At 44.3% G+C, this 102,987-nt stretch overlaps 2 protein-coding genes across 4 annotated transcripts; both read left to right on the top strand.

Moving 5' to 3' along the window:
- Positions 1 to 6,476: 6,476 nt before the first annotated feature.
- Positions 6,477 to 87,036, top strand: LOC114666880 (uncharacterized). 3 transcript variants are annotated; one of them, XM_051919827.1, is made up of 9 exons: positions 6,477 to 6,554; positions 9,783 to 9,809; positions 13,827 to 14,132; positions 14,667 to 14,999; positions 74,678 to 74,758; positions 74,854 to 74,875; positions 80,457 to 80,482; positions 83,107 to 83,147; positions 86,323 to 87,036. In XM_051919827.1, the coding sequence occupies exons 1-9, from the start codon at positions 6,518 to 6,520 to the stop codon at positions 86,404 to 86,406; spliced, it is 957 nt and encodes a 318-aa protein (XP_051775787.1). In that variant the 5' UTR covers positions 6,477 to 6,517; the 3' UTR covers positions 86,407 to 87,036. The 3 variants fall into 3 exon arrangements, with proteins under 3 accessions (XP_051775787.1, XP_028677341.2, XP_028677749.2); XM_028821916.2 differs by lacking the exons at positions 6,477 to 6,554; positions 9,783 to 9,809; positions 13,827 to 14,132; positions 14,667 to 14,999 and adding exons at positions 52,899 to 53,018; positions 54,352 to 54,378; positions 58,702 to 59,007; positions 59,540 to 59,872; XM_028821508.2 differs by lacking the exons at positions 74,678 to 74,758; positions 74,854 to 74,875; positions 80,457 to 80,482; positions 83,107 to 83,147; positions 86,323 to 87,036 and adding exons at positions 20,425 to 20,508; positions 22,958 to 23,067.
- Positions 38,636 to 50,232, top strand: LOC114666939 (uncharacterized). The gene is made up of 5 exons (XM_028821986.2): positions 38,636 to 38,694; positions 42,340 to 42,366; positions 48,715 to 49,020; positions 49,530 to 49,874; positions 50,023 to 50,232. Exons 1-5 carry the CDS (start codon positions 38,658 to 38,660, stop codon positions 50,061 to 50,063), a joined length of 756 nt encoding a protein of 251 aa, XP_028677819.1. The 5' UTR covers positions 38,636 to 38,657; the 3' UTR covers positions 50,064 to 50,232.
- Positions 87,037 to 102,987: the final 15,951 nt, after the last annotated feature.

The raw sequence follows: 102,987 nt of genomic DNA, 5'->3' as shown, positions 1-102,987 counted from the left end.
AGTTGTACTTGGCCATAAATTGACCTCCTCTGAAGTTGTACCATCTGCAAGTAAAGCAGAAGAAATTTTTCTTGTAACATTTTTATATTTAAAAAAAAAAAAAAAAAAAAAAGTTCAATTTTCTTCAGGAAGTAAGGATTGCGGCTCATCAGTCAGGGAAGGTTTATAATGTAATTTCCAAACGATGTGAGGATTATTTACAGATAACATTCAAGAGAGCAATCGATCATCTCAGGAGTGGGTGATGTAGACAAAGTACCTGAGAAGCTTCATGATCTGTTCCTGTTCACAACTGCCAGCAGAAAAAGCCCATGTTATAGTATAGTTTTAATGGAGCAGTAGCCAGGTGACACGTCTCTCCAAATAGAACATCCACCCTTTTTCCAACCTACATTTGCTTCTTTTCGCCATGTAAGTGTGGCTTTCCTCCCACGGTCCAAAGACATGGAGGTTGGGTGGATTGGTGATGTGAATTTGGTCTGTGCTTGACCTTGATGGACTGGCACCCTGTCCAGGTAGTACTCCTGCCTTGTGCCCTATACTTGCTAGAATTGGCTTCAGCTCACCTGCAGCAGTCAAAAAGGAAACATGCATTCCTGTAGGTTTAGAGAGGCTGACCTTACAGGCTTTCAAGGCACACTAGGCCTTCTGCGACAGCAGATTTAACGGATTCAGAAATTGAGCTGCACCCCTCACCTGCATTCTTAAGAAAATGTCCCAACTCCAGCTGTAATGTCCATTTAAGCCCCGTGTTTCATCTTTTAACAAAGAGAAGGTGCAATTCAGAGTTGCACTGACGTCTCTGCAGACTCCTTTAGGCATGCAGGTGCCAGCAGTTTGGGGGTTGAGCTGGAATTCAAGGGAGTGAAATAAGGTGCCTGTGAGCAGGTGCAGGTTCTGTAAATGGAAGTGACTTACACAGTGTCTCTCAGATCAGCTGCACCTGTCTCTCTAAAACCTAACCGCTGATGAGCTTCGCTCGCTTTGGGAACCTGAAAGCTGAGAAGCAGCCATTACTTCAAGAGAATTTCTGAGCCGAAGCTCGTGCCACAAACAGTTTTTCCCTGTGAACTTGGTGGTAGACAAGCTAAGAGCCGAACTGAGAAAAGCACGGAACTCTATATAATAAAGGACCACATCTCAAAGAGAGAGTCCACTCCAACGCAAGAAGAATCCTCCCCTTGAACCTGGAGCTGCAACAGCAACAACTCTGCACAACATCAGACATCATCCTTAAAGACCTGGTATCATAAAATTTCATCTGTGCCAAAATCCATTAGAAGTATACACTCACTGGCCCCTTACGTGTATTAAGGCTAAAGAGTCTTTTATTGTGGGGAACTCTTCCCTATAAGTGTTTCCCACCACCACAGCCACAATTTCCATAAAGCATCATGTCACTGGTCTCTGCCTCCTTTTATTTAGCACCCGGGAGTGCTACTGGTGATGTGAAATGGTCCCCACAGAGGAGGGAATTGCAAATTCTGTGGCCCCCATGTGATCCTACAGGGCTGCCCACTGGGACTGCAATACCCGGCATGCCATGTGGGAATCCCAGCCAAGGTTCCTTGCCATCTAGCATTCCAGTGCCCTAAAGAACCTGCCCTTCCATTGCAAGGGTATCTCTCTCAACCTGGTCAACTGCTGGTTAACACCAATCTCTAATCAGCCAATCACATGGCATCAACTTAACACATGTCGGCTTGTAGACTTTGTCAAGACAACTTGCTGAAGTTCAAAATGAGCATCAGAAAGGGGAATGAAGTGGCTTTGAGGGTGGCATGGCTGTTGAAGCTAGATGTGCTGCTCTGACTATTTCAGAAACTGCTGATCTACTGGGATTTTCACACACAACCATATCTAGGGTTGAGAGAGAATGGTCTGAAAAAGGGGAAAATATCCAATGAGCGGCAGTCCTGTGGGTGGAAATGCCTTGTTGATGGCAGAGGACAGAGGAGAATGGCAAGACTGGATTGACTTGATAGAAAAGCTCAAATAAGCACTCGTTACAACCGAGATGTGCAGAAGAGCATCTCTGAACGCACAACACGTCAAACCTTGAAGAAGGTGGGTTATAGCAGTAGGAAACCACACCGGGTGTCACTCCTGTCAGCTAAGAACAGACAACTGAGGCTACAATTCACACAGGCCCACCAACGTTGGACAACAGAAGATTTTGAGAAGTCTGACAAGTCTCGATTTCTGCTGCAGCATTCAGATGGTAGGTCAGACTTTGGCGTCAACAACATGATAGCAGGGATCCATCCTGCCATGCATCAACGGTTCAGGCTGCTGCTGGTATTGGTGTGGTTGATATTTTCTCGGCCCACTTTGGGCCCCTTCAGTACCAACTGAGCGTTGTTTAAATGCCACAGCCTACCTGAGCATTGTTGCTGCCCATGTCCATCCCTTTGTTACCACAGTGTGCGCATCTTCTGATGGCTCCTTCCAGCAGGGTAACGTGCCGTGTCACAAAGCTCAGATCATCTCACACTGGTGTCTTGAACATGACAAGGAGCTCACTGGACTCAAGTGGCCTCCACAGTCAGCAGATCTCAATCCAGCAGAGCACCTTTGGGATGTGGAGGAACGGGAGACTTGCATCACGGACGTAGAGATGACAACTCTGCAGCAACTGTGTGATGCTGTCATGTCCATATGGAGCAAAATAACAGGTATGTTTGTAGCACTGTGTTGAATTATTATTATCTACGCCATGAAGAATTACAGAAAAAAGGGGGTCCAACCGGGTACTAGCGAGGTGTACCTAATAAAGTGACCAGTGAGGGTGAACAGCCAATAAATAGGTGTGTTTGTCTGTCTTGTGTCCGGCCTTCAATGTCAATATATATATATATATGTTGTGGACCACCAGGGGCGCACCACCCCCCAAACCCGACACAGAGGCGTGGGACACAAGTTCAAGGCACACACACTTTTACAGTTTTGCTTTTCCCTCGTGGGAAATGCCTTCCCCGTAAACGCCCCCCCCCCTCCCCCCCGACCCCCCCAGATACAGCACAGCACAAAACTCTTCTTCTTTCTCTTCCTCTTTCCTTCTAGCAAGCCTCTTCTTCTGCCACCCGACTCTGGCTCTCAGAGTAGTGGCTGCCGGCTCCTTTTATAAAAGTCTTCCCGGAGGTGCTCCATGTGCTTGCTGACCCACTTCCAGGTGTGGAGGTAGAGATGCCCATAAGGGCTCAGTAGCAGCTGCAGCACCCCCCTGGCGGTGCCCACGGGACCCAACAGGGAGGTATCACACAGAGCGCTGCGGGAGTCTGAGGCTGCCACCTAGTGGTCTGGGTGTGGTAATGCTCTGGATACACTCTGTCACCCGGTGGTACGCTAGGCTTCGGCTAGTATAATTTATTCTTCTTCGTCTTCTTCCTTAGCATTTCCCATTTTTCTATGGGGTCACCCTACTGATTACCAGTGCAGATCCTTAGCCTCCGTTGAGTGCAGCATATAACTAACGTATTGTTCAGTAACAATAAGTTCAGTCTCATGAATGAGAGCGACATGGCAAACGCAGATATAAAACGTATAGTATAAAATACAAAATGTTAAGATTTTTTGTTCAGTTTGTTTCTGATATATGACACCAAAACAACTGCTTGGGATGCAGAACGGAGATACCTCGATAGTTTAGAAGTTTAATAAAGTGGAGTGCAGGAACTGAAGGGAATTGAAATCGTCACGAGGGGCGTGTAATATGGGCGTTAGTTTACTAGCGAAACAGGGGCGGGGCTCCAGAAGGGGGCATCAATTTATGGACCTCATAGTGTCTGAAGTGCCCGGATCTGTCCGAGGCCTAAAACTGTCCCGACTGCTGCGGGACACTTCTGCCAGTTAAATACAATAAGACCAGAGAGCTGTGCCAGGTTAACTTGGGCGAGTGTATGCGAGTGTGCCCACTGATCGACGGGCACTCCATCAAGGCTCCCTGCACTCCTAGGCTGCATAGGCAGGTTAGAGAACGTTAGGACGCAGGTTTTATCATTTTACTTAAAATTTGCACATACGTGACTAACTGGACGTCCACTCAGGCAGCTGGTCGACCACTCGCCTAACACTAGCGGTGGGCCCTCCGTGTTTGTAGTGAGTGAAAAATCAAAGCCTTAAAGACAAAGCAGACAGCGACGGCGAGAGGCGAGCACAGTGAAGCAGCCGCCTCGTCACGGCAAAGACGAAGGAGAGAAATAAGGGAAGGTAAAGCAGATTGGGGGGCAGCTGTTGAGACGAGGGTCCAGGTGTGCAGAAGTCGTTGCCAAAGTGGCCTTGAAGCCCCTACTGCGTCAAGATCGGTGTCTCCTTTGGCCAAATAAGGACACGTGTAACTTTGATTGGTGCCATTTTCATTCAGTGCACATTCGGAAAGACAGTCAGATGGAGAGAGAGAAAGATAGAGAGAGATACAGTGGTGTGAAAAACTATTTGCCCCCTTCCTGATTTCTTATTCTTTTGCATGTTTGTCACACAAAATGTTTCTGATCATCAAACACATTTAACCATTAGTCAAATATAACACAAGTAAACACAAAATGCAGTTTTTAAATGATGGTTTTTATTATTTAGGGAGAAAAAAAATCCAAACCTACATGGCCCTGTGTGAAAAAGTAATTGCCCCCTTGTTAAAAAATAACCTAACTGTGGTGTATCACACCTGAGGTCAATTTCCGTAGCCACCCCCAGGCCTGATTACTGCCACACCTGTTTCAATCAAGAAATCACTTAAATAGGAGCTGCCTGACACAGAGAAGTAGACCAAAAGCACCTCAAAAGCTAGACATCATGCCAAGATCCAAAGAAATTCAGGAACAAATGAGAACAGAAGTAATTGAGATCTATCAGTCTGGTAAAGGTTATAAAGCCATTTCTAAAGCTTTGGGACTCCAGCAAACCACAGTGAGAGCCATTATCCACAAATGGCAAAAACATGGAACAGTGGTGAACCTTCCCAGGAGTGGCCGGCCGACCAAAATTAGCCCAAGAGCGCAGAGACGACTCATCCGAGAGGTCACAAAAGACCCCAGGACAACGTCTAAAGAACTGCAGGCCTCACTTGCCTCAATTAAGGTCAGTGTTCACGACTCCACCATAAGAAAGAGACTGGGCAAAAACGGCCTGCATGGCAGATTTCCAAGACGCAAACCACTGTTAAGCAAAAAGAACATTAGGGCTCGTCTCAATTTTGCTAAGAAACATCTCAATGATTGCCAAGACTTTTGGGAAAATACCTTGTGGACTGATGAGACAAAAGTTGAACTTTTTGGAAGGCAAATGTCCCGTTACATCTGGCGTAAAAGGAACACAGCATTTCAGAAAAAACATCATACCAACAGTAAAATATGGTGGTGGTAGTGTGATGGTCTGGGGTTGTTTTGCTGCTTCAGGACCTGGAAGGCTTGCTGTGATAGATGGAACCATGAATTCTACTGTCTACCAAAAAATCCTGAAGGAGAATGTCCGGCCATCTGTTCGTCAACTCAAGCTGAAGCGATCTTGGGTGCTGCAACAGGACAATGACCCAAAACACACCAGCAAATCCACCTCTGAATGGCTGAAGAAAAACAAAATGAAGACTTTGGAGTGGCCTAGTCAAAGTCCTGACCTGAATCCAATTGAGATGCTATGGCATGACCTTAAAAAGGCGGTTCATGCTAGAAAACCCTCAAATAAAGCTGAATTACAACAATTTTGCAAAGATGAGTGGGCCAAAATTCCTCCAGAGCGCTGTAAAAGACTCATTGCAAGTTATCGCAAACACTTGATTGCAGTTATTGCTGCTAAGGGTGGCCCAAGCAGTTATTAGGTTCAGGGGGCAATTACTTTTTCACACAGGGCCATGTAGGTTTGGATTTTTTTTTCTCCCTAAATAATAAAAACCACCATTTACAAACTGCATTTTGTGTTTACTTGTGTTATATTTGACTAATGGTTAAATGTGTTTGATGATCAGAAACATTTTGTGTGACAAACATGCAAAAGAATAAGAAATCAGGAAGGGGGCAAATAGTTTTTCACACCACTGTAGATAGATAGATAGATAGATAGATAGATAGAGAGAGAGAGAGAGACCCTGCAAAACGGCGCTATGGTTTAACACAGTTAAGATTTGGGACCCTCACCATCACTTCAATGCGTCACTTAGAGTTTATGGGCTCACCATGATATTTCCTGTTAATTTTTAGCCCTTACACTTAAAAAGGTGACACTTTGCCTTCCATTTCTACTTTCAAAAGCAGGACGGTACATCTTATTAATAATTCTGGTGAAACAAGCAACTGCTGATTGCAATTTTATTTTAATTTACTGTACATCACATTCCAGCTCTTCCTCTCCTGAACTTGAACTCCTGCTCTCTTTGCTATACGCCAGTGGCCACTAGGTGGTGCTGCTTCTCCACACTCATGGAGGAGTTTCCTGCCTTTTTTGAAGTATCCCCCCCCCCCCCCCATTTCCCGTTTATCTTTACATTTGACGTTGTACTTAATCCTCAGTCCCCACACTCTTCATCATGAAGCTGCATTGCCTCTTTCTCCTCATCCTAAACGGTGAGTCTGTCACTCTCTGTCACTATTCCTGTCACACTTTATGACTCTTTGTGTCCAATAGTTTCATTTTGGCCATTAATTAATGCCGTGTTTCCTTTTTTGAAGTGACTGGTCTCATTGCTGTGGTGACAATGTCGACGCCCTCACCGTGGACAGTGTGACATAATGGCTGAGTGTGTAATTAGGGACGAGTGGCCAAAGTTGATCTGTTAGCCGTTGGGGGTGTCGACTTGTTGATTTTAGGTGGATCTGAGGCTTCATGGACACCGGTGGGAGTCCAACTTCATGAACATCGACGTTCATTGATCTGCTTGTTCCTTTTATGTAAAAATACTCACAAATCACGAGGCCAGCGGGTGTTTGTGTCCAGGGGCACTGGGTGGTGAGGCGACTCACTCGGGTCCCGCAGACTGAGCTTCAAGCCCCCATCTTCAAACTCTGACACCTGCACCCTCAAGGCACACGGTGAGATGTGGAGGGTCAGCGGACGGGGGGCTTCAGGCTGAATTTGTGCTATACAGTCCATTGTCTTACCTACAAGGAGGCCACGCTGCTGTAGAACGGGTCTTCCTCCTTCTATATATAAAACGGCGGGCCAGTGCAGGAGTACGGATGTGGTGAGCACCGCTGCCTTCTGCACTGAGGGTCCTTGGTTTCTTATCCCACGCCCAGTTGTTGTCTCAGTTGAGTTTTCATGTTCTTCTCTTGTTTGTCAGTTTTTCATCCCCTAAGACATTGAGATTCAGTCACACAGTAGCAGACCTCTGAGATTGTGGGTGTGCGAGGGTGAGCCCTGGGATGGACTGGCATCATGTCTGGGGGTCCCGCCCTGACAGACTCCCCTCAACTCAGAAATGGAGTAAGCAGGACTGAGGATGTGATGTCAGTCAGTCATTCCTAACCCTCTCAGTCCTGGAGGGGGTCTGCTGGGGCCTGTCTGAGCTAGCATAGGGTGCAAGGCAGGAACGAACCCTGGGGGGGGGGGGGGGGGGCCACAAAACACACACACACACACCACATACCCAGACGCACACCCACACCAAATACACACACCTTAAACTGACACACACACACACACACACACATTCACATACAAACACACATCCCAAACACACACACGCACACACACTCACAAAACACACACGCCCCAAATATACCCCCAACACACACACACACACAGAATCACCGTAAACTGACACACGCACCCCAAACACACACTCACACACACAGCCCCAAATACACACACTAACACACCCGCACCCGAAACACACACACACACACACAACCCCAAATACACACACACACACACACACACCTCAAACACACACACACTCACACACACAGCCCCAAATACACACACACCCCAAAACACACACACTAACACACCCGCACCCGAAACACACTCACACACACATGCCCCAAACACACACACACACAAAACACCCACAGACAGGCCAATTCAGAATGGCCAGTCCACCTAACCTGCATGTCTTAAGACGCGGGGAGAACATGCCAGCCCAATTCTTTTATATAGCGCCTTTCTGCCCCCACCCCCATTTACCGTGCCCACGCAGTTCAGCTCTTTCTTGTGTTCTGTGGCAGGTTAAGCCAGTTACTCGGCTTTGAGTATTTTGTCACTTACCTTACTAACGTCTGCTTTTATATGGTGGCCTGCTTCTGTATTTCAGCTCTTGCTAGTCCTGTGAGGTTAAATGCCCGTTTTGGGGTCATACAGTTAAAAGGTCCAGGGGGCTTCATTCATAAAGCTGGCGTACACACAAAAAGAGGCTCGACATGTCCGTATGCAACACCCCACACAAGTGGTGGGATTTCAAAAAGAAAACTTGAAGCGGAAGCTCGCGTATATTTATGGCAACTCTGTCCCACGTGTACACAACATTTAGAACAAACTGGGAAACATCGACGACCCCCTCGATCAAGTGGGCTCGAATGCAGGCAAAGCAGCTAACTGATGACTCGCACGCTTATTAATTCACATCATCGTGACGTGCGTTGACTCAGAAACGACGAGTACAACGTGCAGATTGTATTACAGCTTCATTTCACGAGGGCCCATGCTGCGTATTTCCACTGAAGAACTTTTGCGTTTTGTCGTCCCTTCATATCGACTACCTGTTGTGATTTCTCAGTTTAAATGGCTGACGGGTGTGGTAGTTACTTTGTCCTGTTGTGGTATTTTGATAGTTGGAATTTCATATCTTAAAGTAATGAAGCACATGTATCAGAGTTCACTATACTGTATAATGTGAAAGTGTTTTTCCAGTAACGCAGGGCAGCTGAGACAGGATGCAAGCGGACCACTTTAGGCTGTCAGCTGGGGGTTTAGGCCGAAAACGGCAAAGCAAACGCGCAATGCAGGAAGCTAATGATCTGTCTGTACGACAATTCTATGTGTTCTCGCTGACCGGGTCACTTATCACTTAGGATGGCTCATTTTGCCCAGTGTCCGGCTAGCAACTGGAGGCAGCCAATAATGATAAGAAACTTTATATGATGTCCATCCATCCATCCATTTTCCAACCCGCTGAATCCGAACACAGGGTCACGGGGGTCTGCCGGAGCCAATCCCAGCCAACACAGGGCACAAGGCAGGAAACAATCCTGGGCAGGGTGCCAACCCACCGCAGCTTTATATGATGTAAGAGATCTAATTTTGTACTTTCTGCTGAAGAACTATCAGTCGTGTATCGCAAACAGGGCGACTTAGCTGCCACGCAATTGGTGGCTTTGAAAGGAAACGCGTGCTCCTAAATTGTCTTTTACTGGAGCGCATACATTTGTTAGTTGTATGTTTCCCACAACTTCAGTAATAAAAAAAATTACATTTATCATATTTTTGTGTAAAGAGATACGACAATATATCTATCAGTCTCTATCGATCTATAAAATAAGGGGTGTGCAAAAGTAGGTTTAAGTTGTGAGTATGCGAGGCCGGCAATTTGAGCACTTAACGAGATTGTACCCGAGTGCACGGTGCCATTGTGACGTTCTTTTGAGTTAATAAAGCTATTTTAATAATCATAACCCGCATGTCTTTTTTTCCATTTGAAAAACTGTAAACCTGCTTTTGCCCATCCCGGGCTCAAAAGAGTTGACCATTTTGTGGCCTCGCGTGATGACGTCTCATTTGTCACCGCGTCACTCGGAGCTGCTGCCGTCACAAAGATGAAGACTGTTAATGAGAGCCTCTTTACTGTTTCTCTGCAGGTCTGGTGAGGACTGTCGAGCCGCAAGGTGAGTGGACTGGAGCTGGACCTCTAAACTGGGAAGGAGGTGGGGGGGTTGTTTGGTTTGAGTGGCAATGTCCTTTCTATTTGAATGATTAGAGATCTAAGGAGGGCATTGAATCAGAGTGGGAATTAATGGAGAGCTGATAATATGAGATTATGATGAGGCCAGTGTCAAGATTTGGTAGTAGTGCGTGTTTCCATGTTTTTAAATATTAAGGATTGAAATTTAGTTTTTCAGTTTCTCAATTTGAGTAAAGTTAAACATGAAATGACATCTCTGCAAGCTGAGCTTCTTCAATCTGTTATCTGATAACCGCCCCTTGACAAAGTCAGTCACTTCTTCTTCTTTTTTTTTTTCATAAATTGTAAATAATTTTTAAGTGTTCACTCTAAACACATCAGCACTTGTCCTAGTTTAGCTCTGGTGTGTCCTTGTCAGATGAGCCTTTGTGTTTCTACTGGGCTTTTTGACCAACAATGGCCATTAGAGTGTTTCAGATCTACAGTGCATCCAGAAAGTATTCACAGCGCATCACTTTTTCTTCATTTTGTTATGTTACAGCCTTATTCCAAAATGGATTAAATTCATTTTTTTCCTCAGAATTCTACACACAACACCCCATAATGACAACATGAAAAAAGCTTACTTGAGGTTTTTGCAAATTTATTAAAAATAAAAAAACTGAGAAATCCCATGTCCATAAGTATTCACAGCCTTTGCTCAATACTTTGTCGATGCCCCCTTTGGCAGCAATTCCAGCCTCAAGTCTTGTTGAATATGATGCCACAAGCTTGGCACACCTATCCTTGGCCAGTTTCGCCCATTCCTCTTTGCAGCACCTCTCAAGCTCCATCAGGTTGGATGGGAAGCGTCGGTGCACAGCCATTTTAAGATCTCTCCAGAGATGTTCAATCGGATTCAAGTCTGGGCTCTGGCTGGGCCACTCAAGGACATTCACAGAGTTGTCCTGAAGCCACTCCTTTGACATCTTGGCTGTGTCCTTAGGGTCGTTGTCCTGCTGAAAGATGAACCGTCGCCCCAGCCTGAGGTCAAGAGCGCTCTGGAGCAGGTTTTCATCCAGGATGTCTCTGTACATTGCTGCAGTCATCTTTCCCTTTATCCTGACTAGTCTCCCAGTCCCTGCCGCTGAAAAAACATCCCCACAGCATGATGCTGCCACCACCATGCTTCACTGTAGGGATGGTATTGGCCTGGTGATGAGCGGTGCCAGGTTTCCTCCAAACGTGACACCTGGCATTCACACCAAAGAGTTCAATCTTTGATTCATCAGACCAGAGAATTTTCTTTCTCATGGTCTGAGAGTCCTTCAGGTGCCTTTTGGCAAACTCCAGGCGGGCTGCCATGTGCCTTTTACTAAGGAGTGGCTTCCATCTGGCCACTCTACCATACAGGCCTGATTGGTGGATTGCTGCAGAGATGGTTGTCCTTCTGGAAGGTTCTCCTCTCTCCACAGAGGACCTCTGGAGCTCTGACAGAGTGACCATCGGGTTCTTGGTCATCTCCCTGACTAAGGCCCTTCTGCCCCGATCGCTCAGTTTAGATGGCCAGCCAGCTATAGGAAGAGTCCTGGTGATTTTGAACTTCTTCCACTAACGGATGATGGAGGCCACTGTGCTCATTGGGACCTTCAAACCAGCAGAAATGTTTCTGTAACCTTCCCCAGATTTGTGCCTTGAGACAATCCTGTCTCGGAGGTCTACAGACAATTCCTTTGACTTCATGCTTGGTTTGTGTTCTGACATGAACTGTCAACTGTGGGACCTTATATAGACAGGTGTGTGCCTTTCCAAATCATGTCCAGTCAACTGAATTTACCACAGGTGGACTCCAATGAAGCTGCAGAAACATCTCAAGGATGATCAGGGGAAGCAGGATACACCTGAGCTCAATTTGAGCTTCATGAATATAAAGAGTAGAAGCCTGCATCTGCTCTTCTGCACACACCTTCACTGTGCTGAAACAATTCTGCTGTTTTCACAATTTATTTGTCAGACTTTTCAAATTCAGAGTTCAGCTCTTCTTGGCTCTCACGTGTTCTTGAAGTTTCCACGTTATTTCCAGCGCCTTTGGTGCGTATGCAGACCCCCTTCCCTTTTCCACGTTTCATTTTGTCTCAGCCTTGTGCTTAAATTGTTTCACTTCATATTTTTCCCTTCATCAAGCAACGGTCAACACCCCAGAATGACAAAACCGAAAACAAAGTTTACAAACGTATTAAAAATCCACAACTGAAATATCCCATCAGCACAAGCATTCCAACCTTTTTCCTCAGCACTTAGTTGAAGCCCCTCTGGAGTAATTTTGGTTTGACACGACAAGCGTCGCCCACCTGGATTTGAGGATTTCCTGCCGTTCTTCTCGGCAGATCCTCAAGTTCTGTCGGCTTGGATGGAGGCCATCTGTGGACGTTCAGGTCACTCTAGAGGTGTTTCAATGGGCTTTGGCTGGGCCGCTCTCAGAGTTGTCTTTACCTTGTGTGCTGTTGGATGATGAACCTTTGGGCCAGTCTGTGGTCCTGAGCGCAGGTTCTCATTAAGGTGATCTCTGGACTTTGCTCTGTTCAGCTTTCCCTCGGCTCCAACTCGTCTCCCAATCCCTGATGCTGCCACCACCATTAGATGGTATTGCACAGGTGGTAAACAGTCCCTGGTTTCCTCCAACCATGATGCTAATCTTGGTTTCATCAGACCAGAGAATTTTGTTTCTCACAGTCTGAGTCCTTCAGGTGTCTTTCTTCAAACTGCATGCAGGCTTCAATCCGTCTTTTGCTAGGAAGAGGATTCCATCTAGTCACTCTGTCCTAAAGCCCAGGTCAGTGGTGTGTTGACATGGTGGTTGTCTTTGTGAAGTCTCTCCTATCTCCTCACAGGTTTTCTGATGCTCAGCCAGCCAAAGGGACCATTAGGTTCTTGGTTGCCTCTTCTTCCTGAGGCCCATCTCCACCACTTGCTCAAGTTTGCTGGGTGGTTGGCTCTAAGAAGAGTTGTGGTTGCTCCAAACTTCTTCCAGTTAAGAATTCAGAAGGCCACTTGAGCTCTTGGGAGCCTTGACTACTACAGGAGTTGTTTGTAGCCCCTTAAGATCTGCACCTCGACTCTGAGCTCTGTGGGCACCGCCTGTGACCTAATGGCTTGGTGTTTGCTCAGCTGTACGACCTTCTGTGTGTCTGTCCTAATCGGTGCAGTCACTTGAATTGAAACGACGAGCAGAGGAAGGTGACACACTTGAGCCAAGCTTCAAGCATCGTGGTCACATTGGGTGGATTGACAGCTCTTTGACAGTTCTTTGTGGGTGTGCGTGTGAGTGGCCGTTGTGACAGACTGGTGTCCCCAGCCAGTGTTGGCTCCTGCCTACTGTCTGGTGCTTCTTTGCAAATCTGCAATAAGAAACTTTTACAAAATGGATGGATTTAAAATCAAAGCATGTTGGGTAGAGAAAAACTGCGGAAGAAGAGGCCGGAGGTAAGACCCTCATACCACTGCAGAGGTACAAGGAGCAGCCCCTCGTTGGCCATCATTGCAGTCTAGTGAGATGCTGGTGGTCAGTTCTGACTGGTGATTGGTTGTTCTCTTGCTGTGAGCTGTCATGTGATGGGGTGACTTGTTGTGACACTCAGCAGTGATGTCACGAGGGTTGGTGTCACCCAGTGTGGTAACCAAGGCTGGATTAAGACCCCCATAGGCCCCAGGGTGACTTGATTAATAGAGGTCCTTAACAAAGAGCTGATCACAGGGTGTGGACACCTGGCCATTTAAATGCAGCGCAGTAATTCCTACTGTGAATGGTGTGTGGACACTCGATCGTATCATCGAGTTCAGGGCCCTTGGAGATCTGCACAAAACTTTTATAGACGGTCATTTAGGTGTCACCCCCTCTGATGGTGTTCTGTACCCCCACTGGGGCTCAGAGCTTGTGTCTGTCAGTAATGTCTCTGACTGAGGTGGTCAGCCAATCAGAGGCAGAGCTTTGAGATAATGCGGCCTACTGTCTGTCCTACAGGCTCACTGAAGAAGCCGGACCTCAGTTTGACGAAGAAGTCACTGCTAACAGGTGGAAGACTCACTGCTCACTGTGGAACAAACATCTCTAATGGTGGAGTAAACTGCAGCCTGTATGTAGGAAACACCTCTGTGATCTCAGAGACGATGACTGGAGACACGTGTGAATTTATGGTGTCCTGGGGTCAACTGGACGGAGACCCGGTCACCTTCAAGATCGTGCAGCTGAGCTGTGATTATCAGATCAACAGAAGCACAGGGGTTCAACACTCGCCCCGCAGTGACCCCAAAGAGCTGCTGCTAGCAGGTAAGAAATGTCACAGTAGTTACATAAAACTGCAAAGCGGTGAGGTGGTCATTCAGACACGGTGAGCCCATCAGTGCCTTCTTTAGTTTTTACAATGCCAGTGGAAAAGTGGGAACCAGATGATGAATTTCGTATTGTGTCCCTTGAGTCCTGGCACCAGTGCTGCCCCCTCTTCTCTGCTGTGAACTTCACCATTGAAATGAGGTGAGGGCAGATAGATAAGATCAACGTCCTCAAAGGTGTGGACGGGTCAGAAAGTTCAACTACGGACCTTGAGGGCACCAGGGTTCAATATGAGGCCCAGGTTCCCAGAGGCCAATCTGAATTCATCAAAGCAGTGGAGTGCTGTGTCACAAAGTGACCTGAGGAGCCCACCAAGTGTCACCAGTGGCCACTGCTTTCTGCTGATGTGTGAGGGTAAGTGACCTGATCAGCTGAGAAGCTGTCCCTGTGCCCCTCCTAGTCACCCTGTGCTTGGTGGCTCAGACTGGACTCCATTAACACAGCACTCTTGTCTTTTCTCGAATTCTTTAGTTCCGTTACAGAAGGCCACCCTACAGGTGACACCGAAATCCATCTCTCTGGCGGAGATGATTCACATCTCCTGTGAAGTGAATGAAAACCACGCTGGAGTGAAGTGCCAGCTGTACGGCAATGAGACCAAACTGGAGGACGGGCAGTGCAGGTGGACGATGACCGGGAGACAGCTGATGGATGGGACTGGACCTGGAATGGTGCTGCTGACCTGCGACTACACGCTGGACGTGTTGCAGAAACATCCAGACGTTAAAGATCAATCTGACAGACGCAGCAACAGAGTGACAGTGACTGTGACAAACCTTAGGACGAGTCCGACCCCACAGATAGGTAAGGACTCATCCCAGTCTCCTCACTCCCTTAATGGCACATCTCCGTCCAAACCAGCTGTAAGTATGGAGGGCACACAGAGCTGTGGTGGGCTACAATTGGAAAACACAGCCCAACGGACTGGCAGAATATCAGTCAGTCTGAGTAACTTGGGGACACTGGCGTCACACGGGGTGAAGCGGGTGGTCACTTTACATCACGCATCTCATCTCAGCCACATTCAGATCTGTGGTTTGGCTGCGGTGCTCCCCTCCATGTTCTGCTCCTGCACATTTCACTTGGCCATCACTTGAAAGCCTCTTGTGTTTATTGTTAACATATTTCTGTTGTAGTTTTGCTTCTACTTGTCTTCATTTATTTCTTCATATGATTTTTCATAGTCTGGTTTTCTTCATGTTCTTGTTCCTGTCACATAAAAAAGTTTAATGTGTTCTAAAATTCACCACACTTGATCAGTTTGTGAAGTAGTGAATGACTGAGTGTCACACAATCCGACGCTGAGAAGACCTTTAATGTGAGTAAATGAAAAATATTAACACACGGGAAGTAGTGATGTGAGATATGAATACACAACGGGAGGTCTGAAAATCGAAAAGTAGAAGGACCTGGGAGTCGTAGTGGACTCGACATTATCAACTGCCGGACAGTGTTGAGAAGCCATTAAGAAGGCTAACAGAATGTCAGGTTATATAGCGCCTTGATGTGAGGAGTACAAGTCACAGGAGGTTCTGCTCAAGTCTTTATAACACACTGGTGAGGCCTCATCTGGAGTACGGTGGGCAGTTTGGGTCTCCAGGATACAAAAAGGACATAGCAGCACAAGAGAAGGTTCAGAGAAGAGCAACCAGGCTGATTCAGGGCTACCGGGGATGAGTTATGAGGAAAGATTAAAAGAGCTGAGCCTTTACAGTTCAAGAAAATGAAGACTAAGAGGAGACCTGACTGAAGGGTTTCAAATGATGAAGGGAATTAGTACAGTGGATCGAGACAGTGACGTTAAAATGAGTTCATCAAGAACACGGGGACACAGTTGGAAACTTGTGAAGGGGAAATTTCACACAAACATCAACCAGTTTTTCTTCACACAGAGAACCACAGACATTTGGAATAAGTGACCAAGTAGTGTGGCAGACAGGAGGACTTTAGGGACTTTCAAAACTCGACTTGATGTGTTTTTGTAGGAATTAATTAGACAGGACTGGTAGCTTTGTTGGGCTGAAGGGCCTGTTCTCGTCTGAATCCTTCAAATGTTTTAATGCAGTGCTCCCCAAACTCGGTCCTGGTGGGGGACCCCCTGTGGCTGCAGGTTTTTGTTCCAATCAGCTTCCCAATCAGTGACAACACCTGATAACGTTGAGCTCATTTAATTCACTGGGATTTATTTTTTCTCCTATTCTACGTTCAGAAAAGCACAGCAGTATGATTTTTACATTTATAAGACATTTAGAAATATTTCTGCTTTTGCTATAGATTTATATGCTTAACTCTCTTTTGTTGATTTCATTATTTTTTGCCCTTTCTCTGTGTAGTTTTTCCCCTTCATTGTATCTTATTAATGAAATTTAAAAACAAGCAGAGCAGACACGCTGGCAAACAACACTGAAGAATCAAAGGCTGCAGCTACTTTAGCGTTAGACCCACTAATTAGAAAATTATGAATTAATTAAACAATTAGAACATCTGGAAAAGTAGAATGAAAATATTGTTAGAAAAAAAAATACATCATTCCCATATAACTGCTTGGTACATTTTTTTTATAACTAAACTTAGTTTTCTAATTGGCACGGTGGCGCAGTGGGTAGCGCTGCTGCCTCACAGTAAGGAGGCCTGAGTTCACTTCCAGGGTCCTCCCTGCGTGGAGTCTGCATGTTCTCCCTGTGTCTGCGTGGGATTCCTCCCACAGTCCAAAGACATGCAGGTTAGGTGCATTGGCGATCCTAAATTGTCCGCTTGGTGTGTGCCCTGCGGTGAGCTGGCGCCCTGCTTGGGGTTTGTTTCCTACCTTGCGCCCTGTGTTGGCTGGCATTGGCTCTAGCAGACCCCGTGACCCTGTAGTTAGGATATAGCAGGTTGGATAATAGATGGATACTTTTCTGATTTCTATATTGTTCCTAAAACACAGAATCTGGGAAATAACAGTCCACTTAATGGGCCCAGGAGTCCAATTAAAAACAGAAGCTGATTGGAACAAAAACCTGCAGCCAGAGGGGGTCCCCCAGATTGAGTTTGGGAAGCCCTCCTCTAATGTGCTCCGAGTTTGATTATCAATCTTCGAGGCTGTTCGACATCTGCTGCTGACTTCTAAAGAGTCTTACTAGGCTTGGCTTCTGATAATGGAGCATCCCAGCCTAAGTACGTAACTCCAAAATGGTGGCACCAATTCTGAAAACAGAGCCCCCAGCCCCCCCGTGGTCACGCCTCTGTTTTCTATGGCTGTGTCATTAGCTAGAAGTCGTTTGCTGACAGTGGCAGATTTGCGTGCTGAAGTGACCATGGCGGCGGATCCGGGGTTGGAAATCTACATTACTAAACGAAGGTTGTATATGCGGTGGTGTGTGCGTTCGCGTTCGGGCGGCGGTTGTATTGTGCACGGCTTCTTTCTGGCCTCTGGCATCCGTACACATATACAACCTGGCGTGCACGCTTCACCTCAAGTTTAGTTTACAGGTTGTGTTGTTTGGGTGCCGCCTACTGACTCTGGGAAGGCGCTGGGTTTGACTCTGTGGCGCTGTGTGCTTGCGCTTTCAGCACGGCTTGCTGGGGCGCTGAGGCGCTGTGCATATATACAACCTTCGTTTAGTAATATAGATATATTTATATTTAGATTCTTAAAAATAAAATTTATTTAATTATGATTATCTCATTGTTCCCTTGATAACTTGTTCAGAACACAGAGGAAGTAGACAGGAAAGGACAGAGCTGGCTCTTTATTCTTAGTAGGCTGCGTTCCTTTAATGTAGGAAGTGACATCCTTCACAACTTCTACTCTGCACTGTGGTGTCCTGGGCTGGTGACATCACTTCAAGAAAGGCCCACCGAACCAACAAGTTCATTAAAAAGGCAGGCTGAATTATAGGAGGCCCTCTGGACACCCTGGAGGTCGTAGCAAAGGAGAGAATGAAACAAAACTGAGTGCTGTTATGAACAACGCTGCACATCCTCTCTGTAAAACACCAGCACTGATGACTTACAGACAACAAATCATTCACGGGGAGTGTGTCAAGAAACATTATCTATCTATCTATCTATCTATCTATCTATCTATCTATCTCTCTATCTATCTATCTATCTATCTATCTATCTATCTATCTATCTATCTATCTATCTATCTATCTATCTATCTATCTATCTATCTATCATATAGTGCCTTTCATATCTATCTTATCTATTATATATTGTTTTTCACATCTATCTATCTATCTATCTATCTATCTATCTATCTATCTATCTATCTATCTATCTATTATATAGTGCCTTTCCTATATCTATCTATCTATCTATCTATCTATCTATCTATCTATCTATCTATCTATCTATCTATCTATCTATCTATCTATCTATCTATCTATTATATATTGTTTTTCACATCTATCTATCTATCTATCTATCTATCTATCTATCTATCTATCTATCTATCTATCTATCTATCTATCTATCTATCTATCTATCTATCTATCTATCTATTATATATTGTTTTTCACATCTATCTATCTATCTATCTATCTATCTATCTATCTATCTATCTATCTATCTATCTATCTATCTATCTATCTATCTATCTATCTATGTAAATCTGTTAAGTATAGGGTAGTCCAGATCTAACTTTTAATGCAATGCAGGAAAACAATGCAAGACAAAAGAATTGTTCGAAATATCTTGTAATAAATGAAAATGGAGTTACATTGAATTAATTCACTGATTTTCCATATAATGTCCCACGTGTCCTCCATTCAGTTGTGAATACTCTATGTAATAAACTTAATAAGTTATAGCGTAATGAAAATTGCATAATTAGATCTGGACCACCACTCAGTTCTCTTGTTAAAACGGACAGACAGACAGACGTTGGATTTTATATAGATATAGGTAGTAATAGCCAGTCATTTTCTAACCTGCTTAGCCCTGAAGGGGTTGTGGGGGGGTGCTGGAGTCTATCCCAGGTAACGGAGAGCACAAGGCAGGGACAAACCGTAGACAGGGTGCCAGTCCACCGCGGGGCACACACACACACACGGGCCAATTTAGTGTCACCAATTCACATAACCTGCATGTCTTTGGACTGTGAGAGGAAACCCACACAGACATGGGGGGACATACATACTCCACACTGGCAGGACGCGGGACACAAACCCCCAGTCTCCTTACTGTGAGGCAGCAGCACCACCACTGCCCCACCATGTTGCCCCTAGGCAGTAATATATTTTTTAAAATGTTATGTATATTTTTGTAAGGGCCTTACCCATTTATTTATTTATTTATTTTTGCTTGCACTTCTTAACAGGCACTCTGAGTCTTACTTCTGCCCCCATAATCCTCCACATTTAACTTATGAATGTGAAGTTTTTTTTCTCTTAGGAGCTCTCCGGGTAATCAAATTCTTCAAAAGTTCACCAAACACAAAGCTGCACGGTCTCTAAGAGGAAGTGGAAATCATTCTTACATTCAGTGCATGTTAAATAACTGACAAGCTCATGATATTCCTTTGTCATAGCAACTTTTTAAAGATAGCATTTCATTTGTATATTTTATAATGTTGTAGTTCCGTATGGAGCATTCATGCAGTTGTAGCAGTGCTACTTTAAATGAACTACAAATCCCAGCAGCCCTGGTTAGTACTTCACCAGCTCAGTTGTTGTCGCCAGGGTTGCTAAGTGAAGTATGGTGTGGCGCTGACGTCAGAGGTGCACCAGAAGGGGCCGACAAGAAACCTCGATTGTCCATCTTTTGTGTCTCACCGCTGCACCCCGATATCGGATTACTGAGGTTTCCTGAGGGTTGCAGTGTTTGTGCCCCGAGCCTGATGTTTGTGTGGTCTGATCAGAGTTGAATGTCTTTGTCTGTGGAGCACTCTCAATGCCTGCTGTTCTTCAGCGTCACAGCAGCAGAGAACTTGACATGTTATCCTGATAGACGTCCATTTGGCACTTCTGATCATTTCTCACCTCCAATCCGCCTCTGCACCTGCACCAGGACCTTCTCTTTTTATATCCATGGTTTTCTTTTCTCATATCCTGCCTACTACGCCACCTAAAATGGTGACCATTAGGCTACTGTTTAGCTTCTAACCTCACTTGTGTAGTTCACACTTCAGCAAAGACTTCAGGGTTCACATTTCCCTTCTTCTTGGCTTCCATTGGTCACTCCTGTCTCCTCCGCTGTCCTTTTTTGCTCGTCCGTATCAATGAGGTCTCCTGTTGTTTTTCAGGTGGATTGTGGATTGCTGCCAGGGTTTCCCTCTCCTTGCTCTTCGTCACCTGGCTGACGACCCTCTACATCTTCGTGTCTCGTGGTGAGTCAGTGATCTGCCTTCCTCCGTTCATAAGTGAATGTCGTTCAAAACCACACTGTCCTTCAAATGTGAAATGTCCTACTAGGCCATCTGTTAGGGAGAAGGTGGGATTCTACGGATTGAGGGCTGACCTCCCCAGCTCCACTCTGTCCTGCTGAATTGTGGGTAATGGTTAAATTTTAACGGTGGTATAGTAGTTAGCGGCCCAGACTCATAACTCCAATATAAATCAAAGTTTTAAATGTTTTTATATTAAGAGAAAAATGGAGGACCACCAAGCCTCAATATTACAAACATGAAACAATCATTCCGTTGAGCACACAGGCTGCCATGTTCTGCACTCAGTTCACATTTTAACAGACTGTTGGCTCAGACACTGGGAGGAGACATTCAGACACCATCTTTGAGCAGAACCCTGTTGACATTTCGGCTTTACACTGCCTGATGCTTGGAGATGGAGCTTATCTTCTGGATTATCGACAATCTCCTGAGCCGTCTACTCGTAGCCCGCATGCTCGACTCGGTAGTTATTTCATATTTGTGATATGGAGGCTGAGTACTTGTTCTTTCTATTTTAATCCAAAGATATTTAAATGGGTGGCATGGTGGCGCAGTCGTAGTGCTGCTGCCTCGCCTGTGTGGTGTTTGCATGTTCTCCCCGTGTCTGTGTGGGTTTCCTCCCACAGTCCAAAAACATGCAGGTCAGGTGGATTGGCGATTCTGAATTGGCCCTAGTGTGTGTGTGCTTGGTGTGTGTGTGTGCCCTGCGGTGGGCTGGCGCCCTGCCTGGGATTAGTTCTGGGATTGGCTCCAGCAGACCTCTGTGACCCTGTGTTCGGATTCAGTGGGTTGGAAAATGGATGGATGGATGAATATTTAAATGATATACAATGGTATTGTTGCTTTGTATTTTGATTTCTGTATAATCTCAGCAGGTCTTGATTTAAGAATGGTGGTTTGACTGAAGTGTCAATAATCAGGCTCCATATTCTCTGCCCCATTGCCGGCTGTGTGGAGTTTGCATGTTCTCCCAGTCTCTTCCAGATTTTGTCGGTGGATGTTCTCTTTTTTTTTTTCCTAACATCTTCCTTTAGTGTTAGCTTGATTTAAAAACTCGAGACTGGCCCCATGCTGGACTGGCATCCAGTGCTGCAAGCGTCTGCCGTGCCCCTGTACTCGCCAAGATGGAGTCAGTAACTGCATAGAGGGATTTCAACTTTTAGTTTGGCTTCCTCTGTTCCAACAGCTCATGATGGACTTCAGAATTACGGCCTTAGATGTCCCAAAGTGTGTCTGTGGAGGACCCAGCTGGCATGTGTCAGGGACACGTCTGAGGGTGGGCAACCACTGAATATCCTGAAGTGGATGAGGATGGAAGGGCATTAAGCCCATCTGTGGCGCAGTTGTGTGGAAGTCTGGTCAAGCGTTGGGCTGCCTTGATAAGTGGCAGTACAGGTCAGATCCTGAATCCCATTGAAACAAAATGTTCTGATTAACGAATACTTTTTGTTGGCCCGGGCTAACGTTCATACAACATCACGTCTAAGAGATTTTGTTTTTACGAAATGTAAATTTCTGTATTAATGAATGTTTTTTCAAGCAAAAATGGCCTCCAAAGACAATGCAAAAGAAGGTGAGGCCGCACCTAGACTTTCACAGAGTCTTGGGAACCTTGCAACAGGCCGTCACTTTCTTCTTAGACCACAAGAAATTGACAATCCATCCATCCATTTTCCAACCTGCTGAATCTGAACACAGGGTCACGGGTGTTTGCTGGAGCCAATCCCAGCCAACACAGGGCACAAGGCAGGAACCAATCGCGGGCAGGGTGCCAACCCACCACAGGACACACACAAACACACCAAGCGCACACAAGGGCCAATTTAGAATCGCCAGTCCACCTAACCTGCATGTCTTTGGGCTGTGGGAGGAAACCCACGCAGACACGGGGAGAACATGCAAACTCCACGCAGGGAGGACCCGAGAAGTGAACCCGGGTCTCCTAACTGCGAGGCAGCAGCACTACCACGGTGCCACCGTGCCAATTAGGTCCAATTGACAATTAGGTCCAAAATTTCGGATCTTGACGAGGCTCGGCACGAGTGTACAGTCAGCGTGACTTCACAGAGGTATAGCTGAATTCTGAGTCCGTGGTCCACCGACTGGCGGAGTGGATAGCTGTGTCATGTGCGGAGACTGTACTGTTTTGAGTTTCATAGTGCTTCTCAAAGTTGTCTTTGCAATGAACAAAAAAAGTGAGAAATGGTGTCAGTTTAGGCCAGGAAAAAAGAAAATGAACAATTGTGGAAAAAGTTGATTCTGGAATTAAGAAAAATGACGTCGTGAAAACATTTGGAATCACATCTTCATCTAATATTCCATTTTCTTTCTAATGTTTAATTTTCAAATTTTCTGTAGTTTAAGAAACATTGTTTTTTTTTTTATACAGGTATTGTCAAGCTTGGGTCACAGAATTGCACGAGAGACAGGAAGGTGAGTCCAAGTTTCCAAAGATAGCACAGGTACTTTATTACTGTATAGAGAAGGCAGGTACAGTCTCGAGGCTTCATTCAAAATAGCAGCAGTTACTTCATTACTCAAGCACGCAAGACAAGAGTCATGTCATGGGGCAATTGTCCTGCTGTAGCTCCCATCTTCAGATTAGAAGAATACCAGCAGCTTTGAATCTCCGCTGTGGCCGACCAGGAGAGTGTGAGGAAGAGCAGGTCTAAGCCCAGTGTTAACTGCTATGAACATTGTGTGACAAGCACGTAAGCATGATCCTGGTTTACTGTTTACCAGACACAGCAGAGCAGCTATGGAGCTGTCCCTTATTCCGCTGCCATTAGAGATGGCAAGTCTCCTGTGACCCCAGTCACAATAATATACATATTTTCCCCATATTCGTTCTAACAAAATTTTTATGGTCCCATAAATTCCATTTTAATGGGTTCTACCTGTATACATCGGCATGTCCCCTCTCTCATTGGTAGACAGACTGTGCTCTACATGATCTGAGACAAGGTGACAGTAGGAGGAGAATCCAAAAGTGACATCAAGTTAAAGAATGGTGACAGCACGTCCCTTTTGGGGTGGGTACTACTTTATACCCAGTGTGACTGGGATAGGCACCAGCTACACGCTAAACTGAACTGAACAGGCAGGTTAGGAAAGGAATTGTTATGACTAGGAATCCCAAAGCACACTTCCAAAAATGAGAAACCAGAGGGGAAATCCCATCCAAAACCCCAGCTAGATGTAAAAAGGGGTCACGTAGATTATTTATAAAACAAAAGACTTATTATGCCCCCTGCAGTGGGCTGGCACCCTGCCCAGGGATTGTTTCCTACCTTGTGCCCTGTGTTTGCTGGGATTGTCTCCAGCAGACCCCCGTGACCCTGTGTTAGGATATAGCGGGTTGGATAACGGATGGACTTATTATGAGAAAAGTACTTCATGTGTAGGGTGGTGCAGTGGTAGCACTCCTGCCTTGTAGTAAGGTGACCAGGGTTCACATCTCAGGTGCAGTTTGCATGTTCTCCCTGCGTCTGTATGGGTTTTTTCCTTTTCCTCCGGGTGCTCTGATTTCCTCTCACAGTCCAATGCCATGCAGGTTAGGTGGATTGGCGATCCTAAATTGACCGAGGTGTGTGGTTGGGGTGAGTGTGTGTGTTTTTTGCCCTGCAATGGACTGGCACCATGTCCAGGATTTTTTCCGGCCTTGCACCCTATGCTAACTGGGATAGGCCCTAGCAGACCCTCACACTCCTGTTCAGGACTAAGGGGGCTACAAAATGACTGATGGGCATCACATTCTCAATCCTGCTTAATCCATTTTTGAGTTGAGTTGAGTCTATCAGGGCAGGACCCCCAGACACGACCTCTTACAAAATAACATGGGACATCATAAACGCAGCTTATACACAAAGAAACCAAACAATTCCTCAAACTAATAAAATATCCACTGTACACTAAACACAAAGACAACGTCAAAGGTTTGGGGGAATCCCCTCGTATACTGTAGATGTCAGCCGAATGAATAACAGAAAATAATTTACAGACTGGGGTTCAAAACAGAACTGATTATAACAGAGAGGAGGTGCTATATATGGTCGGTGGAAGGAAATGACGTCATGAGTATGTGGCATTCTGGAACCGGAAGTGACATCAGGAGGAGGCGGATCTGGTGGACCGAAAGTGATGGTTAGGCTGAAGATTTTTCTGTTGCTCTGTAGAGAGAGGGGGGGAAGAAAGAGTTAGAGCACAGCGCCATCCCCTGGTCAGGAGGGCAAATGCACTTATTAGAGCCTGTAAACTGTCTCCTAATCGCACGTGTATGATAATACATGATATCAAATATCTTGTTCAGCTATCCTCTTCAGCCTATATACATCGGACTTCCAATACAACTCGGAGTTCTGCCACATGCAAAAGTTTGCTGACGACACTGCTATAGTGGGCTGCATCAGGAGTGGGCAGGAGGAGGAGTATAGGGACCTAATCAAGGACTTTGTTAAATAGTGCGAGTCAAACCACCTACACCTGAACACCAGCAAAACCAAGGAGCTGGTGGTGGATTTTAGGAGGCCCAGACCCCTCATAGACCCCGTGATCATCAGAGGTGACTGTGTGCAGATGGTACAGACCTATAAACACCTGGGAGTGCAGCTGGATGATAAATTAGACTGGACTGCCAATACTGCTGCTCTGTGCAAGAGAGGACAGAGCCGACTATACTTCCTTAGAAGGCTGGCGTCCTTCAACATCTGCAATAAGATGCTGCAGATGTTCTATCAGACGGTTGTGGTGAGCGCCCTCTTCTACACAGTGGTGTGCTGGGGAGGCAGCATTAAGAAGAAGGACACCTCACGCCTGGACAAACTGGTGAGGAAGGCAGGCTCTATTGTAGGCACGGAGCTGGACAGTTTAACATCTGTGGCAGAGCGACGGGCGCTGAGCAGACTCCTGTCAATCATGGAGAATCCACTGCATCCACTGAACAGGATCATCTCCAGACAGAGGAGCAGCTTCAGCGACAGACTGCTGTCACCGTCCTGCTCCACTAACAGACTGAGGAGATCGTTCCTCCACCACACTATGTGACTCTTCAATTCCACCCAGGGGGGGTAAACGTTAATATTATACAAAGTTACTGTCTGTTTGTATACCTGCAGTGTCTATCTATCTATCTATCTATCTATCTATCTATCTATCTATCTATCTATCTATCTATCTATCTATCTATCTATCTATCTATCTATCTATCTATCTATCTATCTATCTATCTATCTATCTATCTATCTATCTATCTATCTATCTATCTATCTATCTAACATAATTTATATTAACATAAAAGAATCAAACATCAACACAGAAGACCGAAAACAAAGATCTGATCCCCGAACAGCTGAACTTTCATCACTTTGAGTAACACCGGGGGCACTGCCAGCTTATGTTAGAGACTGCGCTGGGGGGGTCAGGTTAGGCATATCACAATTTAAAACTTCTTACTGTTAACCCCTGCTGTGATTCGGGGGCTTGGAATTCTATGTAAATGCGGTTAAACCCGACTCGAAGTTGCTGCTTTGTAGCGTTAAGCGTAAGAAATGCCCAGGATGGTTTTCTGCTGCCATCTAGCAGATAAAATAACATCACATTGCAGAAAATCCTGAATATTTCAATGTGTTCTGCCACTTTATGGTAATTCGAAGGTAACTCATCAATATTCATGAGTGGGTGGAGCCTTCAACTAAAAACACAACAGCAAATGAGAATCCGTAAGGCCTGCTTTGAAACAAACTGAATGTGACCCATTGCTCAAAGCGAGTGACAAAGATGACGATGTGAGTCGGTCACCAGACGTCGACACGGGCCGTGAAGCTGACGCCTGTTTGGAAGTTTTAGTGATATTCATGTTTGGTGTTGGCTTCGTACCCCTGCAGATAACGCTGAACCTCCTCATTGCCCATTTACAGGTAACCCCAGTCTGACGATGTCCACTGATTAGGATCATCTGGACACTTTAGGGTTTGTCGATGATATGCCGGTGGAGAAAACAGCTGTTGAGATGAACTGCTGTGCCAAGCCGGGTCAGAAAAGTCACAGTAAACACAGTTTGACGTCATGGTCACTGGCAGCCTGTCACTGCAGATGACATGTGGGTTTTTTTCAGTCTCCTGACACTGCAGGAGCTTAGTGGGTGGACCAGTACAGAGATGGTAGTGGTTCCACAAGTTGGGTGTTGCAAACCCCCATTTTCAGTGAAGTAGTGAGTGAGCATCATTATAAAATATTTACGTTTCACTAATGATGAAGACTGTGGTGAAGCCAATGACCCAGCACTGAAACTGTACAAACTATGGGAAGCATATGAGGCAACCATTGAAAATAACATCTGGAATATTGCAACACAGCCTTTCAATGTCTGCTCCAGCTGCTGACAGTTTGAAAACACAGCGCACAAGGCGCATGCGGACGTCAGGCAGAACTCCCCTACTGGGACTATGGCAACGTTTTGGGGTTCACATGTTTCTGTTGCACATGATAACATTTTTTGTTGCTGAATTAAATTCAATGCTTTTGGTTTGTTTTTCTGGGTGTAAACCTACAGTGGTCCTGAAGGGCAAGTGACAAAAAATGTAAAGGCGTGACGTGGACACTTAAGGTAGGGGTGACGACAAGTAAAAGTGTATAGAAAGGTTCGGTACCGTGGCAACTAATGGAAAGCACTGATTGGTGGCAACGGGTTGTATGTCAGTCCACAGGTGAAGTTTGCAGTTAAGTGGTGTGCTGAGCAGTGGCGTAGCTGGGGGGGGTTAGGGGTGGACATCTGTCCCCGGGCGCAGCATCCAGGGGGCGCCAAATTTCCCTTCCCCATTGCATTTTGGCAAACGGGAGGGGGCGCGAAATCTTCAGTTGTCCCCGGGCGCTGAAAACCCTAGCTACGCCTCTGATGCTGAGTGAGAGAAAGTTAATATCACATTCTTTTTTCAATTAAATTCTTGCCCATCACAGTTCCGGATGTACGTACATGATGGTGTACATTAACAGGCTGACATCCATTTAGTTTTTTCCTCATTGAATGTGTGCGTCACCTTTTTTTAATTGTGCGGCACCACATTTAATTCTGCGCGTTTTGAATGTGTGCGTCACACCATTACATTTTTTTTGTCACTTGCCTTTCAGGGCCACCGTATATAAACCTACTGCTAAGGAGGGTACTGTGAGAGGGAACAATGGAGAAGGAGATGTTATGAAAAAAAATATTAAGAAATGAAAAAGTCAAAATGCTTTTCATTATGCAGGCAGTGGTACAGAGAAATAAAAAACGGCACACCTTTGACTATGAAGATTAGTAACAAGACGTCCTGTGGATTTTCTTCTATTAGAAGTGCCTCGGGGGTGAGCAGCCTGCATTCTGCCATCTAGTGGACAACAGACCAAGGTGCAGCTCCTCTCTTAAAAACCAAAGCAACCCAAGAGAGAAAAAATGTCAAATAAAAACTACAGGCGGGTGCCACTGTGCCAACCGCTGATGGCTACAGTTATAACGCCTACTTACTGCCCCCTAGTGGACTCACATAAGATTTAAAGTTTCTGCTCACCGACCCGAGAGATGAGAATTTCTGATTTATCTTTTTGTATTTTTTTTTGTTCCTAGATCTTAAAGCACCATGCCTAGACTTGAGAGCCAGCAGAGAGTAAATGATGGCCCTGAGAAGGATTTGGCTGCTAAGTGCCTGCTTGCTGAATGCTTTCTGTCATGTCAGTCATGGATCATGCCACCCAGCGCTCTGTACCATGATTGCTGCCCACCCTGATGAGTTCCCCATAATGTGCCGTGTGTGCCAGACCAAGGCAGTGGCTGCCAATCTGAAGGCAGGACCCAGCATGAAGTCCACTGAGGGTCCACTTCATTGGCCCACACATCCCAGCAGGCCACATTTGGGAGGAGGAGAATGGAGGAACAATCAAAGAGATTTGATCCACGGATTCATGTCATTTATGTGACTTTTATTGGCATAAAAACATGCAGCAGATGAAGGACTCTCAGCCGTGGCGCTCGTTTTGTGATTTCTGTCCCAGGGCTCTTCCCCTGGCTTGGCTTCGTATTCAACTTTTATGTCTCTTTTGTTCATTTTTGATTTGTTTTTGCGTATTATTCAATACCTGTGTTATGTCTCATGCGTCTGTGGGCGGGGCCACCTGCCAATCACTGCCCTATAAAACCAGAGGGTCTCCCACAGTTCCTGGTGGTTCATTTGGAGATTTGGTGAGTTGCTCTGATTTTTTTTTTTCTGTGCTTAGTGATTTTTGGATATTTTGAACCGGCGCTCTGTTTCAGATCTTTGTATTGGGATTTTGTTTGCATGGATTGCCTTTCTGCTCTTTGGGGCTTCATAGTGTAACAGAACATTTTGTGAATAAAAATTTATACTTTATGAAGACCTTGGGCCTCATGTATAGCGCCGTGCATTGAATTCAAACTAAAACACGGCATATGGACAACAACAGAAATGTGCGTATGCACAAAAAAATCAAGGTGCATTAAACTATGCGTATGCCAAGTTCCATGCACTTCCTCTTTGTAAATCCCAATGAACGTGAAATTTAACGCACCCTGACTCCTCCCATAATTTTACATATTTTTAATAGATAGATAGATAGATAGATAGATACTTTATTAATCTGCAAATCAATATAAATATCACCTTCTGTTCAGTGTTTGGTTAAAAAACAATGGAAAAGAGAGGAAAGAGAGGTAAGGAGCACACGCTGATACAGAGCATTGCTGCACCCACCACATGACACCTCTAGATCCCAGATTAGGACCCGAGTGCAGCCATGCAACAGGTGACACCTCCGCACCACACCAGTTCAGATGGAATTGAAGCAGTGGGAGGTTTTTTTATGGTGGCTGGAGTGCCAATTCTGCCACCAACCCCCAGGATTGTCTCCTGCAGGTTGGACGGCCTACATGCAGGACTGGATGCAGATTAACATCATACCCAGGACCGAACAATTGCAGGTTAAAGGCACTTGCTCTGGGGCCCAATGGAGTAGAGTCTCTTTTGGCATTTTACAAGATTCAACCCGGCAACCTTCCGATTGCCAGCGTAGATCCCTAACCTCAAAGCCACCACTCCACCCTACACAATGGAATAGGCACGTGAAAAAAAGAAGAATTTCAGCAAAAGCGAAGTGAAGGCAAGGAAAAACACACTATTTGTTGGTTTAAGCAGTGGTATAAGCAACAAAAGAATGGCGGAGACACTCGAAAGTTCAAGTTTGGAAAGTCACACGGTGCCCGAAAGAAAAAAAAGTGGTGGTCAGATATCACAGTCAACGTGAAAAGACGAATCGCAGCCCACCGTCTGTTTATTCTGTTTCAAACAATACAATTTTATGTAATTTATTTACCCAAATAAATGCTCCAGAGAGTTCAAGCAGCAGATGCATGACACTCTCTGCTCAGAGGTGGAGGTTGTGTGAGTCACATCTTCATGGTAGAATTGCTACAATGAAACCACCGCTGAAGGAAACAAGAGGAAGAGCCTTGGTGGGCCTGGAAACATAAGGCAGTGGGCACCAGACCAGTGGAAATCTGTCCTTTGGTTTGATGAGTCCAAGTTTGAGATTTTTGGTTCCAAAGGTTCTGTCTTCACAAGATGCAGAGAAAGTGACTGACTGATGTCTGGATGTGCGATTCTCACTGTGAAGCATGGGGTAAGAGGTGGGATAGTGTGGGGGGACTTTAGCTGTATTGGCAATTTCTTTCGAAGAAAAGGCACATTTTAAACAGCATGGCTACCATGGTGATATGCCATCCCATCTGGTTTGTGCTTAGTTGGATTGTCATTTGTTTATCAACAAGGCAACGACTCAAAACACCTCCCAGCTTGTGTAAGAGTTCCACGTTAGAGGAACTGAATGATGGGGCGCTGCAGCAGATGATCTGGCCACCACAGTCACCTGCTACTTCAATACTGTTAGGAAAGTGGCACAGGTGGCTTTGAACCTCATCAGGCTGGTTGGGAGAAGTCCAAGAGTGCGTGAAGTTGTCATGATGGCTACTTTGAAGGATCTAAAATAGAAGAGAGTTTGGATTTGTTAACAATTGTTTGGTCACTACACAGAAAGTAGGAAGAACTCTTTGATGATTATCTATCTATCTATCTATCTATCTATCTATCTATCTATCTATCTATCTATCTATCTATCTATCTATCTATCTATCTATCTATCTATCTATCTATCTATCTATCTATCTATCTATCTATCTATCTATTATATAGTGCCTTTCACATCTATCTATCTATCGTATAGTGCCTTTCACATCTATCTATCTATCTATCTATCTATCTATCTATCTATCTATCTATCTATCTATCTATCTATCTATCTATCTATCTATCTATCATATAGTGCCTTTCCTATCTAACTATCTATCTATCTATTATACTGTATAGTGCCTTTCATGTCTATCTATCTATCTATCTATCTATCTATCTATCTATCTATCTATCTATCTATCTATCTATCTATCTATCTATCTATCTATCTATCTATCTATTATATAGTGCCTTTCACATCTATCTATCTATCATATAGTGCCTTTCACATCTATCTATCTATCTATCTATCTATCTATCTATCTATCTATCTATCTATCTATCTATCTATCTATCTATCTATCTATTATATAGTGCCTTTCACATCTATCTATCTATCATATAGTGCCTTTCACATCTATCTATCTATCTATCTATCTATCTATCTATCTATCTATCTATCTATCTATCTATCTATCTATCTATCTATCTATCTATCTATCTATCTATCTATCTATCATATAGTGCCTTTCCTATCTAACTATCTATCTATCTATTATACTGTATAGTGCCTTTCATGTCTATCTATCTATCTATCTATCTATCTATCTATCTATCTATCTATCTATCTATCTATCTATCTATCTATCTATCTATCTATCTATCTATCCTGTCTTACTGTTACTCTGTGTGTCGATTGCTTTGGTCTGGAGTGGGAGTGGCCTTTGTGCTAGCAGGAGAGTGAGTGTAGCTTTTTCTTTTTTTCCTTTTTTTTCTTTTATTCTTTTTTTTTTTCTAGTCATTTCTCTTAATTTTTAGCTCTGTTATTTGTATATAGTTATTATTTCAAGTTTATATAGTATTTTGTTTTTAAAAAGAAGTGGCTAGGATGGCTGTGTCCCGAGGGATACAGCCAGGCCTTTTGCCACATGGCTTTGAAAATCTTAGCAGAAGAAATGGCATCAAGTTGATTGTTGATCCAGTAGTTTCAGTAGAGAAGTGTGTTACTGAAATTGGAAAAATAATTGGATGTAAAAACATTATTTCTGCTTCACGAATGAATAAGGCAGTTGTGGTATTTCTAAATGAGGAGGCCTTAGTTCACCAACTGGTCCAGGAAGGCCTAGTTATTAATGGAACCCTCATTTCTGTTTTGCCGCTTTCAACTCTTGCAAAGAGGATTATAATCTCTAATGTTCCTCCTTTCTTGAAGAATGAACTGCTACGTAATGAATTGCGCAGGTATGGCGAGATTATTTCTGATATTACTTTGATTCCTTTGGGGTGTAAACAGCCAGAATTAAAGCATGTGGTTTCATTTAGGAGACAGGTTTTTATGCTCCTCAACAGAGGTTACAATGAGTTAGATGTTGCTCTGAAATTCAAAGTTGATGGATGTGATTATATTGTGTTTATATCTTCTGAATCAATGAAATGTTTTAAATGTGGCTGTGCAGGGCACAAAGCAGTTGATTGTAAGAGAACTGATGGAAGTTATTCTATGGGAGGTAACATACATGTAGTGAGGGAGTCAGATGTAGAGGATGAGTCTGAGGACTCCGACTCCGATGCTGAAGATCAGCAGATTGTTATCTGTGAGGTAGCCACAGGTACTCTTAGCTTGACTTCAGGAAGTTCTGAAAATCAGATACCCAGTTGTAGCTCCACAGTTGAAAGGAGTGAAATAAAGAAAGCTGAGACAAAAATGCCTGAAGTGGACGGATTGGCTAAGGCCTAGTTGAAGTCCTCTAATCTAAATATACATCAGGCTGAAGAAAAGGGCCCAGCTGAGGCTGAGGTTGAGGTTATGCAGCTTATCAGAGAAACGTCACCAACTGAGGTGGATGACATTGAAAGTATGAATGCTGCTGCTGCTACTGCCTGTGAGCCATCTAAGGTGGATGAGCGGGCCGAGGCCAGTCCTGAGTCCACAGTCCACAGTGAAGCTGCTCGCCCTCTCTTGAATCTCAAAGCTGTGGCAGAAACTGAACCAGGCACCACTTCAGGTAGTGCAGTTAGGGAAGAAAAAGCTGGAATTGTTGAGGAAATGAATGTTGAAGAAGAATGGACGACACTCCCCAGAAAGAGGAAAGAAACCTCAGACGGTGGAGTTGGTGCAAAGAGAAGTAACAAAATGAACCTGACAGAGGGGGCTGACGTGTCTTTAAAAAATCGCTTTTTAAATACCAGAGAGGTGACAATTAGCCCAGAGTGTGAGGAGAGTCAGCAGGGTGGTGAGGATAGTGACTCTTGCATGTCAAGTGACAATTTAACTGGTACTCTTGGAAAAACGGAGTACAGCACTGAAAGCATTCTGAGCTTTCTGGATTTTCTTGAAGGCAAAAGGAGGGTCAATGTTGTAGAACATTTTCCTGACCTGGAACTTTTTTTGGTTTCAGCCAAGCGTGTTATGCGTAATGCTGTTCCTTTGGGAATGGAAAGAAAAGAATTTAATCGTTTAAAGAATGTTATCAGCAAAGTTAGAAAGTCTCTCACCTCCAGCACATAATGGCTCCACACCAGTTCCTCTTTTTGTCATTAGTTAAAGTTCTTGTTGTCATTGCTGCTCCATTTCTATTCTTTCTAATGCCTGCTCTCTCTTTGGGCTCTTTGAACGTTAACGGCTGCAGAGACTCCTCAAAGAGAGCCGTACTTTTTCAATATTTAGAACAGAAAAAACTTGATGTGATTTTTCTTCAAGAAACTCATACTGACCCAATGAATGAGTCGGAGTGGCAGAGGGACTGGGGTGGCATGACGTTTCTGAGCCACGGCTCCAGTGCCAGCGCAGGGGTGGCAGTGCTCTTCAGTAAAGCAATTCTCCCAGAGTCCATCGACTGTATTGAGCAAGTTAAAGGCCGTCTCATGAAGGTTGTTGTTCATATTCAGGGGAAAAATATTATTTTTATAAATGTCTACGCTCCAAATGAGGGCAAAGAGAGAATTTCTTTTTTTCTTTTGTTAAAAGACGTACTCGCTGAGTGCAGTTCAGAGGATGTCGTGTTCTTAGCTGGTGATTTTAATTGCACTGACAATGCAGTGATGGACAGGAATGGCGCTGAGCCTCACCCGGGGTCAGTCAAGGTGTTGCAGTCGGTCCTTCATCAGCAAGAACTTGTGGATGTGTGGAGGGAGTTAAACCCGACAGCGAGACAGTACACATGGCTCAAGGCCTCCAGTCGCATGTTATCTATGGCACGGCTGGACAGAATTTATACTTTACAGCACAATTTGAACCTCATTTTGGGCTCTTGCCTTCTGCCCACAGGGTTTTCAGACCATAGTTTAGCTCTCACTCGTTTTTCTTTGGGGTCTGAAAGTAATTTTAAATCTTTCTGGCACTTTAACTCTAAACTTCTTAAAGACTCTCTATTTCTTCAACACTTTCATCTCTTTTGGGACAAATGGAGACTCAGCAAAAGTGAATTCTCATCTCTGAAACAATGGTGGGATGTCTCCAAGGTCCAAATTAAACTATTTTGCCAGTTTTATTCTGAACATTCTTCTAGAAAGGTCACCATGGCCATTAAAGAACTGGAAGAGGACATTGGGCTAATTCAAGCCAAACTGGATAGCGGTTTTGATGCCACTTTGCTTGAGTCCCTACAAGACAAAAAAATTCTCTAAGATCCCTGCTGGATGAACAGGTGAAGGGCGCCATTGTCCGGGGGAGATTCCAGAATATTTCTCACATAGACGCCCCTACGCAGTTTTTCTTTTCTTTGGAGAAAAAGGTTGCTCAGGCAAAAATCATTCACTGTCTGAAAACTGCAGATGGGACTGAAATGACGGAGACTGAGGAGATCAAGGAATTTGCCTTAAAATTTTACAAAGACTTATTCTCTGCAGAAACCGTGGACTTGTCTTCAACCACAGAATTTTTCTTTGATGACTTACCACAGTTGACTCCATCCACTAAGGAAGTACTCGACCTGCCACTATCGCTGGAGGAACTCACTAGTGCTCTTGGGAGTCTAAATCAGAACAAAGCCCCTGGGATTGATGGACTTCCCGTCGAATTCTACAAGTCCTTTTGGGATGTCATGGGTAAGGACTTCCTGACTGTGTTCATGGAGAGCATCAGGGATAAAGAACTTCCTGTGAGTTGTCGGAGAGCTGTTTTGACTCTTTTGCCAAAAAAAGGGGATCTTTGCAACATTAAGAACTGGAGACCAATCAGCCTACTATGCTCGGACTACAAAATCTTTTCTAAAGCGTTGGCTCTTCGTCTGAGGACTGTTATGAACTGCTTGGTGGCTTTCGATCAGTCATACTGTGTCCCTGAACGATGTATTTTTGATAACATTTTCTTTGTGCGGGATTTGGTATCTGCATCTGAGATTCTTGGGTTTAAGGCGGGTCTTATCTCATTGGATCAAGAAAAGGCCTTTGACCGGGTAGACCACCAGTATTTATTTAAAGTTCTAGAGAGGTTTGGTTTTGGTGAGACCTTTCTAGGTTATATTAAATTAATGTACACAAATGTGTTTAGTGTTTTAAAAATTAATGGAGGATTGGGAGCCCCATTTTCTGTTACAAGGGGCATTCGTCAGGGGTGTGCACTCTCTGGTATGTTATACTCACTGTCCATAGAGCCCCTGCTCCACAGACTTCGCCAATTACTTCATGGCCTGTCATTGCCTGTGTGTCCCACTGCATCCTTTAAAGTGGTGGCATATGCTGACGATGTCACAGTTGTCATCACTGAACCCAATGATGTTGTCCTGCTGAAGGACTGTTTACAGGTGTTTCAAACGGTGTCATCTGCCAGGGTCAACTGGTCCAAATGTAACGCCTTTCTGATGGGCAAGTGGGACTGTCCTCCCCCAAGCCTCCCAAGTGGTTTAACATGGAATTCTAAGGTGTTTAAACATCTGGGAATTTACATTGGGAAGTCTGGAGCCACAGCTGATAACTGGGAGGGCTTAATTGATCAAATTCAGGGGAGACTGAAGAAATGGAAATGGGTGGTCACCAAGCTCTCTTTTAGGGGTAGAGTGCTGATTATTAATAATTTAATTGCTTCAATGCTTTGGCATAAATTTAGGTGTGCAGATCCTCCACTTTGGCTATTAAAAGAAATTCAGAGAATTTTGCTGGATTTTTTTTGGGACAAAATTCATTGGGTTAAACGCAGTGTGGATGAAGGTGGTCAGGGCTTGGTGGACATTCTGTGCAGAATTGAAGCTTTTAGGCTGACAGATTTACAGCGTCTTTTGTACGCCCCTCAGCCTTTACTGTGGAGGAGTTTGGCGTTCGCTTTTTTTCATAGGGTTGGTAATCTTCTTTTTGATTTGCAACTCCTTTTCATTGACGTCAAGCAATTGGCGCTGTCTGTGCTGCCCGTTTTTTACCGCAATATGTTATTAATTTGGCATACTAAAGCAAGCAGAGTGGGAATTAATCTGGACTCAGTCTTCTGGTTACTTGAAGAACCAGTAGTATGGAATCCAACCTTGGAGTTTGACTCGGTTAGTTTGAACTCCCTGCTTATGAGCAAAGGCTTTTCTAAAGTAGCTGACTTTATTGATCCGGTCAGCAACCAGTGGAAGTCTGAGGCAGCTGTGACACATGAGCTCGGGATTAGGTCTGTCCGCTTTGGGGGGTCGATTATTAACAAACTACAAGTCTCTTTAGTGCAATTGGGTGCAGGTCCCCTGTGTGAGGAGTTTTTCTCTGGTGATCTCATAAAAGAGGCGGAACCTCCTGAATGTGATATTAGAATTAAACCAAATGTAAAGGATTTTATCAGGCCTAAAAACTCAATTTTAAAAATTAATCACATAAATGGAATTTTGTTCCAAGATTTGTCAAAAAAAGAATTGTATGACTGGTGTCTTAAAGTGTCCCATTTTATACATTTGAAGGAAATGACTGATACCCTCTGGAGGAACACTCTGTGTCTGCATGACACGACATCTCCAGCATGGAGGACTTTATATAAACCTCCCATTGAGAAAAGAGTTGGGGACCTGCAGTGGAGGATTCTACATGTAGCACTAGCTACCAATTCATTCTTAAAAACCATTGGCGCCAGCACAACAGATCAGTGTCCATTTTGCCTTCAGAAAGAAACAATTTATCATTTATTCCTGTATTGTACCAGATTACAACCATTGCTGACTTTCCTTGCTTTATTGTTGTTGAATTTGGGGATTGTATTTAATGAACTCATTTATATTTTTGGAATGTCGGTGTCGAGAATTCATAAAAGAGAATGTTTACTTTGTAATTTTTTGTTAGGCCAGGCCAAGATGGCAACTTTAAAAACAAGAAGAAATAGAGATAAAGGTCTGAAAACCACTGACGCCCTATTAATGTTTAAGGTCCTCCTTCAAAGGAGATTGAAGATTGAATTTGCATACTTTAAACTAATTAATCAATTAGATGTATTTAGTGAAATCTGGGCTGTAAATGATGTTTTATGTTCCATGGAAAATGAATGTCTGGTACTAAAGTCTGAGTAGGAAAACTTTACTTTTAAATGTTTTTGAATGTTGGCTGTTAATTTGACTGCAGTTGTGTTATAATTGTTAATAAAGGTCATTTTAAAATTGAAAATTATCTATCTATCTATCTATCTATCTATTATACTGTATAGTGCCTTTCATGTCTATCTATCTATCTATCTATCTATCTATCTATCTATCTATCTATCTATCTATCTATCTATCTATCATATAGTGCCTTTCCTATCTATCTATCTATCTATCTATCTATCTATCTATCTATCTATCTATCTATCTATCTATCTATCTATCTATCTATCTATCTATTATACTGTATAGTGCCTTTCATGTCTATCTATCTATCTATCTATCTATCTATCTATCTATCTATCTATCTATCTATCATATAGTGCCTTTCCCATCTATCTATCTATCTATCTATCTATCTATCTATCTATCTATCTATCTATCTATCTATCTATCTATCTATCTATCTATTATACTGTATAGTGCCTTTCATGTCTATCTATCTATCTATCTATCTATCTATCTATCTATCTATCTATCTATCTATCTATCTATCTATCTATCATATAGTGCCTTTCCTATCTATCTATCTATCTATCTATCTATCTATCTATCTATCTATCTATCTATCTATCTATCTATCTATCTATCTATCTATCTATCTATCTATCTATCTATCTATTATACTGTATAGTGCCTTTCATGTCTATCTATCTATCTATCTATCTATCTATCTATCTATCTATCTATCTATCTATCTATCTATCTATCTATCTATCTATCTATCTATCATATAGTGCCTTTCCTATCTATCTATCTATCTATCTATCTATCTATCTATCTATCTATCTATCTATCTATCTATCTATCTATCTATCTATCTATTATACTGTATAGTGCCTTTCATGTCTATCTATCTATCTATCTATCTATCTATCTATCTATCTATCTATCTATCTATCTATCTATCTATCTATCTATCTATCATATAGTGCCTTTCCTATCTATCTATCTATCTATCTATCTATCTATCTATCTATCTATCTATCTATCTATCTATCTATCTATCTATCTATCTATCTATTATACTGTATAGTGCCTTTCATGTCTATCTATCTATCTATCTATCTATCTATCTATCTATCTATCTATCTATCTATCTATCTATCTATCTATCTATCTATCCAATTCCTCTTCTTTCTCTGGCTTTTTTTTTGCTAAGTGCCAGTTGTCCACTAGATGGTGCTATTTCTCCACTCTTACAACTGAGTTTCCCCTTTTTATGAGACCCTTCCCTCGCTCTTCTCTTTTTCTCTCATTTTCTGCTCCCACTTTCATCATCATGCGGTGTCTCTGCTTGCTTCTCCTCTTCACAATCTGTGAGTATGTCTGTCTGTCTCTGTGCCACAGTGTGGTGATTCTCTTGTGGTCTTTGTCAAATATGGACAGTGGTCCAGCTTTTTCTGCGATTGAAGTAACTTTTGTTGTTTCTGTGGTGAAAGACGTAGTCTGGGTCTCTGAATAGAGGTGAGCCTCCAGAGATGATGTGTTAATGGCAGAAATGCCATAAAATCTCAAAGGCAGAGTGTAAACTTCTAAACGTGTGCAGCTGGAGCCTTTGGAGGTGAAGTGACTCAATTGGTGTCACTGAGTTGCTGAACCCACACCTCGAGTGTTTACAGTCTGGAACCTTTCACTGCAATGCCAAATGGTCTCCCAAATAATGCTTTTTGGATAAGCTGTTGGGTGGCACGGTAGCGCAGTGGTAGACTGGGGTTTGTGTCTCTGGTCCTCCCTGTGTGAAGTTTTCTATGTTCCCCCCGTGTCTGTATGTGGGTCTCCTCTGGGTGCTGTGATTACCTCCCAGAGTCCAAAGACATGCAGGTTAGGTGGATTGGCGATACTAACTTGGACCAGGTGTGTGTGTGTGTGTCGTGTGATGGAGTGGCAACTTGTCCTGGGTTTGGTCCTGCCTTGTGCCCTCTGCTAGCTGGGATTGGCTACAGCACCTCAACAGGTTAGAAAATGACTGACTGACTTTCATCCATATGTTAAAATAGAACTGAAGAGAAATTAACTCATATATATAATATAGTGCCTTTCCTCTCTCAACACATCTCAACTTGCTTTACAGGCGTGATCATTTTGTGAGCAATTTTTCTTGGCATCCCAGAGCCTCCTGTATTCGGCTACTGTCATTCTCCAATGTCAGTGTAGACTTGGACAACTGGAGCTCAGGCAGGTTAAGGTCCTCCTCAGGGTCACACAGTGAGCCACAGATGCGTATCAAACCAGCAACTAAGAGGCTTATTAAGCACAGCCTGCTTCGGGCCCTACCAGCTAAATGACTGGTCCTCACTGGCTGTAGCGTTTGCATTTATATGTCACGACACATCAGTGAATGCTTGCTGGGACTCGAGACTGGAGACCCTGGACTGGGAGTTAATGGTGCCAACTGAAAGTACAAGGAGTTGTTGTAGAGTTCAGCCGGAAGTCGATCCGTTTCATGGAATAGAACCGAATGTCTCACATGGCATCAAACACTCATGTAAGAAAATCCAAACTCAGCAAAGAGTGTAGAAAAGGTCTGTTTATACCCCAGCAGTTTCCTCTTCTGCGTGGCGGTAAGGAAGTGTCCATTTCCTGCACTTCTGTTCAGTTTATTTCTGTATAGCGCCCACGTCCAAGCATTGGCTCAGAGTTCTTCTGCAAATGCATTTGCAATAAATGTTCACATATATGAGCACCATGGCCGGATTACGGTGGGTGCTACTGATGCTGTAGCATTAGGCTCATTCCTGAAACAGGCCCAGATGAAAACAGACGAGAATTTTCCAGAAGCTGAACAGTTTTCGTTTGCTATATTAACCTCAAAATAATTCTTAGAATGAAATTTGGAGTCCGACTTTCGGACGCCTAGACACAGCGTTACTTATTATACAGTTACTATTGTTCTTTGCGCTGTGACGTAACTATAACGTTGTTGTGTTTATTGTTAACCGAAGATTTCAAGTTAATGCTGTCAATTTTACGTTAAACAGTTTACTTAATAATTTAGCTGCGTTTTTTGCAATATCTTGGGGATTCTTGCCACTTTATTATTGTTCGGTAAGTGCCACGTAGTAAATTTTTCACCTTGAAAGTTAGTTGTACAGTAAAAATCGATGGCTATTTAAATGGTTATCTGTAAAGGTGAAACTAAAAGCCGGCCCGATCGAACAATTCGCGCTTGCTAAGGCTCGAAAAACAGCAATATAAGTTAGCTGCACTAACGCAGTAGTTAGGGTGACAATATGCTTAAGTTAAGTTGATCTGGTTTGGCCTCTTCTGCATTAAGTGCACTTTTCAGACAATTGCTATTGAATGTTGATGTTACATAGTTTGATGTTAATCTCGAGTTGTTACGATACTATGTCATTATTATTATTCATGTTCAAGAAAGGCTGGCTGGTTGTGTCGCAAGCAATTAAGGCTCCTTGGTCGGTCTGAGTGCGCATGTATGGTGAGTGTCGAATGTAGATGCACCAATGCCGAGAAAAAATAGGCCTTTTTTGGGCTGCAGCATCAGGCCCAATTTCGTCTTAATCCAGCCCTGATGAACACTCAAACGCTTGGCTAACAAAATCAAAATGTAACAACTACACGCTCAGTCCAGACACGATGAGGCCCGTTGATGCAGTGAATGTCCAGAATTCTTGTAATGAAAAATGACTACAATGAGGCCATCGAGTATCAAAGAGAAGCCACAAGCTTAAGTTCTGAATCTATGAGCCTCTTCTCGAAACTGATAGGACGGGGCAGATGTTTGCCGACTGGCCGACCAACCACCAGTGTTACCTGGTAGGTGACCACCTAAATAATCAGATTGCAGTTCAGAAGTAAGTATGTAATACTGTACTCTAATCTTCACTGTGTCAAATAAGTGAACCAGTCTCCATGGCGCAACATCAGAGGCTTCATCTCAGGTGCTGACATCCAAGGTTCGATCCCCATGAGGGGATGCAAAAGTGCGTACACCTGATGAGCCCCAATAAGGGAGAAACACGGGTCATGTAGTCTTTGTAATATTTGGCAGGTACTGTATCACATTATTAGGTAAAATAAAGAAGGCAAAAAAAAGTTTTAAACAAACCAACATGTACACAAATCCATCCCCGTTTCCCTGTCGGCGATTATTATTTACATACACGATATCGAACAAAACAATACATGCCACTCCATAAGCAATTAACACTAACAGTAAAATGCAAATGCTGTCCAGTGCAGCAAGTGCCCTCTGAATCAAATGTAAAGTTTTGTCCTACCAGGTTCCCAGTGTAGCATTGACGATACGGTGTGATTGGGAACGCTCCCCAGACAAAGACGTATCCATCCATAATGAAATCACACGGACAAGCAGGCGCAGGACAAGAACACACATCCAGAAGAAACTGTAATCCAACAGTGTGTGTAATACGTAGGAACAAATACAGACGGTCGATTGTGATTCCCACTGCGTCTTTTTGGCGCCTTTTTAACGAGCCTGTTTAATTATCCTTCTTCCCAGCAACCCTTGCACCCTCTGAATCTGCTCAATGGTATGATACTGCTGAGAGTTGTAGGCAATTTAAGTAGCGCCGCTACAAGTGGACGGAAATTTTTTAACCGAAGCAAAAACAGGCGACAAGGAGGAAGTGAGGAGGATGGCAAAGGACAACAGAAAAGACGTATCACGAGACTGGAGATGGGTGAATATGAAAACAAAGTGAAAATCAAGGACACGAGTGACTGTGACACTTAAAAAAAAACAAAGATGTGACATTAGCAGCTTCTGAGTGTCTGTGAAATGCAGGAAGCCAGTTTGAACTCCGTGGCTCGAGAAGGACACCAGGAAGCAGTAGAAGCAGGCCGTGTGACAAAGGAAGTGGTCCAGTGCAAGGTGTGACATCTTGTGTGTGATCAGGCCACTTGGGTTTTCTTAAGGCGTTGGTATTATTGCGCAGATATAGAAAGCTAATCCAAACCATCTTCTTGTTTCTTTGCAGCCCGGGTGAAGACTGATGCCACGCAGGGTAAGTTCACCTCGGTTGGGCCTCGATGGTGGTGGTGGTTGGTTATTTAGAATTCGGTGTAAAACCTTTGTACTCACTTTCTGGTTCTGCTATTGGTGACTTATTACAACTTAAACCCCTTGTCACGTCCGCTTCTTCTGTGCTCCTCTCAACAGGGGCTCCATTTCCCAGCATCCTTCAGTAAAGTCTCACAGCTCCCATTATCATTTAATATTCACTTTTTGGTCCTATTTGTGAAATATTATGATGTTGTTTTTTCATATTGCTTATAGTACTAGGGTGTTGTACCATGTTACTCATTATGGATGTAGTGAGAAGTCAAGCAAAATGACTCCTTTGATTGGCTAACTGATTACAATATGCAAGCTTTCGAGGCAACTCAGGCCCCTTCTTCAGGCAGATCTATATTACTAAACCACAGATTAATTTATGCATGGGCGCACCGAAACGCATGCGCACTGTGCCGTGGCGCCCCAGAGTCAAACGCAGCGGCTTCCCACAGTCAGTAGGTGGCGCCCACTTCAGACACACCAGAAGCAAACACGTCACGGCTCCATAATGAAAGAGCTCAACTAACGGAAATACAAAATGAGCCCGTATGGATAAACACAATGAACGAACGCGCCCACAACGCGCTCCGCCCATATGGATAACAACAATGAACGAAGGCGCCCACACAAAGAAACCACTGTAGTACAAATGCGCTGCGGCGCCCCAGAGTCAAACGCAGCGGCTTCCCAGAGTCGGTAGGTGGAGTAACGGAAATACAAAACGAGCCTGTATGGATAAATACAATGAACGAACGCGCCCACACAAAGAAACCGCTGTAGTACAAATACTGTATGTGTAGTTAATTAAATGAAACCTTTAGCATGGCTACGACCTGTGAAATACACCTGAGGTAACATGTGCACGCCAGGTTGTACCAGATGAGTCACAGCTCCAAAAAGAGCCCACTTTACTACAAATATATTTATTTAATTAAATGAACTTTCCCAGGACGCACCCACCCTCCATGATATATCATCCCTCCACATATCGGAGGGAACAACAAGTGATTGCCATTCTTGGATTTGCGATTCTTTCGAGAATCGCGGGCTTGCTGGTGTCATACAGAAACTGGAGTTCCCGGTGTTTATATAGACAGCAGGACAAATAACAACATTGGAAAACCTTTAAGTGAGATATCTTAAATTAAAAAATTAATACATCTCTTCAGGCTAAGATTAATTTAGCAGGAGAGGAGAACAATGTAGGGTGAAGATCTTCTTATTAGATAACTCTCCACCAAAGTCTTTTTGAAGTTTCTGATGTTGTGAGAAGTCAAGCAAAATGACCCCTTTTATTGGCTAACTAAGAAGATTACAATATGCAAACTTCTGAGGCAACTCAGGCCCCTTCTTCAGGTAAAATGTAATACAGAAACTGGAGTTCCTGGTGTTTATATACACACTAGGACAAGAAACAACATTGGAAAACCTTTAAGTGAGACATCTTAGATGGAAAAAATTAATACAGGTAGATCTCTTCAGGCTAAGATTCATTTAGCAAGAGAGGAAACAATGTCTAGTCAAGATCTTTTGATAAGATAACTGTCCAACAAAGTCTTTTGAACTATCTGATGAGTTTTTCTATACAATGTGTGTCTGTAGTCAGGTTGTCAGTCTGAGAGATGCAAACAATCCTCATATCTGGCCATAAAACTCTTGTCTCTGTTTACACCATGTTGTAATGTGTTCAATTTTAGCATCAGTTTAACTTCTCACTCTTTTCTGTCTTGCTGTGTTCTGAAGTTGCCCCTAAGCCCTGTGACTTTAAAGTCTCTCTCACAGTGTCCATGGCTGTTGAAGTGAGCCGCTACTGGAACATCTGTGTTGCCATGCTTGATGTGGCACTTGTGGAAGTTCATTCTCTGGCGGAGTGTTTGACCAGTTTCTCCCACATAGAGTGCAGTGTCAGGACATTTCATACAGAGAATGAGGTGACCACATGAGATGATCTGCAGGAATGATCCCTTTATGTGACGTTCTAGTCGGCAGTGTGGTATAACTATACGGTCTGTATTATAAATGTGAGCACACGTTTTACATCTTTTCTGTAGGCAGGGAGATGTGCCATTTTCTTTTGGTTCACTTAGGGCACTTCGGACTCTTAGTTGCTGCAGGTTTGGTGGTTGTCTGTAAGCTGTGGGGGAGATTCTGGAAATACGTCTTTCAGCGTGTCATCATTATTTAGCATTGGCTGAAGTTCTTTTATAATTTTTTGAAATGCTGCAAGATGTGGTTTGTGGGTGACAACAAGGGGGATGCGGTTCTTGTTTTTATATTCCAGAAGGTTGTCTCTGGGTATGTAAGTAGATCTTCTTATTTGAGTGTCTGTTGTTTTGGGGGTGGGGCGGCATGGTGGCGCAGTGGGTAGCGCTACTGCCTCACAGTTAGGAGACCAGGGTTCGCTTCCAGGGTCCTCCCTGCGTGGAGTCTGCATGTTCTCTCCGTGTCTGCGTGGGTTTCCTCTCATAGTCCAAAGACATGCAGGTTAGGTGGACTGGCGATTCTAAATTGTCCCTAGTGTGTGCTTGGTGTGTGTGTGTGTGTGTGCCCTGCGGTGGGCTGGTGCACTGCCCAGGGTTTGTTTCCTGCCTTGCGCCCTGTGTTGGCTGGGATTGGCTCCAGCAGACCCCCGTGACCCTGTAGTTAGGATATAGCAGGTTGGATAATGGATGGATGGATGTTTTGGGGGTATAACCTTGTCTAATGAGGTCTGTCGGGTCTAAGCAAATACGATTGTAACGTATTGCTTGGCTGAAAATAATGGAGCTCCTTATATGCTTGGGGTGGAAGCTATCACTTCTCAGGTAGGTCCGTCTGTCTGTCGGTTTATGAAAAACAGAAGTTACAAGGGGGTTATCTTTCAGTTGAATGGCCGTGTCAAGGAAGCTGACTTCTATTTTTGAGTAATTCAGCTTCAGCTTTATGTTGGGGTGGAAAGAATTTCATTCGTTATGAAAATGGAGGAGGTCCTCCTCACTGGTGGTCCAGATTATGAAGATGTCAGCTGTGTAACAGAGACACAACGTTGGTTTTAAGGCACACGTTGACATAAAATCTTCCTCCAATTTTGCTGTAAATAATTTTGCATAGTGAGGTTCAAACCAACAGCTCATATTGCTTAGAAGTAGATTTTGTTCCCCCCCAAGTAAATCAAATTTGTCTCGGTTTGCATTTTTGTTAAAGTTATATAAATGAATGATGAAGGATTTTTAATAAATTTGCAAACCTTTGTTATGTGTTATTGAGTGCAGATTTGATGAGTTAAAAAATGACAAATGCATCCATTTAAGATTAAATCTACAACTCAAAGTGTCGACAAAGTGAAGGGGTCGGAGTACCCTCGTACTTTGGGAACAGGTCACTCGTCATTTGACAACAGGTCTGTCAAAATCAAAGACAAACGGCCTTTACGGTGACTTGCCCCTCATGAGAAAATGAGATTTTTGGATCAGGGGTGCAAGTTGTTTGATTATGGCGGGTGTTGCCCCTGTATATCCCAAATACACATACTGAGGGTCACTTTTTTTGAGCTCATAATCTGGAATCTATATATATAAAATTCTTTTCGCGTTTGAAACGGAAATTATGTATGACCACACGATATGGAAATTACGTATGAAACGGAAATTACGTATGACCACACGATATGGAAATTACGTATGAAACGGAAATTACGTATGACCACACGATATGGAAATTACGTATGAAACGGAAATTACGTATGACCACACGATATGGAAATTACGTATGAAACGGAAATTACGTATGACCACACGATATGGAAATTACCTATGACCACAGAACATATTATAATACAGGAACTAATCACTTCGTTTGTGGACGCCATTTTTATATCGTCTTTATGAATTGTTATTATTTGTGTGCGCCCCACGTCGCCTTCTCCCACCCCTCCTGTCTGGACTACAGCGCTGAGCCATCCGCTGCCAGGCGCGTTCTAACAGAGAAGTTTTATTTATTCCTCCACGACTGTCGTAGAAACTGCCACATTGTAACTTTTTTTTAGTTGGCAGTACTTGATAGTAGAAGAGATGAGGAAAACAGCTTTGCGTCTTTTTACTTTTTAACTGCGCCGACCTGTAAACAATGTGAAGACGAGACCACCTTCAGTGGCGAGGGGTCGTGAGAACAAAGTGGATGCTTGAAGTGTCAGAAACAGTGCGTGATGTCGGGCTGCTCCGCCAGGTCGAGAGCTTTGCAGTTTCGGGCAGCGTCCTCTCTTCTCGCACTGTTTCTGACACTTCAAGTGTCCCGTCGGCTCCTGGGAGAGTGAAAATCTTTGCGAATGAGTGTAATCGGCGCCATCGAAGCAGGACTCTGTTTATTAATTGCTCTGCACGACTACTTACTGTCCCTTAAGGTGAGTTCGGGTCACTAAAACCCCACAACATTCAAGGTTGCTTTTGTGATCAATTATTTTAAGAAGATGGAGAGTTTACATCTAATAAGATGTACAGACCTCTTCATGTAAAGTGTTGGACTTGCGAATTGTTTGGACCTTCTGCCTGTTAAGCATGGAAGGGCAGCGTCCACATTTATCAGAATTATTTTTGTCTTAAATCACAGGCACATAGTGCAAGCTTATCAGGCAGAAATTTGGACGTTCACATAGAAAATGTAATTTCTATACCATAGCAGTCGTGTAGCGCCTTTCAAAAGGGATCTACTACCGAGAGATGATCCAAATACATTTTAGCTGCTGTTAGTTCCACTTACCTGTTGTGTTGTAGCGGTCAGGGGCCGCTAAGATTCACACCGTCAAAGATGAGGGTGATTTATTTATTTTAATAGAAGAGATCTCAGGAACGTCCCCAGCCTTGGATCGACCCACACACACTCACAACAGAGACAATAAAGCACACTGGGAAAGGCAAACAATTACAAATATAATGACCCAAAAATAATTAATGAAAACAGTAATACCACCCCTGACCCCTTCGGCGATATTACATTTAACATATAAACACAGACACCACACAGCAAAGTCCATATAAACCAAACCGGATGAAGATGAGTAGTGACAAAGTTAAGTCCAGCGATCTGTATGTTGAAAGGGTGAAAGAAAAATACAGTCCTACCGGTAGTTACTGAAGGGATGAAATCAGATGGATGATTCAGGAGCGCTCCACTCTTCCGGAAAACCAATGAATTCAACACAGTCCTCAGTGCACAGGTAGACAGACGATCCAGACCCCAACAAACGAATACAGTCCAGGACACAATGATTAAAGTTCCAATAACAGCAGGCAGAAACAACAGATAACCGCAGCACACACAAACTTTTCTCTTTTTCCTTTTGCCCTCTGCCCTCCTTTTAACTACCTGTGGCCACCTTTGACCCCAGCAGCCCCAGCCAGGACTGCTTTAAAGTGTAGTCTACCCGAAACCAGTCCAGTAGTGCTCAATGTATCTTTACTTCTTAAAATATTAATGTTTTACTGTAATAACTTATAGACTACATTTTATTTTTTTCCCTTGCACTCAGTGAGCGAAGCCACGGGGTAATCAACTAGTTTTCTATAAGAAACAACTTAATGTATGCATTGATGAACTCTGTGAAGTTGAAAATGTGTGGCTGATGGTGTCACGCCAACGTAAGCTTGGTTAGGGTGAAATTTGAGGATTTGTGTTACTGAACTCGGGGGCAAACCAGCAGTGCCACAGAATAAGGTGGAGACGGACCCCAAGATCACTGCACTGGGCTGGGTGGAAATTGTGGCCATCAAATGTTAAAACAGAGTGAACACGCTGCTTGTAAGAGCCATTTGCTAGTTATTTAAGTCATATATATTAGTGCACAGTCTATTGGAGGTTCTTATAACCCCCACAATCTGAGTTGGACTGGTATATTCTAACTATTTCTTGTCCCTCTGACTACAGATTAGTCTCAGTAAGTGATCTGCCTTGCCATGTGTAAGGCATGGGGGGGGCACACAGTTTTAAATTGTGCCTTAACGTGCCTAATAGCATGACATGCAAGGTGCTCTATTGAATGAGTAGTGCGTACTGATGGTAAAGCATCTTTAAGTATAGAAACTACGGTGGCCCCGAAGGGCAATTGACAAAAAATTTAAGGTGTGCCGTGAACAATTAAAAAAGGAGACGCACACACTTGAGGGCCAGTTCTGTTATTGGGGTGATGTGGTGTGAGGGGCTCAGGGTTTGTGTCTGTCACTGATGTCTCAATTCGTCTAGGAGATGCACAGACTGAGGTGTTAAGCCACCAAGAGGCAGAGCTTTGAGATAACACAGCCTTACTGTCTGTCTGTCTGTCCTACAGCCTCGATGGAGAAGCCCGACTTCATCTTGATTAACAACGTGCTGGCCACAAATAACAGACTCACTGCTCTCTGTGTAATGGACGGCTCTCCCGGTAAAGTAACGTGCACCTTGTACGTGGGAAACACCTCTGTGACCACCGAGACTACGACTGGAAACACGTGTGAGTTTGAGGTGACCAGGAGACAACTGGATGAGGACACAGGCAACTTCAAGACACTGCAGCTGAGCTGCGACTATCAGACCAACCAAGAAACTGGGGGTCAACTCTCGCCCCGCAGTGACCCTAAAGAAGTGCTGCTATTAGGTAAGACACGTCACAATTGTTACACGAAACAACAAAGCCACGAGGTGGACGTTGAGACTTCCTGCTATCTCTCAGCGCCTCATCCTTAATGTCCATAAGGCCAGCATCCAGTGCACAACTGGGAAGCACATTTTTCATTATATTCTGCCCCATGATTCCTGGCACCCATACTACACTCTGCTTGCTGTGGGCCTCACCATAGACGTAGGGTTAGGGCAGGTAAACGAGGACAGTGTCCGCAAGGGAGTGGACGGGTCAGAAAGTTGAGATATGGACCTTGAGAACTCTTAGGCTCAAGAAGAGGCATGGGCTACCAGTGACCAATCAGAATTGATTAAGGCAGTAAGAGAAGTGACAGTGGCTTGCTGAGGAGGCCATCATGTGCCACCAGTGACCTCTACTTTCTGCTTTTGTAAGAACAACTGGTCATATCAGCCCTCCATTTCCCCCCGCTGGCTCAGACTGAACCCCAGTAACGCAGTACACTCTCTCTTTTATACAATCATCAGGTCCTTTAGAGAAAGCCATTCTACGGGTGACACCGAGGTCCACCTCTCTGAAGAAGACGATTCGTGTCTCCTGTGAAGTGAAAGGATCCCACGCTGGAGTGAAGTGCCAGCTGTACGGTGACAAGATCCCACTCAAGGATGGACGGTGCAGCTGGAATATGACCTGGGGGGAGCTGATGAGGTGGACCGGGCCTGGACAGGTGCTGCTGACCTGCGATTACACACTGGATGTGTGGAAAAGATTTCCAGAGGCCGAAGGTCATTTTGAGAGACGCAGTAACTCAGTGACAGTGACTGTGATAAACAGAAGGAAACCGGGACAACAGAGACGAACGACACAGGCAGGTGAGTGCCACCCATTTGGTGAATGGCACCATTTCATTTTATCACTGCTGGTATCCAGGGCATATCGAGCAGGCAGGGAAAGGGAAAATATGGGAGAGGATTAGAGCGTGACGCGGACCACTAACACGTTCTGCTTGTTCTCCTACAGTGAAAGAGAAAAGGCCGGAAGATCTGGGACATGTCATCTAAAGCGCCCCCCCCCCCACCCCACTTCTGTCCACCTGGAAGTCAGCATTCCCCCTTGGACCAGCTTCAGATCCGGATGGCTTTTTTCTTTTCACCCTTTGTTTATGCACGTTTTGTTCCTTTCTTTCTTTTGTCGTCTGGATCCTTTTATTAAATGGGGCATCTTGTGAGACCTCAACTTAACCCCTTTGTCTTTTCTTCTTCATTACAGGTAATGCTTTAATAATTAGAACTACACAGGCTAATTTGCATTTGAGATCAGGGGTATACTGTCATTTTTTTCTCGAAAGAGACGTCTTTAAAATAAAGTCTTTGCATTGTAAGAACGCTAGAGGTCGCTGTTGCCCCTTAAACCCAACAGACGGACTCTCTGGACACGAAAGTATTCTTTTAATTATTTCTTCTTTTCCAGAGCCTCCAAAGCACCACAGCCATAATAACACACAACTCAGCACTAAACACAATATTCGGTCTCCTCCACACCTCCCAGCAAGCGTTGTCCATCTCCTCCCGACTTGCTGGGTCTCCAACAGTTCTTTACAGTGCATCCGGAAAGTATTCACAGCGCATCACTTTTTCCACATTTTGTTATGTTACAGCCTTATTCCAAAATGGATTAAATTCATTTTTTTTCCTCAGAATTCTACACACAACACCCCATAATGACAACGTGAAAAAAGTTTACTTGAGGTTTTTGCAAATTTATTAAAAATAAAAAACTGAGAAAGCACATGTATATAAGTATTCACAGCCTTTGCCATGAAGCTCAAAATTGAGCTCACGTGCATCCTGTTTCCCCTGGTCATCCTTGAGATGTTTCTGCAGCTTCATTGGAGTCCACCTGTGGTAAATTCAGTTGACTGGACATGATTTGGAAAGGCACACACCTGTCTATATAAGGTCCCACAGTTGACAATTCATGTCAGAGCACAAACCAAGCATGAAGTCAAAGGAATTGTCTGTAGACCTCCGAGACAGGATTGTCTCGAGGCACAAATCTGGGAAAGGTTACAGAAAAATTTCTGCTGCTTTGAAGGTCCCAATGAGCACAGTGGCCTCCATCATCCGTAAGTGGAAGAAGTTTGAAACCACCAGGACTCTTCCTAGAGCTGGCCGGCCATCTAAACTGAGCGATCGGGGGAGAAGGGCCTTAGTCAGGGAGGTGACCAAGAACCCAATGATCACTCTGTCAGAGCTCCAGAGGTCCTCTGTGGAGAGAGGAGAACCTTCCAGAAGGACAACCATCTCTGCAGCAGTCCACCAATCAGGCCTGTATGGTAGAGTGGCCAGACAGAAGCCACTCCTTAGTAAAAGGCACATGGCAGCCCGCCTGGAGTTTGCCAAAAGGCACCTGAAGGACTCTCAGACCATGAGAAAGAAAATTCTCTGGTCTGATGAGACAAAGATTGAACTCACGTTTGGAGGAAACCAGGCACCGCTCATCACCAGGCCAATACCATCCCTACAGTGAAGTATGGTGGTGGCAGCATCAGGCTGTGGGGATGTTTTTCAGCGGCAGGGACTGGGAGACTAGTCAGGATAAAGGGAAAGATGACTGCAGCAATGTACAGAGACATCCTGGATGAAAACCTGCTCCAGAGCGCTCTTGACCTCAGACTGGGGCGACGGTTCATCTTTCAGCAGGACAACGACCCTAAGCACACAGCCAAGATATCAAAGGAGTGGCTTCAGGACAACTCTGTGAATGTCCTTGAGTGGCCCAGCCAGAGCCCAGACTTGAATCTGATTGAACATCTCTGGAGAGATCTTAAAATGGCTGTGCACCGACGCTTCCCATCCAACCTGATGGAGCTTGAGAGGTGCTGCAAAGAGGAATGGGCCAAACTGGCCAAGGATAGGTGTGCCAAGCTTGTGGCATCATATTCAACAAGACTTGAGGCTGTAATTGCTGCCAAAGGTGCATTGACAAAGTATTGAGCAAAGGCTGTGAATACTTATGGACATGGGATTTCTCAGTTTTTTTATTTTTAATAAATTTGCAAAAACCTCAAGTAAACTTTCTTCACGTTGTCATTATGGGGTGTTGTGTGTAGAATTCTGAGGAAAAAAATGAATTGAATCCATTTTGGAATAAGACTGTAACATAACAAAATGTGGAAAAAGTGATGCGCTGTGAATACTTTCCGGATGCACTGTAGATAGTCCTTGATCTGGAAGTGCTTCCGCTCTTTTACCCCTGCGACTTGCCAGCACTTCTGGGTCAGATGGAGAATCTTAACTCTTTAATCAGCCCCGGAAGTACTGTGGGGCTTCCATCCTCATGACTTCCTGGCTAGCAAGAGAAGCAGGACTCCCCAAGGTCCTTTCACAGCTCCACCAGTCGGCACCCACGGCACCCAACAGGGCTGAGAAACCGGACTCCAAGTCCCAGGATGCCCTGCGGGAATCCGGGGCACCACTACACACCAGAGGAGAGGCCATCTAGTGTTTTGGGGGTGGCAGTGTCCTGAAAAAGCTGCCTTCCCCCATCCTTTCATCACAGCCGTCACTGCCAGCAGTCCACCACAACATTTAGAAAGGATCAGATGACTCACCTTCAGACCACATGAAGAAGAGAGCAGCAGTGAGACTTCACCATGGTGGGACCGGGCTTCACAATTTTTATTCGTTTCCTCTTTCACAAGATGGAGAGAAAGATAAACAGCTAAGGCTTCGACGACACGAAATTTGACCAAAAATATAAAAAAAAACTGGTCTGCCGACAAGTGCTTGGTGAGATGAACAAGGCACCTGCTGACTCCTCCACTGAAGGCAGCACATTTTCTTACTCGTCCGAAGCCCACTAGGTGGTGCTATTTCTCCAATTTCACAAATCTATTTCCTCTTTTTTTTTTTTAATTATGCCCTTCCCTCATTCATTTCTCCTTTTTATTTCATTTTGTGCTCCTGGCTCAGTCGCCATGCAGTGTCTCTGCTTTCTTCTCCTCGTCACAATCTGTGAGTATGTCTCCTTCTCTCTTTCTGTCTGTTGCTGTTCCACCGTGTTGTGATTTGGTGGTGGTGGTGTTTGTCCTGTGCGGGCAGTGGTCCAGTGACTTGTGTTGTTTCTGTGGTAAAAGACACAGGATGGGTCTCTGAATAGAGGTGAGCCCCACCTCAGAGATAATGTGTTACCAGCTCAGAAGCCATCTTGTTGATTCAGGTCAATTTATGGCTCCTTTTACAGATGGCAATGGCATCTAACTGACTGTAAACTTCTGGAGGTGAAGTCACTCACTCACTCGAGGTCACTTAGGCATTGAATCTGCAGCTTCAGTCTTTACAGTCGGGTATCTTCTGCCAACATGCCAACCTGCCCGCAAAATTTTGCTTTCGGATGAGCACGTCCATCCATATGTGGAATTAGCACTAAAGACAAATGAACTTTTGCGGTGTATAGCGCCTTTCTGACTGAAGCACATCCCAACTTGCTTTTCAGATGCAGAATTGATTCAACTGCAAGTTTACAATTCATAGAATGTATTAGAGTTGTGGACTGGAAACCAACTGGTTTATTCATAAATGGCCTCATTCAGAATTTTAGCCGTATACACGAGATGCAGCGGCCCCTGGGCAATCTAAAACATCAAAGTGTGAACGCCATGGAAAGCCCACAGATATTAGCCAATTAAAAAGGGCGCAGCTGGAGACCATCTAAGATTAGAGGTACACTTTGAAATATACAAGTAATGTCCCATCGTTGTAAAAGGAGGGGGGATTTTAGGTGGGATGGTGGCACGGGCGCTGAGGATCTGTGCTGCCATGTGGAAGGTTCTCAGTTCAAATCCCGCTACTGTCAGAAGGGTTCTTACTTCGTTGGCCCCTTGAGCAAGAGCCTTAACCTGAAATTGCTCCAGGGGCGCTGTAAAACAGCTGACTTTCTGCTCTGATCCCCCCCAAAGGGTCATGCAAAAAGGCAATTCCCACTCAGAGAATAATATAATGTACGAAAAACACTAAAACAGAAAAATTGAAGTTCAAGGCTAGAAAATCTGAGGCGGCAGGTGTAAGTGAAAGCAAACAAAGTGAAAGTCAAGGACACGAGCAACTGTGAGACTTGAGCAACGTGAAGACATGACGTTGGCAGCCTGAGGGTCCGTAGAACAGGGGGTGCCAGCTTAAACACTTAAACTGAAAATGGCCACCGTGTCACGCAGGCAGACTGACAAAAGCCGTGGTGGACAATGAGGTGAGAGGCGTTGTGTGTGTCGGGCCTCTCTGACTTTCTGAAAGGGTTGGTGTCACCAAGCAGAGAATTTTGATGACTGCCATCTTCTTGTTTTCTTTACAGGCCATGTGAGGACTTCTGCTGCGCAGGGTGAGTTCCCCTCAACTGGGCCGCGAGATTGGAGGTGGTGAGGCTTATAATGTCACGGGGTGTAAAGGGGACTGACATGAAGTGGACTGAGATAAGGACTGCAGGGAGTGGAATTGTCTTCTGAAGTTTTATTTGCTAAGGTTCTTTTACTGTTGTGTATTTGCAATGTCTGCCATTGTTATGAATTGTATGTAAAATGTCATTTAACGGTAAGTTAAGGCAGAACGGGACATTTAAAAAGAAAAACTTTTGTGACAAGTAAGCGGATGCTCAAAGTGAACAGCTGTGTTTCTTTCGATTTTACTTCCCCTTCCCCTCAGCGTCTTTCCCACCTGTGGGCTGTGGCAGATTTGCAGGTGGGCCGCGGCCGACCCCGGATCAAACCCCCCCCCCCCCCCCCCCCCCGTCCTCACCACACTAAGGGTCGATTCCCAGAGACAGCAGCACAGGTGGGTCGCGGCCGATCCTGGACGACCTCTCCAAACCAAAAACACACTGACGATGGAGCTCAATTCACCAAGGAGTAGAAGCGTTGGCCTTTGTTCTGCTGCCTGTTCGGTTGTCGTGGTTTAATTTGTCCTTTTCTCAAATTTAAAGTGGCAGAGTAGTTTGCTTACAGTCATATGAACAAATTTGGGAACCCCGCTTAATTCTTTGGATTTTTGTTTATCATTGGCTGAGCTTTCAAAGTAGCAACTTCCTTTTAATATATGACATGCCTTATGGTAACAGTAATATTTCAGCAGTGACATTAAGTTTATGGGATTAACAGAAAATATGCATCATAACAAAATTAGACAGGTGCATAAATATGGGGCACCCAACAGAGATATAACATCAATACTTAGTTGAGCCTCCTTTTGTAAATCTAACAGCCTCTAGACGCTGTCCTCCTATAGCATCTGATGAGTGTCTGATTCTGGATGGAGGTATTTCTGTCCATTCTTCATACAAAATCTCTCCAGTTCAGCTCAATTTGATGGACAGCCTGCTTCAAATCATCCCATAGATTTTCAATGATACAGTTGTGCTTGAAAATTTGTGAACCCTTTAGAGTTGTCTATACTTCTGCATACAGTAAATATGAACTAAAACATCATCAGATTTTCACTCAAGTCCTAAAAGTAGAAACCAGTTAAACAAATGAGACACAAATATTATACTTGGTCGTTTATTTATTAAGGAAAATGATCGAATATTACATATTTGTGAGTGGCAAAAGTATGTGCACCTTTGCTTTCAGTATCTGGTGTGACACCCCTTTGCAGCAATAACTGCAACTAAACGTTTCCAGTAACTGTTGATCAGTCCTGCACACCAGCTTGAAGGAATCTGAGCCCATTCCTCCGTACAGAACAGCTTCAACTCTGGGATGTTGGTGGGTTTCCTCACATTAACTGCTCGCTTCAGGTCCTTCCACAACGTTTCGATTGGATTAAGGTCAGGACTTTGACTTGGCAATTCCAAAACATTAACTTTATTCTTCTTTAGCACATTCTTTGGTAGAACGACTTGTGTGCTTAGGATTGTTGTCTTGCTGAATGACCCACCTTCTCTTGAGTTTCAGTTCATGGACAGATGTCCTGACATTTTCCTTTAGAATTCTCTGATATAATTCAGAATTTATTGTTCCATCAATGAAGGCAAGCCGTCCTGGCCCAGATGCAGCAAAACAGGCCCAAATTATGATACTACCACCACCATGTTTCACAGATGGGATAAGGTTCTTATGCTGGAATGCAGTGTTTTCCTTTCTCCAAACATAACGCTTTTCATTTAAACCAAAAAGTTCTATTTTGGTCTCATCCGTTCACAAAACATTCTTCCAATAGCCTTCTGGTTTGTCCACGTGATCTTTAGCAAACTGCAGACGAGCAGCAATGTTTTTTTAGGAGAGCAGTGGCTTTCTCCTTGCAACCCTGCCATGCACACCATTGTTGTTCAGTGTTCTCCTGATGGTGAACTCATGAACATTAGCCAATGTGAGAGAGGCCATCAGTTGCTTAGAAGTTACCCTGGGGTCCTTTGTGACCTCGCCGACTATTACACGCCTTGCTCTTGGAGTGATCTTTGTTGGTTGACCACTCCTGGGGAGGGTAACAATGGTCTTGAATTTCCTCCATTTGTACACAATCTGACTGTGGATTGGTGGAGTCCAAACTCTTAAGAGATAGTTTTGTAACCTTTTCCAGCCTGATGTGCATCAACAACTCTTTTTGTGAGGTCCTCAGAAATCTCCTTTGTTCGTGCCATGATACACTTCCACAAATCTGTGTTGTGAAGAGCAGACTTTGATAGATCCTGTTCTTTAAATAACACAGGGTGCCCACTCACATCTGATTGTCATCCCATTGATTGAAAACACCGGACTCAAATTTCACCTTCAAACTAACTGCTAATCCTAGAGGTTCACATACTTTTGCCACTCATAAATATGTAATATTCGATCATTTTCCCCAATAAATAAATGACCAAGTATAATATTTTTGTCTCATTTGTTTAACTGGTTTCTCTTTATCTACTTTTAGGACTTTAGTGAAAATCTGATGATGTTTTAGGTCATATTTATGCAGAAATATAGCAAATTCTAAAGGGTTCACAAACTTTTAAGCACAACTGTATTCAAGTCAGGGGACTGTGACGGCCATTCCAGAACATTGTACTTCTCCCTCTGCATGAATGTCTTTGTAGATTTCAAACTGTGTTTTGGGTCATTGTCTTGTTGGAATATCTAACCCCTGCGTAACTTCAACTTTGTGACTGATGCTTGAACATTATCCTGAAGAATTTGTTGATATTGGGTTGAATTCATCTGACCCTTGACTTTAACAAAGGTCCCAGTCCCTGAACTAGCCACACAGTCCAAAGACATGCAGGTCAGGTGCATTGGCGATTCTAAGTTGTCCCTAGTGTGTGCTTGGTGGGTGTGTGTGTGTGTCCTGCAGTGGGCTGGCACCCTGCCCGGGGTTTGTTTCCTGCCTTGCACCCTGTGTTGGCTGGGATTGGCTCCAGCAGACCCCCGTGACCCTGTAGTTAGGATATAGCGGGTTGGATAATGGATGGATGGATATACTGTATGCTAGATATTACCAATTTTTCCCCTCCACTACTTTTAGCCAAATCCTGGTCTGTCGCACACACACATGACCCATTGGCGTTGGCCATCTTTATCTCTCACTGTCCACACGTGTGATGGTGTCAAAGCTTCAGCAGCTGATTAAGTCAGATGACCAGCTGTTGGACTAAATAAAGTGACCACTTGGTACAGATTTGAATTTAACTGCCGGACTGTTTAATATCTGCTACATTACACTTGTCAATCATCATCGACTGGTGACACGATTCGCCTTCTCCTCCCTGTATTCCTTCCTCCCTTTAGTTCCTCATGAACGAGTGTCAGCTCTGTTTGTTTACAAACCCAATTTGTTTCCCTTCTGGACGTTGTCTTTGCACACACAGCCTGTTGGTCACAAGTTTCAGGGCACGAACCTTCCAAGGTCCATAGATATTTGAACCCTGGCTCCTTAATGTGCAGATCTGCTGCAGTCAAGACTCATGCAGGCTCCGCCCTCACAATCTGATTTGTGACTCTCCCTGTCAGTCATGTGTGAGTCAGTCACGGAGAGCTGCCTGCTGAGATTCTGTGTTGGCCATCTGATAGGAGAACCCAAAGTGCAGAAGAATGGAAGGGGCTGAAGTCAGAGGGAGAAGTCTGTGGGGTACTGGACTGAGGGGGAATGTCTACCGTCAGAGAGAGAATGAAAATGAAGAAGAGTGGAGTCTCATATAAAAGTAGAACTCCAGGGTCCGGGGGTCACTCTTTATGTCCCTGAGGACTCCGGTCCTCTCTCTCACATCCCTAAGATGTGTCTTCGGTTGACAGTTCTTAATTGTTCTGGTGTGTGTGAGTGGCCACCATGATAGACTGGGGCTCCTTCCAAGGTTGGTTCCCGCCTTGCGTCTGATGCTTCTGTGAAGGACTCTGGTGAACCCGCAGTTGTTAAATTAGCAGGTTTGAAAAATTAAAGGATTTAAAAACTTGGGGATGTGAGACAGAAATGAACAACTGAAGAACAGGCTGCAAGGTGACGAGACCCTCATTCCACTGCAGCTCCAATGAAACCATTAGAGTAGGCGCACTGGGTGAGTCTTGTGTGATGTCAGCCACTGATGTTGAGGCCAGTGCTGGGCTTCTTGTCTTTTTGGGGTGACATACTGTGGCACTTAGGGCTTGTGTCTGTCACTAATGTCTCGACAGACTGAGGTGGTCAGCCAATCAGAGGCAAAGCTTTGAGATAACGCGGCCTACTGTCTGTCCTACAGGCTCACTGGAGAAACCGGACCTCAGTTTGATGGAGAACTCACTGCAGGTAAATGGAAAACTCACTGCTCACTGTGGAACAAACATCTCTACTGATGGAGTAAACTGCAGCCTGTATGTAGGAAACACCTCTGTGATCTCAGAGACGATGACTGGAGACACGTGTGAATTTATGGTGTCCTGGGGTCAACTGGACGGAGACCCGGTCACCTTCAAGATCGTGCAGCTGAGCTGTGATTATCAGATCAACAGAAGCACAGGGGTTCAACACTCGCCCCGCAGTGACCCCAAAGAGCTGCTGCTATTAGGTAAGAAATGTCACAGTAGTTACATAAAACTGCAAAGCAGTGAGGTGGTCATTCAGACATGATGATTCCTTCAGTGCCCGTTTAGTGTCCACAAATCCAGTGTCTATGGAAAAGTGGAAAACAGCTGATAAATTTCATATTGTGCCCCTTGAGTGCTGGCACCAGTGCTGCCCCCTCTTCTCTGTTGTGAAATGAGGTGAGGGCAGGTAGATAAGAACAACGTCCTCAAAGGTGTGGACGGGTCAGAAAGTTCAGCTACAGACCTTGAGGGCACCAGAGCTCAATTTGAGACCCAGGTGACCTGAGGCCAATCTGAATTCATCAAAGCAGTGGAGTGCTGTGTCACTAAGTGACCTGAGGAGCACACCAAGTGTCACCAGTGGCCACTGCTTTCTGATGATTTGAGAGGGTAAGTGACCTTATCAACCGAGAGGCTGTCCCTGTGCCCCCCCCCCCCCCAATCACCCTGTGCTTGGTGGCTCAGACTGGACTCCATTAACACAGCACTCTTGTCTTCTCTCTAATTCTTTAGTTCCGTTACAGAAGGCCACCCTACAGGTGACACCGACATCCATCACTCTGGAGGAGACGATTCAGATCTCCTGTGAAGTGAATGAAAACCACGCTGGAGTGAAGTGCCAGCTGTACGACAACGAGACCAAACTGGAGGACGGGCAGTGCAGGTGGACAATGACAGGGAGACAGCTGATGAATGGGACTGGGCCTGGAATGGTGCTGCTGACCTGTGACTACACGCTGGATGTGTGGCAGAAATATCCAGATGTTAAAGATCAATCTGACAGACGCAGCAACAGAGTGACAGTGAATGTGACAGACCTGGTGCTGAGTCCGACCCCACCGACAGGTATGTAAATCTATGGAAACATTCACAGTGATTCACTGAGGCAGGGTGTCCCCGCATGGTGGACATGACACAGAGAAGAAGTTACAAGTCCAGTGAGTCCTCAGTTCATGCAGGTGACCCGTCAACACATGACATTCATTTATCAATGCCCTTATTTCACTTTAGGGTTATGGGTACCCGAGGGGCCTGACGATAGGCGTGAGGACAGAGCCATCCATCCATTTTGTAACCCACTTAGAGGAGTACTTGCTCCTGATGGCACTCTTGAATGGGGAGCCAGCCTATCGGCCAGTTTAGTGTCACCAGGTACCGTAACGCTTTCATCTTGAAGATGTTGTTGAGAAACCCACATGGACAGGGGGGGGGCAACACGCAAACTCCACACAGGCTAGGATTCAGAAGCAGAACCCTGGAGGTGTCTGTGAGCCAGCAACATCTAAGCATTGGCACTGCTGCAAAGATTTATAAAGTGGATGCCAGTTGGGTCAAAACGTTGCTTTTCAATATTGGGGTCAAAGCCTCCAGTGTGATTTTTATGTTGTTGTAGAAGTCTCTTCAAGTGTTACCTTGGCTGGTGTTCATTTGGTGTAACCGAACTTAAACTGACTGCAAGATAACAGAACACATTCGGGCAACACCTTTAATACACCACAGGGTTATTGGGGGCAGTTCTTGAATGGGCAGCGCTGGGCACGAAGCAGGAGATCACCCATACGTGCCCACACACCAGGCCACTTTAGAACGGCCATTCAGTCTTTTAGAATGAAGGAAGTGAACAGAAATACCTGAAGGAAAACCCACACAGACACGGGGAGGACGTGTGGACCCCAGAAATGATGAGGCACACCGGGTATGACTGCATTCAGATGGACACCATTTGTACCTATCATGGTTGATGGGCTGCGATGGACTGGCATCCTGTCCAGGGTTTGTTCCTGCCTTGCGCCCTATGCTAGCTGGGATTGGCTCCATCACCCCCAAAGCCCACCCTTCGCTGTTCAGGACTCAGTGGGTTGGAAAATGACTGGATAAAAAATAATGGATGGGATCTGAGTGCGCTACAGAACTATTTGTTCAATTGTTTTTTCATTTTCAGGTGTTACAAACTTTTATCATTGCTTTTATTTAATTTCCTGCACATTTTATTTGTTGTAGGAGATGTAGCTTTGGCTTATTCTTCATTTCGGAAGCCACTGCATTGATTGGAATGGCGCCACATATGATGCCTGGCACCTGTGCCATGTGGGGTTATCACCCACCCTGAGGGTATTTAAGATGGCAGTGCACTTCTCTCAGCATCACCCGAGACTTTGGGTTCAATAACAAATGTGTTCAGTTTGTTAGCTAGTGCAAAAAAAAAAATAAATCTTAATTATGCAGTTTGGGTTTCACGGGCTTTTTGACTTTGAGTTGTGAATGTGTGAAGAAACGCCTCACGATGTGATATTTTAATAATAATAATAATAATAATAATAATAATAATAATAATCATCTTCAAGACACTATATAAAAGCGGTCGGGATTGTCCTTCCGTCCCGTGAGTGCAAAGCGTAGCGGTATTCCGCTTATCACAAACTTACTACTTGCGGTACGAAGCGACGCGATGTGAGCAGAGTTCTGGTACTCCCATCGTTCCCTTGCTTTTGTGCGCGATGCGCTGGAAAAATAGACACAATTATGTCTCTGGAAATAATTAATGTTGATGGAGTACAAATGCCTCACCGCATAGTAAATATCAGGAGAGATGGTGCTTGCTTATTCTCATCTATAGCTTATTTAGTGCATGAAACTCCGTCTTTAGCGGTACAGATTCGGGCTGACATTGTACGACATGTTTTAAGTAATTGGTCAAGGTTTCAGCCATTTACAATGATGCCGTCAGGAATCTCTTATACAAATGAGCTTCAGTATCTCACTGAAATGTCAAAGTCTCAAACTTATGGTACCATTTCTGAGCTAATGGCAGCGGGAGAGTTGTTCCCCTGTGATTTTCAAGTATATTATTATGGAGTCCTACACTCCAAGTTTGGACAGGCACTCGAGGGGATAAAAAAACTTAGGGAGATGTTATGAATGGACACTTTGATGTTCTCATTCCCTACACTTACATGCCTGATGTACACATGGAGCGCACACAAATTAAAGGATAAAAGTCGATCGCCTTAAAAGGCAGGTGAGCCTCGTAATAATAATTATTTGCATTTATATAGCGCATTTCTCACTACTCAATTTTAAAAGCACTTTGCTCCATTTGTATTTAATTCTTTGCAGGTACCCGACCTTATAATAAAAGAAAAATGGGCGCTTGTTCACTTGCCGGTTTGTTCCCCGGATGCGCACGTGAAGCGGCCGCGTGTTGTCGGGCTTGGGGTGGTTGGGATGGCGGATGTTTCCACTCGACGTGCACTCGCGGGTGGAGACGCGTGACTGCTACCCATCGTGCTTCGTCTCGGTGTTTGGGAGTTGTGGAGCGGCACAATAACTGGTATATGACGGTGTGCGGGACAGGTGGGGCGCGTGGTGCTGCGAATAAGTACGTGCGCGCATGTGCGGCGCAATCAGCTTAGATAACGTTTAGGATTGTCACATGACCCCGGGGGGGCGAAGAGAGAGAGAGTGTTTACAAATTTTTTTGAAAAAATATACTTTATTTACATATATGATATACATAAAACAGAATCCAGTACAATTACAATATATAACTGTTTACAAATTCAAATACAAAACGACTGTATTCAGCTATAGTCTGATACAGTCCTACACTACTCCATTACTACTACACCTTATTTACATATACATTGCTCAAATATATGAACAAAAAAAACCCAAAAAAAAACTTTTACAATCTTACAATCCATGATAACATTTGGTTTACAAATTGAATCACAGTTAACATTACATTCAATATACTGTTCCACATTGTATTACTTTTTACAAGTTATTGCAGTCTTGACTTGGTCCCCGTCCTCGAAGGCTTGTCCTCAAAGACGGGACTTTGCCAATGGCTGCCGTAAAATAAAAGTCACATTAATACACCTCTTGGAGGGAGAGGTGCCTTTGCATATCCTCAGTTCTTCAAGGAGTCCAGGATAGAATAGTCTCTGAGGAGGCTGCGGATGTATCTGCAGCAGTCCTGGATTGTCATCCTTTCCCTCCTGAGGACGAGGCGGTTCCTGGCGACCCATAGAGCGTCCTTCACGCAGCACATGAGACGCCATGCCTCCTCGGTGGCTTCCAGCGAGTGGGTACCCGGGAAAAGTCCATAGAGCACCGAATGGTGCGAAAGATTGTCTCTGGGTACCGACTCTTCCAATTCCACTTCTAGGGCGTCAAGGAGTGACTGTGCCACTGGGCATTCCCAGAAGAGGTGCAGTGCGTCTTCTTCCCGCACGATGCACCACGGACAATGTCTGTACCTGCACAGATTCCTGGCGTGCATGAATGAGCGGAGAGGCAGTCCCCCCCGCACGGCCATCCACGCCAGGTCCCTGTGCTTGTTTGTCAGTTCCTTGGAGGCTATGTTCTCCCAGACCACCGTGGCTGTTGCGGATGGTAGGGTTCCGATAGTCTCCGTCGTGTCTTTGGCTCTGATGAGCTTGTAGATGGTCTTCGGCTTCCACAGGTCCGGCTTTACTCCCTGAAGTCCGTGGTCCCTTACGAAGCGGACGACATCCGTGTAGAACCATGGAGTGTCCCAGTTGTAAGGGTAGGAGCTGTCCCACTTGTCCCAGCTGAGCCTCTTCCAGACTGGCAGGAGGAAGAAGCGGGACATGGAGTTTCCAGACGATCCGCTGCTGTACTCCGTCAGTGTCCTGTGGATGCAGTTGCAGGCAAAGAAGGCCCTGAGCAGGGTGGGGATGTCGGGGATGCCTTTCCCACCCTTTTGGGGTTCCTTGTACATGACTGCCCGCTTGACTCTGTCCATCTTGGAGCCCCAGATGAAGTGGAAGACTGCTCTGGTGATGGCTCTGCAGACAGTGGCGAGGGGTGGCCACGCCTGGGCCGGGTACTGCAGGACAGGGAGGATCTCGTTCCGCAGCACCAGCGCTTTGCCTTCCAAGGTGAGGTCCCTGAGGCTCCACAGCCCGATCTTCTGCTACACTTTGGCCAGTCTCTCGTCCCACGTCTTCAGGGCCGCTCCGTCTCCGCCGAACCAGCTGCCCAGGATCTTGATGGAGTCCCGTCTGATTGTGAAGGGGAGGAGGGTGGAGGGCGTCAGGTGCCATTCCCCAAGGAGCATCGCCTCTGACTTCCCACAGTTGACCTTAGCCCCTGATGCTCGTCCGAAGTCTTCGCAGATCTCCGCAAGCGCCGTCATCGATGTCTGGTCCACGCAGATCACGGTGACGTCGTCCATGTAGAGGGAGCATCTGATCTCTCGTCTGTCTGGTCCCGGTGCGGTGATCCCTCTGATCTCTGGTCTTCCTCTGATTCGTTCCGCCAGGAGCTCTATACAACAGACAAAGAGAAGAGGGGAGAGAGGGTAGCCTTGTCTGACCCCGGACAGGACCAGGAAGGGGTCAGTTTTCCAGCCGTTCACCAGCACCGTGCTGGAGATGTCTCGGTACATCAGGCTGATGTACGAACAGAACGTGTCACCCATGCCGAGACCTCGCAGAGCCCCGATCATGAACTCGTGAGACACCCGGTCGAAGGCTTTTTCTTGATCAAGGCTGACCAAGGCCGCGGTGATGCGGCGTTCCTTCACGTAGTGCACCGAGTCCCTAATCATGGCTAAGCTGTCGGCGATCCTGCGTCCGGGGATGCCGCAGGTCTGGTCTGGGTGGACGACCTGTCCGATCACCTTTTTTAGCCGGTTGGCTATCACCTTGGCCAGGATCTTGTAGTCCACGTTCAGGAGGGTGATGGGGCGCCAATTCCTCAGCTCGCATCTCTCTCCCTTCTGTTTGTACAGGATCGTGATTATTCCTTCTCTCAATGACGGGGGCATCCTGCCCTCCGCCAGCATCTCCCGGTAGAGCTCCAGCAGGTCCGGGCCGATGAGGTCCCACAGCGCGACGTACAGCTCGGCCGGTAGTCCGTCACAGCCTGGGGTCCTGCCGGCCCTGAAGGATTTGTCGGCAGAGTGCAGCTCCCCCGGCGTCAAGGGTGCGTTCAGGGCAGACTCACCTGCGGGATCCAAGGTTTTGTTAATACCTGCTAGGAACCGGTCGGTCGCGTCTGCCTCGGTCGTCTTTGGGGAGTAGAGGCCACTGTAGTAGTCCCGGACTACTCCCATCACTGTCTCCTTCCCCGTTTTGACGACCCCTTCCTCGTCTCGAAGTTCTCTCAGGGGTGTGTGCCCGGAGTGGAGTTTCCTAAAGAAAAAGGAGTTACACTTCTCACCCTTCTCCAGGTTCTCCACTTTGGATCGAAAGACGATGCGTTTGGATTCCTCCTCGAAGTGCCTCCTCAGGCTCTCCCTGGTCTCCTCCAACTCACGTCTCACGTCCCCCAGCCGCACTGGTGAAGCTCTTGCAGTGACCCCAGCTCCTTCTGCAGTCTGCAGAATTCCCATTGCCGTTGGCACGCCTGTCGTCTTCCTTTGGCCTGAAAGAAGCTGCGTAGTTTAATTTTTATAAATTCCCACCAATCGCTTACCTTCTGGAAGTGGCGTTTCTCATCCTTCCAAGCGAGGTAAGCGGTCCTTAGCTCTTGCATGACGTCTTCCCTTTCCAGGAGGCTACAATTCAGTTTCCACGACCCCGGGCCATGCGAAAAGTTTTGGCTGAGGGATCCCTGGAAGTGAACCGCCCTGTGGTCTGAGAAGAAGCACGGGACCAATGTGTACTTCTCGGCTGTCACTGCTCTGGAGACGAAGACGAAGTCGATCCGGGAGTGGGTCGAGCCATCGGGCCGGCTCCAGGTGCAGTTGGTCGAGCCCGTCCCGTTAGTCTCTGCCGCGTCCGACAGGGATGCTTCCGTCACCATCTCCCTGAGCAGCCTGGATGTGGTGTCCAGTCTGTCGGATGTGCTGGAGCTGCGCCCGTCCTCCTCCAGGGGGCAGTTGAAGTCCCCGGCCATCACCACCGCCCTGGAAGTGGCGAGTTGGGGCCGCAGGGTCTGGAAAAGCTCCAAGCGCTCGTTCTTCCCAGGGGGGGCGTACACGCAGATGAGCCTGATGGGCTCCCCCGCCCAAGAGCCATCGCCGACCAGCAGTCGGCCGCAGACGAGCTCCCGGACGGAGTCCAGCGTGAAACGGTTCCCCCTGACAAGGACGGCGATCCCCGCTGCCTTGTTGTCGCCACCTCCCGCAGAGAGTGTTTACAGATTGGTCAGGTGATGGATGACCCGGGATAAAAGCCAAGCGGTTCAGTTCAGACCAGAAAAAAGGGACAATCCGCGAAGAGTTATGGCTGCCGTAGGGTGATTTGCAGGTACGGGGATAGACCGATATTCCGATTTGCCAGGCCAAGCCAGCATTCATTTCTTTACATCTTTCCTGATGAAGGGGCCCGAAAGCCTGCATATTGTAATCTTTTAAGTTAGCCAATAAAAGGAGTCATTTTGCTTGACTTCTCATTGTATCCATAATGACTAACACGGTGCAACACCCTTGTACTCCTTTCTTTAGAGAGTGAGAAAGCAGGCTAAGCGTTGTCTTCACTTAAGGGCTGATTCTTTGGAACTCGTTAAAAATGAGATTTTTTTTAAAGGTGCATGCCGAGTAGTGAATATTATTTATTTTTTATTATGAACATTGTTTTCTGTTTTGTTTATTCACCTTTTGTAATGTTTTCACTATGGAACATTTCTTTTTAGTACATATGCATTTTTACTTGTTATATCAGCAATGTCTGACTCTTGGTCCTGATACTTCATGCCCCCCAGTTACTCCTAGAGCCTAAGGTGGCGGCACTGGGGTATGACAGACTGATATGTCAGACTTACAGGTTTTCTGGTTGCTTTAATTTTTTTTTTTGGATTTGACCCCTGCCAGTTTGCCCTGGCATCTGTTTTTTTGTTCTTCTTTTTATTTTTTTAATTTATTTATTTAATTAATTAATTTATTTATTTTCTTCTTTTATCTTTTCCTCTGCCAGGGGTTTATATGCAGCAGCGTGGCATGGTTTGCCCACCTTTTGCTGCGGATAGCTGATGATTTTCTTTGTTATAGTTAGAATTATGTGATTTCAAGCTGTGTGTGAAATACCCCATGGTAGTTGGAGGTCTTTATTAATGCGCATTCATAGCTGAATACTTAAATCTTACCTCTGGCACTATGGAATATAAAACACAGTAAATCAGCCCTGGAGAAGGCTGTTAGGGTCTTTATATCTTTAGTAGGCAAACAGCATCTCACAAGGATACACTCTTCTAACAAAAACTGCACCCCCTTGTACTTGTGACCATCAAGCAGAGTGTCCACATTTCGTGACAAGTCCACACTTCGACGTTGTGCTCCACTCACATTCTTTCCTCCTGACTAATCTCATGCCGAAGGCCTCCCAGCGTATTTCTGCCAGCTTCTGGGAACTGGGGTCCTCTCGGTAAACTCGGTCACAGGTTCACTGCAGTGATGGACTTGTCCCCATTGTGACAGAGTGGGGGCACCACTGAGCCCCAAACCCTGGACACAACCTACACAAAATCAGTCACAGGTTCAAAACAGAAGATTTTATTATACAAATACATCACAAAGGCCTTTTGAAAAGGTTGCTCAAACACAATTACCATTGTGACAGATAGAGGCGCTGTTGACCCCTTGAACCCTCAGATCAGACGTCAGACACCAGATAAAAGTCCAATATGACTTTATTTTATAATAATTATGTGCACCAAGCACACTCCACTCCACTATACTCATAAATAACACAATAATAAATCAATAATCAATCAATCCTCCACTCCCAGACGCGTTGCCACCCTTCCACCCAGCTCAGCTCATCGTCTGGGATTTCCCATAGTCCTTTTATATTCCCTGACCCGGAAGTGTTTCCAATCCCTCAGTCCATGTGATCTCCTATCACTTCCGGGTTAGATAAAAATCCTCTTCTTCATCCCGGAAGCACGTCATTTCCCTTGTCGCTTTGCCTATGACGTACTTCCGGGTTATAGGGCATGTAGAATTCCCTGAGCCTCCCTACAGCGTCTCCTGGAGGTCCCCATGGTATCCAGCAGGGCTGGTTGTAAAAACTACAAGGTCCAAGAGGCCCTGCTGGAATTCGGGGAACCTCTATGCCGTAGGGAGAGCTCCATCTGGCGGCCTGGGGGTGTTGGCCGGGATGACAGGCCGGCCACCCCTCACACCATCAAATTATTCTTCTCTTGTTGTCCAGTCCCTCCAGTATGTCTTTCTTTCTTTCTTTCTTTCTTTCTTTCTTTCTTTCTTTCTTTCTTTCTTTCTTTCTTTCTTTCTTTCTTTCTTTCTTTCTTTCTTTCTTTCTTTCACTGGGCATTGCATAGCCCAGTGGAAGACTTCCAGGTCAAGTGTAAGTCCTAAAATGCCGGGATCGGGTGCTGAATCCCTGCAGCATCCATAGGACCCAGCAGGGCTGACTCATGGCACTACAACTCCCATCACGCCCTGCAGGTGTCTACATGGTTACTGAGGTCCGGGAACGCTGCCATCTAGCAGATGGGGGATAAAATGCTCCAAAGTAGCAGCCTTCCCCCACTGCTTCTTTGTTTGGGACCCTTACCTGGACAGGATACTAGATAATTATACCATACAGAGAGGATCGTATGGTGTACTGCACCAAAGAGCCTCTATGTCACTGTTCAAGGAATGGATGTAGAGGGGGCGCACTCCTCCAAGTACTTGGGGGTCCACATCAATGGCAGTTGTGCTCGATGAAAGCTTTTAAATTGAATAATCGTATGCTTTGCACATATGGAACTCAAGTGAATTCTCCTTTTCTGACATGTTGAGTGAGAGATTCTTCTCCCACTGTACTCTGGGATCTTTGAAAGGAAGGGACTTTAAAATGTTTTTGTATATTATGGAGATGCTGTCTGAGTCCCCAGGACTGATCAATATCTATTTTGGAAAAGAAATAGGTAGGGAGGCGAGGAAAACTGGGTAGATTTCATGTAGCAAAGTCTCTGATTTGGAATTAGTGGAAAAACTGTGTTGATGGGATACTAAATTTGGAGAGTAATTGTTGGTAGGATGCAAAGACGTTATCTTTGTACAAATCTCTCGGTGATTTAATCCCGGATGTTTTCCAAACTTTAAAAAACTATAAATTTGAGAGGTTGGAAAAAGGTGGTTATCATGCAGAGGTACCACAGACAAAAGCTTCTCTAACTTGGAGAGCTTCCTGCATCAGTTCCATATTCTGAGTGAATGAAGGACATCTTTTGGCCATTTTGACAAATGCATCACTATATGAAATAACAACAGCAAACAGAGTTTAGGTAAGCGTTGTGGTCTGTGGATATACAACGTGTTACAATGCTGTGACTATTCTGGTGTGGCAGTTGGCATTAGACGGTAATGTTAACATCTGTTAGTTATACTTTTGAGATGTTGGCTGCTGGTCTGTACAGTCGTGGTTTGAGATCTGCATCTCCTGTGGCTCCTTGTTATCAGCTCCCTTAACGGCAACCTTTTTGACGGAGTTTGACGCATCGTTTACTTCGAATATTTTCACGATTATAGCTGCCGATTCACCCAGCCGTACACTCGGCACCTGTGACACCATATTGTTCACCACTCGTCCACTGATGTCTTCAAGCACCAATGTATGATCTGATTTTACAGGAGGGATGTTCCTCTGTAACAAGTTATGTTGATTGGTCACGCATTGCGTCTTCTCTCCGCACACGTGACACATGTTCATATGATGAATTGGGTCGTTTTAACTGGAGACGGTCCATCGTAATCCGAACCTTGCTGTTCTGTTTGACCGGGTTCATGACAGCAAATCCCTGCCCCTTGCTTTGAGCCCCGCCTTCACAAGGTGTTGGATTGGTTTAGAAATGTGACACTCAGTGAGTCATCTAATTGTTCCCGCCCACTTTTAAGTCCACTGATGTCTTCAAATGCCAATCTATAATCTGATTTTACTGGAAGGTTTGTTCCCCTGTAATGAGTTGTGTTTATTGTTCACCCATGGACGGTGCTCTCCACACACACGACGCACATTTGTGTGCCGAATTGGGGTCTTCTTAAGAGATTTTTGACTGTTCTTCATAATCAGAAGCTTGCTGTCTGTCAGCCCAGGCTAACAAAGCACAACTGAGCTCTGCAGTTCAAAATCCCCGCCCCCTGACTTAAGCCCCGCCTTCACAAGGCATTGGATTGGTTTGGAAATGTGACACTCAGTGAGCCGCCCACTTTTAAACACCTGTCACTCAAGGACACTGTGTGAGAGCAGCTCTGGCCTGGTCCACCATGATGCTTGATTCATCATGGCTGCTCTGAATTGGGCTACAGAGAGAGGTGAAGAGGTGATCTTCTCCTTTGAAACTGATATTTGATATTTGATTTTGAATGTATATTTGTAAAAGTATATTTTCATGATGGCCCACCTCTTGTGGTGGGAAGAGGGGGGGATTCCACCCTCAGAATACAAGGACCATCGCCAGGAGACAAATATACTGTAGTGCAGTAAATGAAGATGCAGGACAAAGTCTTGGGGTGCCAACCAAGCAAAAACCTCATCTGATTAGAACACAAAAATGCAGAAAATGAAACAAAAATTAGGAGCCTTCTTAACGGCCATCGTTGTCCTCCCTAGAACATCTGACGAGCGTCTCTGGCTCATTTCAGCACTGAAGGTGGGTGTTTCTCTACATACACTGGTTTTGCTCCCACATCTGGTAACTTGTCATTGGCTCCATGTGTGTCCAGCATCTGTCCTGCCTGGATAGACTTAACACCCCACCCCTCCAATACCCCCAAAAATCCCAGGTTGAGAACATGAGTAGGTCCGACTGATCGGGCCGAGCCATTAACCACACGGGTGGGCAGCCTGTGCCGACACCTCTAGAGGTCATCGGTCTGAGCCAGCGGCTCCTTGGGTGCACATTCAGTAGCCGTGGTCAGCTCTTTGGACAGACCCCTCTAACCAGGTGGACAAAAGCCTCAACTCGCTTCTTCAAGTCAGCCAGCCGCCTCGTTCGCTTTTCCAGGTGAAGTCCCAGAGCAGCGGACAGTTTCAGGGAGGAGGCGGACTACACCCTGCTGCCACCTCCTCAATCTGTCCAGCCATTGAAGAGCGCTTCTTTGTGACAGGGACAGAAAGAGGAAATGGCTCACAGATTGAGAAAGATATCCAGAAATAGAATGTGACCTGCAGAATTTGTGACTGACTCACTTCTGCTCTGTGAAGAGAAAAATATAAAAAAAGAGGAAGGAAAGAAGAAAATCCAAATGTAGTCTTCACCTAGATAAGCTCTGGCCCAGCCCTTCTTTATTTAATTTTCTGTTCTCTAGTAATAAGAATGGTGGCGCGGTGGTAACGCTACTGGCTCGGAACAAGCAGATCAGGGTACACAGCTCTGTGTGGGGCCGACATGTTCTCATCATGTCCACAGTCCATAGACACGCAGGGTAGGTGGACTGGCATTGTTAAAAGTACCCATGGGTGTGTGTGTGTGTGTGTAGATGTGCAATACACAGCCGCCCTGTCCTGTGATTGTTCCTGTCTTGCTCCCAGTGCATGCTGGGATAGGCTCCAGCTTCCCTGTGACCCTGCCCTTGATAAGCGGGTTAAGAATAAGGAAGGATGGATAATAATAAGACACTGAGGGCCTGACAGCCGCCATGCTTTCTGGGCACCAGTGAATCTGCTGACTTGGGCATCACCCACCCAAAACGGCTGTGCTAAAGATACAAAGAGAAAGCATTTCACTGTGAATATAGCGCCTTGAATGGAATTCCATACTCTGGACTTGTAAGTTCTTGAGACTCGTGTCACTTCTGCCCCAGTAGTGTCCACCTGAGATTGATAGATAGAAAGGCACTATATGATAGATAGATAGATAGATGGAAGTGAAAGGCACTATATAATAGATAGATAGAACTTTATTTGTCTGTGCTCCACAATCTTAGCTCAGGCTGCTGTTGCTGTGTCTACTTTTGGTGCAGCCTTCTGGGATACATGGTGTAGACTTTAGGTGCCTTTTGAGAGTCATGCTAGAAGCCCAAGATCACAAACTAATACAGTCATCCCTCACCTATCGCGGGGGTTACGTTCCAGAGCCCCCCCCGCGATAGGTGAAAATCCGCGAAGTAGCGACCTATATTTATTTTATTATTTATACATATTTTAAGGCTTTATAAACCCTTCCCACACTCTTATAAACCTTTCTCACTCTCTTGTTAACCTTAAACACTTTCTACATTCTTAAACACCACAGACCAACACTGCACACTGCACGCAGCGATCAGACGTCAATGTGTCTGCACTCGCTTTGTCAAGGGGGGCAGCTGAACTCACGCTGAGCAGAAATGGACTTTGTGCTGCTTCTGCCAAAATGCCTGCTTGTCGCTCTGCGCATTCAGAAGGAGGAGGAGTGTGTGTGTGCGTGTGTGAGGGCTGAACGCACGTTCGCTCAAACCCCCCTCCCCGGAGGCACAGTTCGCATTGTCAAGGGGGTGGGGAGCTGAATGAACGCTAAGGAGAAGTGGACTTTGTGCTGGCCTTGTGCTGCTTGTCGCTCTGCCTGTCAATAATTTAAAAGCCTGTACATCACCTATTTTCCTGTCTCACTGTCTTGTCAAAGCGCAGGGTCAGCCAATGTATAGCGCCCCTGGAGCAATTACAGGTTAAGGGTCTTGCTCAAGGGCCCAGCAGAGTAGGATCTCTTTTGGCAGTGACGGGGATTCGAACCGGCAACCTTCTGGATACCAGCACAGATCCTTAGCCTCAGAGCCACCACTGCACCCACTGTGTGTGTGTGTGTGTGTGTGTGTGTGTGTGTGTGTGTGTGTGTGTGTGTGTGTGTGTGTGTGTGTGTGTGTGTGTGTGTGTGTGTGTGTGTGTGTGTGTGTGAGAGAGAGAGAGAGAGAGAGAGAGAGAGAGAGAGGACATACAATGACTGCTCATCCAAAAGTGTGATGAGGAATAAAGAACACTTGGGGGCGTTGGACCTGACAAACAGAAGAGAAGCTCATCTGTTTGATGTCACATGTTATATGTACCCTGATAGAATGGTAAAAAGAAAAAAGGATCGAGACTGTGGCCAAACCGGCAGTACCAGAGAAAGGGACAAATGTGGAACTGTGCTGGAAAGCTGTCACGCAGTCGCATACATTGACGACCCCTGTGACTGGTAATCATGTAAACTGACAGCTCAGGTGATGAACAGATCAGCAATGCAGTCGTTAAGTTTGACATCCCCTTCGTCTAGAAGTCGTGTAGTGTGACACCAGCTTAAGAAATGCAACATTGCAATTCTGAACATTTTTTTGCCCCAAATACATTTTTTTATCCATGCTCTGAGATACTTTTAATGCATTAAAAATCCTGCAGATTCAGAATGTATTATTACTGTTACTTCCAAGTGCTGTGCAAGCAGAAGCTTTTTTACAGAAGCTCTGCATTTCTCACTGTTCTTCTTTTTTTCCTTTACAATATGTATTTATTTATTTAAAGAGCTTCTGTAAAAAGGCAAATTTCCCCTCTGGACAAAATAATGATATCTATCTATCTATCTATCTATCTATCTATCTATCTATCTATCTATCTATCTATCTATCTATCTATCTATCTATCATATAGTGCCTTTCATATCTATCTATCTATCTATCTATCTATCTATCTATCTATCTATCTATCTATCTATCTATCTATCATATAGTGCCTTTCATATCTATCTATCTATCTATCTATCTATCTATCTATCTATCTATCTATCTATCTATCTATCTATCTATCTATCTATCTATCTATCTATCGTGCCTTTCATATCTATCTATCTATCTATCTATCTATCTATCTATCTATCTATCTATCTATCTATCTATCTATCTATCTATTGTGACAGATAGGGGGCGCTATCGTCCCCTTGAACCCACAGACCACTCGTCAGACACCAGATAAAAGTCCAATAATGGCAGAAGCGCTTGGTTGGCGCCAACTTGACACAGACTGACACCGGAGGCACAGGTGAAAATGAAAATTAAGATTTTATTTTTCTTCCGCTTTTGGATCATGTCTTCCCTGTGTCCCTCAGCTACAGCACAGTCCCAAAACACACCAAACGAAAACACCAACACACTTTTCTTCCTCCTCCTCCTCCACCTCCCGACTCTGGCGCCCTGAGTAGTGGCCGCAGGCTTCCTTTATAGCCCACCCGGAAGTGCTTCAGGTGGCAATTAACCTAAATTAGGCTACACTTCCGCGTGTGGCTGCGTTACCGCCCACAGCTCCCCCTGGCGGTGGCCACGGAGCCCAACAGGGATGTGTTCCACCAATGTGGCCCCGATGCAACCCAGGGGGCTGCCACCAAGTGTTCTGGGGGATGTAGCATGGATCCCATGGCTGCTCCCCCGGATCTAGTGTCAAAGGGGCATCCTGGCCAGGCATGGATCTGGGCTGTCTGCCACAGCAAGTATATTATGTCCGGAACCGGATGTGACATCATCGGGCTCGTGACTGGAAGTGATATCATGGGGACCAGGCAGAATTTCCCATAATAGGTCTGCAGTGGATAAAGAAAAAGGATCAGTACACCTTGCGACCCCCTGGTCTGGCGTGGAATGACCTTCCTTCGAGCCCTTCAGCTGCCTCCCATGTGCACATGTGTGTGACAGTAGACACTGGCTGTGCCCAAATGTGTGTCCGTGTCACTCATGAATGTCTCTGTACGGTGACGTCCTCAAGTGTCCTCTCTCCACGTCTGCTCTTCCAGGTTCTCTCCCTCTGTACCTCGGTGCCGGCTTTGCTGTTCTGGCCTTCTTCATCCTAGTGGGGACGACGTTGATCTGCAACAGTGAGTCCCTTAACCAAAAGTTCCATTTGCAATTTTTTTTTATGGTACAATAATTAACAGCAGATCTTTTATTTCCTTATTTTTTTATTTTTCAGGGAGAAGACGGAATTGTAAGAGGTAAGCAAAGCCCCCCAAACCCCCCCATCCACTTTGGTCTGTGTCTGTTTTCGATGTCAACATCTTCCACGTTCAGACTGTCCTTCTGCTGGCTTAATATTCGGGTTTAGAGACAAAGGAAACCACAATAGAAACGTGACAGGGAGAAGTCAAGGTGCTCACTTTGAAATAACGGGTGGGAATGTCACAATCTGACGCAGCGCTGAAGATGCTGCTTTGAAGATCTCTCGCTCGTCTTAATTTGTAGTGCAGCCTTTCGAGCTGCCTCACCCCCGTGGTCTTCATAGCCCGTCCTGCTAGAACAGGGGTGGGTAATGTCGGTCCTGGAGGGGCACAGTGGCTGCAGGTTTTTGTTTCTTAACAAGAAGTCAATTATCGCTGATGAAGCTCTTATTGCTCAAGTGACATTCTGATGCTTCATTTTGGTGGTCTCGCTTGTTAGGGTTCCCCACCCTTAATGGCTTATTTCAGTCTTAACAGCTTCATTCACTGGTTTTAATGGCTTCTTATTAGCAGGAAGATGTGAATAACAAAGGAGCTGCCAAGTCTCTGTCCACATCTGTGTGTAGATTCATCCTGCACTGCTTGGTTTAATAAAACTCTTAGGCGGAAAATGTGACGGACTGAAAATGACCTGTGTGAGGCTTCAAATCATTTAGATGATACAATACAATTTATTTTTGTATTGCCCAAAATCACACAAGGAGTGCCGCAATGGGCTTTAACAGGCCCTGCCTCTTGGCAGCCCCCCAGCCTTGACTCTCTAAGATGACAAAGAAAAACTCCCAAAAAAACCCTAGTAGGGAAAAAATGGAAGAAAACTTGGGAAAGGCAGTTCAAAGTGAGACCCCTTTCCAGGTAGGCTGGGCGTGCAGTGGGTGTCAAAAAAAGGGGGGTCAATACAACACAATACACAGAACAGAACACAAGTAAACCTCAGTACGATATAATAGTACAATAGAAATATTACAAGTACAGAGCAGAATTCAACAGGAGATGATATCACAGAATACGGCTTGGATTTGTTCAGAGTCCTGCTACCTCCCCCTATTGGCCATTCCACAGTTGAGTCAGCACTGGGCCAGCCAATCCGATGACAGGACCCCTCTACTCAACGATCCCTGCGATCCTCCATCAGAGATGACTTTACCTTAGGCAGGCAAGACAACTTGGCAGGTGGGCCGTGGCACCAAGTGCCACATTTGAGTACCGAGAAGAGGAACAGAGTAGGTGAGGGTTAGTAACAAATTCTAACTATCATGTTACTTGTGTTTGTGGTATAGCGGGTCCACAGCTCTTGTCAAAAGGGTCAGTTTTTAAAATAAATAATCGGCGCTCGCGGCTTAGCGAGGGGGTGTGGTGCGTGTGTGTGGCCGAGCAGTTCCCGGGGAGTTTGTGATGCGGGCAGTTCTCACTTACAGGTGCTGGTCATAAAATTAGAATATCATGACAAAGTTGATTTATTTCAGTAATTCCATTCAAAAAGTGAAACTTGTATATTAGATTCATTCATTACACACAGACTGATGTATTTCAAATGTTTATTTCTTTTAATGTTGATGATTATAACTGACAACTAATGAAAGTCCCAAATTCAGTATCTCAGAAAATTAGAATATTGTGAAAAGGTTCAATATTGAAGACACCTGGTGCCACACTCTAATCAGCTAATTAACTCAAAAGCCTTTAAATGGTCTCTCAGTCGAGTTCTGTAGGCTACACAATCATGGGGAAGACTGCTGACTTGACAGTTGTCCAAAAGACGACCATTGACACCTTGCACAAGGAGGGCGAGACACAAAAGGTCATTGCTAAAGAGGCTGGCTGTTCACAGAGCTCTGTGTCCAAGCACATTAATAAAGAGGCGAAGGGAAGGACAAGATGTGGTAGAAAAAAGTGGACAAGCAATAGGGATAACCGCACCCTGGAGAGGATTGGGAAACAAAAGCCATTCAAAAATGTGGGGGAGATTCACAAAGAGTGGACTGCAGCTGGAGTCAGTGCTTCAAGAACCACCACACACAGACGTATGTAAGACATGGGTTTCAGCTGTCGCATTCCTTGTGTCAAGCCACTCTTGAACAAGAGACAGCGTCAGAAGCCTTTGGACTGCTGCTGAGTGGTCCAAAGTTATGTTCTCTGATGAAAGTAAATTTTGCATTTCCTTTGGAAATCAAGGTCCCAGAGTCTGGAGGAAGAGAGGAGAGGCACAGAATCCACGTTGCGTGAGGTCCAGTGTAAAGTTTCCACAGTCAGTGATGGTTTGGGGTGCCATGTCATCTGCTGGTGTTGGTCCATTGTGTTTTCTGAGGTCCAAGGTCAACGCAGCCGTCTACCAGGACGTTTTAGAGCAGTTCATGCTTCCTGCTGCTGACGAACTTTATGGAGATGCAGATTTCATTTTCCAACAGGACCTGGCACCTGCACACAGTGCCAAAGCTACCAGTACCTGGTTTAAGGACCATGGTATCCCTGTTCTTGATTGGCCAGCAAACTCACCTGACCATAACCCCATAGAAAATCTATGGGGTATTGTGAAGAGGAAGATGCAATACGCCAGACCCAACAATTCAGAAGAGCTGAAGGCCACTATCAGAGCAACATGGGCTCTCATAACACCTGAGCAGTGCCACAGACTGATGGACTCCATGCCACGTCACATTGCTGCAGTAATCCAGGCCAAAGGAGCCCCAACTAAATATTGAGTGCTGTACCTGCTCATACTTTTCATGTTCATACCTTTCAGTTGGCCAACAGTTCTAAAAATCCTTTTTTTGCATTGGTCTTAATTGATATTCTAATTTTCCGAGATACTGAATTTGGGACTTTCATTAGTTGTCAGTTATAATCATCAACATTAAAAGAAATAAACATTTGAAATGCATCAGTCTGTGTGTAATGAATGAATCTAATATACAAGTTTCACTTTTTGAATGGAATTACTGAAATAAATCAACTTTGTCATGATATTCTAATTTTATGACCAGCACCTGTAAGTGCACAGGTGAGGAGTCATCCACATCCGTAATTGTTTCCAGGAGCTGCTGATTGCCACAGTTGATCCACGTCTCCATAATAAATAGAAGCGCGAGGCGGCTAGCAAGGGAGATGAAAGAAAAAAATGAAGAAAAGAAAAATGGAGGTTGCAGGGAAGAAGGCAGGAAGCAGTGAGGAGAAAGCCTGTGTGTGTAAGAGAGAGTAAGAGAGAGAGTGTGCAAGAGTGAGCGCAGGCTGGCAGGCAGCTGGACAGTTGAGCCCTAGCGTGGTGTTTGGCCGACACCTAGGGCAGTGGATTGTGGTCGCTCCCGCTGAGCATTCTGTGAGGAGTGGGAGTGACCAGAAGAAGGATGGCTTACCGCGGGAGTCGGGAGGCTTGGGAGATGGATTCTCCAGCGTGAGCGTCCTGGCCGTTGGGGGAACCTAAGTCTCAGTCTGGAGAGTGCGGAACTGAAGCCAGGGATCGGGAAGACTCCAGAACAGAACAGAGAGAGAAGGTCAGCCGCAGGTAGGGCGACTCCCCTGTTGCGAAGCCTGATGGGAGAAACAGGGGAGCTGCCAGGTAGAAAGAAGGCACCAGGCTTTGTTTTTAAAGAGACTGCTTCCAGCAGGATTTATTTATTGTTTTTATCTCCACTTTTCACCTCTGTTTTAACTGGATTATTTATTTATGGATATTTGGAACACTGCACTTATTTATTTGGACACTTTGCTTTTGATCGTTTTGTTGGATTTAAAATAAAAGCACTTGGCACTTTTGCACCATCCCCTTGCTTTATTGTTGTGCCTCACTGCCAAGCTCATCGGTGACATTACCGACGGTGTCGGGTTAAGAGCTCCCAGCAGTCAGATGGGCGCGTGGAGCGAACCGGCATCGTCACAGTGTTTTAGTGCTAATGACTAACAACAGAGATGCAGTCTGTACAGTTAATCAGCAGCTCTAGTCAGGGTGTGCTAAACTCAAGTAGTGAGTCTTCAGCCGGGATGTGAAAGCTGAGACCGAAGGGGCATCTGTTATAGTAGCAGGCAGACCATCCCACAGTTTAGGGGTCCTGTAACTAAAAGCTCGACCTCCTACTGTTATTTTCTTAATCCTTGCAATCATCAGCAGACCGGCATCTTGAGATCTTAATGTGCGCTCTGGTTTGTAAGTCATGATAAGTTCAGATAAGTAAGCCTGACCTTGGCCATTGAAGGCTTTATGTGTTAAAAGGAGGATTATGAAATCTGCCCTAAACTTAACCGGGAGCCAGTGTAAGGATTTAAGAACTGGAGTTATGTGTTCGTGTTTTGTTGATGTCCTTGGAGAGGAAGAAAACCTACGATCTAAGAATCTAACATTGCAGACTAACAAGACGTAACATTAAATAAGGTCTGAGATTGGCAAGGATTGGTTTCTAATGAAGTGAAACCTGCAGCCACTGCGGCCCTCCAGGACCAATGTTGCCCACCCCTGTACTATAAGGTGATGGTGTTTTGATTATTTTTGGTGGTAACCGCTGAGCTAATTTTCCATTCTGTGTCTAAATGGACACTTTGGTTATGAACTGCATGTTAGGTCAGCACAGATATGGTGACTCAGCGATGTATTCAGGGTTCATTAGGGTTCACTGGGTGTACCTCCCTAACCCTAAGTGTCACTCAGGTGACGGAGCTGGGGATGATCAGACCCCCCTGACTTGCATCCCACTCCTGAACCAAAGCCACGTTGAGGCCTTGTGACGATAGAGGCAGGAACCTTCTCGTACGCCACCTCCAAATGGTCCTCCCAGGGCACTGTCACTTCTGTCATGACCAGTTGAGGCTTCTGACAGAATGTGAAAAAGTACAGTAAGTACTTTGACTTTCCCAATGCTTTTGAGCAGACACCCAGTACCTGTAGGTGAAGCCGATATACTCAAACGAAAGCGAAAGGAAAGATACGTTCAAGGTAAGTCGAAAAGTGGAACCTCTCGGCCCAAAATCAGTTCTCCGTGATTATTATGAGCTGACTAAGGTGCTCGTCCAGCAGTCCTGGTGGCACCCAATCGGACGTCACATCGGTAAAGCCATCTCTGCATTGTGTTTGTTGTCACTAAACAGCACGAGAACTCAGCAGGACGGGAGCAGGCGCTGATTACGGCACCCACCACACGGCGAACCACCCAGATTGAGATCAGGGCCATCTTAACAGCATTATAAGCCTCCCGGGCAAAGCAGTGTGCTGGCACCCCTACCTGCACAACCACTCAGCAAGTCACAACATACATAGATTAGCATGGGGCCCCCGGACAACTGCCCAACATGCCCATGCGTTAAGACAGCCCTGATTGAGATCCGAGTGCAGTGGCTGACACCTCAACACCACATCGAACGTGGCTGGATTGCCAATCCTGCCTCCAACCCCCAAGTTTTCCCTGTACAACAGGGCAAAGACTAATCCATCTTTATGTGGACTTTTCCAGGTCATCCTCTATGGCCAACACCACTTATTGTGATGTTCCTGCTGTAGCAAAAAGGTTTGTGTCCTTTGGAGTCCCCGGAGCTCCTCTCTCATTGTCTCTGTCTGCTTCTGCCCGTTCATTTCTCACTCTCTTTATTTCAGGCCTACAGGAGAAATTCAGACCGTCTGTAAGTATGGACCTCAGCCGCTGGAGGACACGTCTGATGTTCTCAACCGCTGCTTTAAAGCCTCACCGACTCTTGTGTCATTATGTGGTTAGGGGGAAAGCCAGATGGGTGCTCTGGGGCAGAGAGGGAAAATGAGAAAAATGGCCGCCTTGTAGTTGGGTGTCAGTGGGAAAGAACTTTGTTATCAGGGTAGATGAAGAGAAAATGCAGTCGATGGGACAAGAATAGAAATATCAGCCATGTTAGTAATAATACAGTGATATCAGTGTGGGTACTGAGCAATGCCAGCGAAGAAGAGTAGCAGGGCAGTGCAGTCACAGTGGAAATGTTCAGTAATGTCAGTACAGGGTGCAGTCAAATTAACACAGAAACACCACAATACTGTAGAGACTGAACACTTAGCAGAGTCTCTGTGCTGCTGGGGCTGACACGCCACCTACACTACGATGGTGATACTCTTGATTATCGCTAAACAGTCCTTGACTTTCACAGCAAATCCCCCCAACTCTCTGCCCTTCAGTTCCTTTCCTCTAACCTCATCTCACTCGAACCTTCAGCAGAGCAGTGCAGCAGATCATCAGGGACCACCATAGAGGAGACACCTGCCGCTGTGCTGTGTGCTTGGGCTGGGGCTCCCTGGGCCATGGCTGGTGTGGCAGTTCCACCTTGATCCTCTGATTTGTTTCTCTGCGTTAACTTCTTGTAGCTTTGGGGCCTTCGTGTGTCTGACGTTCTTCTTTGGCTGGTTTCACGCATATTAAGAACTTTGACCTTTTAGGGAGCTCTGTTACAACGGGGGTCCGGGTGGGCCGTGGCAGAGGAGACGTTTTTTATGCTCATCTTTTTTCATGATTGCAGTGTTGAATTTGTATTGTTGTTAATAATTGATTATTTTACTTTTAAACTAAGTTTAAAAAAATGATCACAAATAAGGAAGAATAGTAACAACACAGTCAGGACAATGAAACCGCTGAGCAATCACTACAGGGGGGTACAGAAATACCAGCAAAAAATGGAAATATCAGCAGTGTGGATGTGTAGTCATAGGAGTAGCTGGGGATACAGTGAGATAGATAGATAGATAGATAGGAGAGGCACTATATAATAGGTAGATAGATAGAAAGGCACTATATAACAGGTAGATAGATAGATACTATATAACAGGTAGATAGATAGATAGATAGATAGATACTATATAGATAGATAGATAGATAGATAGATAGATAGATAGATAGATAGGAGAGGCACTATATAATAGCTAGATAGATAGAAAGGCACTATATAACAGGTAGATAGACAGATAGATAGAAAGGCGCTATATAACAGGTAGATAGACAGATAGAAAGGCACTATATAACAAATAGATAGATACTATAAAACAGATAGATAGATAGATAGAAAGGCACTATATAACAGATAGATAGATAGATAGATGTGAAAGGCGCTATATGATAGATAGATAGATAGATAGATAGATAGATAGATAGAAAGGCGCTATATAACAGGTATATAGATAGATAGATAGATAGAAAGGCGCTATATAACAGGTATATAGATAGATAGAAAGGCACTATATAACAAATAGATACTATAAAACCGATAGATAGATAGAAAGGCACTATATAATAGATAGATAGATAGATAGATAGATAGATAGAAAGGCACTATATAACAGATAGATAGATAGATAGATAGATAGATAGATAGATAGATAGATAGATAGATAGAAAGGCACTATATAACAGATAGATAGATAGATAGAAAGGCACTATATAACAGATAGATAGATAGATAGAAAGGCACTATATAACAGATAGATAGATAGATAGATGTGAAAGGCGCTATATGATAGATAGATAGATAGATAGATAGATAGATAGATAGATAGAAAGGCGCTATATAACAGGTATATAGATAGATAGATAGAAAGGCGCTATATAACAGGTATATAGATAGATAGAAAGGCACTATATAACAAATAGATACTATAAAACAGATAGATAGATAGAAAGGCACTATATAATAGATAGATAGATAGATAGATAGAAAGGCACTATATAACAGATAGATAGATAGATAGATAGATAGATAGATAGATAGATAGATGTGAAAGGCGCTATATGATAGATAGATAGATAGAAAGGAACTACATATCTAACTATCTATCTATATACCTAACAGATAGATAGATAGATAGATAGATGTGAAAGGTGCTATATGATAGATAGATAGATAGATAGATAGATAGATAGATAGATAGAAAGACACTATATAACAGATAGATAGATAGATAGATGTGAAAGGCGCTATATGATAGGTAGTCAATGTAGGAGTCATTTGTATCAGAATATGTAAATGCCTGTATTAAAGTGTTAAGTATCCATTGATTAATTGGCCTTTGTGTATAATAAATCAGTGGTACCCAGTAAAGGCGCCAGCGTTAAATTAACACTTTAAGGTTGGGACCCCATAAACACTTGAAGTGTTCATTTAACTGACTCTGCCAATTATTTCCTGAGGTGGGCACAGAGTGGCATGACAAAGTGACCTCCTACTGCTTACCCTCAAACAGTGTGAGGTGCCAGGGTAAAAGCTGAGCTGGTGACTCTTGTTTCTCCCCACAGATGTGACTGCCACTATTCCAGGTGCTGGCTGCGATGTGGTGGTAAGTTCTGGGCACCTATTTGCCCTCCTTTCATCCTTGACTGTGAAGTTTTATTCAGTTGCCGATTTTGCCAGCAGTCAAGAAGTATGAAGGGACTTGCCAAGTGCGCCCAGCAGCCACTTCACGCTTTATGTGGTGCACGCAGCATGAGCTGAGATTATCTGAGTCTTTTTTATCCCCCCATTTCTGGGTTGTAGAGAGATGTGCCCATCCTGCCATCATTGTGTGAAAGACAGGGACCCATTCTTACTGGGATGCCAGTTCAGCACAGAGCACAACCATCACAAATTCAGTTTAGAGGGGCTGAACAGGCAGCTATTTGGAGAATGTGCAGAAAATTCAAAGATTATTAGACAAAATATCTCATTATTGCATAGAGTCTAAAAAAAATGGAAGAAAAACAGATGAGAAATATGTTCATAACTGAGGAACTCATTGCAGTGGGCACACCCTGGTCACTCAAAAGAGGAGGAGGGTGACGACAGCCAAATGGACAGGTAGAGAACTCCTATATTGAGCTACAGTGATCTTGACAGCCCCCTTCACTTTCTGCACCTTTTATTGTGCTGTACATTTAATTTTAAAATGGATTCATTTGCCACATTTGCTCATCAATCTACACTCAATAACCCATAATGACAACGGGAAAATATCTCTTCAGAAAGCTTTGCAGATGCATTACATATCAAAATTGGAAATCTCTCCTACACATGAGTAGTTAGACCCTTAATTCAGTACTTTGGAGAAGCCCCCTTTGGTAGCAATTCCAGCTTCAAGTAATCTTGGAATATCTTTACAAGTTTGGCACACCTGGATTTGGGCAGCTGATGCCATTCTTCATGGCAGATCCGCTCCAGCTCCATTAGATTGAGTTGAAAGTGTCGGTGAGGTGCCATCGTCACACGGTCTGTGAGGTTTATGACTGGGCCACTCAGGGACACTCCGAGACTTGTCCCAAAGCCACCCCAGCGTTGTCTTGGCTGTATGCTTTGGGTATGCTGAAGGTGAATCGTCACCCCAATCTGAGGTCATGTCCACACTAGAGCAGGTTTTCTTCAAGGCCCTCTCTGTATTTTGCTTCATTCTTCCTTCCCTCATTTCTGAGCGGTGTCCTCGTCTCCATATCATGATGCTGATCACCGCCATACGTGCTTCAGCATGGGGATGGTATTGGGCAGCTGATGAGCAGTGACTGGCCTTCTCCAGACACTTGGAGTTCTGCCTACAGAGTTCACTTGTTGTCTCATCAGACCACAGAATCTTTCTCCTCATACTCTCAAGAGTCCTTTAAACTGTTGTGGTGGATGGCTGGGGCCCTTGGCCGGCTGGGATGCCTTTACTGTGGAAGGACTGGGGGGAAAGAGCTTCCCCCAAGCCCCCCCTGGCTTGTAACAGTACCATGGGTTTAGAGCATGGAAGCTCAACCCTGCTGGGGCCTGTGGCCACCACTAGGGGGTACCTGGAGAATTATTAAGCCCTTGGTTTCACTCGGAAGTGCTGTCCGGAAGAAGGTCAGCAAGCTCCTGGAGCACTTCTGGGTGCCCTATAAAGGAAGTCGGGAGGAGTGGTGGCGGACAGAGAAAGAGAGAGGGAAAACAAGAAGAGTGTTTTGTGCTTTGTGACCATGCTGTGTAGGTGGGAAACAGGGGGGTAAGCGTTTCCCACGAGGAAAAATAAAATTGTGCGTGTTAAACTTGTGTCCTGCGTCTGTCAGTGTCGCTTTTGGGCAGCAGGAGTGCCCTCTGGTGGCCACACTGCATACTCAACAGTGGCTGCCTTCTGACAGTGTGGTGTTGTGGTTAAGGCTTTGGTCGTGGGTTCAAATCCCACTAGTGACACTGTGTGACCCTGAGCAAGTCACCTGACCTGCCTGTGCTCCAATTAGAAAACCAAAAGAAATGCAACCAATGGCATCATAAATGTTGTAAGTCACCTTGGATGAAAGCATCAGCTAAATATGTCAATATAAATCTGGCCACACTGCCATAAAGACCTGATTGATGGAGTACTGCTGAGATGGCTGCCCTTCTTCTGATAGGTTCTTCCATTTCAGCAGAGGACTTCTGAGTTTCTACTGGAGTGACCACTGGGCTCTCAGCCCCCTCCTGAAGGCATGTCTTGCCCCTTTACTCAGTTTGGCCGGATGTCCATCTCTAGGAAGAGTCCTGGTGGTTCCAAACCTCTTCTGTTTCACGATTCTTTAGGCTGCTGTGCTCCCGGGAACACTGAGCACTTTAGAAATAGTTGTATCTCCTTGTCCTGATTTCTACCTCACCACCATTTGATCACGGGGGTCTACAGGAAGCTCCTTAGCCCTCATGATTTGGTTTTTGTCCTGACCTTCTATACACCAGGAGACGTGTGGGCCTTTCTAAATGATGTCCAGTCAATTCAGTTTGCCACAGGTGGTCTCCAGTCAAGTTCTAGAAACATCTCAAGGAGAATTGAAGCAAACAGGAGGCACCACATGGAGGGTCACAGCCAAGGGTCCAAATTGTTAGAGGAAGGTGGGATTTCCAGATTTTGAGTTTTAGTACATTTGCTGACCTTTCTGCCAACATGTCTTCACTTTGTTATTATGGGTTGTTGAGTGCAGACTGAAGGATGCAAGTGGGAAATGCATGCATTGAAAATGAAATCTACCACACCGTACAGCATGAAGGGGTCTCAATGCTTTGTGGGCGACTGTAGAATTTGGGTTTTCAGATATCTCCGGTGTCTCTAGTATTTGATCATTTCCTGACATCTTTCATGCGTCCCTTTCAGCAACTTCAAACTGAGCTGCTTTGCGCTTTCGGCTCCCTGACCTCAATTTGTGGACAACTCGAAAGCGTTTCCTGTAGAGGGGCCTCTTTCTCAGAAGGACTTCCTTTCTATTCTGAAGAAGGTGTTTGAGATCTTAAAGAGACCTTGGAACGGCCACACGATCAGATGGTCTTTGACTTCGGGATGCCTCAAGTGCATGTTGAGACACTCTAAACGTTTGCCCCTGCCACTCTCTCTGGTGGTATTTACAACCTGGTGGTCCCAGCCGCCCCTCGCCGCTGGTTACTTGTGCGTTCTTCAACTGTCGTCCTGCCTCTCATGTGGTTTCTCCACGGGTTGAAACCACCGCAGCGCCTTCCTTTGCGGTGGTGTTTCCAGTAAATAAAACAAACGTGTTTCTTTCTTGCAGAAACTGAACCAACTAGAAGGAGAGGATCCTGAGGGGGCCTACGCTACGATCGACAGCCTGGAAATAGCGGAGCCCACCAAGTGATTACTACAGGACTGGGTGCAGCTCTTGGCTTGGTTACCCTGTGCATGGGTGGTCCCCCGTGTTTTGTAGCTGCCAACTTTAAATGAGTGTGAATGTGTGTGTGTGTGTGAGTGCCATGTGATGGTGGCCTGGCACTCCATCCAGGGTGGGTTACTGCCAGGATAGGCTTCAGCACCCTACAGCCCTAAAATTGGATTCTCCACATTTTCAAGAGATTGTCTTCTTCAGTTCTGTGGTCAACCAGAGCCAGTCATGGGCATGAGGACATATCAAGCTCCACAAGGCACACTTGGTGCCACCAATGGCCACGTCACAATTGACGACTTTTGCAACAATTTACGTCATCATAACAAGTCGGAAGTAGTTGGCAGCCCACTCCCATTAATACTGGTCATCTAGTGTGACATACCCAGCTGCTCAGTCCAACTAGTCCACAATGTGCCCCTCAAACAGGTCTGGTTGTGGTGGGCACTGTATGAATGTGAGCTGACAAGTAATGAATGCTCAGCTGGAAGTGCAATGCATATGATGATGAAGAAGGAACATGGGGGGTCGTGGACCTCACAAACAGAGGAGAACCTCGTCTGTCCGATGGCTCATCTTTTATGTAACACAACAGAATCGAGAAAAGGGCTGAACTCGCCGTACCTGTTAACCCTTCATGCAGCACGTCATTGGCTGTCACAAAACTGTGCTGCACATGCGTCACGCAGTCACTAAATATGACACGCCAGCCACTTTTCACTTGCGTATGTTGAGCCGGTCCAGCGACGAGATCAGCAACTGGCAGTCAGGAAGTCTGTGTAACGGGTACCGGCTTTAGAGCCATGGACGAGTCGCTGGGAGGACGAGCACACAGATGGCAAGGGCAGGGAATTGGGCATCGGGTGATATGAGGCCACAAGTCAATCAGGTGTGCCACCCAACGTATCCCATGCCATGATTGACAGTCTGAAAACGACACTTATGAATATGAGATATTTAAATAATATCCAAAAAATATGCAGGCATATCTTTCAGTATAATGTAAAATATATATAGTTCAAATTATATATATATACTTAAGATTGTATCTGATATATAATAAATTGTAACAAACATTTCCTGTAAACATATTGTGTATAAGACATGCAATATGCTGTGTTTCAGGCCTCACTCATTTCTTATCTCTTTTCCCGGTGACCATCTTGTGTCAAACCCCCTGTAGCCCCCTAAGTGTAATTCCAGCAGGTCGCTCTGTCAGCGTACATTCATTCAGTGTCCAATTTCAGTCCTCATTGTGTTCTTCTACTACTGTAGGTCAACAAAATGTGCCATGTCACAGTGGTAGTCCTCTAGCAATCTCTCGCTATATAAAATCCAACATCTGTCTGTCTGCTTTTCACAAGAGAACTACTTCACGGATTTAGATCAAGATTTTTCTACAATTTGCTTGAACATTCTGGTTCCCTCATCGCACTAAGTATCATAGTCTGATTTATTTGTGTGAGTTCGAGAGATGCAGCAGGCCAAGAGGAGGGTGAGGCAGGGCCTCAGGAATGGGGAGCTGGGCGGGGCCGAGGGTAGGGGGCAGGACCAAGGGGAGGGGGTAGTTGGACTGGGTCCTCCTCACGGACACACCAGCCTCTGTTCAAGTCGGTCTGCCTCTCGCCACGTGTTGGAGCGCACCTTGTCTCCGCTTAGCTTAGTGATACCTGTTTGTTTGATTTTTAAAGTTTGTCCTGTTTCACTACTACGTGGGTGGAGCTGCGGGGGGTGGGGGGGGGGGGGGGGGTGCAACTAGTATCTCAATATAAGGATCTCCTAGGAGATGTCCATTCCATCCATGTTCTGATCCCGGGGCAGGGTTACAGGTAAGCAGGAGCCTATCCCAGCAGGCACAAGGCTGGAATAACATATGGGCAGGGCACCAGTCCATCGCAGGATGAACACACACTCACTCACACACACACACATACACAGAAATTGGGGCCAATTTAGCACCACCAGGCCACCTAACCTGCTTGTCTTTAGACAGAAGAGCAAAACCAGAGCACCTGGAGGAAACCCATAAAGACACTGGGAGAACATGCAAACTCCACACAGGGTAGAACCCGGGTCTCCTCGTCAAGAGGCAGCAGCGCTACCACTGCACCCCCATGAGATATTTATTGGATATGAAGACCCGATGATTTATTTATTTTTTTTTACATTTTTTAATTTTATTAATTTTCATTGTAATCATTCCATACAAATAGATCAATTTATAACCCAACAAAATTGAAGACAAATCAAACCCCACACCTGAGAAGGAGAGCTTAGCTAAAGGAAAATTGTTTAGGGCTTTTTAATAAGGCAACAATAAACAAAAGAAAGGGAGAAATAAATATATATGTAAATAAGAGATGGAGAAGGGAATTAAATCCGGTAATAGTTATTTCTCTTATTCTAAAATAATATCGATTAAATCCTGCCAGGTTCTGAAAAAATTTTGTACAGATCCTCTAACTGAGAATTTGATTTTTTAAAATGATTGCAAGTCAGGTGCACATTACATCAGGTCACTCCTGGTGGGTGTGGCAGAGGGGTGTGGTCACATGTGTGCGGTGGGTGTGGCATGGCAAACTGGGAGTGTTCATTAGTGTAACCGTCGCTTACATATATGGCTAAGGCACACATAGGGCTTGCAACCAAAGAAAGCTTTCTGTAGGGAGAGTGAGGGACAAAAACGGGGACATTTTAAAATTTTGCATTCATGCAAAAACAACATGAGACCACTGCAGAGCTGCAAGGCAACTATAGATATGAGATGAGGTTGGCAGCAAGTGGCAGGTGGGGTGGCCAAGGGCGTGTGTTCATTGTGCTTGTGGCTGGCCAATTGGTTCAACTTTTTTTATTTTTTAACTGTATTGCAAAGGCTTCTTCAGAGCTCCAAGAAATGGGTGGAAACATTGGGGGACTTTTGCTGTATATAATGTACAGTTTGTACCTAGGCAGAACTCAGGGGAGGTGGGGGGGCTTTAGGGTTTGAACCCCCCTGAAATATATTTTATGACATTTTCAACTGATCATAGATAAAAATAGTGTAGATGATGCATGGACTTTGTCATCCCCTCCCTGAAATTGATATGCAAGCCCTCCACCGTACACACGTGTCTCTAAATGTGTCTCACTGTAAATATGTATTTTCTAGCATTGGATTATTATTCTCACACACACATATATATATATATATATATATACTCTTTAATAAAATCCCTATGTGCGTCCAGGTGTCCGTGTGTGGGTGTCTTCTGGTGAAGTGCGCATGCGCGGGGCACGGTGCGATGTGCAATATTACTGTCAGAGAAAGTTAGAGGCATTTTACGGAAATACAAACCAGTTTTACTGCGAGAGGAAATTAAAGGTACACAATACAGTGACGCATATTACAGCCACATACAAGCCAGTATTACTGTCAGAGGAGATTAAAGGCATATTACCGACGCGCACGCCTGTATTACCGCCACAGAAAATTAAAGGTATATTACGGACGTACAAGCCAGCGGACGTACAAGACAGTATTACTGTCACAGAAAATTAAAGACACACAATACACGGCGGCAGCCCATGAAGAACGGTCAGCTCAGCAAGTAAACATCAACAAAAGAAAGGCTGAAAGAAAGAAAAATACGACCAACAAAAAGAATGAAGTCAAAGTCCCTTGCCATTTAATATCGACTGCTCCTACTAATGTTTATGCACTACTGTTCTAGCGCCCGTTATTGTAACGGGCTAAATGACTAGTAAATATATAATAAAAGAAAATCTGGAGACAAGACTATTGCCAAGAGATTTTTTCCAAGTCCCACCCTCCTCTCAACCATTTTCAACCACAGCTACGGTCCTCTCACCTCTCATTCATGTGAACAGAATGAACAGAAGAAATGAGTAGACTGGCAATCAGCAGCAAGAAACAATGAAGTCAAACAAATTAATGTGAAAACTGTCGATTGGTTACATGGCAAAATGATTAAATGTGTATCAATAGACTCTGCTGAAACAGTTGGTGGTGATGGCACGGAAGATGAAAACATCAACTTACAATATCCCGTAGAATATCTACAACCGTTAACACTGTCTGGTCCTCCACTGGCCGAGTTATTGTTGAAAGAAATATGTATCGTAATGTAATTGTATAATTTATGTCTGAGTGATGGGCTATGCAATAGGACAAGATTAGTTGTATTCAAACTTGGTCGAACAATTCTAACATGTAAAATTTTAACAGGTGACAAGAAAGGTAATGTAGTACATCTTCAGGGGATAACATTAGACACCAAAGGAGATCTTGATATGCCATTCGTATTAAAACGTTTACAGTTTCCCGTTAGAAGAGCTTCTGCTATGACAATTAACAAACCAACCACAGGGACAAACTTGCGAAAAAGTCGGTTTATTTATTAGAGAGAAAAACGATATTCACTCACAGGCAGTTATATGTTGCATTGTCACGATGTAACTACAAACACGTAATCAAAATTCAATGCGATATTGATGAAAAATTAATTAAAAAAATTGTATATGTACTGAAGTCTTGCAGTAAAAGTGGAAGTTTAAAGAGTATTTGTGTGTTAATTTCAAATCCAAACAGAACAAAAATGTATATCGCAACAAATACCTGTAACGCAACATGAAACAATTTTATTTCAAATCATTACGTTTTGCTATTTTTATTATGGTTAATTACTCGCTGTAATGTAAAATAGTTACTTCTATTATGCATATGTAACAATTCCCATAAAAATAACAATCTGTTTAAATTGTACATCCGCTTACCCATACGTGAGCGGCAGAGTGGTTGGCGCATAGCGCCCACCCAGGGGTTGCCGAGCGAAACGAGCGGGGGGGGGGGGGCAGAGCCCCCTAGTATACATATATATATGTAAAGCAAGTCTTTCAAAACTCAATTCTGTCTGTCTGTCTCTTTGTAATGCTACTGGCTCTATGGTGCCTATCGTGTCCCAGTGTAAACGAGACAGAGTTTTAAAATTGAGGGAACAGAAGAGGAGACTTAGGGCTACGTTTTCATTTAAAAATGACATTTTCAAGCAAAAATTATCCCCATCCACACAACTGCTTTCACATTGTTTATCTCTGTCTACACTAAAACACACATGACATAGATGTTTGCCTACGTTGGGCACATGCACATCCACAGAAAAATCCTTGAAAGTACGGCAACACTACCTGACATGGTTATGTATTGTTATCACTCTTTAATTTAATATTGTTTTTTATCAGTATGCTGCTGCTGGAGTATGTGAATTTCCCCTTGGGATTAATAAATTATCTATCTATCTATCTATTATATAGTGCCTTTCACATCTATCTATCTATCTATTATATAGTGCCTTTCACATCTATCTATCTATCTATTATATAGTGCCTTTCACATCTATCTATCTATTATATAGTGCCTTTCACATCTATCTATCTATCTATCTATCTATCTATCTATCTATCTATCTATCTATCTATCTATCTATCTATCTATCTATCTATCTATCTATCGCAAAACCATATTAACTGGTAAATTATTCCACGTGGACGCAGCACTCATACCGCACAAAACACAACTTTGATGCCTACAGGTTAAGCGACACAGCGAACACCATAAATAACCCATCTGTGTCCACTAAGTCAGGATGTGGTTTTCTTCCTTGAAGGACGACCAATCAGAGAATAACGAGCAGGGATCCAATCAGGAGAGGGCTACGTCATAAACACAAGCCCATCTACTACAAAAGATCTACTGAAACACCAAGACTGAATTCCAGAAAGTAAAAAAAACCAACCCTTTAATTTATGGTGTAACAAAAACCAAAATATATTTAGAATTTAGATTGAAATCATAAACTACAGGTACTGAAACATATATATAAATGTATACAAAAGAAAAATGTTAGAATAAACTAAAGACAAATTAGTCTTCTTTTCAATAAACAAGGGAATAGTCTCTGTTTTCTTTTAAAAAAATTGGATTGATCTCCACCATCCCATGGAACCTTTTTAGCTTCATCCAATGCTGGTTGTTTTTTTTTTCCAGTAAGCATAACCCATTAAATGAATTTTCTGGAAGAGTCTCCATTCTACATAGAATTTCACAACCATTTTGTGGTCCTTTGTCGTCTTTAATTTCAGTGCCAGCCGCCTGTTTCCCAAGATGGAGGATCTCCTGCTCCCCAGTGGCTTCTTCTTTTTTACCTCTTTTCCAGTTTTTTTTCTACCTTCCTCGTGATGATGGACAGGTTGACAGATGAGATTAGACAGGAGTCCCCGTGGACTGTGATGTTTGCTGATGACATTGTGATCTGTAGCGAGAGTAGGGAGGAGGGTGAGGAGACCTTAGAAGTTGGAGATATGAGAGGAGAGGAATGAAGGTCAGTAGGACCACCACGACTGAAAATGAGAGCTGGTCTCAGTACGACAGGCTGGTGTAAGAAATGCGGGTGAGATAAAGTCCAAACGACAGAAGACACGATCAGATGTCTGGCCACGGGAGGTGCCGCTATTAACTCCACAGCGGTACAACTTTGTTTGTAAATTCCCCTTTCCAATATCGAGGTAAGGATTAATTTCAAACACAATCTGAACTCTGAAAGTACTTTAATTCCTGTTGCTGTGGTCTGTAACCAAAATTAAATACATACACTAAGTTACAACGTTACGTACAAGTACACATTTTAAATACTCTGAACGTGTAAGTTTAACAAACATTTGAACCTCTTTATATCAAATTATCTATGATAAACTTACTTTTCCACAAGGACGCACAGCATTAATGGCTCAAGTGATAGGAGAAAAGGACAAACTATTCTCACAACGTGCAGCAAGTAAACAAAGGAACGAAAGACGTGCAAAGCCTGAACTTTCACCCGGAAATATGTAAGAAAAGTTCTACAAGTGTTTCTAATATTCTGTCATTAGAGGTTGCAATTCAACCTGACAAAGGACTTTCTGACAACGACAGAATACATGTGTCTGAATGAGAGGGAGGTCAGTGGAATGGTGAGGATGAGGGGAGTAGAGGCGAAGGTGGATGAGTTTAAATACTTGGGGTCAACAGTACAGAGTAATGGGGACTGTGGAAGAGAAGTGAAGAAGAGAGTGCAGGCAGGGTGGAGTGGGTGGAGAAGAGTGTCAGGAGTGATTTGTGACAGACGGGTATCAGCAAGAGTGAAAGGGAAGGTCTACAGGATGGTAGTGAGACCAGCTATGTTATATGGGTTGGAGACGGTGGCACTGACCAGAAAGCAGGAGACAGAGCTGGAGGTGGCAGAGTTAAAGATGTTAAGATTTGCATTGGGTGTGACGAGGATGGACAGGATTAGAAATGAGGACATTAGAGGGTCAGCTCAGGTTGGACGGTTGGGAGACAAAGTCAGAGAGGCGAGATTGCGTTGGTTTGGATATGTGCAGAGGAGAGATGCTGGGTATACTGGGAGAAGGATGCTAAGGATAGAGCTGCCAGGGAAGAGGAGAAGAGGAAGGGCTAAGAGAAGGTTTATGGATGTGGTGAGAGAGGACATGAAGGTGATGGGTGTAACAGAACAAGATGACGAGGACAGGAAGATATGGAAGAAGATGATCCACAGTGGCAACCCCTAACGGGAGCAGCGGTAACAAGAAGATGAAGACCACCTTCCTCAGGATGATGAACTTCCTGTTATACTTTGCTTCAATATAAAAGTCATTCCAGTGTTCACATTAGCTCTGGCAGTCTTATCAAAATAAAAGCTTAGCATGGAATTGCAGTTTCAGTAACAACCCCAATGCCTTCTGAATGTAACATTATAGCTCACCGGGCCTTTGTCACAGTAGTAGTAGTAGTAGTGCGGGCGCAGGTACAGTTGACAAACAAGCCCAAGATTCAATGTTAACATCAAGCCTTTCTTTTATCGAAAACTCCAAGTGAAATCAATATCAACAAAGTGAAGCCTTTAATTCATTAAAATGTTTAATTCAAAATGAAGAAAGTGTACAAGCCAAAAAGTTTTTATCCACAATCTCAGATGATGAAAAAGAGCATGGAACTGACTTTAGTATGGTCCTGTAGGTGACGACGCACACCGCGCTTTCCTGGTTTTCCATGTGTAGTGACGCCTCAGCAGGCAAGAACAAAATGGCCACTTGTTGATATTTTTTTTTTGTTTTTTTATATAAATTCTCCTTGACCTCTAAAAAAGATTTCTCCCTTGTTTTTGTTATAATTTGGGATCCTTTTCAATTTCTGTGAAGCTTTCCTGAAGCTACAAACGTCATTTTGTCATTATGGGTTTTTTAACACCCAAAGAATCAAATTCTGCAGTCAGAATTTTCATTGGATCTCTGATTGATTTTTACCGTCTTTTCAGACACCATTGTGTTTTGCCAATTTGTGTTCCAGTTTTGCATGGCTTACGCTGCCTGTCTCCGAGGTAATCTTTCCCATGAGGCACCTGGTTGGCACCACTTAAGACATCATAAGCTGCGTCAGTCTAAAGATCACCCAAGCGGTCATTCTGTATCCGATACTGGACCAAATATCGAAGTCCCGTTTGTCAGTTTTTATTACAGTAGACCCCCGTGAAGTCGCGGTTCAGGGTTTCGCGGACTCAGTCGTTCACAGATTTTTCCTTAGAACCTAACTCTTAATTGTTAGCAGAAAGCGCAAATATCCTCCGCAATTTTTTATGGCTTTTTTCGTGGCAATACTGTGCTGTAGAGAGAACCGTGGCTTGGGATGGTAAAAGTAGCCAATAGAATTTGAAACTGCAACTCCCAGCAGTCCCTGCAGTGGATCTGATTGGTCTTCTGCTGAGAACAGGAAGCAACCGCTGAGGGAAACGCGGTTTGGGATGGTGAAAGCAGCCAATCTGAGAACGTTATTCATTTCTCCTTGCTGCTGATTGATTGCTGCTCTGTGACGCGACTCCAGCTGAGTGTCCTCATGTTTTTCATTTTGTTATTCTGAAACACACAAGATGTCGCCAAATCGCCCTGCACCTTCTAAGGCTTCTGGCACTGAGCCTAAGCGCCAGAAGAAGTTTAAAACACTCCAGGAGAAAGTTGAACTACTGGATTTGCTTCGGTAACTAAAAAGTTATGCTGCAGTAGTGCGCCACTATGGCATTAATGAAAGCATCGCACGCTACATAAAGAAGAACGAGGCAGCGATCAGGAGTACCGTATTTGTAAGTTTCTGTGATAGTGCCAAAAAGGTAACGACCATAAGGAATAAAAATATCGTCAGGATGAAATTTGCCTTGGCATTGTTCATTACCGACTGCAGGAAGAACATTCCCTTGGATGGTAACATCATCCGTGAGAAAGCACGAAAATTGTACCAGCAGTTCACTACAGGAGACAATGTAGCAACTTCCCATCACAATGTTCCTGAAACCTATAAAGAAAAGCCAACATGAAACCCCACCAGAAGAAGACCCGTCCAAAGATACGACTCCTCCTGAAGCACCTGAAGAAGAGGCGCCACCTGAGGAGTTTTAAATCCTGTGCATCGTACTGCACAGCTACTTCATCATCATCATCAATGTCATTCATCATTGGTGAGTACCTGTACATTTTACTGTATTTTAATTAAATGAAGTTATTATGTATTTACTTATAACAAAGAAAACGACAACGCATACCAAAAAAAACGCGCTTGCATGAATTACAGTACGTATAGCGGTAACATCGGTATTTTACATTCTAGCACCGCGGGAGACATACCAGTACAGTACTGTACAGTAGATGGGTTTACCTTTACATTCTGTTTTTAGGTCATGTATTAAGGTAATTTTTTAGATAATGTATTAATGTATTAACCTGAGTTTGCAATGAAATTACAGTGCTTTGGGGTCATACTGTATTTAGGGTTTAAACTATAAAAATAGGCATTTAAAAGGCATTTTTTTAACCACATCCAAAAGTCACGGTTTTTCACAATTCGTGGGTGCTCTAGGAACGTAACCCCCGTGAATTTTGGGGGTGTACTGTATTCGTTTTTGAAACAAATTCTGGTTTTTGAGCTTGATTTTCAGTTCGTCTTTTGGTTTTGACGATCCTCTCTTATGACTTGAAGTTTTGACCCTCGCATTGCTTTCGTAATGCTGTCAATCTGACAAGAGATTTATAGGGCAAACCAGGAGTGAGACACGAAACAGAAAAAGGTGAAAATTACCGAAGAAATAAATAGATGGAGTATGTGAATTTCCCCTTGGGATTAATAAAGTATCTATCTATCTATTATATAGTGCCTTTCATATCTATCTATCTATCTAGTCGAAGAGCTGCAGAGAAATCAAGGTCGGAAGAACAAAGCGAACCTCAAATCAAAAACAAGGAGTTCTCAGGGAAGGTTTAACAAAGGTTTTGCTCTGTACTTGAGAGTTCCAAAGTGTGTAAGCCTCAAACAGTTCCAAAAATGCCCACTAGAGGGGGAAAACCATCAAACCCAGTGAGTAACGAGGACAAAATTAGAATCGTTACAAAAAAAAAAGATTAATCTTCACAAAAATGCTCTGTAATAACAAGAAGGTTTATGGAGTGCAAAAAGCATAAAAGGATTGGCTGAAAAAGGCAAAGGCTATCCAGGATGAACAAAGTCCTAATCTGAAATTCAAGGAGCGTCAAGAAAAGGGCAAAAAGGTAAATAAATAAGCCAATAAATCACAAAAGCACAGACAGAATCACAAGAAACGCTCACCAACTCCCAGGCGCATATGAATGAACCGCAAGGGACTCTGTGTGTTGTCTCTGTCTTTATAAACCTGTGGGCAGTCCCTGGTGGTGGTGGGCAGGTGGTCCCGCCTCTTAGGGAACCACCCACAAAGTACAAGACACATAACACTGGCATAGGGAGTACAGCAAATAATAAAAGGAACATTCACACAAATCAAAGACTCAGAAATGAAGAATGGGAACCCCAGCCGGGGAGGAACCCTGTCTGACTAAAGGATCTGAATACGTGTGTCATTGGGATATTTCAGTTTTTCGTTTTGAATTAATATGCAAAAATTCCTAAAATCCTGTTTTTGGAGTCCTCCTATTGAGTGTTGCTTGATGAGGGGAAAAAAAGTAATTGAAACAATTTTAGCACAACATAACAAAATGTGAAAAATGTGAAGGGGTCTGAATACACACTGAAGGCGCTATATTAAAACCCTACTGAACACACACACACACACACACACACTCAGTGGCTGCTTTAATTGGATTCTTCTTGTTGTTGCCATAAACATCCAATCTCGTTGCTGACACTGTAGACCACACCCACCTGGTCAGCACGTATACGTGTTGTTTAATCAGAATGGACAAAACACGAACCGACTTCGACTCTGACATGATTAATGGCGTCACACGTGGTGGTCCCAGCATCTCACCAGCAGCTGCAATATCTCTGCAATATCTTGAATGGTGCGATAAACCAAAAGCATCCAATGAGTGTCAGTTTGGTGACAAAAGTCACCTCATCAATGAGATTAGCCAGAGGAGAGTGTTGAAGATAACAGATAGGTCACATGCCCTCAGATGACAGCTCTTTACAACAGTAGATTTGCGGAAGGACATCTCTGAACACACAACCTATCAGATCTCGAAGCGGATGGACTACAGCAGCATAAGATCACAATCTGAACCACTTCTGTCGGCTGAGAACAGGAAGACAGGGCTTCAGCGCACACGTGATCGCCAAAATGAGACGCGTGAAGATAGGAAACGTGTCACCTGGTCTGACTGGTGCTTGAAGTGGCCCATACCGGCACTTCCACATTTTGCTTTTTGGAGTAACAGGAGAATTTCTATTCTTACTAGTAGTGTCCCGGGGTACTCACAACCTACCTCTGCTGTGATTCTTTGAACAGGCTGCTATGTCCTGGCAAGGTCAGCAAGAGAGACCCTGTCCACCCCACCCCAGGGTCTTCAAGCATGTAATCTGTACATATGGACACTTCCCCCACACCCTTGTTTTTCAGCTAAAGATGCTAAAACATCTGGACCACCACCTCTTCTTTTATCCTTTTCAAGCACAGGGTCTGACAAATGCTGATTTCTTAAATTTCTCAGATACCCTTTGCCATTTTCAGTTTTGAAAGCACAAATTAATGAAATGCGTGGTAAAGAACTTCAGCATCTAACTTTGGGAGACAGGACTGGACCCCATCGAGATTTAATCTCCAAAACAGAATGCTTGTCTGTATGTTCCTTAAACAGTCCTACAGCCTTGCATACATACGTAGCTGCTCTCTAGGATCATATGGACAAGACAGACTGCTTTGGAATCCAACATTTTGACCCAAAGTGTCCCAATTGTTTTTTTCCTGTGTACTATATTCTGCACACCACTGCCACCTGCTGGCTCGGTGCAAGTGAAACATCTCAACAGGCTGAATCCAGACTAGCAGACAAAAAAAAAAAAAAAATATATATATATATATATATATAAATATAAAAAATGTTTTTTTAAGTAAAATGATTTTATTTACTTTAGTTATAAATGCACTAACAAGCAAAAATATTTTTTTCTTTAACCACAATTTTCATGGTTATATATGACTAAATAAAATCGTGTGGCGTACATAAATTCATTGATTCAAACAATTTTTCAGACTTGTTTAGCATGGTGGGGAATTACAATATTGTTTTTATATTTTATGATGAAAGTAGCTATTCTATTAAGTGATTAAATGAATTAATTTATGTGCGCCCCACGATTTTATTTAGTGACATATAACCACGAAAATTGTGGTTAAAGAAAAAAATATTTTTTGCTTTTAGTTCATTTATAACTAAAGCAAATAAAATTGTTTTACTTAAAAAATGTTATATTTTATTTTTTCCTTTTTACTATTTGAGTATTTTGCAAATGATTTTTCTTTAATCATTTTTCATGAAAGGGGAACTTCTTTAAAAATAATCCAAAACTAGGGGGCCGTGCCCCCCTGCTCGCTCGCCAACCCCCAGCTGTGCCGCTCGCGTATGGGTAAGCGGATGTGCAATTTAAACAGATTGTTATTTTCATGGGAAATGTTACATATGCATAATAGACCTAACTATTTTACATTACAGCGAGTAATTACCCATCGTAAAAAAATAATACAACGTAATAAATTGAAAGAAAATTATGTTTCATGTTGCGTTAGAGGCATTTGTTGCGTTATACGTTTTCGTTCTGTTTGACTTTGAAATTAACACACAAATACTTTTTAAACACACTGGAGGGATTACATCTCCCGGCTGGCCTGGGAACGCCTCGGGGGTCCTCTCAGGAGATGGCCGGGGAGAGGGAGGTCTGGGCTTCCCTGCTTAGGCTGCTGCCCCCTCGTCCCGACCTCGGATAAGTGGTGGATAATGGATGGATGGATGGATAAACCTTCAGTGGCAGTTTATCACTACACTGTAAAAAAAAATAATGTTACAGTTACGGTAAAGTACTGGAAGCTGTGGTTGCCAGAATTTTACCATAAAAATAAGGTGACAAAATTTTTAGGTCTACGGTATAACTTTGTAATGAATAACTGTTTTTTCTTTACAACACATTCCAATAGAAGCAGGGTCGGATTAAGACGAAATTGGGCCCTGATGCTGCAGTGCAAAATGGGCCTATTTTTTCTCGGCATTGGTGCATGTGCATTCAACACTCACCGTCTCCTTTCACCTCTTCTCTCTCCGCTGAACTTTCCCGCTCTTTATTCTCTCTTGCCTCAATGGGTTCATCTTGCTTGGCCTGGTCTTCAGGAGCACTCGAACTGGCAATCGCATCTGACGCAGACGATTGAGACGAAGATGCTCGTATTCTGAAGAATTAACTCAATTTTGGAATTTTCGCCAAAAGCTTTTCTTGTTCTGTTGCTTCTTTCCTTTTCTTTTTCGCTTTATCCCATCCACTGAGTTGAGACGCCATAGCAAGCATGCGCGAAACAGTACAAAAGATATCACGTGACGTCACGTGAAATCCTAACAATGAAATACACAAAATTTCGCAATTCTCTTACGAAACGGAGTAAGAAAAAATGAATTTGCAGAGACATTGGGTTAAAGTGACTCAGTTCTGGCTCTTGAGGGTAAAAATTTGTCCACAATTTAAATTTCATAATAGACCAGAATCCTATCGAGGATTTAAAAAATTCTAAACATCCATGCCGGGCCCGTGGGCCGACTTTTAGTTTTACCTTTACAAATAACCATTTAAATAGCCATCGATTTTTACTGTACAACTAACTTTCAAGGTGAAAAAATTACTACGTGGTACTTTTTTTTCCATCTCCATTTTCCAACCTGCTGAATCCGAACACAGGGTCACGGGGGTCTGCTGGAGCCAATCCCAGCCAACACAGGGCACAAGGCAGGAAACAATCCCGGGCAGGGTGCCAACCCACCGCAGGACACACACAAACACACCAGGGACAATTTAGAATCGCCAATCCACCCAACCTGGGAGGAAACCCGTGCAGACACAGGGAGAACATGCAAACTCCACGCAGGGAGGACCCGGGAAGCGAACCCGGGTCTCCTAACTGCAAGGCAGCAGCGCTACCACTGCGCCACCACGTGGCACTTACCGAACAATAATAAAGTGGCAAGAATTCCCAAGCTATTGCAAAAAATGCAGCCAAATTACTAAGTAAACTGTTTAACGTAAAATTGATAGCATTAACTTGAAATCTTCGGTTAACAATAAACACAACAACGTTATAGTTACGTCACAGCGCAAAGATCAATAGTAACTGTATAATAAGTAACGCTGTGTCTAGGCGTCCAAAAGTCGGACTCTAAATTTCATTCTAAGAATTATTTTGTGGTTAATATAGTAAAGGAAAACTGTTCAGCTTCTGGAAAATTCTCATCTGTTTTCACTTGGGCCTAATGCTGCAGCATCAATAGCACCCAGCTTAATCCAGCCATGAATAGAAGTGAACGTTCAATTGTAACCTGAAATCCATGCGCTGTAATAAATATGCCAATCAATAAACCCTTAGAAAACACTGTCAGGATCAAACAAAAGTACACAGTTTGCTTCAGTAAAGTAACAACAACCAATAGCAAACATGTATCATTTAATTACATATATTGAAAAAAAAATCAATGTTTAAGGAAGTTATGGCACATTGTCTTGGGGAGAAGTAAAGTTTGTTCTACGAGTGTGCCAGCTTATCGAATACAACTCACCCACCATAAATCAGCTTCCATAATCTTAAAAAATCTTCAGCACGCGGGGAAAAATAAGTCGGCTAACTTTGTTTGAGGTTGTTTTCCCTCCTGTGCAAAGGTATGCGGTTCACCAGGAACAATACGGTAAAAAGGGGCGTGTCCTTATGCAAATATCATAAGTTCGGTGTTACTGACGCAGTGCTTTACCGTTACAGTTGTTTACCTTTGCTATTTAACGGTTTTACACTGTAAAATTAACCGAGATTTTTTCAGTGTATATATAATGTATCAGAAAACAGTATGCAGTATATTTTGAAGGTAGAAATATATCGATTTTACAGAACTTGGCTGTAAAAAATAATGAAATAGTATTGTTTAAGATATGCTGGTAATTTTCAGTTGAACATAAGGTAACTTTCCTTTATTTCAGAAAAGATATTTTACTTTCACCATTTACAGTATTTTTACCGGTAAATTTACTGACATTTTGTGTATAATTATGACATGATGATAAGCCATGAAATATTTTGAATACCTCAAGCCTCTTAAATGAACCTTATTTGGAGAGCTTAACTGTGGTAAACCTGTAAAAAAATGACCCACATGGTAAATTCACTTCTAGTAAAATAAAAAATAATTTGACTCTTTTCAATTTAGTTTATTTGCATGTATCTACATCCTTTTATATTTTTCCACTGAAGCTATTTTCCTCAGTATATCTGTTTTTTTTGGATAAATATGAATAGAAATCTTTACACTGCCTGCTACTGGAATTGAATCTTGGGATCATTCGCCCCCTTTAACTGAGTCTGTTTCGAAAACGAGGAGATTTGTTCTTCAAGTGGTCTGTGAACTCGCACTTTCTTTTCGGCATAATGGGTATTCGTTAATTTATCTACATGAAAGAATTATGAAATTATTATTAAATGACTTGAAGAAGTGACTTATTACTTGATCAATCGATAACGAAAAAGACATTGCCATTTATATGACAGAATAAATGTGTGATTTTTATTAATTAACTGAATCTTTAATAGTTGTCTCATTCATTTACAATTATAAATCCATTTTGGAACAACGGGTGGTAATAACAATATCCATCCAGCCATTTTCCAACCCGCTGAATCCAAACACAGGGTCACGGGAGCCAATCCCAGCCAACACAGGGCACAAGGCAGGAACCAATCCCGGGCAGGGTGCCAGCCCACCGCAGGACACACACACACACCCAGCACACACTAGAGACAATTTAGAATCGCCAATCCACCTGACCTGCATGTTTTTGGACTGTGGGATGAAACCCACGCAGACACAGGGAGAACATACAAACTCCATACAGGGAGGACCCGGGAAGTGAACTCAGGTCTCCTAACTGTGAGGCAGCAGCGGTACACACTGTGCCACCATGACGCCCGGTAATAATAATCCATC

Source organism: Erpetoichthys calabaricus, chromosome 16 (genome assembly GCF_900747795.2).
Source record: "Erpetoichthys calabaricus chromosome 16, fErpCal1.3, whole genome shotgun sequence".
Lineage (NCBI taxonomy): Eukaryota > Metazoa > Chordata > Cladistia > Polypteriformes > Polypteridae > Erpetoichthys > Erpetoichthys calabaricus.
The sequence above is the reverse complement of the archived record's forward strand: the minus strand, read 5'-3'. Positions and strand labels throughout refer to the sequence as shown.

Coding starts and splice junctions, on each gene's coding strand:
- LOC114666880 (XM_028821916.2), top strand. CDS start 52,922: ATGCCCTTCCCTCATTCATTTCTCCTTTTTATTTCATTTTGTGCTCCT. Junction 59,008..59,539: donor CAAAGAGCTGCTGCTATTAG/GTAAGAAATGTC, acceptor CTAATTCTTTAG/TTCCGTTACAGAAGGCCACC. Junction 59,873..74,677: donor GAGTCCGACCCCACCGACAG/GTATGTAAATCT, acceptor CTGCTCTTCCAG/GTTCTCTCCCTCTGTACCTC.
- LOC114666939 (XM_028821986.2), top strand. CDS start 38,658: ATGCGGTGTCTCTGCTTGCTTCTCCTCTTCACAATCT. Junction 49,021..49,529: donor TAAAGAAGTGCTGCTATTAG/GTAAGACACGTC, acceptor TACAATCATCAG/GTCCTTTAGAGAAAGCCATT. Junction 49,875..50,022: donor GAGACGAACGACACAGGCAG/GTGAGTGCCACC, acceptor GTTCTCCTACAG/TGAAAGAGAAAAGGCCGGAA.